General features: G+C 40.7%; 3 protein-coding genes and 1 long non-coding RNA gene across 12 annotated transcripts; 2 read left to right on the top strand and 2 right to left on the bottom strand.

The window, feature by feature from the left end:
- Positions 1 to 486: 486 nt before the first annotated feature.
- On the bottom strand, positions 487 to 28,724 carry STK38 (serine/threonine kinase 38). Of its 2 annotated transcripts, none has more exons than XM_061632443.1 (14): positions 28,431 to 28,724; positions 26,532 to 26,667; positions 20,350 to 20,401; positions 20,080 to 20,202; positions 19,164 to 19,247; positions 11,697 to 11,820; positions 10,671 to 10,825; positions 8,313 to 8,415; positions 7,528 to 7,589; positions 7,034 to 7,151; positions 6,428 to 6,551; positions 5,391 to 5,486; positions 5,131 to 5,225; positions 487 to 4,287 (listed from the first exon to the last, which is right to left on the bottom strand). In XM_061632443.1, exons 2-14 carry the CDS (start codon positions 26,660 to 26,662, stop codon positions 4,157 to 4,159), a joined length of 1,398 nt encoding a protein of 465 aa, XP_061488427.1. In that variant the 5' UTR covers positions 26,663 to 26,667; positions 28,431 to 28,724; the 3' UTR covers positions 487 to 4,156. The 2 variants fall into 2 exon arrangements, with proteins under 2 accessions (XP_061488427.1, XP_061488426.1); XM_061632442.1 differs by lacking the exon at positions 28,431 to 28,724 and adding an exon at positions 28,033 to 28,197.
- Positions 28,725 to 41,292: 12,568 nt separating this feature from the next.
- Positions 41,293 to 57,072, bottom strand: LOC133387515 (uncharacterized). 2 transcript variants are annotated; one of them, XR_009763501.1, is made up of 4 exons: positions 56,683 to 57,072; positions 52,635 to 52,724; positions 49,996 to 50,137; positions 41,293 to 41,341 (listed from the first exon to the last, which is right to left on the bottom strand). It is a non-coding gene; the product is annotated as an uncharacterized LOC133387515 (long non-coding RNA). The 2 variants fall into 2 exon arrangements; XR_009763500.1 differs by lacking the exon at positions 49,996 to 50,137 and adding an exon at positions 50,183 to 50,269.
- A 125-nt stretch (positions 57,073 to 57,197) lies between these two features.
- On the top strand, positions 57,198 to 68,291 carry SRSF3 (serine and arginine rich splicing factor 3). 2 transcript variants are annotated; one of them, XM_061632446.1, is made up of 6 exons: positions 57,198 to 57,328; positions 63,222 to 63,429; positions 64,106 to 64,240; positions 66,267 to 66,305; positions 67,056 to 67,142; positions 67,429 to 68,291. In XM_061632446.1, the coding sequence occupies exons 2-6, from the start codon at positions 63,224 to 63,226 to the stop codon at positions 67,454 to 67,456; spliced, it is 495 nt and encodes a 164-aa protein (XP_061488430.1). In that variant the 5' UTR covers positions 57,198 to 57,328; positions 63,222 to 63,223; the 3' UTR covers positions 67,457 to 68,291. The 2 variants fall into 2 exon arrangements, with proteins under 2 accessions (XP_061488430.1, XP_061488429.1); XM_061632445.1 differs by having other exon boundaries at positions 57,200 to 57,387.
- A 36,601-nt stretch (positions 68,292 to 104,892) lies between these two features.
- Positions 104,893 to 116,390, top strand: CDKN1A (cyclin dependent kinase inhibitor 1A). 6 transcript variants are annotated; one of them, XM_061632449.1, is made up of 4 exons: positions 104,893 to 104,965; positions 107,968 to 108,036; positions 112,791 to 113,198; positions 114,025 to 116,390. In XM_061632449.1, exons 3-4 carry the CDS (start codon positions 112,799 to 112,801, stop codon positions 114,072 to 114,074), a joined length of 450 nt encoding a protein of 149 aa, XP_061488433.1. In that variant the 5' UTR covers positions 104,893 to 104,965; positions 107,968 to 108,036; positions 112,791 to 112,798; the 3' UTR covers positions 114,075 to 116,390. The 6 variants fall into 6 exon arrangements, with proteins under 6 accessions (XP_061488433.1, XP_061488434.1, XP_061488435.1 ...); XM_061632450.1 differs by having other exon boundaries at positions 112,794 to 113,198; XM_061632448.1 differs by lacking the exon at positions 107,968 to 108,036 and adding an exon at positions 111,110 to 111,191 and having other exon boundaries at positions 104,929 to 104,965.
- Positions 116,391 to 128,158: the final 11,768 nt, after the last annotated feature.

Genomic DNA, 128,158 nt, shown 5'->3' on the forward strand with positions numbered 1-128,158 from the left:
GCTAATGGTAGGGGGGAAAAAGATCTATATCCACTTTCTGTGCAACAGGGTGCACTTGGTGCCTCCACAAACTCTTAACATGTGAACCAACCCTCAGGATATTTCATGTTAGAACAAAAATACATTTGCAGACTGCATGATTACAAAGGGGTATGAACGCGGGTGCTCTCAGGCTTAACAAAAAAAGTTAGAGATAGGCCTCATTTGCAATTCCCGGTCTCCCCCTTCCCACAGTCATCCAACAGTCTGTATCCCATTCCATTCTGCCTCCCTTGCCTAACTAGGGGTGTGTGTATGTATTTTTTTTGTTTTTGTTTTTGCAAAACTTAAATATAGCAACAGGAATAAATGAACTTATTCACTGTTCATTATTCATTCTAGTTGTATATAAATAAGATACTTAGCAAATACATCTTCAGACACACTTTGATTATTTCAGTCAACAATAGTGAACAATAACCTTTTCCATTCAAAGAATCCACAAAATATTAGCAAAACTACATTTATTGAGGAAGTATTTTAAACGCTCAGAATGGAAAGACTGTTCAATAAAAATTCGTCTTCACACAAAATCCCAGAATCATATACAAAGTATACCAAAGTTTAGATTGCAATCAGTAACAGCTGTATGCAGATACAAAATCAATTTTCATCTGCCAAACTAAGGCAGAACCCAGGCACATTGGTTAAGCAGTACCTAAGTGCAATACTCTACAAGAAATCACACACAACTGGCAGCATTTCTTATATTCATCTCAGCCAGGGAGTTTCTCCTGTACCCAGACATGCCAAAAACTCAGAATTCTGCAGCTTTGCGGTGTACTGCAAAACATCAGCATTACTAAATACTTCAGTAGAACTGAAAACAGAAAAATATACCAACTTGTATAACTAGTAAGCTGTATAATTTGCTTGGCTCCTAGATGTAACATTGATTTCAAAGAATGAAATGTGCCACCCTACAAAGGCAAGAGACCTTTACTGTGGGCTGGTGCAGGGTGACAAGAGCCAGCAATAAAGAGATTGGAAGCCACCCACATATTGTGCACTCCCTTCTACCTTACCTGTTGTTAAGCATTAACTAATTAACATTGACGCTGATATTAGTAGTAATTAAGGCTTATTGGGATTCCTGTTTAACCAGGATTTAAATACTGGTTTCAAATCTTGGTTAAATGAGAACCTGAATTCTCCTTTAGGTCAGTGCCAACCTAATACATATCTATGGTTAAAATGGAAAAAGTAAAATTGACTGCAATGATGGGAGTTCATGTGGACAACTCAAATTTCAGTTAAGAGGAAGTCAACATTAATTTGCAGCAGCCTATATATGGTCTGCTCGGTGTATAGCCCTGCTTTAGTGTTTAAAAAAGCCACAGGAATCCAAATTATGTTTTTATGCGAGGGCAAAATGGTTGTTTTTTAAAAAGAAAATGGTTCACACACCGATGTTACAAGCTCCCAGATCCTCAAGTCTTATTTCAAAAGCTTGTTCATGCACACTATCCTTATTTGTGGGTAGCCTTCACTCACCGTACTGGTGGTGTTAATTAAGCATGCTGGATGACCTCTGGCAAGTCAGCTATGATCTTGGCTGGTGCAGAGACTACAGGACCAAGGATTAGACCTCACTTATAACAATATGTTATATTCATTCTCATTACAACACACAAAGGAAGTCTTCAAAAATTCCTGATATTTATAAGACAAAAAAAATTACACCTGATATTGTAATTCAGTTTACTCATGTACATACGCTTGCACTCAAAATCTTGTCACACTGTGGCACAGAAATGCTTTGCTAAATGGTCATAATGCAAAAGGGCACATTAAAGAAGAGGCATTCAACAATCTTGTTTTCTTCCCTTTTGTGCAAGTTATTGGCTGGGCAGCTCTCTAGGCAATCAGGTTAACCTGAGGTCTTCTACAGCTTTTTAAAAAAAGGCTTTATAAGCACCATATGCTACATATTTTCAACATTCAGCAAGCACCAGAAATATAACTTTAAACCATCATTATCTAGCAAGTAAGCAAAACTCTAGCCCCACCATGTGTGAGACACGTCATTGGAACACAGCAATAATTACAAACTAGGCACAGAGGATATATTAAAGCAGGAACAAGAGTTACTCCCCTGTAGCCTCTCTCTAGATACATTTCTTGGACAAAGCCTAAATGCAAACTTTTTCATTAGTGACCTTCTCACTGAAGCTTCTGTGTAGTCCCACATCAACGAAACTAGTTAAGTGGTAGGATTTCTCAAGATTTAGGGGATACCAAGAAAGACAGGGGGGAAAGGGGGGAAATCCCAGATAAGATTGCTTGGGGAAAGGGTGTGTGGGGCAGTGCATCTTGGAGAACAAACCACTCTTGATAGTTCAATGGCTACTAAAACAGTTTTAATATTTTGGGAAATAAATCCCATGAACTCGAGTGGGTTAATGACAGATGAATCATCAGTGGCCAGGTGAACCACTGAATCATATATATATATATATATATATATATATATATATATATATATATATATATATATATATATATTCAGTGAGAATGGCTAAGATATCTGTTATTGAAATATCATTGCAGCCTTTGTCAGATCTTCTAAAAGCATAGTAATTGACAACAGCCTCCTAATTTACAATTGATCCTGGTCCCTAATTCTGTGCGAGAACCAAGAGCTTCAGCTGTTTTTAGCCTACTTGTGCATCAACAAATAAAACTGCCAGAGCACCTTATTAAATGAAAACTTAAATGTTTTTATTAAATTGCCCAGTAAAAGATCCTGATGTACTTGGACTGCTGCAAGCCACCATTTTTAGGCCTCATCCTCTGGCTTTCCTTCATTTTTGATTCCCAGATATACTAGGTCTCCTCCTGCACAATTACCTATCTCCCCACCCTGAAACTTACCACTGTTTGGAACAAATCATTCTATATAGTTATCTGAATAAGATAGTTATCTGAACAAGGCAGCAAGTAGTAATGGTGAATTACATTAGAGATACTAAATTATGTCAGATACTGGAAAGGTAGGGGGCTGATCACCTTAAGAATCTGAACATTGAAAGAGTGTCTGTGCCACCTAATGGCACCAAGCGAGTTCAAGGTGTAGAACTACACCAAACAGAAACTTTGAACAATCAAGTCCAATTACTATAATGCCCATTACCTTAGAAGCGCTCTATAGGAAGTATCCCAAAAGCACTTTAAGGCTCTCTGCATCCAAGCTTCAGAAGGATGAAGCTTCAAAGTATCTCATGCTACTAGCTAAAACCTTACATGTTACAATGCTTTGCTTGAAGCAACTTCCTACGTTTCATTAGTCAAAGACTTAGAGGTGGAAAGGAGGGAAAGAATCTGGAAAAACAGGACACCTTTGCAGTCTTAGCCATGGAATGCTAACACAGTTATTAACAGTGATTTCTTTCTCTCTACCAAGTAGAAAGCAGATACATAAATCTTATGAGGAATCACCTGAGGCTCTCTTGACATTGCTTATAAAAAACATAAAGTTCCAAAATTCTGTGGGTTTTTTTAAGCGCAATACTTTAGGATCACTATTTTAGTACCAACAGTAAAGTGCAGCAGGTTTTGAGGCCATTGTTGGGTTGGGAAAAAAAAGCTATCCAAAAGGCTATTGAACCAAGTATTTAGCACACTAGAGTAACCTTTAAGGCAATACAGGTTTTGCCCTCCAACAGGATAAGCTACTGAGAATTTGGTCTACCTCATACTTGTTATTGCTCTGTTTCATCTATATCTTAGCCCTTAGAATTGTGCTATACCTTTACAAAGTACTTGTAAGGTAGAAAATACAAAAAACGAATCACAATTATGCTATGCTTTACAATGTTAGTAAATAAAAGCTTGCACTCTCCTCCTTGAAGTAACAGTCTTAAGGATTTTAACTAAAGCCAGAACAACCCATGTCTGCAATAAAATCGGCAAAGGCAGGCTCACAAGTGCCACTTGTGGAAGTTTTCCAAAGATAAATCCATTTTAATGTAATTAATGTAAACAGTGCACAAGATGTTGTTTTCTTGCACTCTTCTCAAGAGTTCACAGCCCTCAAGTAAAGTTTTTGAAGGATAGGAAAAAAATCCTGTGATGACAGGCAAGAATGAAGGTTCAAGAATAGTTCTGTTGAGAGCCACTACTTTCCTGCTTTCATGTAGGATGGTATTGCCCCTCGAGCTGTCAGACCTTCAAAACGCTTGTAGGTATAATTGATAAAGACCCAGTCTTTATTCTTGTAATCTGTCTCTGGATGATTACTTGTAGTCACTGATTTAAAAAAAATATATAGATATATTAAGTTAGATATTAACAGAACAATTTTTTTACAACATTTTAGAAAAGGTAGAAGGGTGAACCCTGGACTCCAATCACATCCCTCAGTGAATCTCCAGAGTGCATTGTTACAGCTAGAAACATGTTACCGATCACCAAATGTAAACAGACACGTCAGAGGAGCCTTTACAAAACTATTCTGCAATTAGCAGCCAAGCCATTATTTCCCTTTTTTTTTGCATTATGGCATTATTTGCCATTAAAGGCCCTGAATGACATCAAATCAAGCGCATACTAAAGTTGCACAGGAGATTAGATAGAAAACCTAGAGAAGTAGCTTCCTCACAATGACATTATCATGCATTTAACTAAATTGCTTTGAGTTAAACCAAATCCTTGACAATATCATGTCACTTTCTTAAGCTTTACTAGCTTTGTAATACCAGAAAATGCACCACAATTGGCAAGAAACATAAAAAATGAGTTAACAAAATCAAAAGCAGAAAAGAACTCAGAATTAGGTCATAAGTCATTTCTGGCCACAATCCAACAGAGTTAACCATGCATAAAACCCAGAATTAACTGTGATCCTCCACTGAAATCAAGAGACTTACCTAATTATATTGGATTTGGGCCTATCTTTCTAACACTGAAGTAGACAGAGCCCTTTCCTGCAAAACTTTCACCAGGTCAAGCTTGACTGCAATAGAGCAGGGGGATCTGCATGCCCACAATACGCTATGGACTAATTTCTATTAAATGACTACTTCTAAAAGAGGATTGAATGCTAAAATGCTACATAAAAATGAAATAACAAGAAAAAGAGTAAATATCTACCTGCTGGTTTAAGGATATCAGACTCTGGAAATTCATCGAAGTTTGAAGTATCATCAATACTTTTGATTTCTATGGATATTGCAGCTGGTCTCTCCCTGATAAGAATCAGTCTCAATTAGATTTTGGAATGTAAGCAAGAATCCAAATCTGTCATGAGTGTTTCTGGAGCTCAAACTTTGCTTTGCTCACAGATGATCACTGCGTGCTAAGTTATTTAATTATAAAACTAAAGGACAGTGTTTTAGAGTAAAACATGGTACCTGATATGCTCCCAGTCAACCCCTTCAAAAAAGGGGTTTGTTTTGATTTCTTCAACACCTGAAGCACCAATTCGGTGATCCCATTCACAGCAAAATCTGCAGAGACAAAAGAAGTCAGCATGGAATGTTCATAAAATAGAAAAATATATACTACTGAGTGGGAAAAGGACATGATCTCCCAAAAGAGTGGGAGCAGTGCAAGAGCTGCATTACTCTGATTTTCCTTCAGGCATCCAAAAATAATGGATCATGTTCCCCTTCCCAAGCCCTCTGTGCATTACAGAGAAATTGGGAGGCATGTGTGGAATCTTTGTGTTGGGCTTCAAACAGCTATTCTCTTTTGCACTTCTTGGAAGTGCACTGCACAGAGTACAGCCACGCACTAAATCTGCTCCAATGCACAGAAGATTAGGAACTAGGAAAAGGTTCTCTTCAACATTGGGCTTCAAGGAAGTTTGGAAGCCGCATGTGTCTCTCTCACTCTGTACTGACCTTTGTTGGAGGGAGAGTGACCATCCTCACTTCAAGTCCCTGTGGCATGCAGAAGACTTAATGGAAGGCATCTCTCACTTTATGCAGCTGGCCAAGGCAAGTTGGAGGCAACACAGGAGAGGTTCATGCAGATTCCAACATTCCTGGAAGCCCATCGTGCAGTGGCAATGATCGTGTGGTTGACTGAGGGGCTCCTTATGGGTGCCTAGCATTTGCCCAAGTTATGCAATCTCCATGGCAGACAGTGGTTATGTTTAAGCAAAAGAAACACTGTTAAAAGGAACATGAGACAAGGGAAGAGCAGGGCTGCTTTGCTTATGCCACTTTAAAAGGCAACACAAGTACTTGCACTCCTGAATGATAGTGTACTACCAAGACAGTTAATAAAATATGGAACAAGCAACATTTCATATTGTTACAAGTTCACAAAATGGCAGCCCAAACCTATAGAATGTTGAGAGAACTTGTAATTTGAATAATGAAAGGAAATGTTGGTCAAATTATGCACCAAGACTTACTGATAACAACAGATACTGATCTGGTACCTTAGAATAAGATCCTTGGCTCTTTCAGAGATTGGAACTTCTGGAGGGAATATTAGCGTTTCTTTCCAATTCATCACTTTCTTGTATGTTTCTTGAGGAGTGTCTGAACAGAAAGGAGGGTAACCTGACAAAGAAGTTATGGAAGTTACAATTCGTGATTAATGAAGTCTATACATAGCTATCACTTCCCACCCTCTTAAACTTGTTTCAAGGTGAAACACCACAATTGCAAATAAAAATCAAGGGCTCTACTCAACACAGCACTAAGTTGCTGGTTCTGACAGGGCAAGGATTTCTCCCTGTACAATGGAACATGCTCCCCCTCTCCTCTCTCCAAAATCCGTTCTGTGTTTTCCTCCAACCCTCTGGAACACATTTGGGGATGGTGCAGAGCATGTGCGAGGGGGAGAGGGAAAGTCCTGTTGCATAAGTGCTAATCCTTCTGCTAGTGCAATTTAATTGAATACCGCCCCAAGGTAACAAGTATCCAAACAAAAAACAGCAGAGTGTTACATCTAATACAACATATTCTTTCGAAGCCAAGGGAGAGGCAATGATCCACAATATTTTTTCAATTATTTTTCTTAGACATATGTTGTTTCTTACCAATTAACATCTCATACATGATTACTCCAAGTGACCACCAATCACAAAGCTTATTGTAGCCTGTCTGCAAAAACACCTCTGGAGCAATATAATCTGGAGTTCCCACAGTAGAGAAGGCCTGAAATAAAACATACATACACACTTTCAGATATATCTTATCAACAAACACAGGGAATATCCAGGGGAAATTATGCAAGACAAACTGCTTCTGCAATCATCATTCATGAACAAGATTGCAATCAAATTTGTGTATGTCTCTACTTCAGGATGAAACAGGGTGATATTAACACAACAATTTGACTATAAACAAAGCTCCACTATGCCATGGAATTATACTTTCAATTATCTAAGTCCTAGGCAATATTTGAGGTCCCTCCCAACTCCATGATTCTACTGCTGTAGATGAGAATGGCTGTAGAATGTGTCTGCTACTGTGTCTGCTCTTTCACATCCTGGTTTATGAATATATGACGACTAGATACAGCAATACCTACCAACTGCCGTCTGTTTCTTTTCCAAGTTTCTGCTTTCCTTTTGGAGTTCATATTCTGAAAAGCTGTAGATGGGAGACAGGTTGTATATTAACACTTTGGTTTTAATGGGTTCCATTTTATTGAAGTTCTGAAGAAGTTCCAAGTTTTTGTACAACAGTTCACTATTTTAACATATTCTGCTGAACTCCAATGTCCTCCATCACCCTACCCCATTTAACCCAGAAAGAAATTTATACACACACACACGTATATGTGTGTGTGTATGAGTGAGAGACAGACAGAGCAATAAAAATAAGGTTATATGTGAAGGCTGGCGAGATGCAAGTTCAGCATTAGTTAGCATCTAGTTGTAGACAATTCATTGTTTGGTGGCTACACTTAAAATTTTCAGTAGGCATATATCTTGCTTTGCATTTTTGCAAAACGATAGATTTGGGCCTCCCTCAACTATCATTTAGCAGCAGTCATTCCATGAAGCTGCAGCAGAGGGAGAGATGAGCCTACAGAGTCATTCAATCAGTTCCACCCAGATACTGGCTCCTTTCAACTTTTTGTCTTCAAGCTGGTCAATTGTGCAGTTTTAAGGGGTAAAAATGCTTTAAGTAGAATATATAAATAAATGCAAGCCATAGAACAAGGCTTAATAATAAATGGGAGAGAGAAAGAGAAACAGGAGACTAATCTGCCACATACCAGAATTTTGGGCAATTATGGGAAGCACTTATTTTCTCAGCTTTTCCCAAGACAGCAAGTTCCCAGGAAGTTTTAGGTACAATACAACTTACTGAAGTCACTGGGGAGATTGTGGCTCAAATTTCTGTAGAACTCCGTTCTATGTGCTTTCTTAAGTCCAGTGCAGAGACCAAAGTCTGACAGTTTCACATGGCCCTATAGGTCAAGAAACAAACACAAAATAAGAGACATAAGGCAACTTCAAATACTGGCATACCCCGCTTAACGTCGCTTCACTTAACGTTACATGCTCCATACGTCCCCATACCCCGCTTAACGTTCGCAAGCTTCGCAATAACGTACTTTATTGGCATGATGCCGCTGCCATCTAGTGGTGATTGCGTGCAGTACAAGTGAAGACAATTGCTTCACTTAAAGTTTATTTTCGCTTAAAGTATACTCTCCGGTCCCATTGCGAAAGTTAAAGCGGGGTATGCCTGTATACTGTTCAGACACTGAATGCTTTATCATAGCTTTAAAGCCTGAACTTGTGTTCATCTTAAGAGCAAGTCTTTAGAATCTGACTACTTACTGAATAGCTTTCTGTTCTCACAGATGTCATACTTTGGTCTTGCAAGAAGCCAAATTATGTCACCTACTAATTATTGAGGGCATTCAGTCTCCCCCAAGATCAGCCTATAAACATGCAGCTCTTTAAGGAATACTGCATTAGGGAGTAATACAAGAAAATTAACGAAGTTTGTCCTTTAATATTTGGCTTTAAGTATATTAGTCCATGGCATCCAATTATAAACTAATATACTCCAAGCATAATGTTAGAGGGAAAACATGGTTACTTTTCTGGTATTGCTCCCTAATGCAGTATTGAGTAAAGAGCTGTATGTTTATAGGCTGATCTCGGGGGAGGCTGAATGTCCTCAATAATTAGTAGCTGACATCACTTGACTTCTTGCTAGACAAAAACATGACAAATCTGAGAAAGGTAATCAGTAAGTAGTCAGATTCCAAAGACTTGCTCTTAACATTAAGGCCAATTAATTGTTAATTTTTTTTCCTCTACATCTTCTGTACATGTCTGCAGGGAGCAAAGTGAAAGCCATACTACATTCAGACCCAGCTGGCAGTTGTTTCCATGACTGTGGCTGTACTTTTCCCACAGCCACAGGAAACACTATGGCTACCCTGAGCAGTTCACACACTCTAATGTTTCTTCATGTAGTCATCTACCAATAGAATAGCATCATGGAGAAAATAAGCAGGGCCTGAATCTTTGGACTAAGGCTGCAATCCAATACACACTTACCTGGGAGTAAGTCCAATTGAACCCAATGGAGCTTACTTCTGAGTAGTCATGTACTGGATTGCAGAGATTATGAAAAGAAAAAGGGGAAACTGAATAAGGAAGATCTACCTGGTAAGCTCAGCGGGCCTATCTAACCAGTGTTAAACCGGATGTTGGCAAGTAAGCAGATCTTCTTGTAAGAATCTCCTCTCAGCTTTTGACAGTCAGTTTGACCCATGCAGAGAGCAAATTTTTAAAGTAACACCTGAAATGTTACCCATGGAACTACCTGTGTGTAAAATACTATGCTAGGATGGCATATGATTTTTTAAAAATAAAGATCTACTAGATTCCTGCTAGGTACTGTTTGGAACCCTGCCCTGGAAAAAAAATCACATATATTCCCATTTTCAGCAACAGGAAACTTCCAGTGGGCAGGGAAAATTATTCCATCTGACCAACTCATCCAGATCCTTGGATGATCATAGTAGAGAAAGCTTCATGATGCATATGGTACATGAATGCAGCTATTCACTTAAGACATTCTGAGAACATGTACAGAACAAAAAACATTAGCTTGCAACCAAAATATAATTTAACTGTCATAAATCCTCTTCAACACTCAAAGCGTGAACTCTAGTTCACATTTTAAAAAAATCCTCCACACAAAGTGTTCCCAATTGGAAGCCCAGTTTTTTTCTCTCCAGTCTTGGAGTGGGTGGGGTGGGGAGAACACATGTGAGTGGGATCTCCTGGGTTTTAGATTTGACACAGCTACTACTGGCCTCCTCTGGCCCATAGATGACATCCCCTCACATTGCTATGGCAACAAGGTCTCTGAGCAGGGAATTTTGACGCACACATAAAGCAGGGCTGAGTCAACACAGATTCACTTCATCTCACTATTTAGTATTAGTCTTCCATTTCAAGCCCTTGGAGTTTGCAAACTAACACCATGGGAATAATACAATAATAATAACAATAAAAAACTAGATTTCTGCCTTGGGTGTTTGCAGGGTTATGAAACGTATCTTTAGTTGTTTTTATTGTATGACTGTAAATTGCCTTGAGACTTGTGTGAAAGGCAATTAATAAGCTAACAACAGCAATAACATCAACATATTTCTACTAGTACTAGAAAGTGCTAGCCAGTAAATAATACTCATACCTTACTGTCTAAGAGAAGATTATCTGGCTTGATATCACGATGAATAAAACCCAGCTGATGAATTGAGTCTATAGCTAGCACAGTCTCTGCTATATAAAACTGAGTCTCTTCTTCTGTTAGGGTATCTTTTTTCATCAATAATGTCATCATATCACCTGCATGCACAGAGAACAGGAAGTGAAGATAGTTGTATTCAGTTTCTTTGTAGTGTTAACTCTAGCTGTACTTTTTAGTTTAGCCTAAACTCTAAGATGTACTGTGTTGTGTTCAGAGTCTTTTTCCTCTGAACTATTTCATTTACTTCTTAAACAGCTACTTGGCTTCAGAAAGTATATTTGCTTTCCAATACAGGTAAAGAAATAGCATCAGACAGAATTATCTTATGTCCTGAAAAATCTGTGTAGTTTACTCTCTGCAATTGCCAGTAATGGCATCTGAATTAGCCTAAAATAGATGCCCATCCCATCATAATTACAGCAGCCTATAATAGCAGAATGACCTTCTGAATATGCTCTCAATTTCACCAGGCCTTTTAAAAGTTTTCTTCCAACCAGTTAATAACATGTTTCTAATTTCAGAATTAAAAAAATACAAATTTATCAAATTTATGCATAAGCCAGATTCAATTTACTTCTGCTGACAGCAAGTAAAAATAGAAGTCTGGTTATGGCTCTGAAAAGGTAATTACTGAGCAGTATAGCTGAAAGGACTTTTGGGCCCAAACAGTCATCTCCCTCAAACACTCACATGAACACCCTGACAAATATACTACACAGAGTAAAAGTCAACCTGGCGTAGGACACCCTGTACAATCAGTGGGTTTCAAATGGTCCAAAACTGCTTTTCATGTAGTTTGCTTCACTACAGTCTGTGGGTGCATCACTTTAGAATCTCAATGGTTCAGTACACGCGAAATCAGTGACTGGTGCCTTTAAGAATGAGTCAGATTACTTCACATGTAGTCAGCATTCATATACACAATAATATTAAGTATTATTAGATGACACAGAATTTTAAAATAATTACCTCCAGGCAAAAACTCCATGATTAAATACAGATTTAGCTTATCCTGAAAGCTATAGAACATTTTTACAACCCACAAACTGTCTGCCTCCACTAGAATGTCACGCTCTGCTCGAATATGGCCAACCTGGAGAGGGATATATAAACACAACTTTTTTTAAAAGAAGAAACAAGTTTGTATAAAGATGCATCTTCACATAATATTTGCACATGCTGTTCAGGACCCATCAGATCCCCAAACAGCAACTAATTTTTTAATATTTATTATATTTTGAATTGCACAACTGCTGCAAGGCCAGCAGCACAGGCACTGCCCAGTCAAGTGAGCCAAGATACAGTCAATGGGCTCTAAACCCACCTCAACTGTGAACAACAAATTTAGAGGGAAAACCCATTAAAATTAGCAGAAACTACCCCTTATCAGACAGAGTCACTCATTTAAGCAGGTCATTTTAATCCTCATGGCACCCATACTGAAGGTGCCAAAAATTTATCTGTAGGGAAGTGCCACAATGCTTAAAATGCACCATCCCATATGCAACAACTGCCTGCACACCAGCAAGGCTGCCCCTTAGGCTGTTGTGAAAAAGCAACAAATGGTGGACTAGTGGGCAGGCCTTTCTTTGTACCTTTAATAGTTGATCTTTTTTGTAATGTTACTACTGTTGAGGTTTACAGCCTCCGCACCCTTCTATTTTTATATCATGTATTCTGACTGAAATTTACTAATTTGGTTGACCAGGGCACCATCAACCATGGGGACAGGGAAATTTCCCAGAGCCATCAGGAATCCATCAAGATTCAACAAGCTATGAGGAAAAACCATTCTAACAGGCCCTGCATCCTTAAGGAGCCCTGCAGCATTGTTTTATGGTGGCTTCAGTCCTTCTTGGACGGCAGAATCCAGGAGGTAGTGCTGGAGGACTCCTCAACTGGAATGTTACTCCACAGGGTTCAGTTCTATTCACTATGCCAGCCTTTCCCAACCAGTGTGCCTCCAGATGTTGTTGGACCACAATTCCCATCTTTCCTGACCATTGGCAATGCTGGCTGAGGCTGATGGGAGTTGTGGTCCAACAACATCTGGAGGCACACTGGTTGGGAAAGGCTGCACTATGCTATTTAACATCTGCATGAAACTGTTCAGAGAAATCATCCAAATGTTCGGAGCCAGCTATTGGTATGCAGATGATATGCAGCTCTATATCTCCTTATCCTCTCAGTTTTGAGAGACTGTGGAAATTCCGAAGCATTGTCTTAAGTCAGCAATAGGCCTGATGTGAGGATAGGATAAAACCGTTCATGGACAGGGCTGCCTTTCATTTGAAGGATCAGGTTTGCCGTTTGAAGGTGCTCCTGAATAATCTGGTGATAGCTGTGGACAAGAGTACTTTTTGCTCTCTTTTGGCTAGTGAAGCAACTACACCCATTACTAGAGTAATCAGACCTAGCCTCAGCCACACATGTACCAATTACACCTAGATTAGCCCACTATAATAGGGTTTAGACAGGGCAGCTCTTGAAAACTGTTCAGAACCTTCAGTTAGTACAGAATGTTTCTGCTAAAATTCTGACCAGCGCTACATTTCAGAAACATGCTACGCTTTTGCTCTATTAGCTGTACTGGCTGTTGGTCTGTTTCTGAGCATAGTTCAAGACCATTAAAGTCTACAATAGCTTAGGACCAAGTTACCTAAAAACACTATTTCTTCCCATATGAATCTGCAAATCATCTGACAGCTGTCAAAGCCTTTTTGAGCATTCTGTTGCTTTCTTAAGTGTGCTGCCAACCACTATATAATACATTCAATACAATGGTACCCAGTATGTTAACTTAATCTACCCGGGGAGGGAGTTCATCTCTTATTCTGCCAACTTTCTTAAGCTTGAAAACTTTTCTACCAAGGTTTCTTTTTTTTTAGTTTATAAGCTTTTCTGTGTTTCTTGTTGTTTTTTGTATTTTATTGACGTCATTTGCATGCAACGCTATGCCAAACCATGGTTAGTGTGAATGAAGTAGCATGCAAGTACTCAGAGGAAAAATCATGGCCATTTATTATTATTAATTGAATAATGAACCACTGTTCATTATCTTCTTGTTATGTGCCTTCAAGTCGATTACGACTTATGGCAACCCTATGAATCAGCAACCTCCAGAAGCATCTGTCATGAACCACCCTGTCAGATACTGTAAGGTCTATGGCTTCCTTGATGGAATCAATCCATCTCTTGTTTGGCCTTCCTCTTTTTCTACTCCCTTCTGTTTTATCCAGCATTATTATCTTTTCTAATGAATCATGTCTTCTCATTATGTGTCCAAAGTACGATAACCTCAGTTTCATCATTTTAGCTTCCAGTGATAGTTATGGTTTAATTTGTTCTAACACCCAATTATTTGTCTTTTTCGCGGTCCATGGTATCCACAAAGCTCTCCTCCAACACCACATATCAAATGAGTTGATTTTTCTCTGATCCGTTTATTTCACTGTCCAACTTTCACATCCATACAAAGAGATCAGGAATACCATGGTCTGAATGATCTTGACTTTAGTGTTCAGTGATACATCTTGCATTTGAGGACCTTTTCTAGTTCTCTTATAGCTGCCCTCCCCAGTACTAGCCTTCTTCCGATTTCTTCAGTATTGTCTCCATTTTGGTCAATGACTGTGCCGAGATATTGATAATCCTTGACAAGTTCAATGTCCTCATTGTCCACTTTAAAGTTACATAAATCTTCTGTTGTAATTACTTTAGTCTTTTGACGTTCAGTTGTAGTCCTGCTTTTGTGCTTTCCTCTTTAATATTCATCAGCATTCGTTTCAAATCATTACTAGTTTCTGCTGGTAGTATGGTATAATTTGCATACCTTAAATTATAGATATTTCTCCCTCCAGTTTTCACACCTCCTTCGTTTTGGTCCAATCCTGCTTTCCGTATATGTTCTGCGTATAGATTAAACAAACAGGGTGATAAAATACACCCGTCTCACACGCTTTCCAATGGAGAACAAATTGATTTCTCCATATTCTGTCCTTACAGTAGCCTCTTGTGCAGAATATAGGTTGCGCATCAGGACAATCAGATGCCGTGGCACCCCCATTTCTTTTAAAGCATTCCATAGTTTTTTATGATCTACACAGTCAAAGGCTTTGCTGTAATCTATAAAGCACAGGGTGATTTTCTTCTGAAATTCCTTGGTCCGTTCCATTATTCAACGTATGTTTGCAATATGAACTCTGGTGCCTCTCCCTTTCTAAACCCAGCTTGGACATCTGGCATTTCTAGCTCCATATATGGCAAGAGCCTTTGTTGTAGAATCTTGAGCATTCCTTTACTTGCATGGGATATTAAGGCAATAGTTCAATAATTACTGCATTCCCTGGGATCCCCTTCCTTTGGAATTGGGATATATATTGAACGCTTCCAGTCTGTGGGCCATTGTTTAGTTTTCCCTATTTCTTGACAGATTTTAGACAAACCTTTGACAGATTTAGTCTCAGTAGCTTGTAAAAACTCTATTGGTATGCCATCTGTTCCTGGTGGTTTGTTTCTTCCAAGTATTTTAAGAGCGGCTTTCACACATGCTAAAATTTCTGTTTCTTCATCATACAGTTCCTCCTTGAATGAATCTGTCATCCTGGCATCTCTAGAGTTCAGTGTATTGCTTCCATCTTCCTTTTATTTCATCTTGGTCAGTCAGTGTGTTCCCCTGTTGATTATTCAACATCCCTACTCTTGGTTTAAATTTCCCTTTCATTTCTCTAATCTTTTGGAATATGGCTCTTGTTCTTCCCTTTTTGTTGTCCTCTTCTATTTTTATACAGTAGCTATTGTAATAGTTCTTCTTGTCCATACATACTAGTCGCTGTATTGTTGCATTTAGGGTTCTGACTGTGTTTCTATCTCCTTTTGCTTTCCCTCTCTCTAGAACCATTTTAAGAGTTTCTTCAGTAATCTACTGAGGTCTTTCTCTCTTTTTAATTAGAAGTACTGTCTTTTTGCATTCTTCTCTGATAATGTCTCTGACTTCACTCCATAGTTCTTATGGGTCTCTGTCAACTAAGTTTAAAGCCTCAAACTGGTTCCTTATTTGATCTTTATATTCTTCTGGGATGTTATTTAAATTGTATTTTGGCATTATGATTGTTTTGTTGTTCTTCTTTAGCTTTACTCTTGATTTTCGATACGACCAGTTCATGATCTGTACTGCAGTCTGCTCCTGGTCTTGTTTTTGCAGAAAGTATGGAACTTCTCCATCTTCTGTTACTAATTATATAATCAATTTGATTCCTATATTGACCATCTAGTGACATCCACGTGTACAGTCGTCTTTTCAGTTGCTCAAAAAATGTGTTTGCAAGAAACAAATTACTGTCTTCACAGAATTCAGTAAGTCTTTCTCCTGTTTCATTTCTGTCTCCTAAGCCCCAATTCCCCATAATTCCTAGTTCTTCTCTGTTCTCTACTTTTGCATTCCAGTCCCCCATGATTGTCAGCACATCTTGCTTTGGTATGTGATCAATTTCTTCCTGTACTTCTGTGTAAGATTTCTCCAATTCCTCTTCTTCTGTGTTTGCCATTGGAGCATAGACTTGGATGATGGTTATGTTAATAGGTTTCCTGTTTAATCTCATTGATATCACTCGCTCAGACCTTGCATTGTAGCTCCTAATTGCTTTTGCTACATCACTTCTCACTATTAAAGCAACCCCATTTCTTCTTAATTTCTCATTTCCTGCATAAAATATTTTGTAGTTGCCCAACTGAAAATGTCCCATTCCTGTGCATTTTAATTCACTCACACCAAGTATTGTAATGTTGATACGTTCCATTTCTTGCTTGACAATTTCTAACCTGGTTCATGCTTCTCACATTCCATGTTCCTATTGTGTGTGTCTTTCAACTCTGGACTCTCCTTTTGCATCTGTGCGCTTCAGCCTCTGGGCTTCCTTTCGGCTTTGACCCAACTGCATCATTAGTCACAGCGCAACTTGTACTTGTCCTTTGTTCTTCCCCAGTAGCTCGTTGAGTGCCTTCTGACCTGGGGGTCTCATCTTTCAGCTCTATCTCGTGTTGCACTTTGGATACTCTGTTCATAGGGTTTGCGTGCTAAGAGGTATTCAGAGGTGATTTTCCATTGCCTTCCTCCGTGGCGTAGAGTGGTAAGCTGCGGTAACGCAGCCGAAGCTCTGCTCACGGCCGGAGTTCGATTCCAACGGAAGGAGGAAGTCGAATCTCCGGTAAAAGGGGTCGAGGTCCACTCAGCCTTCCATCCATCCGTGGTCGGTAAAATGAGTACCCGGCATATGCTGGGGGGTAAAGAAAGGTCGGGGAAGGAACTGGCAATCCCACCCCATATATATGGTCTGCCTAGTAAACGTTGCAAGACGTCACCCTAAGAGTCGGAAACGACTCGCACTATAAGTGCAGGGACACCTTTACCTTTGAGTTTGGATGCATCTTAGTCTGGTGTCTCAGCTTTGACCCTTCCACCTTGGGTGCCCCTGCTAGGAATCTAGCCTCTTGGTCTAGACTCCTGACGGCATTGCTCTCAGCTTCTTCAACACTCTCAAACCCCCTCACCACGTTAAGGTGTACATCCTAGAGGGGGGTTCTTTATCTCAAGGCTGGATTACTCCAATGCACTCACTGTGGGGCTACCCTTGGGCCTGGTTGGAAAGCTCCAGCTGGCGCAGAACATGGTAGCCAGACTGCTGATGGGGACACATGGCCAACAGTATGTGAGACTACTGTTAAAACATCTGCACTAGCTGCCCATCTATTACCTACCCAGGTTCAAGGTCTTTGTATTCATTTACAAAGCCCTGAAGAATTTAGGTCTAGGGTACCTTAAGGACCGCTTGATCACTAAGGTAATCCACAGAGGCACCATTAGTCATTCTCTGAGTTGGCAAGGCTCATTTGACAACAACAAGAAATTGCGCCTTTAATGTCATTGGACCAGTCCTGCAGAATGCTCTGCCAAAGGAGATTCAGCAGGCACCTTCTATTCTGATTTATAAATGCCTGCTAAAAACTTTTCTATGTCACCAGGCTTATGCAGGCAATTGAGAAGTTATTTTTCTGCAATAGTTAATGATTTTTTAATTTAAAATGTTATATTGTTTTATCATTTATTTATATATGTTGTAAACTGCCTTGATTTTTTTTCATCTATAGCTATATATAAATATTTTTAGAAATAAAATGTATATCCTACCCTTTCCCCCCAAAGCAGCCCAGGGTGGCAAACGCATCAACAAAACAATTTAAAACAACAAAAAGAAAGCATTCTAAAAGCAGTTTAAAACATTTTGACACATAAAAACATTTTAAAACCAGTTAAAATTCGCTCCTTCCCCAGTCCTGTGGTTGTACTACCAAGAGCTAAGCTATGGTTTGGTTTAGTACTACTTCTGAACCCAGGCTCATTGTGTGTCTTACTCCAGACAAACAAGCAGCAACCAAGGTTTGTTCTTGGCTTATCTCTGAGACAAACTACAAGCCTGGGTTTGGATGTAACACTAATCCAAACCATGGGTTAGCTGCTGGCAGTGTGGCAGCAGCAGGACCAGGGATGAGTGGAGTGGGCATTTTCCCTCCAAGTACCCGCATTAATTCATGTTTTAGCCATGGATTGGCTTAGCATTATGTTTGAACTGAGCCACTGATTTTTACGTAGTTGTTGGGTTTTTATATTTGCCTTTGCATCCCCATTTTGAAGGGGAAAGCAGAATATACCCAAAATAAATATTGCTTGCGTGAAAATGTTGCATGCATATAGGCAAGCGAAGAGTCTTTTAAATTTGCAACTAAAGCATCTATACAAATAAGTTCTTTCTCACAACGTCAATGTTGCCTGCATCATAATTATATCAGCCATGAAACCAGACAAAAAACACACTTAGCCACTGCAATGCAGAATTAACTTCCATTTGCATGTCTAGATTAAGGTTGAGGCCAAGAGCTTAGATGGTTAAGGGGAGAATTCTGAATTTTGTTTTCCTTCTATAGCACCACAAACATTTGAGCACACATAGAACTTTGATCAAGACACATTTATTCAACTTTTGATGTTCAAAACCAGCTGGTAAAGCTGGTAATATCCAAAAGTTACCAGAATTATTACTCACTCCACTTGGTGAATGCAAAGTTTCTTTTTCCTAGAAGGTTCCTTTTACCTTCCAGGCATTCCAGATTTCCCCACAAAACAGTAATTCAAGATATCCCATCATCGATCTAATGCAGCCTTTCCCAACCAGTATGCCTCCAGATGTTGTTGGACCACAACTCCCATCAACCTCAGCCATTAATGCTGGCTGAGGCTGATGGGAGTTGTGGTCCAACAACATCTGGAGGCACACCGGTTGGGAAAGGCTGATCTAATGGTTCCACCAAAAAAGAACTCCACATTGCTTGCTCATTCATACTTTTGACATTTGCATATTTTCATCAGGGATCAGTCTTTACCTGCTCTTTTTCAAGCATATCTGCTTTGCGTAGTATTTTCATTGCATATACATGACCTGTATCTTTCTTCTGAACAAGACGTACCTAGAAGTTGTGCAAAACAATGCTTACATTAAAACTTCTTTCAGACATTTTGAGTTAGAGCAAACAGTTATAGAAAGGAGAATTAGAGAAAAAATGCTGTTTGTAGGATGGTTGAACAACATACAGCTTTCTGCCTTTATCAGTGTAATGTATCTAGTTTTCAGCTGTTACAGAGAGTAATGCTCTCTGACAATAGGCACTGAGTTAATTATTATTATTATTCTCTGGCTAACATACATGACAATGTTATCCCTCACAATCAGAGATACTGTGAATACCACTGAGACAGGCCTGGGATAAACTCTAAATATTTGGATACCATGTATGAATAAAGGGAAATTACTATATACTTACTACTTACTATTACTATAGTAATAATATAGTATTACAATGCCATGGGGCAACTTGGAGTGCATGTAGATACAATAAATTAAAACAGTTAAAAGTTTGGAATAACAGATTAGCTGATTTTCAGAAAAGCAAGCAGGATACTAATTATTGATGCTCAGAAGATTCTCTCAGTTTTGTAAATAACTACATGTAGCATACAGACGTTACTAGATAACTGTTATAAAGCTCAGAATGAGACTGCACTTCATTTGGCACACTGTGCACAATATTAACAAAGCAACTATACCCAATTGTCCATTTTCTTAAGAGGACTTTAAATTACTAACATCTTTTTTCAAGCTCTGTATGTGTGTGCATTTAACAGGGGGCTAACATAACCCTCTGCTCTAGCTGGTCAGCGGACTGATGGTGCTGGAGGGGCAGACGTTGGCTATCTATGCTTTTAATAGTAGTTTTAATTAGGCTACTCTTGAACTCTTACCTCTCCAAATGCTCCTCTGCCAATTACTTTTAAAGAATCAAAATCTTCCAACCCAAGTCTTGTTCGTTTTAGTCGCAGAAACTCTGTTTCCTTTCGGGCATGTGCTGACCTTCTCATTCTTTTCTAATTGTTTTTCAAAAAGGAAATAATTTAAGTGTTATTTTCTAATAAACGAAACAACTAGACCCTAATCATTCACAGCAAAGGTTTCTTAGAATAGGGCTGGTAAGAATCCAGCACCAAGCAAGCACGTTTCAGTACGTGCAATACCTCTTCATCTTTTAAGCCTTCTTCTTCCATCACTTTTTCTAGCTTCTTTTGTCTGGAAAAAAAAATTAAAAAGTCAGTGAATGAGAGGGTCTCCGTAAGATCATCTGTGCATGCATATGATTTCAGGACAAGGTAAAGCTGTCAAGAATTGGAACTCTGGATTCCATGGCTCTATTTCTCAATATACACACTGATCAAGATAAACACACTGCTTCTGCTTAAGCTTCTACAAAATGAACAAGAAATTTGCTCAAATCATAAACTTTCTTTTGCATTTGTTACATACAAATCAAGTCATTTGTCTTTTACCCAGAAAGGGCATAAAATGGACATGAACCACCACAGAGATCATTTATAATAAAAAGGATGTACAAACACAGTGATTGTAGTATGGATAATTTTTGGAAGGTATCAAGACCTGGTTTAGGTCAACCACCAAAAATCTTGCTGCCCTAGTCAAGTTGTGGCTGTGGTGGAAAAGAGCTCACAGGAGACAGCTAGCAAAAGCTATAGCTGAGGCCACATCATCACAGCCAATCTCAGATCCAATCCATGGTACACAACACAACGGCATCAGAGCTTCTCAGACTATAAAGTAAATGCTTCCATTTCTATGAAAAGAATTCCCAGTTTCTTCTCCAATTCTAACCAATCTGTCAATTTAAAAACCTGAAGCTATTCTGCATACTTCTTATCAATCCTTATTTCAGCAGTGGGAAACCTCTGGCCTGTGTGCCTAATTAGGCCCACCAGGCCTATAAATCTGACCTGCAAGGCCATTTGGGGCAAACCATGCTCACCTGTCAGTTGCCAGATGTCATATGACATCAGGCACGAAGATCTGTTATCACTCATCTAACCATTAAGATTCCAGAGAAGGGCTTCCTCATTCCCAATTGTAGCGCTATGATCAGAAATAAGTCTCTTCCTGCTCTTTGACAGTAAACTGTTAATTAGCAAGCAGTATTTCCCTTATCTCCCACTACAGTGCTAAAATCAGAGATAAGCCTCTGCCTGCTACTGTGGCCTGAATTTTCAACCACCTGACATCAGGTGGGCAGCCCTACACATCTGCCAACACAATTACATTTTGTGTTACTACTGTTTCTATAGAGAATCTAACCAAGAAAATTATATTTCTCTCAAATTTATTTTTACTAATTTCAAAGCCTTTTTATTGGTCGATGTCATACGATGGTGAAGACAGCCTTTTGTGTTTCAAACTGGAGGTTATGTTCTATTTCTATTTTGGGTGCATTAACAGTTGAATCTGAAATTGCAGTTTGAATCAGACTGATTACAATATGTAGCTACTTAAGCAATGAATCTAACTGCTGGAAAAAACAAACTTGGCCTCCCCAAGATGCATGTTTTCAGCCTGCTATGCTTACACCACTCCACTCAAGGAAAGGTGGGCATGGTCAATTAAAAACATAGAGCACACCTAGAATTTTGCTAGAATATATTTCACCTCCCACTGTTTTATCTTGTGCAAACTGAGACACTCCTCATGTCCATTGGAGACTATTCTGCAGAACAGTCAGTGCCATTATTCCACAATTGTTTTGGGAATTTTTGCAAAGTGTTGCTGTCCTTCACATATTCACAGAAACAGAAGCAAAACAAATTGATTTACTATAGGACACTTCACTAAAATTGCAAAGTAAATGAAACAAACTTAAAGTGACTATCTGAACTGTACCAACTGTCTTAATGTTGTTGCTTCCTCTTTGCTAAAACAAGATCAGCACAGCACATGTCTTGTTTCTGTTAGTTGGGCTGATTGCAGGTGTTGCAACCACTCACCGTATGCTCAGAGGCATGTCACCAACTTTTTCTAAGCTACACAGGAAGTGGATTGGACTGTGAAAGACCAACCCAAATTGTGTTTGCAGTTTGACAAATTTGTACGGCAGTACAATATCTCAGAGAGGTCAGGTCTCCTGTTCCCCTGGTGCATTCACTATAGCTGCCCAGTTTCCCTGCTTTTAAAAGTTTGATAGAAATATCTGTTGGCTATAGGTACGTTCTTGAACCACAAGGGATTTTTGCCTATTGGTGAATTTCTCTGCTTTTTAATCCGGGAGGTAAGAAATGGGATCCTGTGAAAGTTTGCTGAGAATGGATTGATCATTTGTATGCTTATTGAGTTCAATGGTATTAACTCCCCTACAATCATGCTTAGGATAGGTGAAATTGACCACAGGGAGAGGGAAGGGATTGGAAGGGGAAGAGGAGGGGAGGGACAGGCAAGGGAAGGGGCAAAGGAAGGGAATAGGAGGGAGGAGGAGGGAAGGGCAGCTTTGATCATTTGTATGCTTTTTGAGTTCAATGGGATTTACTCCTGTACCATCATGCTTAGGACAGGTGAAAATGACCTGGGGAAGGGGAGGAAGGATAGGGGTGGGGAGGGAGGGGAGAATAGATTATGTGGGTAGTCACTGGGCAGAGGGAAAGCCCCTTTCCTTTCCAAAAGGAAAACATTGTGAACAAACATAGTTTTTCAGGGTCTCCCCCACCTTTTTATTCTACAGCAGGCACATGTAACCTCCCACCCAAATTTAAACCAAAGCTGTCCCTGGCCACATCCACACCAGACCTTTATTTTACTGAGCTGCAATCCCCAGAAGAGGGACTGACTGTTAAACCATTCTGGCCACTGGAGCTCTGTCAGGGGAATAGGAGTCTCCCAACAACTCTCAGCACCCTTCACAAGCTACACTTCCCAGGATTCTTTGGTGGAAGCCAGGACTATCTAAAGTGAAATAAAGGTCTGGCGTGGGTGTGGCTCCCTGATTAGCCAAGCTAAACAGCTCTGAGTCTTGCTTTTAGAACACTGACGGTTCTTACTGAGCATGCTAGGCGCTGAAATAGACTTCAATGTTAAATTTCTTAAATTAATTAAAAATCAGCCATGCATTTTTTTAACTTTTAAACTGCAGAAGATGAAGGTCAGTGTATGGGGCAAGGTCAGTAATAGGGTTACAGGTACTCAGTATACACGGTTGATTTTTAATTAATTTCAACAAATTATGAGACCACTGTCAAAAAGTCCAACAGGGTTCTGGATTTTTTTCTCTTGTTTTACACTTTGAACTCTAGATTCTCTCTGAGTGTTTTGTGTACCAGCATGAAAACTCAGGGGGCTGTTTAGTAAGCATTTCTGAATTCAGGAGTATAAGTTTTGTAAGGTTTCATTTTGAATGAGCTTATTGGAAGCAGCAGAATGTTATGGAAGGGTATTTCAATTTAACAGTGCGGAATGTGAAAAATCCATACTAGCTATAGTATACAGCCCCTCTCATGGCTGTATAAAAAGAAGCTGGATAATTTAAGAAGACTATAGAAGGGAGTGAATCTGGTGCACTTCAGTAAGGCATGTAAAGAAAACTGTTCGAAGGCAATAAATTTCAATAGAATCCTTTAGGGTACCCTTTCCATATCAACTTGTCTTCAAGGAATCCTTACATCTTGTAAGAGAATTCTGGGGCATATTCTAGAGAGCAGCAGTCATGCACATTTCACTACTATACAATGTGATTGGGCAGCATATCCTAACAAATCTCATGTGACTGGATGTTGGAGTGAAAGACTAGCACAGCAGACAAGCTGTCTTTCAGAAAAGCTTTCCCTATTACTGATCCAACAAGCCTCATAAGCTTTCAGCCATAACCTTAAGACCATCTTCAGACACATTGCTTGAAGTTTCCCTTTCAAATGAAGTGAGATGGGAAACTAATAGGAAGAGGCCTTTTTTGACAGTGACCCCACATTTGGGGATCTCTGTTCTTGTTGGGATTCAACAGGTTCAATCTTTGCAGGCCTTTAAGTGGACATTAAAATCTTATCTGTTTACTGTTGCCTTTTCATAACTTTAAGCATTTTAATCAGGCTTCTATTACTGTGCTGCCACTCTGTTTTGTGATTTTATGTTTTTAATGGGCTGTCTAATGCTATTTAATTATTTATTGTGATGGCATAATTCTGTTTTAATTTTACCATCCAATATATTGCTCAACTATGTTTGGTTTTGCTAGACAACTTGTATGAAAAGTTTTCCTAAAAGGCAGGGTAAAAAAATGCATTAAATAAATTCCCAAAGGGATTTGTTGGGCACCATCCTTATATTTCTTTCCAGAGCCAGGTGAAGAACGTTTTGTTCACCCAAGCCTTTTAAATAAGTTTAGTCTTATGATCTGATCCTTTAAGTTTTTAAAATCTGTGTTAATTGTATTTTTTAATGTTTAACAAATTTTATGGTTTTATATTCTTGCCTTGAAACTTTTATATTGCTTGGGTCTTGACAATTTCAGAGAACATCTCCTGTACAAGCCTGTTCCTACTCAAGACCTTCTGAAAATATCCTGCTCCAAATTTAGTCTTTTGTGGAGGTTGGACTAGCATCCACGGGGGACAGGCCTTCTCAGTAGTAGCCCAGATGTTTTAGAGCTCTCTTCCAAGAGAGAGCCATACAGACTCCTCCCTGCTGTGTTTTTCAAAATGTTTTTAAAATTTCAAAAGCATTTGAAATGCTTTTAGCATTCATTTATTGTTTTAGATTTGTTTACAGATTATTTTGTTAGTTGCCTGTTTTAATTTGTGAACCACTGTAGCATTTTTGAATAAAAAGCAGTATACAAATATTTTTTTACAAAATGTACATCTTGTAAATTAGATAGGTGCAAGTTTGTCCATTTCACATACCTATTCCCAACATGCAATTTGGGATTTTCTTGAACAGAATTCTAGAGCCATTGACCATTATCTATAGCACACCACATTAAGTTTCTTATTGGAGTTATTCAACTGCAGTTATTCAACTCTATCAATGGATTACACAACGTTTAATGTTTTTGATACTACTATCTGGTGTATGCTTAACACTAAGGATCTCCTAACTATGGTTAGCTGACTTCCAGTGTGTGTTTCCAAACCCTAGTCACAGCTGAATCTAGTGAATTGGTTACAGACAATGCAGATGTCAGGCCACACCTTGCTTAATAATGGAAGGAAGGGCTGAGTTGGCATGAGTGCACACTGTTGCTCCAACTCTCTTAACCATAGTTAAAAGAATGAAAAGTGACATCTAATCTATATGACTTAGAACAGCCTTTCCCAACTAGTGGGCCACCAGATGTTGTTGGACCACAATTCCCATCTTTCCTGACCACTGGCAATGCTGGCTGAGGCTGATGGGAGTTGTGGTCCAACAACATCTGATGGCCCACTAGTTGGGAAAGGCTGACTTAGAACCTGGGTACCATAAAAATCCTTCCACATGAAGAGAGAGAGAGTAATAAGATCCTCCGTAGAGACCCTTCTCTAAGCTCCTCCTCCTTCAGAGGTGAAGCAAATACTAACCAGAGACAGGACCTATTCATTGTGGTGCCCAGCTTTGGAACAGTTTCCTCAAACAAGCTCACCTAGCACAAAGTCTGATGTCTGTTTGACACTGGATGAAGACCTTTTAATTTCCCAAGATTTTTAAATCTTTCTTGACCTATTTGTTTTAAATTCCATTTTAACATAGAACATGCTGCTTCTTTATTTTTATTGCATTAATTTGCTATATTCTACTGTTTTGTTAAAATGGCTTACAAAAAAATTAAATACAACCATTCTTCCAGATTGAAGAGTGGGATATTTATTAAATATTTCAAGCAAAATAAATATATCTAAACTGGAACAATGTTGTAATGTATTTTTAAAAATTTAAACCACTACTTGTGGCAGGAAGCAGCTCATAAAATTAAGAAATACAAAATACAAGATTTAGAAGGTAATAAAGTCCAGGAGGCAATAAAATGTGTTTCGAGAGGCTGGTTTTGATTATAGCACTCAACAGAGCCAAGTGCAAACTCTGTTTATATTGGACACACTGAATCAGAAGAAAATATTAAATCAAAGAGAGAAAAACAAATTTTATTCCAAGAAAACACTTTTACTAGTTTGCATGAAGCATCTGCAACAAATGGCCTTTTTAGAAATGCACAACTAGAGGACAGTGCGGCCACTGAGAAATATCATATTACAATATTTTAAGGCTTTTTATATATCGAAATGAGCTACAAAAGCTGTCTTGCAGGATAAAAAGATCACTGTATCTGGGGCACCCATTGTTCTTAAATCTTGAGGTTAAGAAAATGGCACTAGTTCCATTTTCATGCAGTTGGGATTTTTACCTCATTTCCCGTTCTTCATGCTGTGCAATGAGATTACTGTAGAAGTTTTCTAATGTCACTTTTGTCATTGTAACTCGCTCCTTAGTATGGTTGCTCATAGATGAGCAAGGTGCTGGGCCAGTCATGGCCATGGTTCCTGAGAGAGAAACATATTTGTGAACATAAACCTTGAAGCAAGAATTCTACACTATACGATTATTTAAATATAAAGGAGGGAGCCAGATTAACAACAAACAAAAGCTTTGCAAAATACAGTATGACCAAACTGGAAGCTATAAAGAACAAGCCACAGTGTTGCAAAATAATTGTACAAGTCAGACTTCCTGTTTTTTGTATATAAGTTATGATCTAGGAGGAAAGAAATGTGGTATTACATCTCCAAATGATATTTTCAGGTTGTGTATCAAGTCTCTCATATTTTCATTCCTGATCATTTACAATTCTACCAACATGGTTTAAACAAAGCAAGTTATTCCAATGTAAAACTATTTACAAATACAGCACAAGCCATATTTATTTCAGTGGAACTTGCTTCTATTGATTAAGAGGCAACATATAGGCATCTTCAAAAATTTGAAGGGCTGTCACACAGATTGAGCAAATTTGTTTTCCGCTGCTCCAGAAGTTACAAGAAAGGGAATTTTGATTAAACTTTAGGAGGAATTTCCTGACCGTATGACTTGCTCAACGGTGGAACAGACCGACTCAGAAGGTGGTAGATTCTCCTTCCTTTGTTAGATATTTTTAAGCACAGGCTGGATGGCTACCTAACAGAGGTACAGGAATAGCAGATTCCCTACATCAGCAAGGGGTGGATTATAGATTATATATAATTATAGATTATCTATAATCCAACTCTATTAGTCTAATTAATGCAATAGTAGTAGTTAACGCAACATTGTTCAGGTTTACTTGGATTTAAGTAGCAATAATATCAATGGGGTTTACTTCCAAGCAAGTGTGCACAAATTGCAGCCCAATAAGTATTTTTCTTTTAATGACAAAGTTCCTGTGCCTATTTTCTTCACAGTGCAACTAGCCAACCTATAACCAGCTAGCACTTACAATTGTCAAAAACTAAAGCAAATGGTAGCTGCTTTCAAAATCTTCCCAATTTCATCAGTATTTCTCATCAAATTAACCAGACAAAATCTAACTTAAAGAATCCTTTAACTAGCATTGTTTAAAAGCGTGTACTCTGCTTGCATGGCCTTTTGAATGCAACCATGTCACAGTGCACTCCCTTCAAGAAAAGTTTTACACCATATCTTTTTGCCATGCTGAGCAACTGCTGCTTCTTTTCACTAGTTGAGCTTTCCAATTTAAAAATAACACCCCCCCCAAAAAAACCCCACAATGTCACTATGTGAATTCAAAGCAGTCTTCTCCTGTGCAGACTAAATGACTATAATCACAGGAGAGGCTGAAGGAGGACGGCTACAATCGTATGCAGATTTGCTTGAAAACAATTCCACTAAAGTCAGTAAGTCTCACTTCTGACCAAAGAAAATAAAAAGCATGAGGTCCATTTTCCACATAAGATGTTATGAGGAGAAGGAACAGGGGATAAGCAGGTGTTTGCCGAGAAGGAAAGGAAGAGCCGGGGGAGGCCACGCGCCACACTGAAAATCGGAGGGGGGGGGCTAGTCACAGGCTCAGAGGAGGAACAGGCAACTTTACCCTCCCCCCGCGCGCGTGGAGGTGACAAGACTAACTACCTGGTAGGAGGGGGCGGGGGAAGCCTGAGAAGGGGGCGGGGAAGGATGGAGGCCAGAGTGCTGTAGGAACCAGAGAAGGGGGCTCAGCCTGAGGAGGCGGGACTTTTGCGGGGGGGGCGAATAGAACAAATTCTAGAGGGAAAGTCCGGGCGAGGAACAGACCAAGGAGAGAATCACTTACCAGTCCCCCCTTCTACCGGGGTAGGGAGTAGTACTGAGAAGCCTCACAGTCCAATTCCTTCCCAGCGGCAACACACGAGAGAAAAAGTAGCTCCCAGAGGCCTAACCCCGCCCCTCCTCCTTCTTCTCCTCCCAAAAAAATCCTGGAGCCCGCGGCGGGACAAGCGCCGACTAGAAACTCTGGCATAATCCGCATGCGCAAAAGCTCTCTCAGCCGTGGCGCCACCCTCTTTAGGGGCGAGGCGAAGCTGATACTCCGTTTCTCGCTGGTAGCCCGAGGAGGCGGGGCTGTATCACTTTGCCTAGCCTCTGGTTCCGCGCATGTACCAACTACTTTCTGCTCCAGCGAGCAAGCCCCAAAGTGCGTGTTGTAGTCGGTGCTTCAGCCTATGAGGAAGTCGGTAACTATTTCCCGTGCAGCAACACGAACCGCTCAGCCTTACCCTTACGCGGAAGTAACCCCCCCCTTTCATTGGTGTTTGTTCTCAAGTTGATGTGAGTACGATGGTAGGTTTACTGTGCATACTTAGAAGTCAGTGGGGCTTCCTCCTTGTTGAGGCTGCAATCCTTACCAAGCTTAGGATCGGGCTGTGTGGGTGTTTTGGACAGCAGCCGTTTAGCCTGATCCTGGGCGCGTTTACTCAGGAAGAAAATCTCAGCTCAATGAGACTTAGTCTGGACTTAGTTAAGCGTGCATACTAACTCCAACTTTAAGTGTTTTAAGGCTGAATCGAAGCTTCCAGCCTGGTCATGGGACTGAGACTGCCTTGGTCACCCGACTGATGGATGACCTACTCTAGGCATCAGACCGTTTTATGGTCCTACCTGGAGGACAGGTCCCAGAAAGTAGTACTGAGACTACTGCTCAACCCCCTGGTCTATGGGTTCCATTCTGTCTTCCATGCTTTTTAATATATGTAATCACTAATAGGCAAAAAAAACACCCTTGCGGTTTAAGAATGTACCTATAGCCAACGCATATTTCTATCAACGTTTAAAAAGCAGGGAAATCGGGCAGCGACAGTGAATGCACCAGGGTAGTAGGAGCCCAGCAGCTTTGAGTCTCGCTTTTAGAACACTGACAATTGGTTCTTACTGAGCATGCCTGACATTATCATTCAGTTCAATGCTAAATTTCTTACATTAATTAAAAATCAGCCAGGCATTTTTTTAACTTTTAAATTGCAGAACATGAAGGTCAGAATATGGGGCAAGGTCAGTAATAGGATTACAAGTATTCTGTGAAAATGGCTGATTTTTAATGAATTTCAACAGATTCTGAGAACTCTGACAGAAAAAAGTCCAAAAGGGGTCTGTTTTTTTCTCTTTTTACACTTTGAACTCTCGATTCTCTCTGACTGTTTTGTGTATCGCCATGAAAATTGAGAGGCTTGTTAAGCAAGCGTTTGAGTTCAGAACTATACGTTTTGTAAGGTTTTGTTTTGAAATGAGCTTATGGGAAGTATCAGAATGGCATGGGGGGTATTTTTGATTTATCATTGTCGAATGTGAAAAATCCACACTGACTATAGTATACAGCCACTATCGTGGCTGTATAATGAAACTGCTGGAAGAGGCCATTGGAGAGTGGGAGTACAATGTCATCAATATGCTGGTGACACAGAATTCTTCTCTGATTGCAGGGTGGGAGTGCTTATCCTAAACCTGTGCCTGGAGGCTGTGAAAGGCTGGATATGGGCTGAAAAACAAACTTAATCCAGACAAGACAGAAGTGTTGCTGGTCAAGGGGAAAGCTGCACCAGGGATAGGGTTGTAACCTATTCTGCACGGGGTTGCACTCAGCTTGAAGGAGCAGGTTGGCAGTTTGGGAATACTCCCTGCTGCTTGAATACCAGGTGGCTGCGTTAGCCAGGAGTGCTTTTGGCCAGCTCAAAGTGGTTTGCCAGCTGTGCTTGTTCCTGGAAGTGATTGCCTTAGCCACACTTGATACATGCATTGGTGACATTGAGGCTTGATTACTATAATGTACTCTTATGTCGGGCTGCCTCTGAAAATTGTTTGGAAATTGCAGTTCAAAATGCAGCAGCCAGAATGTTAACTGGATCACGGCATGGGGATCATATCAACCTATGTTTTATCAACTCCACTGGTTCCCAATTTGGTTCTGGGGCCAATTCAAAGTGCTGGTTTTAACCTTTAAAGCTTTAAATGATCTTAGACCAATGTACCTGAGGGAATGCTTACACGTAAATGTACCTACCCATGATTTAAGATCAGCTGCCTCTGGTCTCCTGTGTGTGCCTCAAGTGAAATATGTTAACAGTGACAGGCACATGGGAGAGAGCCTTTTGAGCTATGGCCCCCAAGCTCTGGAATACCCTCCCCCAAGAACACCGTTCTGCTCCCTCCCTGCTGGTGTTTTGGAAACATTTGAAAACCGTCTTGTTCTGGAGAGCCTTTGGGACGGACTGAAGGTATACCCTGAAACCGATTTGATTTTCCTCTTTTTTTAGTTTTACCTCTTTAGTCCCCTTTGAATATCACTCCCTTAGATTTCTTAACTGTATTTTGTCTATTTTAATATTTTTTGTGATCTGTTGTGTATGATTTTATTGTGAGCTGCTCAGAGTGCCCTATTTTAGGGTAGAAGGGTGGGATAGAAATATTTTAAATAAATAAATTTTATATGGAAAGCAGGCAGGCATGGAGGTTTATTTATTATCACAAGCGTTTATCACAATCCAAAAGTCACATAAAGATTGTACTGTTGGTGATTATTAATTTCAAAAGATCAGAGTTATTGGCCTTTAACGAGAGAGAGAAATCTGTCTACCTCCTAATAATTTCAACAGCAAAGGTGTGCATTTGGCCTTTCTCCACCTTTCCAGTTATTAGAAATGCACAGAAATAAAAACAGTGACACTCATGGTTTTTATCAGATCATACCCAAAATGTTTACAAATTATCACTTGTTTTGTGGCACCATAGGAAACAACATATGGCTGCTTTATCTGGCATATTCTTTTGTGGAGTAGAGCAGATGCAGTGGGCTCTAGTCCCCAGAAACCTATGCCAAAATAAATGTGTTTGTAATGTGCCACAGGATTCTGTTTTTCTCTGCAAGAGATTAACTTGTCCACCCCTGTAGAATTAAAAAATCATGCAGTTCTTTAGGACATGAGCTGGCATTTATGGAAGAACAAAGGACAATAGCTTACTTCAGCTCTGTCCTGATGATCTTCCTTCTGAGAGGGATACTCGAGGAAGGGACTCTCTGGACAATGGGAGGATTTGTCCAACTACTAGAAGACTTGATATATGATGTAGGCCCTAATCTGTAGATACTTACCCTATGAAGAACCTCTGGCCACTAGTCATTAATATGCGTGAATTGAAGAAGTACAGTTGAAGTATTTAAAGCCCTAAATGACTTAGGTCCCAATTATCTGAAAGACTGCCTCCTTTCCTACAGACCCTCTTTGGTGTTGAGATCAGCAGCGGGGGCACTTTTGGTAGTTCCGCCACCCTTGGAAGCTCGGGGAGTGGTGGCCCAGGGGAGGGCATTCTCCGTGGCATCCCCTAAGCTGTGGAATTCCCTCCCCACTGAGGTGCTTTTGGCAGCTTCACTGCATAACTTTCAGCGAATGCTGAAGACCCACCTCTTTACCCTGGTCTTCGACACATGAGATGTATATTTTTAGGACCCACCTTTTTTCTATGATGTTTTTAACTGTTTTAATTATGTGTTTTAAAATTGTTGTAACTTGCCCTGGGACCTCTGGATGAAGGGTGGGTAATTAATAGTAACAGTAGTAGTAAACAGCCTGGATACTTGTAGCTGATTCTTAGTGGTGACACCTGTGTATGGTGTATGTGCTTGTAACAGGTAAGAAGCAAACATACCTCAAGTCAGCCAACGCAAGAGGGCTGAACTGTTACCACTAATGAAGTACAACATTTTTATATATTCCATGCAAAAAACATACATATTAATATATTCCATGACACAGAGGATGGAGGGTTTATTTAAAGTAGATTACTGTATGAGATGGACAATGTTTATCTATCAACATTTAATTATTATCAAAAGATTATTTTAAAAGAGTTTGAGCATTACATTTAAAGAACTGAAAATCTTATATTTTTAGTGGCCTAAATAACAAAGCTCTAGCAATACTGCTTTTAAAATACATGTATTTTAGCTCTTGTAGATGTTACTTTACTCAGACATATTAGATACATTATTATTAAATATGAATGACAAAATATGTTTGTGCCATTTATTACTCCTTTGGAATGTATGAAGGTCGCTTTGTATATTTTCTCTTCTCAAAATAAAACATTTTAATGCCGCAACCTTGTACTTGTTTACTTGGGAGTAAGTCCTACTGTGTTTGATGGGGTTTACTTATTAGTAATTGCATTTAGAATAATATGTTTTATTTATTTATTTATTGACCTTGTATACCGCCCCATAGCCGAAGCTGTCTGGGCGGTTTACAATAACTAAAAACAAATACAATTTAAAATACATCTTTTAAAAAACAATTTAAAACACAATTTAAAAATTTAAAACAATATAGAACACATGCTAAAATGCCTGGGAGAAGAGGAAAGTCTTGACCTGGCGCCGAAAGACAACAGTGTTGGCGCCAGGGACACCTCATCAGCGAGATCATTCAATAATTTGGGGGCCACCACTGAGAAGGCCCTCTCCCTTGTTGCCATTCTCCGAGCTTCCCTCGGAGTAGGCACCTGGAGGAGGGCCTTTGATCTTGAACGTAGTGTATATATTTGTATATATTTATTTTCCTGAATTAGTTTAGATCTGAAATATGGGATTGGAAACTAAGTTATCACACTGTTTGAGGTTTAAGATGTACAAGCTGCACCTCTGTCCCTCCAGCACTTCATGCCATATTAGATCTTTGTTCCTGACAATACAGCAAGAAAAAAAAAGTCAAACTTCATGGGACTAGGAACTCAGAAGAGTTTTTGAGTCTATTGGGACTAGTCACATATAGTTCCAGTAGACTCAGGAACTCTTCTGATATAACCTTTTCCCAACTCTGAAAAGTGGTAGCTCAGCTTACTCGTACCACATTTTATATTATCTGACATATTTTATTTAAACATTTAACCAGTTACTTGTACTTGTTGCTTCTAATTTCACATCTTCAAAGTTAAGCCAGAAAGTTTTTACAATTTAAAATAGGTATAGCTGGGCTTTTCAACTAAATGAGCATGGTAGGCTGTGGCATGATTACCTTTCACTTGATTACCTTTGGAAACTGGTTAGGTCAGAACTATTGCAGCCTGTTCCAGTTTACTCAAAATTAAGTCCCATGGTATTCAATGAGGCTTATTCTCGTTTGCATAGGATTCCAATCTTGTTATAAAAAGCATTGTATCTGCACTAGGGAGACCACATAAATATGCCCAAAGAGCCATTGATGTGTATTTAGAGGTATACATTTTCATGTGAACAATCAATTATAGAGTATTGTAATTAACCTGCCAGCTAACTATTTTGTTAGTTAGCCAGGCACATGGTTTAACTGAAACTACATTGCTAAAGGAGAATAGGAAAAAATGGATACAACGGACCTCAGGTTAGTTATGTCGTATAGGAGGCAGGTGGAACAGAAAATAAGCATAGGAGACAAGGAGTCCATACTTCCCATGCACCCTGGCGGAACCTGCAAGCATACTCGGAGTCAGAATACATAAATCTATCAATAACATTATTCATCAAATGTAAAAAATAGTGCAGTAGTGAAAATAATTACTGTGTAGTCCCTGGCAATATTTCTAGCAGTTACAGAATGTTTGTGCTGTCTATTTATGCTGCCCTGGGCTCCTGCTGGGAGGAAGGGCGGGGTATAAATCAAATAATAAATAAATAGGGGGGAAATTCTGAGCCCTGTACATTCTCTTTCACTGGCCTCTGATCAGAGGAAGCAGGAAACATTCAGGCCTTTAATGAGGCTGTCTTTTAACAACACCAAGGAGTAGTAAATGGCACAAACACACATTTTCTTTGTTGGTCATCTTTGCTTTTGCTCTCCCTCAAGACTCCAGTGTATATCTCAAGTAACAGACAGACCAATAGGTTTGGTCAAGAGATCTATGTCTGAGTGCTGAGATTGCTTTTGCCATCTTCATCTCCAACTTGAAATAAGTTGGAAAGATCTTGCAGGTCCTGACTATCCTTTACATTCTTTAAATACTGCAACACATTTGTTTTTCTAAGTACAGCAAATGGTGACTCCTTCTCCAGCACACCCGGCAGCAGTTGTTTCATCATGTCTGGCGACTCGTCCCTGCCTGTGCTATCATAGAGGTCAGAAAAGTCTTGGTTCTTCGGTGAGGTCCACATAAAATGTGCCTGGGATATGTCTCTGCCACTGGCTGTATGTACTCCACCCATGGCATTGTGGAGCCACATCAGTCGCTTTAACCCTTGAAGGGCCTTCCCTCTATCATTCAGCAGCTGGTGTTCCGTCACTGCTCTTTTACTGAAATGTGAAAAAGCATTGTTAAGAAGAAGCAGAAATGCATTCAAAGTGAAGGGAGAAATCACTCCCAGCGTAGCTCATAAATTAAATTATCTAGACTTTTAGAGATGAGGAAACTAAGTACAGAACGGGCCAGCGTTCAACCTTGTTGAACTATCTGGTGCCATCCAGCTCCTTGCCCAAGCAATACACAATATTCCTGGGATCTGAACTGGAAGTACATAGACCACTGCTGAGCCTTCAAAGGTCTGAAGCCTGCATTTTTTTTTCTAGAATAGAGTTGGAAAGTTGGCAGTCCCAAAAGCCTCTGATGATATTGTCATCCCAATCACTGTCTCATAGCTCCTCCTCTATCTTTATCTGTAATTATTTTAAGGCTGCAGTCCTTCACACACTACCTTAATGTATGTTCCATTGAACTCAGCGGGGCTTACATGTATAGGATTGGACTGTAAGGCTGCAATTCTATGCATGCTTATTTTGGAGTATGTTTCACTGAATTCAGTGGAATCTGCCCAGTAAAACATGCATAGGATCTTAATATTTTCTCTTCCTGAACTTCCTGAAATAGATATTTCTTATTTTACTATCTCTTTTCAAAGTTACACACACACACCCCAGTTTTCCCAAATCATAATCCAGCAAACCTTAGATGTGCTTCAAATAGGACTTACATGCTGAACTTTTAGGAGGATTGTGTTTTAAACTGGGAAACCTAAAATTCAATAAACGTTAACAATGCTGATAGATACATGACTGACTTTTATCTAATGTATGAAAAGGTACATGGCTGTACAAGCTTATCAGTGTTTCACAATTTTCATGGCTAGTTGAGGTTATTTTATTGGTCGTTCTATCCATGTAGAAAAGGTCCTCAAATGCCAAGATGTATCACTGAACACTAAAGTCAGGATCATTCAGACCATAGTATTCCCGATCTCTATGTATGGATGTGAAAGTTGGACAGTGAAAAAAGCGGGTAAAAGAAAAATCAACTCATTTGAAATGTGGTATTGGAGGAGAGCTTTGCGGATACCATGGACTGCGAAAAAGACAAATAATTGGGTGTTAGAACAAATTAAACCAGAACTATCATTACAACATAAAATGATGAAACTGAGGTTATCATACTTTGGACACATAATGAGAAGACATGAGTCACTAGAAAAGACAATAGTGCTGGGAAAAACAGAAGGGAGTAGAAAAAAAGGAAGGCCAAACAAGAGATGGATTGATTCCATAAAGGAAGCCACAGACCTGAACTTACAAGATCTGAACAGACATAACAGATGCAACTAGAAGATCAGCTATCCTTGACTTGATTCTAACCAATAGAGATGAAGTGGCAGCTATGGGAACTCTGGGGGAAAGTGAGCATACTGTGCTTTGAGTTCTTGATTTTAAAGGAAGCGAAAGCTGAGAATAGCCATATGCATACCCTGGACTTCAGGAAAGCTGATTTTAATAGAACAATGGTAAGCAAGGTTCCATGGCAAGTGACCCTAATGAGAAAAGGAGTCCAAGATGGGTGGGAGTTTCTAAAACAGGAATTTCTAAAGGCACAATGGCAAACAATTCCAAGAAGAAGAAATTGTGAAGATGGCAGAAGGAGCCAATGTCGCTTCACAAAAAGCTTAGAGATGACCTGAAAACAAAAAAGGACACATACAGGAAGTGCAAGGAAGGCCAGACCACAAAAACAGACAGATAGCACAGAATTGTAGGGATGGCATCAGGAAGGCTAAAGCTGAGAATGAGCTGAGGTTAGCAAGAGATGCTAAAAAAAAAAAAAACACTCCATAGTTGAAGACAGAGAAAAGAAATGGTAGTACAGCTACTCAATAAGAATGGCAATATAATAACAGATAACAAAGGCAAAAGTGCTCAATTCTTACTTCAGCTCAGTCTTCTCCCAAAAGAGAGTTTATGAATCTCCTGGGAAACATGAAGGGGCAAGATTGTAGCTTGAGACTGATAGACATGCGGACAAGGAATCCTTAATCACTTTGAATGAGTTCAAATCTGCAGGGCCCGATGAACTGCATCCTAGAGTATTGAAAGAACTGGCTGAAGAACTCTTGGAACCACTGTCCATTATCTTTGCAAAATCGTGGAGGATGCGTGAAGTGTCAGATGACTGGAGGAGAGCTAATGTTATCCCTATCTTCAAAAAGGGCAATATGGAGGAACCTGGGAACTACAGACCAGTCAACCTGAAATCAATCCCTGGAAAAATTCTCGAGCAGATTATAAAGCAGTGAGTCTGTAAGCACTTTGAAAACAATGCAGTGATTACTAGAAGCCAACATGGATTTATCAAGAATAAATCCATCTAGACTAATCTTATTTGATTTTCTGATTGGGTAACTCTGGACAAGAGGCTACAATAAGGACGGAATATGGAGAAAGCGATTGGTTCCCCATCGGAAAGGGTGTGAGACGGGGGTGTATTTTATCACCCTATTTGTTTAATCTATATGCAGAACGTACGGAATTAGACCAAGATGAAGGAGGTGTGAAAATTGGAGGGAGAAATATCAATAATTTAAGATATGCAGATGATACCATACTACTAGCAGGAACCAATAAGGATTTTAAACGAATGCTGATGAAAGTTAAAGAGGAAAGCACAAAAGCAGGACTACAACTGAATGTTAAAAAGAGTAAAGCAATGACAACAGAAGATTTATATAACTTTAAAGTTGACAATGAGGACATTGAACTTGTCAAGGATTATCAATACCTCGGCACAATCATTAACCAAAATGGAGACAATAGTCAAGAAATCAGGCTAGGACTGGGGAGGGCAGCTGTGAGAGAACTATAAAAGGTCCTCAAATGCCAAGACGTATCACTGAACACTAAAGTCAGGATCATTCAGACCATGTTATTCCCAATATCTATGTATGGATGTGAAAGTTGGACAGTGAAAAAAGCGGATAAGAGAAAAATCAACTCATTTGAAATGTGGTGTTGGAAGAGAGCTTTGCGCATACCATGGACCATGAAAAAGACAAATAATTGGGTTTTAGAACAAATTAAACCAGAACTGTCACTGGAAGCTAAAATGATGAAACAGGTTATCATACTTTGGACACATCATTAGAAGACATGACTCACTAGAAAAGACAATAATGCTGGGAAAAACAGAAGGGGGTAGAAAAAGAGGAAGGCCAAACAAGAGATGGATTGATTCCATTAAGGAAGCCACAGACCTGAACTTACAAGATCTGAACAGGGGGTTCATGACAGATGCAATTGGAAGTCACCAGTTGATAGGGTCGCCATAGGTTGTAATTGACTTGAAGACACAACAACAACAACCACCTCCTTGGTAGACTGTGGAAATGTTGTGGACAAAATATATCTTGATTTCACCAACCTTTTGACAAAGTGCCCCATGATATTCTGATTAGCAAAGCTAACTAAATGTGGGCTTGATGGAACAACTATCAGGTGGCTCCACAGCTGGTTATAGAATCGTACTCAAAGAGTGCTTATCAGTGGTTTCTTCTCAAAGTGCGGGGAGGAAATGAGGGGGGTACCACAGGGCTCGGTCCTGTTTCCAGTGCACTTCAACATTTTTATTAATGACTTGGATGAGGAGGTGCAAGGAATGCTTATCAAATTAGTAGATGATACAAAATTGAGAGGGATGGCTAATACTCTGGAAGACAGAAACAAAATCCAAAGAGACCTTGATAGGCTGGAGCATTAAGTTGAAAACAGAATGAAATTTAACAGGGATAAGTGCAAAGTTGTACACTTAGGAAGAAGAAACCAAATGCACAGTTATAAGATGGGGAATACTTGGCTCAGCAATACTACATGTGAGAAGGATCTTGGAATTGTTGTTGATCACAAGTTGAATATGAGCCAACAGTGCAATATGGCTGCAAAAATGGCAAATGCAATTTTAGGCTGTATTAACAGAAATATAGTTTCCAAATTGCATGAAGGTTTAGTTCCTCTCTATTCAGTACTGGTTAGGCCTCTTCTTGAATACTGTGTCCAGTTCTGGACATCACACTTTAAGAAGGATGCAGACAAAGTGGAACAGGTTCAGAGAAGGGCAACAAGGATGGAAACAAAGCCCTATGAAGAGAGACTGAAAGAACTGTGCATGTTTAGCCTGGAAAAGAGAAGACTGAGGGGAGATATGATAGCACTCTTCAAGAGGAGGGCCAGGATCTCTTCTCAATCATCCCAAAGTACAGGACACAGAATAATGAGCTCAAGTTGCAGGAAGCCAGATTTTGACTGAACATCAGGAAAAATGTCCTAACTGTTGGAGTGGTGCCACAGTGGAACCAATTACCTGTGGAGCTGGTGGTCTCTCCAACACTGGAGGCGTTCAAGAGGCAGCTGGCGGGTATACTTTAAGTTGGATTTCTGCATTGTGCAGCTGGTTGGATTTGATGGCCTTATAGACCCCTTCCAACTCTACAGTTCTATGATTCTTGGGGGAGGGGTGCTTTAAATGTATGGTGTTTATACAGCCTTAGCTAGATGGACCAATGGTCTGATGATTCATTACAAGGCAGCTTTGTATGTTAGACATGATGGGAGAAATCACGTTTATTTATTATTCATGTGTCTGCTCCATTCATGCAACAGAACTGTGTTGTAGGGAGTTTATTTTTAACATGAGTAAGGATGCACAAGACAGAGCAGCTGAACTGTCATACCTCCTTCCACTATAAGCTGGGCTAGGAGAAAAGTGGCTGGAATGATAAAGGAAAAGGAGTGAGGGAGGAAGAGAGGTTCAGCTTACTTGATCCATGCACCCATTTTCACATTAAAATAAGACCTCCACATACTTTGGCTTAATTCAGTCATAATGGGAAACATGGATTGCATCCAATGATGTTATCTCATTCACTCAAGGACTTTCGCTTGTGCAACAGAACTTCCTCTCCTCCCCCACCAATCTATACCGAAGCAGATTTGTAGGGGGATGGGGTGTGGGGGGAGGAGAAGGAGGGGAGCTTTCATTGCACAAGCAGATGTCCTTGCACAAATGGGATGACTTTGTTGGATAAAGCCCCATGATTTCCCACTACATGAATAAGCCTATATAAGCCTTAGGCTTGTGAGCCTCAAGAAGGCCACAAGATTGGAAGCTTCCATTTTTAAATAAACCACAGTTCCCCTTTTATGTTCAGGCTGCAGAAACTGGCAAAAGGCTCTGACCTCCTTGTTACCAGGAAAGCATGTGAGCCTAAGGGTCATGCAGGCTCATTTACGTAGTGAGCAACTGTGGTTTCCCATTATGCCTGAACCAGACTAATATATGTGAACAGGACAGACATGTGAATAACAAATAGAGCTGCCTTCATTGTGTCTGGTTTGGCCCTGAATTTGTGCTTTGGGATGTTAAAGAGTTAGCTTCCTCAGCCTTATCATCACCACTGGTGAACTCACAGCAGGTTTCCAAACCTACTTTGAAAGCTGCAGCACATGAACACTTTTCAGTTTCCCTTAGCTATTTTGTGGCTTTCAGTACAGGATAATTTGTTTTTAAAAGCATCTGCCAAAGTTCGTGTTATACATTTTAGTAAAAAAAACAGATATATTAAAAATAACACATGAGATGAAGCTCCCCTTTGCAAGTGATTTCCTCCACTGAAATTAATGATGTTGTACAATATCACTAAAATGTTATCCTTTTGCATCCAAAAGGCAAAGCAGTAAAAAAAAACCCACATCACATTAAAATAATGCTTTTAAAATTTAACTAAAAATAATTCTTACTTTTCAGCTTCTTGACATGTTGCAAAGCAAGCAAGGAAAAAAATGGACAAAAATGTCACCATCTGCAGATATCTTTGGGACAGGAGCATCTTCTGTTTTGTACACTATTCAACAAGATGAAATAAGATGGACTTTGAAATGCAACTTGCAACTATAATATACGGTATTTCACTTCAATGACTAGTAAAATTAAACCATAATATCAGATGGGAACTATCAGCCTGAAATTTATAATATTAAAAGAAAGATTCATCTTTGCCCTTTCATATTTAGTTAGCAATGCAAATGATTAAGTTGTATATAAATGTCTTAAATAAATAAAAATAAATACAGTGACAACAAAAATAAATTTATCAATGCAGGCAAATTAAATAAGACAGGTACCATAAGAATTGCAACATATGAATATATAAAAAGCCATAGAATTCCATAGTACATTTTATCTCTATATTAAGACACATTTTTATTTGAATTAATAGAAAATCATCTTTTAAAAATCTATTCCAAATATTCCTTTCATAAACATATTACTGCAATCTTCACTTGGGGTAATATAGTACATGAAAATCAATAGCATAATGTACCTATAAAATTGTTTGCTTTTGGAATCTACAAACCAAATATACTGACCTGAGTAACAGCTGGTTTTCAAGGAATATGTGCGCACACAAAATATATGCTGAAAGACAAGGCATTAGTTCAATTTTTTTAGTACTGTAATCACATATTTGCAGATTTTGTCTAGTACATAATATCTTTGTACTGTTACATACAAAAGACTATATCTTAATTAAATATTAGTTGAAAGAAAATCTTTAACAGTGTAACCCTATCCATGCTGACTCAGAAGTAAGTCCCACTGAGTTCAATGGGGCTTAATCCCAGGTAAGTGGGTATAGGTTGCAGCCCAAAAGACTAAAAATGGCACTGTCATGTACAGTACTTACTATTTCTCCTTCTCTTGGAGTATAGTAAAGTTGATCTGTTGGAATCTCTTGTTGCTAGCTTATCTCTAATGAAACACCTACTGCAAATGACAGTGTGTGCCTTCCTAGCTTCTTTTATAGTTGCTCTATAGCTACACTAACAATAGATACGAGCTGTGCATCATTCTATGACTAAGACCTCTTTCACCTTGTATAAATGAAATATGTGCTTCTCCTGAAGACAATCAACTTTGGACAATAAACTTTACTGTTCTGCTATTTTTGAAATATTTCTTATCCAGTGATCCTGTCATTTTCATAGGATCATAAAAATCATGCTGAGGGGATTGGATCAATAGTGAGACAAAAGACTAAGACTTTTGATCACTGGGGGCACAATCCTGCCCAATGTAAGTACTTGTTGCTGGACAAGTTTTGATATTCATTTCTAGATCAGCATCAATGGGTGAAATGTTGAATCAGTTTGATTTTTCTAGGAGGCAGTTTCAGAGAGGAAAAGAAGGATGGAGAACTGAGCACATGAACAAGGCCAAGAGGAATCCTCCTCTTACTGACATGTTTTGGTCAGAGTTTAATTCAATTTGGGCCAAAATTTACAGTGGCATACCATCACAACATGTCTTCAGTGCCAGGGCTCAGGCTGGAGATATGAAATAGGATGTTAATATACCTGCATAAGTCTCTCCAACTAAAAATGAAAAAATTTCTCACTCATGCTATCTTTTCTATTTGCCACTAGCACTATTCTGCTTATAACTAAACAGATTCGCATGGCCTACTGATAAGGAGATAGAACCAACTTCTGTGATAATCCACTTTGGGTTTTCCAGTATGAGGTGTTGTTACCAGGGTCCAATTTAAAAGATGCCAGAAGTGATCAAACAATTTAAAGTTTGTGCCCCCCTACTAAATTTGGTTTGGTTTGGCTATTTGTCACGGATAAATTAAATCATAACGTTATGCACTGTAACTTTGCATTTGCTGTGCTATTATTCTTGGTTGAGATGATTGCATAAACATGGTCCATTTGTTTTTAAGATCAGAAGGGATGTTAGGGAAACCTGCAAACTTAAGCCAATTTTGTCACCTAAAACTAGTATTTCTTTTTTTAAAAAAAATTACACATAGTTTGACTGAACTCAGATAACTGGTCCAGGAAACAAACTATAGACAAAAGCATGGAGCAAGTGAAATTGTGATGACTGGAAACTAAAACATTTGCCCATTTATACTAATCTGTGTCTCACAGAATAGGCCTGACCTTGAGTCAAGGCTCATCAGCACTTAGTCTCAGAAATGATTTTCAAAACCACATCTCAGCCCCTGGCACATGATGGCTTGTATCAATTTTGTGTAAGTGAAATTCCATTAGCGCAAATGGGACTTCCTCTTCTCTTCCCAAATGCCCCCAACACTACTTTAGAAGGTCCCCCAACTCTTTGGAGAAGATTTTGAGAGGAGGGGTTGCAGAGGAGAAGAGGGAAACGGCAGCGTTGGATACAACCCACAGAAGCTGTTTCCTCTGAAGATGGGCAAAGGGACTTTCTGCCAACATTTTGTAATCGCATCCAGCATTGTAGAAAAAGCAGGTATGGGCCCCCTATTTGGTTGCTATTTGTCTGTGAAGCAGCTGTTTGCAGTAAACAACACTTTTGGAGACAGAAAACAGCCAGGAGGGGACTATTTTCAACAGAAAACTGGTATGGGACACCAATCCATATTGGAAACACATTCTGGATCAGGGTCCCTTTTCTCCAAAATGGAAGTTGTCAGACTTAGTACTCTTGTTTAAACATGCAGCAAATGTAAGTGTAGTTTGGCCTTCAAGGTTAAAGCACTGGCTATCTGGTTCAGGTTACAAAGGCCTTCCAAAGAGAGCTTTAAGAACTGTGAAGAAAATTGTTCCTACTCAATAAAAGTTAAGGATATACATTACACAACCCACCCCAGACTTGGGACTGATAATTTTTATGAGACTTGGCTGCACTATGGCTGCCTGATAGTCCTACGGGGGACCTCGCTGGCAAACAAATATTCAGGATGCAGATACATCATAATGAATGCTCATGCGTCCACCTAATGTCACCAACAGTAACTTGCAGACTGACACAGGACTTCACAACAGGATGGAGTCTTGCAATTACATAAGCAACACTTTCCTCAGATACAGCACTGGTGCATAAATGTGTGGAGATGAGCATGGCTAGAGGAAATAGGTGCAAGGGCTGTGAGGGCTCACCTAAATACTATCCCAATGGTGCTTCATAGAGCTCTCTCTGTAGGCACATGATTATGTGCTTGATATAAGGCAGAACCTGCTATGGCTGCTGTCACAATTGATTGCAGGTATACATGCCTCACTGGCCTTGCACAGAAAAAAACACAGCTGTCTTCATCTATTATTTATTTGACATTGTCACAATTTCCCTTCTTTTATAATTGCTTGTTTCATGGATTTTAGGCTCAGCGCATCATCTTCAGAACCCTCAAACCCTCTCACCTTCACTAAGGGGTGTTGGTGAGCCCCTTATTTCATTTCTAGGAAGTTTTGGACTCTTCTCATAACAGGGCTCCCTCCATAAGTAAAGAAGTAACTGCTTTCTTTTCCTTTGTTCCTGGTCCATGATCCCAGCCCAATATACCTGACCACAGACCTTCACTACCAGGTAAATGAGTCTGCTCCTTTTCCCAATGCCCTATCAGAGCAAGTTAATGTTCCTGAAGTTTTTAGTCCTGCATGATTCTCTCCTCTGCAGTAAAGGTAAGAGAGATTCTGTTGGTGTGTCTGAGCCCTGTTCTTCCTCCCTTGGGAATTCCCCTTCTCTGTATACTAGAGGAGGAGGAGAGAGCACATGCACAGCCCAGCCATCTGCCACCAGCCCATGTTTACTTCCACTTGGGCCAGAGCTGGCTGGGCCAGAGGACATCAGCAACAGCCATCACCGATGCCTCATAGTACTACATATCTTGAGGAATATGTTCAGCATATTCAGAGGCATTATGCTTCTGAGTACCAGTTTCAGGAAACCACAGGAGGGGAAAGTGCTCTTGCGCTCAGGTCCTGCTTGTGGACTTCCCATAGGCATCTGGTTGGCCACTGTGAGGACAGGATGCTGGGCTGGATAGGCCATTGGCCTGATCCAGCAGATTCTTCTTATGTTCTTATTTTTATTCTGCCTTTCAAATTTCGATTTCTAAGGCAGCTTACAAGAATTAAAAATAAGTTATAATAATAATGATAAAAAAACGCAGAGGAAAGAATATCATACAATACCAGCAGCTAAGCAAACAGAGCCAACATCATACAAGTGGACTGCTTCTGCAACAGGACTTCCACTTCCCCTCTTCCTCCCTGCAGCCCTCTGCACACCCCTTCCCAATCTGCTCGAGGGTCCCCTAACCCTCCCAAGAACATTTTGAGAATATGCAGGGGCTGAAGGGGAGGGAGGAGGACAGGAAGAAGTCCCATTGTGAGTGAAAGTCCATTCTGCTAGCACGTGAACACCATTGAATGTCAGCCTATATTACCAAATAGTCATATATATATTTGATATGTAACCATATTGGTACAGTTGTGCTTCATTACAGCTACACTTAACTGCAGGCTTATTTTCAAGAAGTTAATACCAGAACAAGTTGTAGCCAAATATCAATATACAGACCCAACTAATTCTTCCCTGTACCACCTGTGGCTTGGAATTGCTTATTTTGAGCTATAGTGTTTCTCAGCTATTCACTAAAGGCGTCTAGCTTTGTAACCTGACTTTCAATTGCTGGGTTTCAATCGTTGTTATGTGCCTCCAAGTCGACTACGACTTATGGTGACCCTATGAATCAGTGACCTCCAAGAGCATCTGTCATGAACCACCCTGTTCAGATCTTGTAAGTTCAGGTTTGTGGCTTCTTTTATGGAATCAATCCATCTCTTGTTCGGTCTTCTTCTTTTTCTACTTCCTTCTGTTTTTCCAAGCATTATTATCTTTTCTAATGAATCATGTCTTCTCATGATGTGTCCAAAGTATGATAACCTCAGTTTCATCATTTTAGCTTCTAGTGATAGTTCTGGTTTAATTTGTTCTAACACCCAATTATTTGTCTTTTTTGCAGTCCATGATATCTGTAAAGCTCTTCTCCAACACCACATTTCAAATGAGTTGATTTTTCTCTTATCAGCTTTTTTCACAGTCCAACTTTCACATCCATACATAGAGATCAGAAATACCATGGTCTGAATGATCCTGACTTTAGTGTTCAGTGATACATCTTTGCATTTGAGGACCTTTTCTAGTTCTCTTATAGCTGCCCTCCCCAGTCCTAGCCTTCTTCTGATTTCTTGACTATTGTCTCCATTTTAGTTAATGACTGTGCCAAGGTATTGATAATCCTTGACAAGTTCAATGTCCTCATTGTCAACCATAAAGTTGCATAAATCTTCTGTTGTCATTACTTTAGTCTTTTTGACGTTCAGCTGTAGTCCTGCTTTTGTGCTTTCCTCTTTAACTTTCATCAGCATTCGTTTCAAATCATTACTGGTTTCTGCTAGTAGTATGGTATCATCTGCATATCTTAAATTATTGATATTTCTCCCTCCAATTTTCACACCTCCTTCATCTTGGTCCAGTCCTGCTTTCCATATGATATGTTCTGCGTATAGATTAAATAAATAGGGTGATAAAATACACCCCTGTCTCACACCCTTTCCGATGGGGAACCAATCGGTTTCTCCATATTCTGTCCTTAGAGTAGCCTCTTGTCCAGAGTATAGGTTGCGCATCAGGACAATCAGATGCTGTGGCACCCCCATTTCTTTTAAAGCATTCCATAGTTTTTCATGATCTACACAGTCAAAGGCTTTGCTGTAATCTATAAAGCACAGGATGATTTTCTTCTGAAATTCCTTGGTCCGTTCCATTATCCAACGTATGTCTGCGATATGATCTCTGGTACCTCTTCCCTTTCTAAATCCCGCTTGGACATCTGGCATTTCTCGCTCCATATATGGCAAGAGCCTTTGTTGTAGAATCTTGAGCATAACTTTACTTGAATGGGATATTAAGGCAATAGTTTGATAATTACTGCATTACCTAGGATCCCCTTTCTTTGGAATTGAGATGTAGATGGAACGCTTCCAGTCTGTGGGCCATTGTTAATTTTTCCATATTTCTTGACAGATTTTAGTCAAAATTTGGACAGATTCAGTCTCAGTAGCTTGTAGCAACTCTATTGGTATGCCATCTATTCCCGGTGATTTGTTTCTTCCAGGTATTTTAAGAGCAACTTTCACCTCGAATTCTAAAATTTCTGGTTCTTCATCATATGGTTCCTCTGTGAATGAATCTGTCATCCTGGCATCTCTTTTATAGAGTTATTCAGTGTATTGCTTCCATCTTCCTTTTATTTCATCTCGGTCAGTCAGTGTGTTCCCCTGTTGATTATTCAACATCCCTACTCTTGGTTTAAATTTCCCTGTAATTTCTCTAATCTTTTGGAACTTGGCTCTTGTTCTACCCTTTTTGTACAGTAACTATTATAATAGTTCTCTATGTCCCTACGTACTAGTCGCTGTATTGTTGCATTTAGGGTTCTGACTGTGTTTCTATCTCCTTTTGCTTTTGCTTTCCTTCTCTCTTTAACCATTTGAAGAGTTTCTTCAGTCATCCATTGAGGTCTTTCTCTCTTTTTAACTAGAGGTATTGTAGTTTTGCATTCTTCTCTGATAACGTCTCTGACTTCATTCCATAGTTCTTCTGGTTCTCTGTCAACTAGTTTAAAGTTTAAAGCCTCAAACCTGTTCCTTATTTGATCTTTATATTCTTCTGGGATGTTATTTACATTGTATTTTGGCATTATGATTGCTTTGTTGGTCTTCTTTAGCTTTACTCTGATTTTTTATATGACCAGTTCATGATCTGTACCACAGTCTGCTCCTGGTCTTGTTTTTGCACAAAGTATGGAACTTCTCCATCTTCTGTTACCAATTATGTAATCAATTTGATTCCTATATTGACCATTTGGTGATATCCATGTGTACAGTTGTCTTTTTGGTTGTTCCAAAAATGTGTTTGCAAGAAACAAATTATTGGCTTCACAGAATTCAATAAGTCTTTCTCCTGCTTCATTTCTGTCTCCTAGGCCCCATTTCCCCACAATTCCTAATTCTTCTATGTTCCCTTCTTTTGCATTCCAATCCCCCATGATTATCAGCACATCTTGTTTTGGTGATTGATCAATTTCTTCCTGTACGTCTGCATAAAATCTCTCCAATTCCTCTTCTTCTGCGTTTGCCATCGGAGCATAGATTTGGATGATGGTTATGTTGATAGGTTTCCCATTTAATCTCATTGATATCACTCACTCAGACCTTGCGTTGTAGCTCCTAATTGCTCTTGATACATCACCTCTCACGATTAAAGCAACCCCATTTCTTCTTAATTTCTCATTTCCTGCATAAAATATTTTGTAGTTGCCTGATTGGAAATGTCCCATTCCCGTCCATTTTAGTTCGCTCACCCCAAGTATTGTAATGTTGATGCATTCCATTTCTTGCTTGCCAATTTCTAACTTTCCCTGGTTCATGCTTCTCACATTCCATGTTCCTATTGCGTGCATTGTACAACTCCGGGCTCTCCTTTAGCATCTGTGCGCATCAGCCTCTGGGCTTCCTTTCGGCTTTGACCCAGCTACGTCATTAGTCACAGCGCTACTCGTGCTTGTCCGTTGTTCTTCCCCAGTAGCTTGTTGAGTGCCTTCTGACCTGGGGGTCTCATCTTCCAGCACTATCTCATGTTGCATTTTGGATACTCTGTTCACAGGGTTTTTGTGGTAAGAGATATTCAGAGGTGGTTTACCATTGCCTTCCTCTGAGTTGCTGGCATAAGAACCATTTATTTAAAAGATCACAACTTGTAGCCAATTAAACTTGTAGCCAATTAAACATTTAAATAAAGGCTGCTAAATTGACACTCTTGTGATCTCTTTCTAGTTTCCAAGATACCCATAAAGTTATCGTAAGTGATGTTTCTGTCAAAGCAGAGCTTCCTAGTTACATGTTTCCAAACTAATAAGCACTAGCCAAAGTCAAGTCTAAAACATCTGGTCTGATTCATTCTTCACCTTTATCGCTGCATTCATTTAATGGACATTAATTGAGGAACAACTACCATGACCATAAGAACTGTGATTCCATTCATCTGAGCAAGTGAATGTCAGCCAGAGAAATTGAAAGATACGTATTGAATGACCACTTAAAGCATTCTATCATGAACAAAGTGTACAGCCATGGCTACTCATTTCCACTGTCCATGGGAAGTTGTATTATAAGAAACATCCAGACAGCGATACTTTTAAAGAACAGATATTGTGTCTAGCAGTATTTTCCATCACTGCTTCAAGCTGTGCTAGCTCCTCATTGAATCATACAGGCACCAAGTAACAATGAGGGACCAATGGTTTACACAGCTTGCTTCCTGCATTGAGTTCAAGAGTGTCCTAGGACTGATTCTGGATAAAAGTGTTTAAAGAAATAGCATATTGCAGGACAAAAATCCCACCTAATCCTAAACTTGCCCTCCTTTTTATTTTTGATGACTTCATAAAAGACCTACTGCTTAAAGACTTGATTATATTTATATTAACTGGAGCTAAACTCACCATAACTAAGCACTGGAGGACTCCAAAAGCGGACAATGTTGAGCTAGCATCAACAACTTTGGAACTTACTTGGTTTTGAAGGGAAAAGTGGCCCATCAAGTCTGGGCACACCATAATAATTAGACAAATTCTATGCGATGTTGGTCAAATACACAGCTATCCAAGGACATGGGTTTCACCTTCCAGCAACGCATGTGAACTTGTGGCAGGATTTTCTGGGTTGACAGAAGGTACATAGCAATGCTTTTCTGTTTTTGAAATGACATATATATTTCTCTAAATTGTTGATTCTTTTTTGTAAAATAAATGTTTTTAAGGGGCCCCTGGGCAAAAAAAAATGCCCTCCTTTCTCTACAAGATATTTTACATTTGTTGTACATTTCAGTGATCCAGCTAGAAGCGGAGGAAGTTTCCATGTAGGGATGCTTTAAAAGAATACATAGTAATGATGTTTTGAGGCTTAATTTTGTATTCATTGCCATTGTTGTTATCATCATCTGTATATCAGAGGTTCAGGGCTAGAGTTAGTTCTGCCCACAGAACAGAATTCTGCCTGCAAATAACAGACATTGCTAATAGTAATGGCAGCAGTTTGGGCTGGGTTTGTTTTGAATTTGTCTTCCATGTCCTCACCCAATCCCCACAGCTAACCTGGGAATCTAGCTATCAATAAATGGGTGCCTAGGAAGGCCAAGAAAGCATCCCATTCTGGAAAGCTAGAACAACAATTGCTCACCTTCACTACAATGGCAAGGGGGTGTCTTTGCTATCTGTGGTCGATGGTTGAGGAAGTGCTGGGTCACTGTTACTCAATTCAGGCCAGAATTATTTCAGTAACTTGTTCATTAGAACCATAACAGATGCCAACTGGGCTCCTTCTGGGGATAAGGACAGAATATAAACAATAAATAAATAAATCTCACTTCTCCAAGAAGAGTGTTCAGCATCGGTCCTCCCAAATATAGCCACTTCTATATAGGTAGGTGGGTGGCTTGATGTAATGACCATTACTGGACAGAAAAAAGCACAAACAGTTAAGTGTGGGACTTTCATTTCTTAATATTCAAATTCAAGCTAGAAGCCTTGGATTTTGGCTACAAATACTATCCCAATTTGACATTGAAATCCAAGCTGGTCCGTGTCAATGGTATACATAAATCATATAATCCAGTAGTTCAAAATAATGTCTGCAGTAGAAAAAAAGTTTATTAGCATTCCTGTGTCATCATCAGTAATGCCATTATCCTCTATATATCAGAGGTTCAGGGTTAGAGTTAGTTCTGTTTACAGAACAGAATGCTGCCTGCAAATAGCAGACATTGGTACTAGACATTGCTTCTCTGGCCATGATTATGAATGTTATAAGGCTAGCCACTTAATTTCTTAACACAACAGAAATCTACGTAATTATTCTGGGCTTGCTACAGCAGTAGCATAGTAGTGATAATTTCTGTTTGCCATAGCCAATTTTGTACAGTAGAAGTGGCCAGGTATTCATGGCAAGTCTGTGCATATGCTGCACAACTTGGCACTATGGCAGACACTGGATGAGATCTTGAAAAGATCTGCCTGGACAGCAGCCCTTACAGAATCAGTGGTGATATCCCCTGGGCTTGAATATTCACACCTAAATGTAGCTCATCTTTTTGTTTATTTAATGCCATCAATGTGCACAGCATTTTATAGAATATAAGATGACAGTTCCTCCTCTTAAAGGGCATACAGTCTAAAATTCAGCATAGGGGAAATGAGAGCGGCAATGGGTGGCAGGGGTAAACTGAGGAAGAATGTCCAATTATTTCACTTACAAATATGTAAGCTTCATTGTAGTAAGTAGATTGCACAAAAGGCCACATGGAAAATATGGGCTTTGAGGGATTTGAATTAAGAGAGGAAGCATTACACAAATGTTCTGGGAGGCAGTTCTAAGCATGCAGGGCAGCAAGGGAGAAAGAGCAGTTTGTTGAGGGAGCAGGAGACTGGATGGCAGAGGGTACTGGAATTACACCATGCTAAGAAGTTGGATATCATGTGGGATATGTATATTTCCACTCAAGATAAAAGGTGTGTGCAGAATAGTGTCAGTTCAAAATAAATGCTAGACAAGTAGATGAACTTCCACCTTGATTCACTGAACAACCAGAAACATTTCCTATTTTGACATCTAGGATTCTAGCTGCTATGTGTAAACCAGGCAAACCTATATAAACCACAGAAACACATATTGTAATGCGTTCACAAGTCCTGATGTCTAGACTGATTCATGAAGAAGTTAATATCAGACTTGCGGATTATTTTCTTCTTGTTTTGAGTCATGGTGCTAAAACTGTCCAGATATGGTTCTTGTTGGTAAATCCCACACATCACACATCAAGACTTTGTAGATATTGGGGTGGTTGTCATGATCCTAGAGTCCAGCCACAATCAAGGCACACAGTTGGACATCCAAAATTAAGCCCTTTACTAGTGTTTCACACATTCCTGATTGTGGTGCAACATCCTTTTTGATGGTAAGAGCAAAAGGTCAGCCTGGTAATCATATGAATGTGTTACAGCAGGGGTGGGGACTCTTTTCTGGCTGGAGGGCCAGATCTCCCCCACCCTGGCAAGCCAAACCCAACAGGCTGGCATGGCAGCCGTCATAGTGACATCAAGTAATGCTTCCCTTTGAAGCCCCAATTTTCGAGACTTCAAAGCAAATTGTGGGACTTTCACTCAAATCAATTACCTGATGGGTGGATGGGAGCACACTTTCAAATGCCCACCATTGTTAGTGATGTCAGCTGGTGGGCATGGTTTTAGGGAAATGGCTTCACAGGCCAAATTGGAGCCGGGGGGGACATGACTGGCCTGGAGGTCAGAGGTTCCCCACCCCTGTGTTACAGAGACAATTGTGCACTAGGTTTATTAACCTCTTCAAACAGCTACATGGAGGCTCCCACTACTTTCAAACGCTAAAAAGACTGAAGTCATCAATGAGGAGTCCTTTCTGCTCTGTGAATGTGGGCAGAACAGCCCTTTTCTGTTAGAAGGCTCAGCCTAAGAACAAATTGCTACCTATTCAAGAGGTTTTTGCTTAAACACGCTCAGCAGGCTGTTTACCAGACTGAAATTTGGGTCATGAACATTGCTGCAGCATCTTGCTCCTTCTCCAGAGGACTTGTGTGAATCAAAACAGTTAAATCACAAGCACATTTGGATAACAGTTCCAGAGAGCCTTAAAGTGTGAAGTGAGTATTCCTGTCAAGAGAAACATTTTCAACTCATGTGAAAAAAACAATCTGGAATGCATTCTAAATGTAAGGAATGAGTACAACCTTCATGTAAATATTAAAATATACAATACCATATATATATATATGGATAAATGTTTACTTTTCTGTAACTGCAGAGGTATCCTGAAGTACTTCAAATAGATCTTTTTTTCTGACTGGTTTTTGGCCATCTTGGACATCAGTGTTGCACCTAAATATTATTTTAAAAAATTAGAAATGTTGTTAGTGTAAGGCTGCAATTTTATATACAATTGTTGTTATGTGCCTTCAAGTCGATTACGATTTATGGTGACCCTATGATTCAGCAACCTCCAGTAGCATCTGTTGTAAATCACCCTGCTCAGATCTTGTAAGTTCAGGTCTGTGGTTTCTTTTATGAAATCAATCCATCTCTTGTTTGGTCTTCCACTTTTTCTATTCCCTTCTGTTTTTCCCAGCATTGTATTTTCTAGTGAATCATGTCTTCTAATTATGTGTGCAAAGTATGATAACCTAAGTTTCATCATTTCAGCTTCTAATGATAGTTCTGGTTTAATTTGTTCTAACACCCAATTATTTGTCTTTTTCATGGTCCATGGTATGCACAAAGCTCAACACATTTCAAATGAGGTGAGCTTTTTCTTATCTGCTTTTTTAACTGTCCAACTTTCACATCCATACATAGAGATTGGGAACACCATGGTGTGAATGATCCTGACTTTGGTGTTCAGTGATACATCATTGCATTTGAGGACCTTTTCTAGTTCTCTCATAGCTACCCTCCCCAGTCCTAGCCTTCTTCTGATTTCTTGACTATTGTCTCCATTTTGGTTAATGACTGTGCCAAGGTGTTGATAATCCTTGACAAGGTCAATGCCCTCATTGTCAACTTTAAAGTTACATAAATCTTCTGTTGTCATTACTTTAGTCTTCTAGATGTTCAGCTGTAGTCCTGCTTTTGTGCTTTCAACAGCATTTGTTTAAAATCATTACTGGTTTCTGCTAATAGTATGGTATCATCTGCATATCTTAGATTATTGATATTTCTCCCTCCAGTTTTCACACCTCCTTCACCTTGGTCCAATCCCACTTTCCGTATGATATGTTCTGCGTATAGATTAAATAAATAGGGTGACAAAATACACCCATCACACACCCTTTCCGATGGGGAACCGATCGGTTTCTCCATATTCTGTCCTTACAGTAACCTCTTGTGCAGAGTATAGGTTGCGCATCAGGACAATCAGATACTGTGGCGCCCCCATTTCTTTTAAAGCATTCCATAGTTTTTCATGATCTACGCAGTCAAAGGCTTTGCTGTAATCTATAAAGCACAAGGTGATTTTCTTCTGAAATTCCTTGGTCCGTTCCATTATCCAATGTATGCTTGCAAAATGATCTCTAGTGCCTGTTACCTTTCTAAATCCAGCTTGGACATCTGGCATTTCTCATTCCATATATGGTAAGAGCCTTTGTTGAAGAATCTTGAGCATTCCTTTACTTGAATGGGATATTAAGGCAATAGTTTGATAATTACTGCATTTCCTGGGATCCCCTTCCTTTGGAATTGGGATATATATTGAACGCTTCCAGTCTGTGAGCCATTGTTTAGTTTTCCATATTTCTTGATAAATTTTTGTCAAAATTTGGACAGATTCAGTCTCAGTAGCTTGTAGCAACTCTATTGGTATGCCTTCTTCTGTTCCTGGTGATTTGTTTCTTCTAAGTATTTTAAGAGCAGCTTTTACCTCGCATTCTAAAATTTCTGGTTCTTCATCATATGGTTCCTCCTTGAATGAATCTGTCATCCTGGCATCTCTTTTATAGAATTTTTTATTCTATTGCTTCCATCTTCCTTTTATTTCATCTCGGTCAGTCAGTGTGTTCCCCTGTTGATTATTCAACATCCCTACTCTTGGTTTAAATTTCCCTGTAATTTCTCTAATCTTTTGGAATAGGGCTCTTGTTCTTCCTTTTTTGTTATCATCTTCTATTTCTATACAATAACTATTGTAATAGTTCTGTTTGTCCCTACGTACTAGCTGCTGTATTATTGCATTTAGAGTTCTTACCGTGTTTATGAGTTCCTTCCCTCTTTAACCATTTTAAGAGTTTCTTCAGTTATCCATTGTCTTTCTCTTTTTTTAACTAGAGGTATTGTCTTTTTGCATTCTTCCCTGATAATTTCTCTGACTTCACTCTGTAGTTCTTCTGGTTCTCTATCAACTAAATTTAAAGCCTCAAATCTGTCCTTTATTTGATCTTTATATTCTGCAAGGATGTTATTTAAATTGTATTTTGGCATTATGATTGCTTTCTTGTTCTTCTTTAGCTTTATTTTTATTTTCGATATTCCCAGTTCATGATCTGTACCGTAGTCTGCTCCTGAAAGTATGGAACATCTCCATCTTCTGTTACCAATTATATAATCAATTTGATTCCTATATTGACCATTTGGTGATGTCCACATATACAGTTGTCTTTTCAGTTGCTCAAAAAATGTGTTTGCAAGAAACAAATTATTGGCTTCACAGAATTCAATAAGTCTCTCTTCCTCATTTCTATCTCCTAAGCCCCATTTTCCCACAATTTCTAGCTCTTCTCTGTTCCCTAGATTTGCATTCCCATCTCCCATGATTATCAGCACATCTTGTTTTGGTGTGTGATCAATTTCTTCCTGTACTCTGAGTAAAATATCTCCAATTCCTCTTCTTCTTTGTTTGCCATTGAAGTTCATGCTTCTCACATTCCATGTTCCTATTGTGTATGTCGTACAACTCCAAATTCTCCATTCGCATCTGTGCTCTTCAGCCTCTGGGCTTTCTTTCGGCTTTGAGTCACTAGTTGCATCATTAGTTACAGCGCTACTCATGCTTGTCCGTTGTTCTTCCCCAGTAGCTTGATGAGTGCCACCTGACCTGGGGGGTCTCATCGTCCAGCACTATCTCGTGTTGCATTTTGTATATTCTGCTCATAGGGTTTTCGGAGGTGGTTTACCATTGCCTTCCTCTGAGTTTTATTTATTTATTTTATTATTTGATTTATATCCCTCCTTCCTCCCAGCAGTTTGGATGCATCTTAGTTTGGTGTCTCAGCTTTGACCATTCCACTTTTGGTGACCCTGCAAGGACTTTAGCCTCTTGATCTAGACTCCTGCCGGCATTGCTCTCAGCTTCTTCAACACACTCAAACCCTCTCACCACGTTAAGGTGTGCATCCTTACACAAATTAAATTAAATAAATCCTTACATAAATTAAAATAAATAAATGAAATAAAATCCTATATACAATTACATGGGACTAATTACATTGAACTCAGTGGGACTTAATTCTGACTAGATATGTATAGGATGCACTATAAATGCAAGTCTAATGACTTAAAAATTAAAAATATTAAAAAAGGGATTGGATATTTTACTCACTGTTTAATTGTGATGTGAAATAAGGATGCCATGGTATTTTAAAGAGTGCAGTAATATTGCAACGCTCTCCACTCCACAATATATGGCACCATAGAATATATGGCACCCTCAGTGATAGCAGCATGTGACAATTTCACCATCAGCTGTTGATATTCACAGCATGTGACATTTCCAGATTTTTACACAGTATTCAGAAGAAGGGGCTGATGGGAGTTGTAGTTCAAAAAAAGTAACTTTTCCAAGCTCCGCAAGAAACACAAAACTAGGTGCCCCCATACATCTGATATCTTTACAGGCCTTGTGACCTTCTGGGATTTAAACCTAGAATTATCTCAGACCACTCTATAATAGAAGGCACTGCTGTGTGGATGGCAAAATAACAGAGGAGCAAATGTAAGGATGACGTTCTGAGGAAAAACAGTGGGAAACAGATGAGAAACTAGCTTTATCTCCAGAAAGGCAGATTTATTTGCTTGCCACTAGGTGGCAGTGATTGACAGGATCACAAATATGTGAGATATACTGTGCAATCTTCTCCATGCCTGTACTCTACGGAAGAACGTTCACATGAAAACAAAACTTCACTTTCACCACATGTTAGGAAATCTGCAGAAAGGTCATCTAGCCCCCCTTGAGACAAGGGTACAAGCAAGACTGGCCCCAGGCATGCCGTGGCCCTTGGGCACCAGCCTGTCCTGGGCCCTGGCACACGCACACATACATGCCCCACCTACCTACTGTACTTACCTACCAGGGGCGCGGAGGAGCGGGAGGTCGGGCATACGGGTGACAGGGTGGCGGGGGGGGGGGAGAGAGCAAGCGAGCAGGCGGGGGGAGGGCGAGGTGCACCAATCCTTTGCTCTTACTAAACTCGGCAGTTTGAAAAACGATTATGTCAAAGGGAAGATGTAGCAGTTGAGCGAAGCCTCGCCGGCACTACGTGTTAGAGGAAACAAGACCACCATAGTTCTGTCATAAAACCAATCCCTTCTAGGGTCTCTGTGAGTTACTGTCGGCCCCACGGAACCTCGTCTTCCCCCATTCTCTGGTTGCTATGGTGAGCGCAACCCTGCCTAATGGCCAATAGAAGCAGACACTTATGAATAAGAGAGTAAAGGAGGAGCGGCTCTTTGAGGCAGAGCTGGGTCCTCCTGAAAAAGGGTAGGACGCCGGGAAACGTCGATCACTGGAGAAGCGATTTGTAATTGGTGACAACCCTGGACACGTGCTAGATAGGCAGGATGTATATAATCTGAGGGTGTGAAGACAGCGTACGCCATTTTGTCCAGTGCGACAAAGTGAAAGGGGTGGTAGAATCGAGTCTTGGCGGGAAAGCGAGCGATATACCGGTAGAGCTAGGTGGCTGAGGGACGAAGCGAAGGAGACGGTGGAGGTGATAAAAAGTGTAGCAGTCACTAAGAAGAGTTCTTTACGCTCCTGGCCCGGAAGCCGGTGAGGGAGGGGCTTGGTCGGGATGGAAGGCCTTGTGGTTGCGGCAGCGGACAAAGAAACGCCGCCATTTTGTATGGTTAGAGTAACGTCAGGTTTCCTGCCAGGATGCTGGTCCAGGGGATGAAAGGAGAACAGAATTGATTGAGCATGAGGGGCAGGATTGTTAACTATGCTTAGACTCGAGGCGAATGAGGGAGGTTCTTGGGGGCCAAAGGCCGCCTGGATGAGTGGGGAACGGCTTAGTGGGCGCGCCAGTAGGTAGGCGTAGTAACAAGTCATAAGGCCCAACTTGCAAACCCTCGGGTTGCATTGTAGGAGGCCTGTTGGGGATTTGAAACATACTGCTCTAACCAGACGACTGGTTCTGCCTAGACTCCCTAAAATGGGGAAAGGATAAACTTTTATTTCAATCTAGGTCTTTTCACTTGGAGGTCGCTTATGTGTTACAAAGGCAGATCGTTAGTTTTTGTAGTTGTAAAATAGGCATGGTAGGTTTGAGTGCCTAAATGCTTTGTCAGTTGTAAGTCGAGTCATTTGCAGTGTATTTTCAAAAACTGAATTCTAGACTATTATAAGTACTTTATAATCTAAAACGTGTGTTCCCAAACGGTGGCCCATGAGCTTCATTCAGATGGTGTGGTGTGTCTGGATATGTGGTTGATGATGGGAGATGGTACATCAGTCACACTGAATATTAGTGATTTTAATTATTTTTATTCCTTTACTTATTGTATGTGGTGTACTGGGGGGGAGGCGGGACGCCCCGGGTGCAAACAATAAGGGGGTGCTGCCGGAAGAGGAGGAGGAGACAGCCGCTCGACAGGGACGCGCTTGCCGCCGCCTGTCCCGCTCCTGCCGCCGCCGCCGTGGTCAGCCTTGGCCGGGCGGCGCCAGCGCTCGGGCGCCTGCTGGAGGTCCGGGGGCTCTATACCGCAGGGGCGGTGACCTGGAAAGGAGCGTGCGCGGCGGGCTGCGGGTGAATAAGCGGCTCGCTGCGGGTTGCAAGAAGCGGCGCTCTCCCTCCGGTAGGCAAGCTGAGGGGGTGAAGTTCGCCTGCCAATGGAGCCCAGCAGGGCGAAGAGGCCCCTGGCGGCGGGCATCAAGCGAGCCCAGCGTCGGATGGTGGCGTGAAGGGTGCGACGGAGCTGGTGGGGGTGGGGGGATTCGTCTAAAGCCCCGCTCAGCCAGGAAGATCCCTGGGTGACCTCAGGCCCGTTGCTCAGCCAGCAAAGGGGTTAGGAAGCTGCCTTTTATGGTCCATCTAGCTCAGGCCTTTCTGCACTGACAGGCAGGAGAGGTTCCCAGCCCTGCCTGGAGATTCCACCGGGAACGGGGTGGCTTCTGCATGCAAAGCTGGGGCTGTACCGCTTAGGAGAGAATGTTATGTGCCACCTGGGGCTTCTCGGAGGAAAGGCGGGCGGGATTCATGTAGTAACAAATCCACAATTAAAAATTCCTGTTGGGGCTTCTGGCTTTTCAAGCACCTTACTGTGTCACTGCAGTCCAGAGCCCTGAGAAGGAGCTGCTTTGCTTCTAGGTGTGCAGACACAGGTATTACCATTCTTGCCCCAGAGATCCACTGAGCGCGTGTAAACTTGCAAAGCTGAGCTTTGTCACAGAGAGAGTAAAAAGAATCCAAAGAACATCAGAAGTGCCTGGCTGCTGGACCAGGCCAAAGTTGTGACTTGTAGCCATGGGCAGCCTTTATCCTCTGTGAACTTGTCCAACCCCCGTTTAAAGCCACCCAAGTTGGTGGCCGTCACTGCCTCACGTGGGAGCAAACGCCCTAGTCTACCTATGGGCTGTATAAAGAAGGACTTTCCTTCCTGGCTCCCCACACGGCCTCCCCTGACGCCAGGGACAAGAGGAAGCAGAGCTGGGTGACTTGAGCATGCTGATGGGACTGAGTGTCAGATCCCTTGGGGACCTCCCTGCAGCCGCTTCATAATGGGTGTTGAAAAGCAAAGGGCCCAGATGGAGCCCTGCATGACACCACTGCTGAAACGCCTTGGGGTCAAACAGAAGGGCCCCCCCATGCCACGATCTGAAACCAGCCCTGCAAGTCAGAGCAGAATGACTGTTCATCATTGAGCCTCCAGCTCCCGATGCACAGAGATGGGCCGGTGAGATACCATCACCAATGGTGTCAAACGCTGCTGTGGGGTCCAGAAGAATCAAGAGGATGCCCCATACCTGTTGTGTAAATTTGTATATATATTAGCAGAGATGGCCAACAGTCTGAAATGCGTGTGTGCCTGTGTGTGTATTTACCTGTTGTTGTTATGTGCCGTCAAGTCGATTAGAACTTATGGCAACCCTATGAATCAGTGACTTCCAAGAGCATCTGATGTGAACAGCCCTGTTCAGATCTTGTAAGTTCAGGTCAGAGGCTTCCTTTATGGAATCGGTCCATCTTTCGTTTGGCCTTCCTCTTTTTCTACTCCCTTCTGTTTTTCCCAGCATTATTGTCTTTTCTAGTGAATCCTGACTTCTCATGATGTGTCCAAAGTATGATAACCTGAGTTTCATCGTTTTAGCTTCTAGTGATAGTTCTGGTTTAATCTGTTCTAACACCCAATTATTTGTCTTTTTGGCAGTCCATGGTATGCGCAAAGCTCTCCTCCAACACCACATTTCAAATGAGTTGATTTTTCTCTTACCCGCTTTTTTCACAGTCCAACTTTCACATCCATACATAAAGATCGGGAATAACATGGTCTGAATGATCCTGACTTTAGTGTTCAGTGATACATCTTTGCATTTGAGGACCTTTTTAGTTCTCATAGCTGCCCTCCCCAGTCCTAGCCTTCTGATTTCTTGACTATTGTCTCCATTTTGGTTAATGATTGTGCCAAGGTATTGATAATCCTTGACAAGTTCAATGTCCTCATTGTCCACTTTAAAGTCACATAAATCTCCTGTTGTCATTACTTTAGTCTTTTTAACGTTCTGCTGTAATCCTGCTTTTGTGCTTTCCTCTTTAACTTTCATCAGCATTTGTTTCAAATCATTACTAGTTTCTGCTAGTAGTATGGTATTGTCTGCATATCTTAAATTATTGATATTTCTCCCTCTAGTTTTCATACCTCCTTCATCTTGGTCCAGTCCTGCTTTCCATATGATATGTTCCGCGTATAGATTAAATAAATATAGTGTGATAAAATACACCCCTGTCTCACACCCTTTCCGATGGGGAACTGATTGGTTTCTCCATATTCTGTCCTTGCAGTAGCCTCTTGTGCAGAGTATAGGTTGCACATCAGGACAATCAGATGCTGTGGCATCCCCATTTCTTTTAAAGCATTCCATAGTTTTTCATTATCTATGCAGTCAAAGGCTTTGCTGTAATCTATAAAGCGCAAGGTGATTTTATTCTGAAATTCCTTGCTCCATTCCATTATCCAACGTATGTTTGCAATATGAACTCTGGTGCTTCTTCCCTTTCTAAATCCCGCTTAGATGTCTGCCATTTCTCGCTCCATATATGGTAAGAGCCTTTGTTGTAAAATCTTGAGCATTACTTTACTTGCATGAGATATTAAGGCACTAGTTCAATAATTACTGCATTCCCTGGGATTCCCTTTCTTTGGAATTGGGATGTATATTGAACTCTTCCAGTCTGTGGGCCATTGTTTAGCTTTTCCCTATTTCTTGACAGATTTTTGTCAAAATTTGGACAGATTCAGTCTCAGTAGCTTGTAGCAACTCTATTGGTATGCCATTTGTTCCTGGTGATTTGTTTCTTCCAAGTATTTTAAGAGCAGCTTTCACCTCACATTCTAAAATTTCTGGTTCTTCATCATACAGTTCCTCTGTTCATTATTCAACATCCCTACTCTTGCTTTAAATTTCCCTTTCATTTTTCTAATCTTTTGGAACAGGGCTCTTGTTCTACCCTTTTTGTTGTCCTCTTCTATTTCTATACAATCACTATTGTAATAGTTCTCTTTGTCCCTACATACTAGGTGCTGTATTGTTGCATTTAGGGTTCTGACTGTGTTTCTATCTCCTTTTGCTTTCCTTTTCTCTTTAACCAGTTGAAGAGTTTCTTCAGTCATCCATTGAGGTCTTTCTCTCTTTTTAACTAGAGGAATTGTATTTTGTATTCTTCTCTGATAACGTCTCTGACTTCATTCCATAGTTCTTCTGGTTCTCTGTCAACTAAGTTTAAAGCCTCAAACCTGTTCCTTATTTGATCTTTATATGCTTCTTTATTTAAATTGTATTTTGGCATTATGATTGCTTGTTCTTCTTTAGTTTTACTCTGATTTTCGATACAACAAAGTACAACAGTCGTCTTTTCGGTTGTTCAAAAAATGTGTTTGCAAGAAACAAATTATTGGCTTCACAGAATTCAACAAGCCTTTCTTCTGCTTCATTTCTGTCTCCTAAGCCCCATTTTCCCACAGTTCCTAATTCCTCTCTGTTCCCTATTTTTGCATTCCAATCCCCCATGATTATCAGCACATCTTGTTTTGGTGTGTGATCAATTTCTTCCTGTACTTCTGCATAAAATCTCTCCAATTCCTCTTCTTCTGCGTTTGCTGTTGGAGCATAGACTTGGATTATGGTTATGTTAATAGGTTTCCCGTTTAATTTCATTGATATCACTCGCTCAGACCTTGCGTTGTAGCTCCTAATTTCTTTTGCTACATCACTTCTCACTATTAAAGCAACCCCCATTTCTTCTTGATTTCTCATTTCCTGCATAAAATATTTTAGTTGCCTGACTGAAAATGTCCCATTCCTGTCCATTTTAATTCACTCACTCCAAATACTGTAATGTTGATGCATTCCATTTCTTGCTTGCCAATTTCTAACTTTCCCTGGTTCATGCTTCTCACATTCCATGTTCTTATTGTGTGTGTCGTACAACTCCGGACTCTCCTTTCGCATCCTTTCTTCCCCACTAGCTTCTGACCTGAGGGGTCTCATCTTCCAGCACTATCTCATGTTGTATTTTGGATACTCTGTTCATAGGGTTTTCGTGGTAAGAGATATTCAGAGGTGTTTTACCATTGCCTCCCTCTGAGTCTGGGTGCATCTTAGTCTGGTGTTTCAGCTTTGACCATTCTGCCTTCTGTGCCCCTGCTAGGAGTCTAGCCTCTTGGTCTAGACTCCTGACGGCATTGTTCTCAGCTTCTTCAACACTCTCAAACCCCCTCACCACGTTAAGGTGTGCATCCTAGTGTGCATCCTAATAGCAGGCTTTTACCCTGCATTGAGATCATGGGACTTAAGACTTAGTAAAATAAGAAAACCTACTTTATTTATAGAAATACATAGTAGATGGGATGGTACTATATATTCCTGCATTGAAACAGTAGATTCGAAATAAACAATGATAGCACAGTGATTGTAAAGACAAAGAAACAAAACTTGAGTTACTTCAATTCTGTCATTCTATGTGACTACTTGGAGTTTTTATTTGTGTTTAAAATTTAAAACAGTGAAACAGTGCAAACTGAGAGGTGTAATATTTTTGTTTGGTAAGTGCAAATTTCTTTTCTGGCCATTATCATTATTCGTTTCATTACATGATTATTACTGAAAATAATTTTGTCGTATAGAGGAGGGGGGTGTTAAAAAATAATCCGCTCCGGGTGTCAAATACGCTAGGTACACCACTGATTGTATTACAGTTTGAATTCTATTGAATTGCAGATATAACAACAGGCAGAAAAATCATTTAGCAGCCCACCAAGATCCTCAGCAATTTTCAAGTGGTCTGTGAGGGGAAAAGTTTGGGAACTACTGATCTAAAAAATTCCCCTGCTGCATGGTAAATATTACAAACAGAAGGCAGACAAGTTTTTCTCTTGCATTCCTTTCAGAGATGCACCGTGACTCGTGTCCGCTGGACTGCAAGGTTTATGTAGGCAACCTTGGGAACAATGGCAACAAAACTGAATTGGAACGAGCATTTGGATACTATGGACCACTACGTAGTGTGTGGGTTGCTAGGAATCCCCCTGGTTTTGCTTTCGTTGAATTTGAAGACCCACGTGATGCTGCTGATGCAGTCAGAGAACTAGATGGGAGGTAAAGATTCACTTACATTTGGGTTGAGGCCTTCATATATGGGTACTAAGATCTAGAAATGTATACACAAATTAATTAGTTATATTAACAATAAAGAATATGTTGAAAATAGACTTGTTGAAAAAAAATTGGTAAGTCTCTGGCTTTCTTGATTACAAATAGACCAGCTTTATGATGTAGATATATAAGAACTAGAACTGATTTCTTTCAAGGTAAAGTAATTCATACTAACAATCTGGTAGATTTGTGCAAAGACGAGTGGATTCTTTGCTTGTGTAATAAAGAGTTTGAGTACAATTTAATCATGTTGTATATCATTCTTGAGCTTTTAAAATTTTACACTCCAGTCATACTACAGACAGTATAAATGCTGATTTAAAAACATTTGTATTTTGATGTCTATAGGAAACATTAAAATTGGAGCCAGATATGCATTCTATATTGGCAAAGCAGTTTTTAAGTAGACTGCTTCTTAAAAATGATATACTGGTCTCTAGTCTAATTTCCAGTTCAGCAAAACAAAACCCACTGGACTGGTTTGTAATGTTTTCTGTCAAAGTTTAATTATCTTGGGAAATACAAGATACAGATGCAGAGGTTCTTTCCAAATTTGTTGAAGTGTTTTGTGTACTTTTATTAAGTTGTTAGCCCTGACAGTGCTTGTCTTACCTCTCAGAACACTCTGTGGGTGTCGTGTCAGGGTGGAACTATCCAATGGTGAAAAACGTAGCCGGAACCGTGGTCCACCTCCCTCATGGGGTAGACGTCCTCGAGATGACTATCGCAGGAGAAGTCCTCCGCCTCGCCGCAGGTATTTAAGATCAAAGAACTTGCATAGAGATGTTGGCAGTATTACCAATATGGCATAATAGACTTTTTAAAAATTGATTGGTGTCAATATCCAGTCATCAAATTCTAAAACATTAAACACGTGTTAGAGAGATACATTGTGTTGAACACTGACTTTTATCCTTAGGTGTCTATACCAGTTGATAGTGCCCTCTAACATGGATTATCATCTTTCCTTCTGAAATCTGTTCATCTCCTGTTTGCTTCCTTTTTCTTCCCAGTACTCCAACTTGGTTTTTTGCTTTTCTTTACACCATTATGGTAAACATTCCATACAACAGCTTGGCTTTTTTCCACTGGAGGTTTTTCCATTTTAGCACAAGTAATGCCAGGCAGGCAACTGTTTTAAGAACTCTGAAGCGATGAACAGTTGCTTAGCTAAATTTAACAGTAGTAAAACTATTGAAATATAACCATCTTTTGGGTTCTGCAATAATAAATTTCAAAATAAAGCAGATTTTTACATGGTAATGGATTCTCTGACCCTGACAAGTTGTTTGGGTGTTAAGTATTCATTTCAATACTTAAAATCTTTATTTCTGCAAGGGCTTACCTTAACCTGTTGCAGGTGAATGAAGTCCATACAAGATAAGAGTGAAACCTATTCCCCTTTCACTGTAGAACACAATAGGAGTATTTGTTAGCTAATAGATGGTTGTACTGATGGCTTGTTTTTCATTTTTTATGCTTTTTTGGTCCATCTATTAATAAAAATGAACCCGTTACAGAGTCACCATCATGTCTCTTCTCACCACCCTCTGAGTCTGCATTAGCCAGTCAACTAGCCCTTTCAGCGTCATGTGACCAGCGCGCCCCATTCAGCTTGGCTGGTGTCGTTTCACATGACCCAGGCATGGCCAGTCGTCAGGTTGCACCGCCCTTTGGTTCCCGAGCATGCTGTTTTCTCTCAGCCTTCTCTCCAACCTTAACCAAATCGGCAGCAGCCACCTCGACCGCCCACACATTCCCGGCCAATCAGCTCAGCTGTTTATTTACCAAATGTCTTCACAACAACTACAGCAGCAGCCTTCGGCTAACAAAAAAGCAGGAAAAATCCACAACACCCCCTTCGCCAACCAACTAAATACAACGCAACATCTGGCAAAACCTTTTCAGCAAATTCTTCTTGGCAGTCAGTCCGGCAGCCTCACCTCACCATTTCTAGCTTGTTGAAACCAAAAACTAGTAAGTTTTTCCTGCTTATACAGTTTACTGCTGGTTAAAATAAGGAGTAAGCGGCTTATAAGTAATTATTTTTTCTCAATCAAAGGCTGGCTGTGCATAATTTCGTGGTAACATACATTATGTTGCTTGAATAAAACTTTTAAGGGTGTTAAGGAAACTTAATATAAGAAACTAAACTGCAGTATATTTGCATGTGAGATGGCAAACTACACTTAATTGCTAACTTAGGTTTTCCTTGCAAAAATCTGCCACTTCCTTTCACCTTTAAATGGTTTTACTAACAGTTTTCAGAACTTAAAACAATTACTTTTGGGATAAACTGGGCAAACTAAGGTTCTTTAGACTAAACACACAATGACATTTTAAATTTTTACATTCACAAATGTGCATTTCTAATGGTGTTTAATGGCTTGTCACTGTGTGCATTAGTCTTTCACTTGATACCTTACGTCCTGTTGAGGACTCTTTACCTTGCATGAGTTCCAAAATACTGGTCTGTACCAATTTTGGGACTACTTGTGGGACATTAGTATAGTATTCTAGGCAGTGGATTTAGTTGAGATGGAAGTGCTGCATTGGACAGGTTTGCTTCTGATGCATTAGTACAAGCAAACTCATGGTTGGAAGCGTGCTGATCACACTTAAGTTTTTTTAATGCCTGAATCTTTCCATTTGTCTGGACGATGGGTGCCATGTATTTGGCACATTCACTGGGCCCAACAGTGATTTGAAAAGTTGGGAATTGCCTCACCCCAGTAATGTTGGATTGATGAAAATACTCACTTTTCTGTTTTTGATTGTAGATCTCCTCGAAGGAGAAGCTTCTCCCGCAGCCGCAGCAGGTAAGCTCTTCATGTTGTTGAATTTGAGTTGTCTAGAGCTTGCCTATATCATAAGTGCCCCCCTTTTTTAAATAAAAAGAAGCTGGAAAAATGGGGGTGGTCCTTTTTCCCTTGGGAAAATGAGAAATCAAGGAAATATTTTGTATGGAGTATTTATAGCTCAAACTATTGCCGAAGGGTAGCTTAAATATTAAATTGTATAATTGAATTGCCATAAATCTCTTTAACTCTTTTCAAGAAGGTGTGCTTTGTCACCACAGTAACCAGTATGCTACATAACAATGCTTGTACATGCAGAATATGTTTAATATTAAAATATTACAGCCTAATGTGACTTCACCTTTAAACGCTGCTGGAGTTTTTCTGGCATCAAATGCTGTGATACAAGAAAATACCTTTTTTGAATCCATTTTTCAGTATCAGTGTTGAATTATGAATTCATCTAAAATGGTGCTTAATAAAACATGATTTTTCAAGCATGATTTCAACTATTGTACAGGTTAATACATTGGCACTTAATATCATTGGTTAAAAAGTAAAATCTGCACATGCATTTGCATGCCATGGCCATTAACTGGAATCTTGTTTTTAAAGTATTGGGAACTTAAGCTAACTGTATGGGAATAACAAAGAAAAGCATTGTCATGTTCAAAGATTGAGTTGGAATATACTGTTTTCAAAAATACATTTATACTGCAATAAAATATTTTTTATTTGAAAGTCACTTGAAACAATTATATTCTCTTACAGGTCCCTTTCTAGAGATAGAAGGCGAGAGAGATCACTGTCAAGGGAGAGAAATCATAAGCCTTCCCGTTCATTTTCCAGATCTCGTAGGTAAGAACGCTTGTATTACCCCAATGCAGGTGTGGGGAACCTTTGACCCTCCAGATGTTGCTGGATGACTGAATACAGAGTTTAATTTTGTAGCATATTCACTAGAGAAATTTCAGTTTCACTACTGGAATAATTAAAAACCTCATAACTCCATATGCATATTGGTCTAATTGAAATTTCAAATGCAGGTTAAATTTATTTAGACACAAATGTGACAAGGTTTAAATAATGATGTTGAAGTACTTTCATTGTTTGACTGAGAATCTTTAATGTATATTCTATCCAGCCGCTCCAGGTCAAATGACAGGAAATAGAATTTCAGGAAGAGCAATGTACAGGAAGTCATATTGGATCTGAAGAAAGGAGTATGTACAGAACATTGTTTTCTTTAAGACTTCATAAGCTTGGTGCATTTTTAAAATGTTTTAGCTGTCGAATTGTTTTTCTTGTCTTTTGTAACAGGTGACAAATGTTAACAGTTGTGAATCGGTATATGGTTCTGAGCAGGTTATATGAAGTGTAATAACTTGTTGCTTTACAGTGTACCCTTAAGCATAACTTTGATTTGCATTTATTTAGCTGTAAATTACGTTGCATAGACTTACCAAATAAAACCTCAAAAGCCATGCAGTGGCAAATGTTCTTAGTCTAAATGTTGTGTTCTGGAATCTTTGCAGGATCTAAACTTGAAAGGAAGTACACAATACATACGAACTATTAATCATGGACATTTGCTACAGTCACAGATGGGCAATCTATGCAGGGTGAGACTTGAAGGCTTATAATTTATCAGAATAATGCAGAGGATAAATGTGAGCATAAGGATTGTGAAAGCCTTGATGCTAGTTTAAAAAAACCAACACCTTGCCTTTCAAGTTCTGATTTATACCAGTTTAGTCAGAACTATTTTCTACCATGTAAAAGTGTAGATTAAGTTTTGTATCTTGGTGTAGAACAGTACTTAATGCTGAAATGTGAACTGCCTAATCTGTTCATTATAGAGCAGACAAATTAAGAACAGATGACTCGCTTATGTGATTTGGGTGCATAGGGGTACATTGTAAATGCACAATTTCCTTATTGTGCATAAGCTGTCATGTCACTGTAAAATCTTGGAGATCTTTCGATTAAAGTTTTGGTTACAAATCATTCTAAGTTTTTAATTTTTGTATTTTGACATATTTTTATGCAAATACAACATTCAGATGACCATGTGTACAGTTTAAATCAAATCTGTTGTGAACACTTTGAAGCCATAATTAAATTTCACTGTGTTATTGTTTGGATACTCAGCTGTTCAGAGAATTTTCATACATAACAGGTCACACAAAAAATTTTTTGAAATGCCTTCTATCTAGAGGTAACCTTGATCATAGTTCACATAATAAGATGGCTACTACAACACATTCAGACGAGTTACAGTAATGACTGGCTTAGCATGCTGCACTCAGATTAGCTTTCATTTGAATAATGGACCACTCGAACGTATACCAAAAGTGAACTTGTTATGGATGGATTCAGAATTTAGCTTTGTTATATTGACAGAGCTTTCAAATTTAAAACAAATGTTGCATGCAATATTAATTCATTGGTCTTGTATCCCAGAAAATAATTGGTCTTGTGCATTTAGATTAAATCCATACTACTTGAAAACATTTGGTTTAATTTTGTTACCTAGCCTTGAAGGAAAATTATATGGCCATCCAAAGATTGTTAATGTTTAAGGTTCTGTCTTAAACAGATTTTCGAAAGGGGGGAAATACAACTCTTCATTAAAGGTTTGTGTAGAGTTCCACTGTGCCTTGTCAAACTATTTAAAGCATTCTGTACAATGCACATCTTATAGCAGAACAGAGCTATTGCAGTAGGTGTCGTGTGGGGAATAGTCCTGGAGGGAGCAGTTGTGAACAGTGAGTCTTACGAAAACAATAGTCTCAAGACTCCCAAATATGTCACTTTTATGCACTGTTGCAGAATCTTACAAGTCATAGAGCATGTCACTTAGACATAAAAAACCTTGCTGGCACCCTTAAAGCATCATACTAGGCTCAAAACTACAGAGATGTGCCTAAACTATTCCATGAGCTGCACAGAAATCACTAGCTTAGTAGTCGCTATTGCTTGGTTCTTGTCACCTTTGTAGGTGGCATATGCTGGAACCTGGTGGTAGCCCATTTCTACTGCAGGAGGAAAGGAGTATTTTTCTTCATCTATTGTTGGGATTAGTATTGCTCACAATACTAATTTGTGTCACATTAATTTTGTGCAAAGCAATCCTGAGAAATACGCTCACACACCTAGGGTGTCAAATTTTGGGGCTGAAGCTCTATGTAATGCACAACAAATTTAATAAAAGTTCTTTCAGTGTGTAAACTCCCCACAACGTGGAAGTTCTGAAACTTGTGAAAACGGACGTGATATACTGCAGAGCATCATTGCAAAACACTTGTGCAGTAAATCCTGCTGATAAATTCAGTGGTTGAGCAGTTGTTGCCTCTAATGACTCCCTGACCTCTAGGAAGGGATATTCATGTGGTGGTCTTTGCACAGTCCAAAGGTGTCTGGCTTGCCTCTGCCTGGCAAGCTTGCACTTATGAACCTTTAAGTGGAGTGGCCACTGCCTGGCTGCATCCTTTCACATTCTTGTCTTGTAGCATTATGATAAGTGCAAGAACTTGTGATGTACATGAATTGCCCCTTCTGACACACCCCTCCTCCCGAGTGTATGCCCAAAACAGCAACTGGTATAAGCATATGAGGAAAAATCTTTTTCTTTTATAAATATTCTCAAACTGGTATTTGAATTTAAGAGAGTCTAAGGCATAAGAGTATGTGCTCTTCAAGATAGCTGTAAACATCTCAGTGCCAGATTATAGTATTCAGTCCACAGAGAGGGGTGCAGCTTTTTTCAAATGCTTGCAGTAGTGTACAAAGAGGTTATTACTCAACTACAGCTGGAGAAAAGTGCACATATGTCATCAAGCGATGTTTGTTTTTTTCTTGCCATAGGCACCTGCCAGCACTGATGGCAAAATAAATGGTTGTATACTTCTCATTCTATCATGATAAAATTGTGTATTGTAGTTTCGTTTAATGAACCGCTCAGAGATAGTCCCTGGCTGAACAATGATTTCTTTACTGCTTGCATTAGTCAGAGCCCACAGCAGTTATTTTTTCTAGTAGAATGCATACTAATTTTGGAAGCAACAAGCCTTTCTATAGTAGGGCCCCACTCATACGGCGGGTTATGTTCTGAACCCCCGCTGAAAAGCGGAACTCATTGAATAGAATGGCACGCGATGCCCCAAAACCACCGTAAAAGCAGAACAAGCGCTGTATGAGTGGGGCTTTAGTCTAATTGCATCTAACAGACAGCTGCATTAGCGAAGCGCTGTAAAGCAGGGCCCTACTGTATTATAATTATAGGGAGCCACTGTGATCCACAGGCAGCTGCCACTGAATAATTTGTTAATCCATACATTTTATATATTTCTGGCTTGTCTTACATATCTGGAAAGGAGGAGACAATATTAATTTTATTGCCAGGTGAGTTATTGAAAGAAGTGTGTTTAAATGATACATTGTGGCAAGCTTAACTGCTGGTGACTAGACACATAGGCTTAAGCTGTTTCTAGGTGTAACTTGGGGTTGGACACATCTAGTGAGACGTCCCTTGAAAAAGAAACCTCTGGTATATCAAACTGCTATGAAAATTGTGAGTTTTAATAGTGGGTCAACACACATCGCAAGTAGGACGTTAATTGCATAAATCTTTAGATAGTGATATAAAAATCTGTAGCTGTGATTGCAGAGTAACTTATTTACGCATATTTATACAGTTGATACACCTGTAGGAGCTACTTGAAATTTGGATAGCAATATTCAGCAGGATGAATGGATGATCATTTAATTCAGCTCCAAGTGAACTTCAGCCCTGCAGGCTGTGGGCTTAAAATCTGCTGTCTTTACCCAATAAGGAGAATAATTTCCAGTCATCTTATAGGAGGATATTCTACTCTTGTGGGGCTTAATAACGTGACAGAATGTAGGTGTAATCTGCATCATTAGGTTGCCTATTTCTCTCAAATCACACGTTTTAAGTTTGTAGATAGGTTTCCAGCAGTTAACTGTTTTGTTAGAGGATACGGAGATAGTCCAGTTTAAATGGCAACATCAGAAAATAAAGTCACTAATATATCAAATAAACATCCTTGGTGTGTGAATATGGAATTCTTATTGCTGTTTCCTTAAGCCCCTTCATGCTTAAATAATCAGACTGGCAATATAACCAAGAGCAGGAGGACAGACACAAGCTATGTCACTGGATGAGTTTTAAGTGGTTGAAAGCAGGATGCCATCTATATTGTATTGCACTTGTAATGGTGAAGCCTCCAATGTTGGGTGAACTGGCCACAAATATTCCAAGGGATTTCCTAACGGTGGTATTCAGTGCTCGTCCTACTCAGAATAGACCCATTGAAGTTAATAGGTGTGGTTAATTTAGGTTCATTAATTTCAGTGGGCCTACCCTGAGTAGGACTTGGTTAAATACAGTCCATCTTCTGTGAGAAGGAATAGTTGTCAGGAATAAGATTAAAACTTCACAAATCCTATGGAAGGAGGAATCAAGGGCATGGAAAGCTGACTGGGAGTGAGATACTAGAAGATTGAGAACTTTATGAGTACTGTATAAATGCCAGAGACTGATGGAAAGAGCAGAAAAAGTTATGAATTCAGGAACTTAGAAGAGCAGATGTAATACAGTCTTGAGGAAAAGGTTTGGGGGAGGCTACAAAGTCAGGGTTGACAAGGCCTAGCCTCACAAGTTTCTGGACCTTGCATGGGAGGGAGAATTCCGCCACCTGTGGCTTCTAAAATTAGAAGGAGTGAGATTAGGTGCTATGTATATATAGCATGCTAATTGGAAGTAATCAATTGATTCTTTGGTTGTGGACTTTAGTAGCAATCAACTCCATTGCTATAATATAACTAATTAGATCAGCTATTTAGTATGCATTTGCACCAAATAGACATCAGAATATTTAATCAGACAAACAGGAAGGATATCAGTCGTTCTGAGTGATCCCAGTTCACAGGCCCTTTTAATGTAGTTTGTTTTCAATAAAAATCTGTTAAATAAGGCAGGTCTTAAATTCCTCTGTACAGAGTTAATATTTCTTAGTTGCTTGGATTTAATTTGACAAGACAACAGTGTAAGCTTGTTTATAATTGTGTGGAATATCCTCTGCTGTTGATATGGGGAACCTACATTGTGATGGTGAGTGTCCCTTGCCCTTTATCAAGAAAGATACCCAGAAGCATCAGGGTTGTTAACTTGTGCTGCAGATTGGATAAGAAAAAAACAGGTATTTCTGTTGTTTCTTATCCATGCTTTGGGCACAAGTGAGGTGGGATTCAACCTCTTCCTCCTTCAGTATTCCATGCTTGGTTAGAGGTCTTAAGGAATTGTTGCAAAGAGAGATAGAGGTTTGGTTAGTAAATCAAAACTGATACTTATGGAACCCCAATTAGTTCATATTGGGGGGAATGGGGTAGAAATGTATTTTCTCCAAAGCATTTACAGGTTACATGCTGTTACAAACAGGATGGAAGAATCCATTCTGAATGTAGTCTTGTGCATACTGTTTTTTCACAAGTTGGAATTTAGTGTTGAATGGGGAAGGAATTTTCCCAAGATAAGCCCCTTGTGACAACTGAATCATCTTCTATGTCAGTGGTGAGTCAAAGATGGTGAGAAGTATTTTTTAAGGTCATGTTTGATGTCCTTGAAAAGTCTATCCCTTTTCTTACCCTGGCCCTACAGGAGGCACTTGATAAATTATATGGGTTTCTTAGTTACTGCATCTTTGCTCTTGGGATGGCCCATGTTCAAATGCACTGCCACCATCTATCGACTTGATAATAGGCAATTGTTAGCAGTAGTTGCTTGAGATGTAAAGTTCCAATGCTAGCAACTTCCAATTTTAACAAACTCCTCAAATAGTAACATGTTGTTTGTAATTTTGGCAAAAGGATACTTAATTTGGATGAGGAAACACAAGCTTTACCCAATGAACCTAATATCTGCATATGTAATACAATCCAAGAAATAAAGTATAGCTTGTTGCAGAGCCTTCTGGCTCTCATTTTTATCCATGGTGGCACCACACAAAAATTAATTGGGCTTACCACCCACACTGCGTTCAACAGGAGAAGGTAGCAGTGGAGGTCATATTTGTGACTGCATTGCTGCTGGAGCAAAAGAAATGTGCAGAGTCCAGTGCTCAGCATTCTGAACAAAGCTTGGTGTCCTTCAGAGATTCTTCACTAGAGCAGTCGGCTGTCATTTGAGATGGGCGAAGATCATTGGAGGAGCACAGCTGATGCTTGGACCAAATTGGAAGTGATGCACCTCTCACAGTTCCCACACAGCTCCCTGTTTGTTATATGTAAAAAGTGTATACCCTGCTTTTTACTGCATGTCTCAAAGCAGCTATGAGTACTCTGGAAAGCCTGAAACCAGCAGCAGCTGACTTTAAAAAGGCATCAGTAAATCTTGGTGAGCAGAATGCTGGTGAGCAACTTTGTTCATGTAAATGGGTATATGTGTCTTAGTTTGTTTGCAAGTCAGTTTTCATTATGATTAAAAAAAACTTTAAAATGCATCATCAAGTGTATGAGTGCACTATATTCAAACTACCTTCTCCTTGAAAACCTTAACAGTATCATGAAATCATGGGAGGGCGGGAGCCGGTCAGGCCTGTCTGTATTGTGCGAGGCTGCAAGTTTATTAAATTGAAAGGCAATCCTAATTTATATTGCACATAGCTTTGCTCCAGGGCATTGTGGGAAATAAAAATGGCAGTGGAGGTTGCCTTTTAAATTTCTTACAATTTTCCAGATCAATGTCACAACTTGGGTAGTTTGAGAAATTACCACTGTGACTGGCTTCCAGAAGTAGCTACCTAGTGGCTTTCTTGCAGCTGCCAAAGGAAGTTGTGTCTCTGGGCTGGGCATGCATTTATAGTTCGGTTGTTTACAGGTCTGTTGTACTGCAGCAGTTCCTAATTTAGAAATGAAATTTCCTGTCTGGTACCTGGGGAGATGGGCTTCATCATAGAAAGAAGCCAGCATAGTGTTTCACTAACTCTAGACCAAGGACAAATTAAAACAGTCCTAACTGCATTCTTACAGGTAAACTTGGCTGTTGACCCAGCCTCAGGCTTAAGATGATCCTGGAAGTTAGAGTAATAGAGCAGGAAAATAACCAGGTTTGTCCTAGCTGCCTGATACACATTTGTGGTAGTTCCCCTCAGTGTTTGGGATATCAGGAAACAGTGGTCAGGAGTAAACAAAAGCTATATGCAACCTGGTCTCTTTAGTAATAGCAGTAAATCTGTGTTGAATGTCATACCTCTGATACATAGCCTTGTTGGCCCATTTACTTTTATGTAAGGATTAATTAAAGTAGGGAGGGAATGCCCAGCTTCCCTTCAGGCACAGTTAGCTGCAGTACTTCAGCTTACTAGTATCACCACGTCTCAGTTTCCCTTAGTTCCTACATGACAGGAATTGCCAAGAGCAGTGGGTTACTTTTGCTCTGGGGAGGGGGTGCAATTACTTGTTATATCCTCAGCCACTACTAGGCAAATTCAGCCTATTTTCCCATTTCTTCCTTGTAGTTAACAAATGTAGCACAAAAGACTGATCTGGCACACACCAGATGAATCCTTAGGAAATAAAATGTATAGAGTCAAATTTCAAATTAAGTACACTTAATGAGCAGACTATGGATACTATTTTAAAAAGCAAAACACTGGACTCTTAATAGCCTACACTACACACAAACTCTTCAAGAGGAATTCCAAACTTGTGAGATGCAAGGATCACCCATGAAGTTCAATGGAGGATACCTGAATGACAGAAAGGATGACATAGTTTTGGTTTTTATCCATGTAGACTCGGAGGAGAGGGGTTGGCAGGGGGAAGAGAATCTTCCAATTGGGTATAGCCATTGTATGCATGTTGGGCTTCTCTTGAACACTTGGGGGCTTGGCATGCCACATGGGTGGGGAACTGGTGGCCCTTCAGATGTTAACTGTATCTCCCATCATCCTTGACCGTTGGTCATGGTTGCTAGGTTGATGGAGCCTGGAGTATGACAACATCTGGAGGGCCACAGGTTCTCTGCCCCTGGCAAGGAAGATGAGCTATTAATACTTTACAACAAGCCAAGAAGGCAGAATAATAGGTGTGAACTGGGAGAGATTTCCTATTTACACTTGATAGGACCTATCAAAGGGGAAAATTTCATCCTGTGTATTTAAAGAGGTGCTTAAAATACAACAGAACAGCTATTTTTTATTGGTTAAGCTAGGCCACTGGCCCATAAATAGGGTTTTTTTTTTAAAAGACATGCATTTTTTCCTCAACCCTTTTTCCACCAAGTTCTCCTGCTTGGATGTTGAGCAAAATAAAAAAAAAATGAGGAAGACTAGCTGTTGGAACAAAACGTTTTGCACTCAACACAATTTAATTAGTCCGCCTTTCTGAGAAAAATATTAAAGAGACACAGGGTAAATTACCGAAGATTTGTTTCGAATTGATGGAAAATCTAGAATTGGTGGATGCTTGGAGACATATAAATGACAATGCAAAGGAATTTACTTATTTTTCAGAAAGACATAAAACATTCTCGAGGATAGATATGATTTGGATGTCTAAAAACCTAGTGAAAGACATTTCCAAAATGGATATATTACCAAAAACCTTTTCGGATCACAATCCAGTGATATTGACTTTCAAAAAAAAAATCTTGGATTTAGATGGAGACTAAATGAATCTTTATTACAGAATGATAAAATAGTGCAAGAATGTAAGAAGAAATTAAAAGAGTTTTTTGAACACAATTTACATAAAGGAACAGATGAAAATATTGTTTGGGATACAAGTAAAGCATTTATGAGGGGATATTTTATTAAATGTAACTCTGAATTAAAAAAGAAGAAACAACAGAAAATGCAATTAATCTTGGAAGAAATAAAACAAAAAGAGGAAGAATTGAAAAAGAATCCAACTAAAGTTTCTATTGTAAATCAAATTAAAATATTACAGAAACAAGTGTCAATGTTGACAGAGAAATTGAAAGGAAATTAAATTTTGCTAAACAAAGGACTTTTGAATTTGCAAATAAACCAGGGAAATTGTTAGCATTTAAATTAAGAAAAGAACGACAAAAAAATCTTATTTTAAAGATACAAGAAGGAGATGAGATGTTGACAGATAATGTAAAAATCCAAAGGGTTTTTCATCAATATTATTCAGCTTTGTACAAGTGTCAGGAAATTCCCTCTGAAAAAATAGAAGAGTATATATCTAAACAGAATTTGCCTAAAATTACAGATTTTCAGAGACAAGCTATTAATGGTCCTATTACGTCAAGAGCAATATCTGAAGCTATAAGTAAAATTAAATTAGGAAAGGCGCCAGGACCGGATGGACTATCAGCAGTGTATTATAAATGTTTGGAGGAGGAACTCTTATTACCTTTACAGTATACAATGAATTCTATTTTGCAAGAGGGGAAGATACCGGACAGTTGGAAAAATGCCAATATAACATTAATACCTAAAGAGGAGCAGGACCTAACCAAAACAAAAAATTACCGGCCGATATCTTTATTGAATAATGACTATAAATTTTTTACAACGATTTTGGCAGAAAGAATGAAAATAATATTGCAACAATTTATTCAGGAAGATCAAGCAGGGTTTCTACCTAAAAGACAATTACGTGACAATGTCAGGAATGTTTTGAATGTGTTGGAATACTTAGAACAACGAAATGATCAACAAGCAGCTTTGATCTTTTTAGATGCTGAGAAAGCATTTGACAATTTGAATTGGAAATTTCTGTTTAAGGTCTTGGAACAAATGGATTTTGGAGATAATTTTATAAAATGGATCAGATCTATTTATACATCTCAGAAGGCACAGATAATTGTTAATGGGGGGTTAACGGACTCATGTGAAATACAAAAGGGTACAAGACAGGGATGTCCATTATCTCCTCTTTTATTTATCTTGGTCTTGGAAGTGCTGCTTAGAGATAGAAGGCAAGATAAAAGGATTTCGGGAATAAAGATAAAAAAAGAGGAATATAAATTGAGAGCATTTGCTGATGATTTGATAATTGTATTAGAAAACCCTTTGGAAGGAATTAATGTTTTGATGGACAAATTAAAAGAATTTGGACCGTTAGCAGGATTTAAGATCAACAATCAAAAAACAAAGATGTTGGTGAAAAATTTATCTTCAAGGGAACAAAAAGAGTTGATGGACAAGACAGATTTTAAAATAGAGGAAAGTTGAAATATTTAGGTATTATTATGACAAAAATTCAAAGTTGTTTCATAATAATTATGAAAAACTATGGACAGAGATTAAGAAAGACTTGCTAAAATGGGATAAATTACAATTGTCATTAATGGGCAGAATATCCGTGATAAAAATGAATGTATTGCCGAGAATGATGTTTTTGTTTCAAACAATACCTGTAATATCCTCTGATTTACCTTTTAAACAATGGCAAAAAGATATTTCTAAATTTGTTTGGCAGGGGAAAAAACCAAGAGTTAAATTTAAATTATTACAAGACGCCAAAGAAAGAGGAGGACTGGGATTACCAAATTTGAGACTTTATTATGCTGCCTGTTGTTTAGTCTGGATAAAGGAATGGTTATTATTGAGGAATAAAAGACTATTGGATTTGGAGGGCCATAACCTGAAATGGGGATGGCATGGATATTTATGGTATGATAAAGTAAAAGTTAATGTGGATTTTAATAATCATTTTATAAGACGTCCTCTGTTGAAATGGAATAGATATAAACCAAGGTTTTATTCGAAAATACCATTATGTGTCTCAAGTCAAGAAGCATTTTATAGAAGAGAAATGGCTGGAAAAGAGAAATGGTTAACTTATCAAGAACTTTTAGAAAATGTATATGGAGAATATATAATGAAAGAGAGAGAACAACTGATAAAGGAAGGATATAGTTCTCAATGGTTTGCCTATTTACAATTGTTAGAGAGATATAAAATGGATAAGAAAATGTATGGGTTTGAAATAAGTAAATCTGATTTTGAAATAGGTTTGTGTACAAATGATGAAAATATAATTGCGAAGATGTATAAACTCTTGCTGAAAATGGATATGGAAGAAGAACAAGTAAAAGAATGTATGGTAAAGTGGGCAAAAAAATTTGGTTATAATATACAAATGGATCAATGGGAAAATATGTGGTAAAAAGGCTTGAGATTTACATTATGCTATAATCTTAAAGAAAATTTATATAAAATGATGTATCGTTGGTACATGACTCCAGAAAAGTTGTCAAAAATGTATAGTAATGTTTCTAATGTTTGTTGGAAATGTAAACAACAAGAAGGATCATTTTATCATATGTGGTGGTTGTGTAAACAGGCAAAATTATTTTGGGCACAGATAGGTAGGATGATGCAAAAAATTCTAAAGATAAATATTCAGTCAAAACCAGAATTTTTTTTATTGGGTTTTATGGATAAGCAAATAGAAAAGAAATATGGAAGAATAATATTATATATGATTACGGCAGCAAGATTATTATATGCACAAAAGTGGAAAATGGAATCAACACCAACAACGGAAGAATGGCTATTGAAATTAATGGACTTAGTAGAGATGGATAAATTGACATGGGTTTACTTAGAGAAAAATCGACAGACACATTTCTTAAGGAATGGAAGCCTCTCTTAGACTTTTTGTTGAAAGATAAAAATGAAATGATGATAATGGGATTTGACGATTAATTAAGATAGACTATGGAGAAAAGTGATTTTGTATGTATTAAGGGACAGGTTTGATATATATTATATATTTATAGCTGATCTGTGACAAATCGGAAGTCAAATTTTTTATTTTTATTTTTATTGTGTTATGTTTTTTGATTTTGTTTTGTCTGTTTTATGAAAATTTGAATAAAAATTATTGTAAAAAAAAACAATTTAATTAGTCTACATAACCCCTTTCTGGATTCTGTCTTAAGACTATTACAAGCTGCACAGTGAGATTTTTCTATTCAAACTCTGTAGGGTCCTTTCTTTTTGAATGTTGGATTATAAAACCCTCATCTGTTCCCTTTCTCCAACTTGAGATGGAATGGTTTGGGACTTGCTACAGTGTAACAGATTAATGCTTCTATTTCTGTGTGAGTTGCTTGGCAAGATTATTTCTCTGCCCTGTTTTCCATCTCTGTCCCCAATCTCCGTCTTCTGTTCTCATTGGCTGGCAGCAGAACATGTAGCTCGGTTAGTAATCACATGTGCAGAGTAGGAGGCAGCCCTTCATGTATCCTGATCATAAGCTGTTTGGGGGTATAAAGATTATCAGTGCTGAGAGTTAGGCCTGGAATCAAATGTCAAGCGGTGAACCTCAAGGGGAGTACAACCTCATCCAAAACAGACAGTATTCCTGTTATTTTGCTAATAGGAACACTTCTGACTTGTCTGGCTCAATCTTCAGTTTGTTAAAACTCTCATCCAACATTACTGATTCCAAGCAGTGATTCAGAATCACCATGGCTTTCCTTGATTAAGATGGAAAGAATTAAGAGTTGGGTAACAGTTACATACTGATGACGGTGAACCCCACATCCCCATATAATTTCTGTGAGCAGTTTGATATAGTGTGTTTGATATAGCAGTTTGATTCAAAGTGTTGGTATTAACCTATAAAGCCTTATACGGCGCAGGGCCACGATACCTGTTGGAACGCCTCTCCCAATATGAACCGGCCCGTACGCTACGTTCCACAATGAAGGCCCTCCTCCGGGCCCCGACTCATAGGGAGGCCCGGAGGGTGGTGACAAGATCTAGGGCCTTCTCGGTGGTGGCCCCCGAATTGTGGAACAGTCTCCCCGTGGAGGTGCGCTTGGCGCCAACGCTGTTTTCTTTTCAGCGCCAAGTGAAAACCTTTCTTTTAACCGAAGCATTTTAATTTAGTTTAACTTAAATTTATACAAATTGTTGTAATTGATTTTTGATTGTTTTTATGTCCTGTGGTATTGTATTATGATTTTACTGTACTTTGTTCACCGCCCAGAGAGCTATTGCTAGTCGGGCGGTTTATAAGCTTAATTAATATAATAAATAAATAAATTAATATAGATGTTAAACAGTATGGGGGACAAGATGAGCAATAGTCCTCAGCACCATCTTTGGGAAGTGTGCCTTTCCATGAAGGATTGAAACCACTGCAAGCCAGTGGAATCCTTTCCAGTCAGATAGTCCAAGAGAAGGATATTGTGGTCAGTGATATTGAAAGCTGCTGATAGGTCCATTATTATTATTTTATTATTAAATTTATATTCCACCTTCCTCCCAGAAGGAGCCTAGGGCGGCAAACAAAAACACTAAAAGCACTCTAAAACGTCCCTGTGTCTAGTTCCTAGTGTAAATTTACTAGAGCCACCAAGGCCATTACAGTCCCAAAATCAGGCCAGAAAACATTGAAATTGATCTAATCAGTGTGATCCACATATCCTTGGTAGGGAGACACCGTTAAATTAGTAACTGGCCAGAAATTACCCAGCATGATGGGCTCAAAAGTTTTTTTTTTTTTAAACATTTTAAATTGATTTTTGATAACACACAACACACATTCAACTCTAACAAAGAAACAAAAACAAAATCATGGATGATACAATAAGACAGCAGCCTGTCAACAAAAATCACAAAGGGGTTTTTTTACACAATGATCTTGCCATTCAGACCATGGTATTCCTGATATCTGTGTATGGATGTGACAGTTGGACAGTAAAAAAAGAGAGAAAACTCATTTGAAATGTGTTGGAGAGCTTTGCGTATACCATGGACTGTGAAAAAGACAAATCATTGGGTGTTAGCACAAATTAAACCAGAACTATCACTAGAAGCTAAAATGAAGAAACTGAGGTTATCATACTTTGGACACAGACATGATTCGCTAAAAAAGATAATAATGCTGGAGAAAACAAGGGAGTAGAAAAAGAGGAAGACCAAACAAGAGATGGATTGATTCCATAAAGGAAGCCACAGACCCGAACATACAAGATCTGAACAGGGTGGTTCATGACAGATGCTCTTGGAGGTCGCTGATTCATAGGGTCGCCATAAGTTGTAATTGACTTCAAGGCATATAACAACAACTTACAACTGGCTTCTTCAGACCTACTGACCCACTGAAGGAAGCATAGCATACACTTTTCTTACGCACTTGCCAGGTGTCCCTGATGAATGAGGATTGAGTGCACAGGTGATTGGTCTTACAACTTTCAGGATCTTGTCCACAACATGAAGTCATACAAATGGGAAAGTATTCTGTAACCACAGAAACTACTGCTAATGTGGTGTCCAAGTTGGAACAGGTGTTAAGTGACTCATCCACAAAGAGTTTTGCAATCTGGTCACAGTGGCTTACCAAGAACCAAGATGCATGCCATGCTGGTGTGCTATTATTATATGCACTTAGTCTACACATGATGCTCTCTTGATGTGTAAACCTATACAGGTAAGTCGTCCCTCCACCCAGCAACATACTTAAATTAGGCCTTAAGGATTGCCAGCTTTTTCTCAGTGCATTTTAATACCTACATGGTTGGGCATGGCTGGACTACAACTCCCATAATTCCTAAGTTCCATTGGCTCTGCTGGTTGGGTTGATGGGAGTCCAACAACATCTGGAAGGCCATCTGTGTATTAATGAACAGAGCTCAGTCATGAGGGGTAAAAGGATAATTATTTGCCTATTAATTTATTTAAACATATGTGCAAATAAAAAATTGCTAATTTTAACTAATACTAAGGTTAAGTGATGAAGAAACACATGGAAACCCAAATCCATTTGCGATGGTTAAAAACATTTATCTTTATTATTTGATTTATATCCCGCCCTTCCTCCCTGCAGGAGTCCAGGGCGGCAAACAAAAGCACTAAAAACACATCAAAACATCATAAAACAGACCTTAAAATACATTAAACCAAAACAACTTTAAAAACTTTATTTTAAAAAAGGTTTAAAAACATCTTTTAGAAAGGGTTAAAAACATATATATATATTAAAAAAAAACATATTAACAAGCAATTTCAATACAGACACAGACTGGAATAGGTCTCAACTTAAAAGGCTTGTTGAAAGAGGAAAGTCTTCAAAAGGTGCCAAAAAGATAACAGAGATGGTGCCTGCCTAATATTTAAGGAGAGGGAGTTCCACAGGGTAGGTGCTGCCACACTAAAGGTCCATTTTCTATGTTGTGCAGAATGGACCTCCTGATAAGATGGTATCTGCAGGAGGCCCTCACCTGCAGAGCGCAGTGATCGGTTGGGTATATAAGGGATAAGATGGTCTTTCAGGTATCGTGGTCCCAAGCTGTATAGAGTTTTGTACACCACAACTAGAACCTTGAACTTGGCCCGGTAGCAAATGGGCAACCAGTGCAATTCTTTCAGCAGCAGAGTGACATGTTGGCGATACCCTGCCCCAGTGAGCAGTCTCACCGCCACATTTTGCACCAGCTGCAGCTTCTGGACCAACCTCAAGGGCAGCCCCACATAGAGCGCATTACAGTAATCTAGCCTGGAGGTTACCAGTGCATGGACAACTGGTCAGGCTATCCCGGTCCAGAAACATCAGCTGTCTTACCAGCCGAAGCTGGTAAAAGGCACTGCTAGCCACGGAGATCACCTGTGCCTCTAGCCACAAAGATGGATCCAGGAGCACCCCCAGACTACGGACTTCCTCTTTCAGAGGGAGTATGACCCCATCCAAAGCAGGCAACTGACTACTTATCTGAACTCAGGAACCACCAACCCACAGTGCCTCTGTCTTGCTAGGATTCAGACTCAGTTGATTGGCCCTCATCCAGCCCACCACCAAGTCCAGGCAGCAGTCAAGGGCTTGCATGGCCTCTTCCAATTCAGATGTTACGGAGAAACAGAGCTGGGTATCATCAGCATACTGCTGACACCTCGCCTCAAAGCTCCTGATGACTGCTCCCAAGGGCTTCATATAGATGTTAAACAGCATGGGGGACAACATGGTACCCTGCGGCACCCCACAGCATAACTGCCAAGGGGCCGAAAGACAGTCACCCAATGCTATTCTCTGAGAGCGACCCTGGAGATAGGATCGGAACCACTGTAAAACAGTGCCTCCAATACCCATCTCACCAAGTCGGCCCAGAAGGATACTATGGTCAATGGTATCAAAACCCCTGAGAGATCAAGTAAGAATAACAGGGTTGCACTCCCCCTGTCCTTCTCCCAGTAAAGGTCATCCCTCAGGGCGACCAAGGACGATACAGTCCCATAACCAGGCTTGAACACAGACTGGGATGGGTCAAGATAATATGTTTCATCCAAGAGAATTTGCAACTGCTTCGCCACAACCCTCTCAGTCACCTTCCCTAAAAAGGGGGTATTTGCAACCGGTCGGTAGTTGTCACAAACCAATGGGCCCAGGATGGGCTTTTTCAGGAGTGGTCGGATCACCGCCTCTTTCAATGTGACTGGAACCACTCCCTCCCGCAATAATGCATTTACCACACCCTGGATCCATTCTGCCAAACCCCCTTGGCAAGCTTTAATAAGCCAAGAAGGGCAAGGGTCAAGAGGACATGTTGCTGGCTGCATCATCGCAAGCACCTTGTCTACATTATCAGGCCGCATCAACTGAAACCGTTCCCAAGAAGTTGTAGCAGACGTTGCACTGGACACCTCATTGGGTCTGCAGTAGATGTGGATGGGGCATCAAGACTGCTACGGAGGTGAGCAACTTTACCCTTAAAGTGCCTTGCAAACAATTCTAAATGGGCCTCTGAAGGGTCTAAAACTCCATTTCCTGGAGTTGATGTCAACAGACCCCTGAAAATACGGAAAAGCTCTGCTGGACGACTACTTGGAGATGCGATGGAAGCAGAGAAGTGGGCCTTCTTTGCTGCCCTCACCGCCACACAGTAGGCATGGTTATGATGCTTTACTCGTACCCGATCAGCCTCACAGCACGTCTTTCGCCACTTGTGCTCTAGCCGTCGTCCAGCTAGTCCAGCTTTATCACATTGGCAAGCAGGATCCTTTGGATTTAGTGGATCTACTATAAACTATACATCATATTTTAAGTAGCAATTAAATTAAGTTTAAAACTATTGCTTTTATAGCCCATAGTTCTCAGAAACTTCATGAGGCAGGTTCTCTTTCACTTTAATTTTTCCGGAACCTGTTCCTTCTTTTTTTCATAAAAGAGATTAAAACAGTAATTCAATTTTTGCTTACTATAAAAGCGCTTGCTATGTGATTTATGGTAGTTTTTGGATTTTTCTGGCTTGGCATAGCAGTTGAAACAAGTCCCCTATACAGTACAAGCCTATACATGTCTACTCAAAAGTAAACCCCGGTGAATTCAATGGGACTTATTTGCAGGATTGCAGTCCCTTAAAATTTGTAGGTGCAATCCTGTGGTCACCTACTTGTAAGCCCCATTATTTTTAAGTAAGCATGCACAAGCAAGCAGTCTGCCGGTGATGTGAAGGTGGAAAGGAAAACCCAGCCACATGGCCACAAACATTGGCCCCCAGCATTCAGCTGCGAATTAAACAGGTGCAGCCAATATGCTTAGCTGTAATTAAACTTCAGCAAATGGGGTGACTCAGCAAAAACTGTTGAAAGAAAAGCCCAGGTAGTCTGTGCAATCTCTTGCATGCAGTGTACTGGGAACAATGACATTTCTTTTCTGCCAGCCAAAAACTCTGCCAGCCACAAACAAAACAAAGTTCCTGAAGCAATTACGTTAAAGACTGTGAATGAGCCCAGAAACAAGTTCGGGTGAAAATGGGGAGAAAGAGAGGTAGGTAGGAATGAAATGAGCAATTCAGTGAATACATAAAGCAGACTGCCAGGATCCAACAATGTCACCAGGAGCCAAGAGAACTTGTTTCAGAGAACATCCCATCCACCCTATATTTGGCAGGATTGTGTTACACACTGCTGCATTTTGGGTCTCACCAAGTAGCTTTCATATATGGAGCAGACAATGGCTGAATATGGCAAAGCAGGGAGGGAGTCAATTAACATGATCCAAATTAGTAGAGGGGCAGAGTTAATCAAGCATTCAGTGCTTTGTCATTCTTGTCTTTCTTTCATGGGAAAATCCTATTAGTATAAAATCACTTAATAGAGGCACTTCAAAGGGCTGATGGAGAAACATTTTCCCTCGGATGTGAGCACCATTCAGCTGAACACTGGATTCATTTTGGCTCTTGCTGAAGCATGAGTTCCATTAAGGGTGTTCACGTTTCCTTGCTTTTAGAAAAGATGCTTGTCAGTAGAGATAACAAATTCCATCAGAGAATTATGGCACAGTCTTCTGCATGTTTACTTGGAGGTAAGCCCCGCTGAGCACAATGGGGCTTGAACACAGATAGGTGTGCAAAGGATTGCAGCCTTAAGAACCCAGTTTCCACTGTTGACTATCTCTTTTTGCATGTATTTGGCAGAGTAGGTGTGAAACATTAGATCTGTTAGCCTTTCTCTACCTCTTTGGAAAAAGATACAAGATACTCTCTTGGGCATTTCAGGTCAGAATACTGAAACCTTCAAAATAAAGAGGGTTTTCAGGTAGTGAAACTCTTATATGGCAGGTTAAGACCCACAAAATAGTTGCTGGCTTCCTGTGGATGGATCATGCTGCTGGCAATTGATGGAGCAGCACACAGGACTTTGTCTGGTTGAATGACATCCAGATTGAAGCTGGAACCAGCTGGTATAAAGACAAAAAAAAATTGGTCATTTTCATTAGAAAACAAGTCAACACCAGTCTTTTAAGACACGGCAATTTCCTGAGACTAGGTTTGGTGAGAATGGCAAGTATACATTTACCTCCAATGTACATCTCATGATTTTAGCGAGGGTTCCCACATATATGTGCTTGGGATCACGGCCGGTAGCCTTGTAGGGTGGGGAATATGGGGCCTTCCAGGTGTTTCTGGGCTTGAACTCCTTTCACCTCTGACTCATCACCCATGCTGGCTGGGGTGAAGGAGTTGGCTAGAAGGGTGCAGGTTCCATGCCCCCACCCTAAATATACATTTTGTATTGTTTTTATTTTATTTAACAGGATTTATATACTGCTTAATCATCAAAACCTCTAAGCAGTTTAGATAACATATGCATTAAAATTACTGACAAAATCAAATATACAAAATAAGTTAGCTTCAAAAATTAAAATAAAATGAGCAGTTTTTAAAATATACATTATTAAAAAGTACATTATAAAATAGAACAACATATTAAAATGCATGTCCAATGTACATGTTTGAGTAGATTTGCTTAAACAAATTATTTTAGCAGGTGCAGAAAACACTGTAGTAGAGGTGTCTGTCTAATACCATCAGACAGAGAGTTCCAAAGTGCAGGTGCCTTAGCTGTTGTGTACATACAGTGGCTTGTACTGCTATAGCTAAAGAGACCATTTATTCCTAGCAAGTCACTCTGATCCTTGCCGGGTGGGGTGGGGGGCTGTCTGGAACCTTGCTAGGATGCTTTTCTGTTTGGATACATGGAAGTATCTATATTTTTAACAGAAGGATATTAGAATGGCAGCAAGCAGTTTCTAGATAGGTGAATATATTTTAAGAATCCAAGCTAATAATTTAAATAAGAAATGTGGAGTGTTCCTGTTCAGAGTTCCAGCCAGCTATATCCTCTTCCAGGTTACTTCATTCCATTCTCCTCCCACCCAGTTTTTTTTAAACCCATACACACAACAGACAGTAAGCTTTCCATGGCCACTGGGCACACTCAGTTCTCATTGCACTGTTTTTAATTAAATGTTCCCCCTCTTAGGGTTATTTTTCCTTCAGATTTGTCATACTACTTCAAACCTTGCAGCTTTCCCTAAACCTGCTGAGGCATGACCTCTTATGTATGGATAGTGCTGTTCGGCTTTATAAGGATCTACACTTGGAGAATGAGTTTTCTATTAGCATATAGGATTGTAAAGACATATTGAGCAGTTTATAATAACATCACAAGCCACCCACCATTTCTGAATGTGTGGCCAAAGAAGAGGGCAAAGATTTACACTAATTTTGCATATGCTCATTTATATATTTAGATGCAAAAGATTTATGTGACTTTACAGTTGACAATGAGGACATTGAACTTGTCAAGGGTTATCAATACCATGGCACAATCATTAACCAAAATGGAGACAATAGTCAAGAAATCAGAAGAAGGCTAGGACTGGGGAGGGCAGCTATGAGAGAACTAGAAAAAGTCCTCAAATGCCAAGATGTATCACTGAACACTAAAGTCAGGATCATTCAGACCATAGTATTTCCGATCTCTATGTATGGATGTGAAAGTTGGACAGTGAAAAAAGTGGATAAGAGAAAAATCAACTCATTTGAAATGTGGTGCTGGAGGAGAGCTTTGTGCATACCATGGACTGCAAACAAGACAAATAATTGGGTGTTAAAACAAATTAAGCCAGAACTATCACTAGAAGCTAAAATGATGAAACTTTGGACACATAATGAGAAGACATGATTCATTAGAAAAGATAATAATGCTGGGAAAAACAGTAGAAAAAGAGGAAGGCCAAAAAAGAGATGGATTGATTCTATAAAGGAAGCCACAGACCTGAACTTACAAGATCTGAACAGGGTGGCTCATGACAGAGGCTGTTGGAGGTTGCTGATTCATAGGGTTGCCATAAGTCGCAGTCAACTTGGAGGCACATAACAACAACAATTTAGTGCTAGTCCTGCTCAGAGTAGACCCACTGAAGTTAATTGAGATAACTAACTTAGGTTCATTAATTTCAGTGGGTCTACTCTGAGTTGAATACAACCCATTCACTGTAATTTAAATAGAAATACAATCCATCTCATCATAGTGGAGAAGATTGTGACCAGGTGACTGATGTGCCTGTTCAGTCTCCTGTCCAGGTGCGAACTACTGGTGAGCATCTTCAAGGCCCTTCCTGGTTTCTCTTCTTATAGTTATCTTTAAACTGAACTCTGTGATGTAAGAGGCCACCCTAAATGTAGAAAGTCCCACTCTTTTAATGTCCTATTTTTTAACTGAACTGGCAACTTAAAGTGCATTGCATTTAACCAGTATCGGACAATTATGTACTTCCAGGGCTAAAGATTCTTTGCATAGCATGAAGGAATTGTGAACTATAGGTTCAGAGTATTTGGTTTTTTTTAAAAAATCATAAATGTATTTTATGTGCCTGTTCAGTACAGCCTGACCCTATTCATCAGGTGGTTCTAAGAATAACCTGGTTTTCTTTGAGCTTTGCTGTTTTGAAAGATTCTCGTGGCTGTATACTATAGTCAGCATGGATTTTTCACATTCCGCAATGTTATATTGAAAATATCCCCCATGCTATTTTGATGCTTCCCATAAGCTCATTTCAAAACAAAACCTGACAAAACATATAGTCCTGAACTCAAAAACGCTTGCTTAACAACCCTCTAAATTTTCATGACGATACACAAAACAGTCAGAGAGAATTGAGAGTTCAAAGTATAAAAAGAGAGAGATAAAAATCAGACCCCTTTTGGACTGTCCGAGTTCTCATAATTTGTTGAAATTAATTAAAAATCAGCCATGTTCACAGAGTACCTGTAATCATATTGCTGACCTTGCCCCATACTCTGACCTTCATTTTCTGCAGTTTAAAAGTTAAAAAAAATGTTTGGCTGATTTTTAATTAATTTGAGAAATTTTACATTGAAGTCTATTATAATGTCAAGCATGCTCAGTAAGAATCAACTGTCAGTGTTGTAAAAGCCAGACTCACAGCTGCTGGGCTTGCCTAATCAGGGGGCCACACCGACACCAGACCTTTATTTCACTTTAGAGAGTCATGGCTACCCCCAAAGAATCCTGGGAGGTGTAGTCTGTGAAGGGTGCTGAGAGTTGTTAGGAAACTCCCATTCCCCTGACAGAGCTCCAGTTGCCAGAGTGATTTAACAGTCAGCCCCTCTTCTGGGAATTGTAGTTCTGAGGGGAATAGGGTATCTCCTAGCAACTCTCAGCACCCTTCATAAACTATACTTCCCAGGATTCTTTGGGGGAAGCCATGATTGTCTAAAGTGAAATAAAAGTCTGGTGTGGATGTGACAGAACTCCATTGGCCAGAGTGGTTTAACAGTCAGTTGCTCTGATTGAAATTCTGTGAGGGGAACAGGGCATCTCCTAGCAACTCTCAGCAGCCTTCACTAACTACACTTCTCAGGATTCTTTCAGAGAAACCATGACTGTCTAAAGTCAAATCAAGCTTTGGTTTAAATTTGGGTGGGAGGCTACATGGGCCTGCTGCAGAATAAAAAGGTGGGGGAAACCCTGAAAAAGAATGATACTGTTCACAATGTTTTCCTTTTGGAAAGGAAAGGGGCTTCCCCTCTACTCAGTGCCCACCCATCCAAACTTTTCCCCTCCTCCTCTCCTCTCTGCCTCTCCCCAGGTCAGTCTCACCTATCCTGAGCATGATTGCAGGGAGGCACTGTACTGTAGTGGTTAGAGTGTTGGACTATGACCTGGGAGACCAGGGTTCAAATCCCCACATAGCCATGAAGCTCACTGGGTGACCTTGGGCCAGTCAGAGGAAGGCAATGGTAGAACCAACTCTGAATACAGCTTACCATGAAAACCCTATTCATAGGTTTGCCATAAGTCGGAATTGACGTGAAGGCAGTCCATTTCCATTTCAAGCATGATTGCACAGGAGTAAATCCCACTGAACTCAAAAAGCATGCAAATGATAAAACCTGCCCTCCCCTCCTATCCCCTCCCTCTTGTCCCTTCCCTTCCCCTCCTCCAATCCCTTTCTTCCCCCTGCTCCTCCTTCCCCTCCCTCTCCCCTTCTTCCTCTCTCCCATGGTCAGATTTACCTATCCTAAGCATGATTGCACAGGAGTAAATCCCATTGAACTCAATAAGCATGCAAATGATCAAACTGCCCTCCCCTCCTCCTCCTCCCCATCACCTTCCTTTTGCCCCTTTCCTCCCCCTTCTTTCACCCCTCCCCTTCCAATCCCCTCCTTCCCCTCCCTCTCCTTCTGCTCCCCTCTCCCCCACTTCCCTCTACTCCCCCCTTCCCCTCCCCCCTGGTCAGTTTTACCTATCCTAGCCATGATTGCATGGGAGTAAATCCCACTGAACTCAATAAGCATGCAAATGATCAGACCTGACTTTTCCCTCCTTCCCCTCTCCTCTCCCTTCCTCCTCTCCTCCCTTCTTCATTCTTCCTCTTCCCCTGCCCACTCCAGGCCTCCCTCCCATGGTCAGTTTTACCTACCCTAAGCATGACTGCATGGGAGTAAATCCCAATGAATGCAATAAACATGCAAATGATCAAACCTGCCCTCCCCCTCCTGTATACTGCCCTCCCCCTCCTCCCCTCCCAGTCCCCCGTGGTCAGTTTCAGCTATCCCAAGCATGATTGCAGGGGAGTAAATCCCACTGAATTCAATAATCATGCAAATGATCAATCCATCCTCAGCAAACTTGCACAGGATCCCATTTCTTACCTCCCGGATTAAAAAGCAGAGAAATTCACTAATAGGCAAAAACCCTTTCTGTTTAAGAATGTACCTATATGCCTGTTAGTGAATCTTAATGCAGACAGTACTGAATAAACTCAAATGTAATCTTATTCCCCGGTGGTTAAGTCTGAAAAGGACACTTCCCGCCTGTATACAAGCCACACCCTCTGACGTGGTAACTCTATTCTCTATTCCCAGTTGTCTGGAGCAAGCTGTAATTACTTCATGTGATTAAATAAATGTTCATAGAAGCATTTTTTTTAAATTGTCACATGTTCCAGAACTGGGGTCTGATCTACATATGATGTTTGACTTGTGAGAAAAACCTGTCCATGCTGTTTTCCGTGGTGCTAATGCCTTGTTTAAACTGACTCCCATTGCCTATTGAGCCTGGACAATGAAGATAGGTTTGGAGGCTAAAACTGAGGGAGCTCTAATTGAGTTTTTTCTTTACCACGCGCTTATTACCTAGATGCACTTCAGCAGTTGTATAGTGGTAAATTTTGAATGGCTGCACTTATCATGACAGCCCATAGCCACGCCCCCAAGGAGAGTCCATAATCACTCCCCTAAGGGAAATGTAAAAGTGAAGGCAGCTGTTGATTACACACACACACAGAATAGAGCTAGCCCAAGATTGTTGTGCTGCCTGAGGTGATGGGAAAGAGAATGTCCCATTGCATTCCATTTACAGAAACTGACCAGATTGGTAGCTGAATTTGATTCAACATTGGTGACAGGAGAGCATGCTCCATCATACCTGAGAGCAAAACGCTGGCTTAGAAGGTACAAGGTATACTGTGTGGCACATAAAGATTTCTTGTCCAAAATCTCACTCCACTCTTTGTCCCCAACCATCTGCTGCCTGAGGTGGCCATTTCACACTGTCTACTGGTAGGGCTGGCCCCACCAAGAAGCACACCTCATTTATTAGGATCAGCTGATAGTCATAGAATAGTGAGCTGGCAAAGGCTGGGATAAAAGTTGGTGAGCATGTTTAGATTTGGCTGGGAGACCTAGGTTCATATGTCTGATTAGCCATATGGCACGATTGTAAAACTATGCATAGTTACCGGGACGTAAGTTCAAGTGAACTCAGTACTACCAATTTGTGACTGCGGAAGTTCAACCTATAAAACACAGTGAGCAATTTTAACAAAAGGTCTTAGCCCCCCTTGAAAGGGGCAAGGGAAATATGTTCAGGCATGTTCTACCAAATTCTCTCCAAATGAATCCTCCTCCCCACTGGTGTAGAACCACCCTCTTGAACTGTCTTCTTGCTGAGCTAAGAATTACTCATATTGCACAGTCAGAGTGCTAAATAAAGAAAAACAGGCATTGCAAGTGGGGTTCCAGGTTTACTGGTTTGCCAGCTGATCTCCACCTTCATCTCAGGAGGAGTGTGTACTCGAAAGATGAGCAATTAGTGTCCTGAAATGGCCTTCATATTCAGGCAGGTGTTTGGCAGTTGTTGCTACTTGTTTGTTTCCTTGGATAGTGCTTTACTGTCTTCTCTAAATAGTTTGTCTTAGAGTATTGTTGCTTCTCTTAGTCTTTGTGAACCACTTTGAGCTAGGCTGGCCAGATGGAAAGAAAAGGACAGGGTTCTTGCAGCTCTCACAGTTGTGTAGAAGAGGAAATTTCAGCAGCTAAGTTGCACCATGTCTACACCACTGTTAACAGTGCAGGGTCCTTGTTCTCTTGTTCATATGACTACCCTACTTTGAGCATGCATTTGGGTGCAAAGATAACCAATAAATCTAATACACAGTGGAGAAAAATCAACAGTTTAAACCAAGTATCAATTACATGGATTTTTCATTGGAGGGGGATAATGTTGAAAGTGAACACAGAATCCAACATAGATTGACTATGGCACTCTCTGGTCATTTTAAATCAATCAATCAGGGTGTAATTAAGTGAAAACAAGAGGCAGAGCCAAAATCTGCCAACCTTTATATGAATCAGTTCCTTCCTTCTAGAGCCAGGTATACATAAGATTGCCATACAAGGGGTATTCACACGTTACTCTGTACCCAGGTACACAGACTGTACACTCGTTGACTGTAACATGTGAACAGGGCCACAGTGTCACTGCATTCTGTGACATGTATATTTACAACACACTCCAATGGATCCATTACTAGGGCAGCTCGCTAATAGCATATTACATCATCTCCAAGGTCTGAGAGAACTTAGGATCTTAAGTGCCATCCCTCCCGATATACCCTTGACACTGCCCATTTCCAGACCTTTTGCCAGCAGTACAGCTACACCAGCATAATAACCCTGTTGGTATACCAGCATGAAGCTCCCAATTTTCAATATCTCCCAGGCTCCTGCCATTTTCCATCTGCTGTAACTGAAGCATAGGACTGAGTTGCCAGTGTGGCACTGAAATTTCATGAAAACCAGTGGTCTTTCTTGGCCATGAACAGGAAACCTATGCCCCTCCCATATTCTGTTGAACTCCAACTCCCATCATCCCTAGGAAGTAGGGCCTATAGTGATGGATGATGGGAGTTGTAGTCCAGAAACTTGGAAGGCAACAGATTCCCCCTCCTTGCTCTATGCATTAGGCATGCTAAGTCTTTTTGACAATTTGGTCAAGGGTGGAGAGCTATTGTGTAATGTCTGCCTCAAAAGGCACAAAAGATTTGCAAAGTATCTTGCAGAATGAATATTACAAAGCTTTTCCTGAAGTGAATTTCAGAGTGTGGCAGCTCCCTCTGTCTTTTTGAGAGTAGTGTGCTCCCTCTGAGTTGTTGGAATGTCTTTTCAATCTGTCCTTGCATAAGGGCTTGATTGCAGATGTAGGCATCAGATCTGTTTTTGCAAAAGGTTGCCTTTTAAACCCTATGCTAACCTCTCCAGTAAGTAAATTTGCACAGCCCAATCCAGCAAAGAATCTAAAGCTGGTAAGGACAAAACATTATGGACGGTCACCACCAGAATATTGTTACTGGCTATTGTGGAAGTCAGGATCAGAATATAATGATTAGGGTTCCCCCCTCCGGTCTCATTTACTAAAAATGGGAGCTTCATATAGCTAAGGTAGGGGGGTCAACCCACACGATTTTATTCTAAGTCAGAATAGCAAATGACACCTCTCCTCCCCCAAGTCAAGGGGTATAGCCATAGTACCCAAGACTGCTGAAATTATTTTGGCACCTGAAGCAGAAAATCACTTTCCCCCCTATTTCCACAGTATAAAAAAATACTGTGGAAGGTGCTCTGAAAGGGCAATTCACTTAAAGGGGTGGAAGCTGAAACTATTGTTCTGCAGATGAATGTGTGCAAATCTGCAGTTTGGAGTTTTAAATGACTGAGTAAAAAGAGAGAGAGATGAGAGTTTCTTAGTGGAGTTAGCCAGAATTTGAGGTGCAGCCTTGTGGAAGGTGCATACATTGATCTTTAGAGATCTGCTGAAGAAGTGCCAGTTTTGTTTACAGTGTGCTCCACTTGTAGATTTGTCAAGAAAACCAATATTATGAAGTCACTGCTGTTCTCTCCCCAAAGCAATTATTAAAGGCTATAAACATATTCTTTATTGTTATAATTGATTAATTGTATGTTGCTTTCCCATGATAGCCATGCTTAAAGCAGCTCACAACTTCAAAAGGTTTATGTTGCTAATTCACAAATCATAACAAAATTTAGTCATACCAACAATAGACTAATGCAAACATTCCATATTAATAAATTATACAGCCACAAAAGTGGCTGTATACTATAGTCAGCATGGATTTTTACATTCTGCAATGTTAAATTGAAAATTCCCCCCATACCATTCTGATGCTTCCCATAAGATCATTTCAAAGCAAAACATTACAAAATTTATACTCCTGAACTCAGAAACACTTGCTTAACAACCCTCTACGTTTTCATGGCGATACACAAAACAGTCAGAGAGAATTGAGAGTTCAAAGTGTAAAAAGATAGAGAGAAAAAATCAGACCACTGTTGGACTTCTTTCTGTCAGCGGTCTCATAATTTGTTGAAATTAATTAAACATTAGCTATGATGCAACAGTACCTGTAATCCTATTACTGACCTTGCCCCATACTCTGACCTTCATCTTCTGCAGTTTGAAAGTTAAAAAAATGCCTGCCTGATTTTTTAATTAATTTAAGAAATTTTACATTGGACTCTATGATAGTCCAGGCATGCTCAGTAAGAACCGTCAGTGTTGTAAAAGCCAGACTCATAGCTGCTGGGTTTGCCTAATCAGGGGCCACACCCACGCCAGACCTTTATTTCACTTTAGACAGTCATGCCTTTCCCCAAAGAATCCTGGGAAGTGTAGTTTGTGAAGGTTCCTGAGAGTTGTTAGGAAACTCCGATTCCCCTGACAGAGCTCCAGTTGCCAGAGTGGTTTAACAGTTAGCCCCTCTTCTGGGGATTGTAGCTCTCTGAGGGGAATAGGGTGTCTCCTAATAACTCTCAGCACCCTTCACAAACTACACTTCCCAGGATTCTGTGGGGGAATCCATGACTGTCTAAAGTGAAATCAAAGTCTGGTGTAGATGTGGCCAGGGACTGCTTTGGTTTAAATTTAGTAAGAGACTACATGTGTCTGCTGTAGAATAAAAAGATGGGGGAAGCCCTGAAAAACAATGACACTGCTCACAATGTTTTCCTTTTGGAAAGGAAAGGAGCTTTCCCTCTGCCCAGTGCCCTGCCCACCCAATCTCCCCCTCCCTCTCCTTCTCCCCTCCCTGTTCCTCTCTACCCCTACCTTTCCTCCCTTTTGCTCCCCTTTCTCCCTCCTCCCCTGCCCCTGCCCCTCCCCCAGGACAGTTTCACCTATCTTAAGCATGATTGCACAGGAGGAAATCCCACTGATCTCAAAAAGCATGCAAATGATCAAACCTGCCCTCCCCTCCTTCTCCCTCCTATCCCCTCCCTCTTGCCCCTTCCCTCCCCCTTCCTTTGCCCCTCCAGCCCCTCCCCTTTCCTTTGCCCCCCAGACCCCCTCCCCCTCAATCCCCTCCCTCATCCCTTGCCTCCCCTGTCCCCTCCCTTCCTCCTTCCCTCTCATCTCCCCACCCCCCTTCTCCTCCTCCCCATCGGTTTTACCCATTCTAAGCATGATTGCATGGGAGTAAATCCCACTGAACTCAATAAGCATGCAAATGATCAAACCTACACTTCCCTCATCCCCCCTCCTATACCTTCTCTCCTGCTCCTCCCATTGCCCTTCCTCCCTCCCTCTTCCCCCTCCCCCTCCTCTTCCAATCTCCTCCCCTCTCCTCCCCCTTCTCCTCTTCCCTCCCCTCCCCCCTTCTCCTCTTCCCCCATGGTCAGTTTAACCTATCCTAAGCATGATTGCACAGGAATAAATCCCATTGAACTCAATAAGCATGCAAATGATCAGACCTGCCTTTCCCCTCCTCCTCTCCTTCTCCCTTCCCTTCCCCTCTTCTCTTTCCCCTCTCCTCTCCTCTCCCCTCCCCTCCTCCTCCCTTATTCCTCCACTCACTCTTCCTTCTTCCTCCTCCTCCCAGGCCCACTCCAGCCCTCCCTCACCACCTTTTCTCCTCCCCCATGGTCAGTTTCACCTATGCTAAGCATGATTGCAGAGGAGTATATCTCATTGAACTCAATAAGCAAGCAAATTATCAATCCATTCTCAGCAAACTTGCACAGGATCCCATTTCTTACTTCCCAGATTAAAAAGCAGAGAAATTCACAAATAGGCAAAAACCATTGTGGTTTAAGAACATACCTATCGCCCACAGATATTTCTTTCAAACTTTAAAAAGCAAGGAAATTGGGCAGCTGTAGTGAATGTACCAGGGGAGCAGGAGACCTGACCTCTCTGAGGGACCAGGTCTTGGACTCACAGTGAGATCTTTATGGATGAAACATGGGAAACGGGGCCTAGAAACATACACATTCATAGTCAGTTGTGCAAATAGCACGAAAGGCTCCAAAACAGCATCAGCCACATAGTTTATTCAGCTGCATGTGGCCTGGCATAACCCACACTGGCCACATCAGGTCAAAGCAGACCAAAAAGAAGGCTGTGGGGCTGCCCTAAATAGGCAGAGAACTCCAGGATGAGGAAAGGATAACCTCTCAGTACCTGATAACAAGAAACTCATCCTGCAATTAAACAAATTCACACACAGGCGTCTTCCAAGCAAATCCATCTGGAAACCTATGTCCTCACTGTGGGAGGCTGTGTGGATCCAGAATTGGCCTCCACAGTGACTTACAGACCCACTGTTAAAGACCTTATCTTGGAAGGCAATCTTACTCTGCCATGAGTGATCGCCAATGATGACACATAACAATGCTTCTATTATATTCAGATTAAATTCTCAGCAGGAAAGAGATATGGGAATACACAAGCGTCTCCCCCCCCCTTTTACAGCCGGACAAGTAATTGACTAGGAAATGGCCGAAGGCTCTAAGCTAGAGGAAATAGACCTTGATTCCTTATCTGTGAGCAGCAGGTGTTTTTATCTCTAAATTAACAATCAGGGACCAGTAGGAAATAAGACACAGCCACAGTGGGGAGGAGAGCCTGGCTCGGAGGCCAGAGTCTGTGAGTTTAAATCCCTGCTTAAATCCTGGGTGTAAGGGGCCAGCTAAAGATCACCCTCACAGTGAGTGGCTCGGGTTACATGCCCTGCCACCTGTGCAGCCATGGGCATGCTGCATAGTCCCAAGGAGCCCAGTTGCCCCCCAGCTGGCAGTTGCGGACAAGGAAGGGGCTGGCTTATGTAGCTGTGGCAAGCTGAGCAGGCCCTAGCCAGCTGGGGAGGACTAGCCTCAGAGGGAGGCAATGGTAAACCCCCTCTGAATACCGCTTACCATGAAATCCCTATTCATAGGGTAGCCATAAGTCGGGACCGAACTGGCCATTTCCATTTTTTTTCTACAGAATATTCACTGGAAACATGATAGTCTTCCATTTCCATTTTTCACAGCAGACATAGCCAAAACACCACCACCCATACACAAAGGGGAAGTATCAGCAGGCTTCGGGCAGGGGATGTTTGCAGAAGTATGAAAAAAACTTTGAAAACAAACCTCTGTGACTAATTAGGGGTCAGGCACAGCACAGTGGTGGAATATCTACTTAGCATGCAGCAACTCCCAAGGTCAGTCCCCAGCATCAACACATAGGACTGGGAGAAACCCATCTGAAATTCTGGAGAGTCATTGCCATTGTTGTTATGTGCCTCCAAGTCGACTACGACTTATGGCGACCCTATGAATCAGCGACTTCCAAGAGCATCTGTCATGAACCACCCTGTTCAGATCTTGTAAGCAGGTCTGTGGCTTCCTTGATGGAATCAATCCATCTCTTGTTTGGCCTTCCTCTTTTTCTACTCCCTTCTGTTTTTCCAAGCATTATTGTCTTTTCTAGTGAATCATGTCTTCTCATTATGTGTCCAAAGTATGATAACCTCAGTTTCATCATTTTAGCTTCTTGTGATAGTTCTGGTTTAATTTATTCTAACACCCAATTATTAGTCTTTTTTGCTTTCTATGGTACTTGCAAGGCCCTCCTCCAACACCACATTTCAAATGAGTTGATTTTTCTCTTATCAGCTTTTTTCACTGTCCAGTTTTCACATCCGTACATAGAGATTGGAAATACCATGGTCTGAATGATCCTGACTTTAGTGTTCAGTGATACATCTTTGCATTTGAGGACCTTTTCTAGTTCTCTCACAGCTGCCCTCCCCAGTCCTAGCCTTCTTCTGATTTCTTGACTATTGTCTCCATTTTGGTTAATGACTGTGCCAAGGTATTGATAATCCTTGACAAGTTCAATGTCCTCATTGTCAACCGTAAAATTGCATAAATCTTCTGTTGTCATTACTTTAGTCTTTTTGACGTTCAGCTGTAGTCCTGCTTTTGTGCTTTCCTCTTTATTTATTTATTTATTAAATTTATATACCGCCCCATAGCCGAAGCTCTCTGGGCGGTTTACAACAAACAAAACCAGTAACATACAATTAACTTTCATCAGCATTTGTTTCAAATCATTACTGGTTTCTGCTAGTAGTATGGTATCATCTGCATATCTTAAATTATTGATATTTCTCCCTCCAATTTTCACACCTCCTTCATCTTGGTCCAATCCCGCTTTCCGTATGATATGTTCTGCGTACAGATTAAATAAATAGGGTGATAAAATACACCCCTGTCTCACACCCTTTACGATGGGGAACCAATCAGTTTCTCCATATTCTGTCCTTACAGTAGCCTCTTGTGCAGAGTATAGGTTACGCATCAGGACAATCAGATGCTGTGGCACCCCCATTTCTTTTAAAGCATTCCATAGTTTTTCAAGATCTACAGAGTCAAAGGCTTTGCTGTAATCTATAAAGCACAGGGTGATTTTATTCTGAAATTCCTTGCTCCATTCCATTATCCAACGTATGTTTGCAATATGATCTCTGGTACCTCTTCCTTTTCTAAATCCCACTTGGACATCTGGCATTTCTCACTCTGTATATGGTAAGAGTCTTTGTTGTAGAATCTTGAGCATTCCTTTACTTGAATGGGATATTAAGGCAATAGTTTGATAATTACTGCATTCCCTGGTATCCCCTTTCTTTGGAATTGGGATATATATTGAACGCTTCCAGTCTATAGGCCATTGTTTAGTTTTCCATATTTGTTGACAAATTTTTGTCAGAATTTGGACAGATTCAGTCTCAGTAACTTGTAGCAACTCTATTGGTATGCCATCTGTTCCTGGTAATTTGTTTCTTCCAAGTATTTTAAGAGCAGCTTTCACCTCACATCTAAAATTTCTGGTTCTTCATGATACAGTTCTTCCATGAATGAATCTGTCATGTTTACATCTCTTTTATAGAGTTGTTCAGTGTATTGCTTCCGTCTTCCTTTTATTTCATCTCGGTCAGTCAGTGTGCTCCCCTGTTGATAATTCAGCATCCCTACTCTTGGTTTAAATTTTCGTTTAATTTCTCTGATCTTTTGGAATAGGGCTCTTGAGCTACCTTTTTTGTTGTCCTACTTCTATACAATAAGTATTGTAACAGTTCTCTTTGTCCCTACATACTAGTCGCTGTATTATTGCATTTAGGGTTCTGACTGTGTTTCTATCTGCTTTTGTCTTTGCTTTCCTTCTTTCTTTAACCATTTTAAGAGTTTTGTCAGGCATTTTTCCCTGATAATGTCTCTGACTTCAATCTATAGTTCTTCTGGTTCTCTATCAACTAAGTTTAAAGCCTTAGATGTGTTCCTTTTTGTTTTTGTTATGTGCCTTCAAGTCTACTACCATTTAATGGCAACCCTATGAATCAGCGACCTCCAATAATCTGTTCCTGATTTGATCTTTATATTCTTCTGGGATGTTATTTAAATTGTATTTTGGCATTATGATTGCTTTGTTGCTCTTCTTTAGCTTGATTTTCTATATGACCAGTTCATGATCTGTACTGCAGTCTGCTCCTGTTCTTGTTTTTGCAGAAAGTATGGAACTTCTCCATCTTCTGCTACCAATTATATAATCTATTTGATTCTTATATGGACCATTTGGTGATGTCCACGTGTGCAGTTGTCTTTTCAGTTGCTCAAAAAATGTGTTTGCAAGAAACAAATTATTGGCTTCACAGGATTCAGTAAGTCTCTCTCCTGCTTTATTGCTGTCTCCTAAACCCCATTTCCCCACCATTTCTAGTTCTTCTCTGTTCTCTACTTTTGCATTCCAGTCCCCCATATTATCACATCTTGTTTGGTGTGTGATCAATTTCTTCCTGTACTTCTGCATAAAACCTCTTCAATTCTTCTTCTGTGTTTGCTGTTGGAGCATAGACTTGGATGATGGTTATATTTATAGGTTTCCCATTTAATCTCATTGATATCACTTGCTCAGATCTTACGTTATAGCTCCTAATTGCTTTTGCTACATCACTTCTCACTATTAAAGCAACCCCGTTTCTTCTTAATTTCTCATTTCCCGCATAAAATATTTTGTAGTTGCCTGATTGAAAATGTCCCATTCCTGCCCATTTTAATTCACTCACGCCAAGTATTGTAATGTTGATGCGTTCTATTTCTTGCTTGACAATTTCTAACTTTCCTTGGTTCATGCTTCTCACATTCCATGTTCCTATTGTTTACATTGTACAACTCCAGACTCTCCTTTTGCATCAGCCTCCATGCTTCCTTTCGGCTTTGACCCAGTTGCATCATTAGTCACAGCGCTACTCATACTTGTCTGTTGTTCTTCCCCAGTGGCTCGCTTCGTGCCATCTGACCTGGGAGGTCTCATCTTCCAGCACTATCTCGTGTTGCATTTTGGATACTCTGTTCACAGGGTTTTCATAGTAAGAGGTATTCAGATGTGGTTTACTATGGCTGAGTTTGGATGCATCTTAGTCTGGTGTCTCAGCGTTGACCATTCTGCCTTGGGTGGACCTGCTAGGAATGTCATATCTTATTATGTAATTGGTAGTATCTGCACAACAGGCAGAAGTTCAACATGTACCACAGCTTAATGGAAATTTAATGATGGAGGAAGCTGCATCTGTTGAAATTCCACTTGTCACACAGCTGTTAAACACACAGGGCTCTGCCAGAAAGAAAGGTGAGAAAGAAGGCTTACTTGTACAGTGAGCACACACATGCTCAGGTTTGCAGAATAGAACCCTTAATGTGTACTCCTGATTTCAGCTGATGAGCACAAATGCACCACAATCAATACAACTCATGAAGAGCATGCTATGTGCTTGTTTTTATTATAGTGCAACTACACCATATTCTCCTTTTTCAAATAAGTAATGTCATGAGCTCAGAAGAAGGCAACTTCATCATGATGCAGCCTCTCTAGTATAACTTGCCCAAACATGTTCCTCATTAGAACACATCAGTATGAAATCTGCTTATGTAGGCATTTTTACTGTGAATATTTAGGGGTACATTCACTTTTCATCTCCAGAAGTCAATTTTCAAAATCTGGCTACCAGCTGATTTAACTGATTTTCCTGGTATTCTGAGGCAGAAGATAATGGGTTCTCTAACTGTGCCCCAATGTTATATCAGGTATAAAACAGCATGAAAACTGTCTAAATAAGAGTTCCACTGTTATACCCCTCTCAATTTACAGTGGAGAATTTAGAAGTGTTGCACAGTCAGAGATTCTTTCCCCTCCTATAGTTGCCTTAAAAAAAGTAGTTTATAATATAGCAGTTGCTAGGGGAAAAATAGTTAGGGTGACCATGTGTCCTACTTATGTTTGAAGAGCTATCAGAGTGCAGTCATCTGTCTGAAGGGCTGTCTGACCAAGTCTGGTTTAAAGACAAATAACAATAATAAGGGAGACCAAGGGTTTCAAGTTGCCCATCCAAAGTTAGTTAGCACCTGGACAGCAGACTGAGCAGCCACACAGGTCACCTGATCACTATGGTGAGTTATACTAATTACTGACTTATAGTAATTATTTCTAACTTTTGTTCTATTCATATAAATTAGCATATACACTTTATGCAAATCTGTCTTCCCCTGTTCTCTTTTTTTTTTGGCAATGCATAAGTGGCCAAAATTCAATGCCACCAACATATAATTGCAGTGATAAAAGCTTTGCCTGATAAATTTCTGCCTCTCACACAGCTGTTAAAGGCATAGGAACCCAGCCCAAAAAAGTGGTAACCTCTGAACTAGACAGCTAAGACTTTTGAAGCAGGTTGCCTAGCAATATCCTGACATATTAAATATTGATATATCAAGCAGGGGGGCAGATGTAGAGTTCCCTGTGTAGAAGGTCTTGATTTAACTCTAGACAGGTTAGTAGATGTTTGTTTTATCCTCATAGCTGATGCTTATTTCTGTTTATATTTAGAGGCTTGTCTGACATTTCTGAAACTATCCTGATGACTTAGCTTCTGTTGTAAGCAGGAAGAAAGATGGTGGAAGAGGAGGGCAGGGGTTGTAAACAAGATATAAGTCAGCGTGGATATGTGCCTCAAATCTTACCTAGTGTGTTTTCTTCGTTGGGGACAACCTATAAAAAAAGTTGTTTTATAATATGAACATACAACCTTGATTGTTGGTCTGTAGCTGCTGAATGTATGATGTGACTGGCAATGACTCCAGATGAACACAAACCCAGGTGAATTTGAAAAGTTGATGGTGATAGCCTATCACGTGCAGCATAACAAGGATTCCTAGCATTATCACATAGGCATTTAGAAACACCTGGAAGGAGGGTAGTATCTCCACAGACTGCAGTGAAGATCAGATAGCATAGGTGTTGCCAACCTTTTTCGGCCCATGTGCATACCAAAGAAGCTGGTTTGGGTACCACATATATATGTGCATGAGCAGCACAACCACACACATGCATACTTGCTTTCACCCCACCAACAATTAGGCTTGAAAAAAAGGGTTCTATTAAGCCACAATAGAAGAGTTCTTCAAGCCTAATTTCAGTAGGGGTGAGTGCAGAACTTGTGGGCACATGGATGCCTGAGGCATTGTGCTGGTAACCCAGGAGCTAGAAGAAGAGGTTTGGGATCACTTTTTCCTAAAGGTCCTCTGTGCCAGACTTCATTATTACTTCTCAGAGGCCTTACGAAACATGACAGTCTCGCTGACACATAGAGATGCCCACAGCAGCTAACAGTGCTAGAAAAACAACATACAACCACAAGACCACAGCCATTAAAATATCAAAAACAATATAAAAAAGATACAAAAAGCCGTGATAAATGAACACTAATAAACAGAATAGCCAAACTAAGGATAGGGTGGGATTGCTCTGGCACCCAAGGAAAGCACAGTATCATAACTAGTCAGACTCGAGCATAAAGTTCCTTTATGCCTTACTCATACTATTTGTGTCTAGGCATGAATTACTTTAATGCGGCTTTGAATGTACAGGAATCCAGATTTTAATTCAGTTTGAGGGTACAGTGGTTAGAGTATAGGATTAGGGCCAGGGAAATCCAGGTTCAAATCCTGTCTCTGTGAAGCTCAGTGGGTGACCTTGGGCCAGTCACTAATCTCTCAGTCCAGTCTTCTTCACAGGGTTGTTATGGGGATAAAAAGGAGGAAGGGGTGAAGACCTACATACACTGCCTTAGGTTCCATGGGGGAAAGGCAGGATAAAAATATAGTAAGTAAATAAAGCACCTGCAATAACAAGGCAATGTACAAAAAGAAAAGTTGGTGGAACTCCAACTGCCTTTCAGTCTTCATGCGATGTTGGTAACACCTACAAACTGATTTGTTCCACTTCCAGCTGAAGTTGATTGCTAGGCCTCTACCCAACATGATAAGGCTCCATGTGTCCCTCCTCTCTTGTGCACCAGAAAGGGGGAACTTTGTAGTGACAGACACTGCTTTGGGTGTGTGTGTCTTCATTTATAAATGGGCTATTAGCAACAGAATTAAAACACAAACAAGCCCTTATTGGATTTTCCCAAGAAACAGTAAATGTGGATTAAAGGGGCAGGGAGGGGGAGAGAATATAGACTGGCATTTTGATGCTGATGATGTTGTGCAGACTCTACGGAAAACTTCTGCACATGCTATATTTCATGTCAAACAGCTCTTAAAAAACAGGAATCCAACCAGAGAAAAATGAAGGTTGTCAAACCTTAAGGAGTGCTGATGTCCTAAGTCAGCTGTGGGGAACCTTTGACCCTCCAGATGGTGCTGAATTTCAACTCCCATCAGCCCCATCAAACATGACCAGTGGCCAGGGATGATGCAGTTCAGCAACATTTAGAGGTCCAAAGGTTCCCCACACCTGTCCTAAGTGATTATCTTTGATTTTCAAGGCATGTCTGAAAATACCTTTTTTTTGCTCTTTCACACAGGAACAGACCTTAGAGACTTGGGCTATTTGAGTCAGGTGTGAATATTGTCAATGCTGGACAGAGAACCTAAAAAGATCTTTTTATATATATATTAAAAATCTACTTTCACAAGGACTGTAGATTTGTTGCATATCAAAGCGCGTTCCTCCAGTCAGAGCCGCGGTTGGTGTGTGTGTGGTGAAACAAGGCAGTCAGCCGAGACGAGGAAGCTGTGTATTTGGAAATTCCTCAGAGGGAGGAAAGGGGAGAAGCGAAGCCCCTCCCCTTCACGAGAGGAGGGCGGGTTTTTGTAGGCTTTATGTAGTCCTGTAGAGGGTTGCTACACTCAGCTACCGACCAGAGGGCGCCTTGGCTAGTTCAACCCAAGGAAGGGACAGAAAGAGGTGAGCGCTGTTTTCCCCGTATTTGCCTAGTGTTGGTGTCGGAGGATGTTGGACGTCCCACCCTGCTTGTATATGAATGTAGTCACCGTAGCGTGTACGGCAAGGATTCAGGCAATATTTGAAGCCTAAATACTATTTCCATGGCTGTGATGGAGAAGCGCTGCTTAGGCATCCCCCAGCCACGCGTAGGAGGTGGCAGCTTCCCGCTTCTTTGATGTCGTTCGATCTCCTCCTATACAAGGATTAGTTTTCTTTCGTTAGAATTCACACTACCTCTTGGGGAGATTACGTACGTTACATATAGGGAGCACCAGGTCTGCTTTACTCGGACCTCTGATTTCACCCTGTGTAATTTGGTAGATGATCTAGTATTTCGGCACAAGGGTGGGGGAGAAATATTAGTAGACCAACCCTGACCCAGTCAGTATGGTGACTTCTCTTGTGCCGCCTACCCTCTCGGTGCCAGCATCTGTAATGAGACTGTGCGTTCCCTCTTCGTCCCTGGCACCTGTTCTTTCTACCCCTAGCCACTCCCTTAGACAGCGCGGAGATCTTTGCTGTGGTTTTCGTCTCCTTCACCTTGGAATTTGCCTACCTGCGATGAGAGGATAAACCAAAAGTAGCACTGTAATGGGCTCAATGAGTTGAGTTGTCCTCACAATGTTCCTAGAACGACGAGAGGAATTTTGGCTGCGCGCTTCTCCGCCAGTGCGTTATGTCTGTACTGTCCCTCGTAATCGGAGGAGCCTGGTTACCCTGCAGTGTGAATGGCTGGTCTGATCACTATCCAAACGCGACTACGTTATTTGTCCAGATCTGTGTGTAGCTTATATATGTCATCCAAATCTAAGCGTTTATGAGCGGGAAGGGGGGTAGTGATGCGCGCACGTTTGCACGTAACCTGCAGCGTTCTTGCACACCGAAATCAAACCGTTTCAGTGATAGTTTTACACCTACTACGAATCAGTTCATGACAGATGACCAGAATGACGTGCTACGAAAGAAGCGTCGAGTGGCTAGTTCTGTTAAGAAAAGTGTGTTTTGTTTTGCTGGATGACGAGTGACTGATTTATGCACCTTTCCTGGAAGGTGTTTGGGTGTCTGTCTGAGTCAGGTGGCGGCAGTGGTGTTGTTGGGGCAGGACTTTTGGGCAGAAGCCTAGGGCCTCATTCAGTGGAACGAGCAGGAGGGCTCCCAAGCACTACAACCATATTTGAAAGGGAGTGTGAGGTAAATACGTATTACCATATAAACAGCGGGGGCGGGGGACACACATCCTAAGATCATTAAATCCAGGGTCTTTAACCCCACTACGGGGTAATGGCGATGCCTTGTGAAGCTCAGTCGACCCCTCTGTGAAAAGCTGTGGGTCCTTCCTGTGCCTTGCGAGAGGGGGTGCTATCGAGTCGGTAGCTGAACTTTGCATGGAACGGGAGCCTGCTGGGGCATGCCCTGGCGTGTAGGAGCCGGAGGCAGCGGCAGCGGCAGCGGCGGAGTCAGGCGGTGGCTGTGACTCAGCGTGACAGTCACTCGCTTGAGCTGATGTAAGAGGCCAGGACAAGCCCTCAATGTTCCCGAAACATTTCTGAGTAGCCGTTTGGTGGGGCTTTTTCCTGTAAAAGAGGCTGCGATTTTCGACTAGGGCTTCCTCGCTTGCCACTAACCTTCCTGAGCTGAAGACAGGAAAAGGCACGAAAGCGAACGAGGGGGAGCCCAGCCTGGGTGGAACTTGAAAGACGCACGAGTTCTTTTGACTCTCCGCCCAGTCTGCCGCGATGTTCTGTTCTCTCTCGGTCGGGAACTCCTTGTTCCCAAACCGAGTTTTATTTTTGTGCCTGTTCTGTTTAGAGGATCATCAGCCCGATTACGCTGCTTTTAAAGAGGCGCGCGCAAACTCGACGCCGTCGCGCTGGAGACGGCAGCGGCAGGGAACATCCCCTTGGTGTGGGGAGATTGCTAAATGCTGTTGTATTTTCGTCAGTGGGATCTTCGAGCTCTCGAAGACCCACACCTCGCAGGCTTACGCTTTTGATAACTGTTGCGTTCCCAGCCCCACTCCTCCTTCCAAAAAAGGGAGCCCACGAGATAGCATTGCGGTCTGATCTTTTTGATCCCAAATCCCAACCGTAAAACATTAGTCAATTACTACGGTTCTTCTCTCTCTGAAGAGCAAAGCACCTGAAACACCCCAATCCCAAGGAGAATTGTTTGAGGGGGTGGAAAGGGCGATGAGGCGGGGCCGAAATAAGCTTTCGCCGTGTTTGTTTCCTTGTCTGTAGCAGAAATAGCTCTGTGTGGCAAGCAAGATTTCGCAACCGCCCCCCCACACGGCACGTGACGCAGCTGCTGTGGTGCCAGATGACGTAATCCCCGGGTGAGCGCCGCGAGCGTCTCTCTGCTCCTATTTACGATAAGCAAGTCCCCTCTGTTTGCTTTGCTCTAGTCTGGGACCGAAGGAGCCTCCTCCCTGGAGTGGTTCTATTAGTTGGAGAACTATCGGGTAGAGCAGCTGATTTCCACCGGAGGGAGGAGGAGTGATGAAATGGGCCACCAAGCGGTCATAATGTTTTGCAGCTGCAAGAGACAATCCTCTGAACTGCTGAGAGAGAATTTTAAGCTACTGTTTCAACAGTGGTGACCTAAATTGTGATTGGCTGGCACTTAACTGGCAACAACTAAAACATGTTTGCAGGGTAAATAGAAAATACTACAATACTGTGCAGTATTTAAGGTGGCTGCCTTCTACCCCAACCCTCTGGACGAGCCATAACTTATACATTGTCTGCAGAAGGTTCCATTCTTGGCACCCCCAGGTAGGATTGGGAAAGACTCCTGTCTGGAAATCATCCAGAACTGCTGCCAGCCAGTAGAGACAAATACTGACTTAGGTGGACTAAATCTGGGCCTTCAACAGGTGTGTGGCAGGCAGTAATTTTGTTATGTGCACTTTCTCCCTTGGTTGGAGATGCATTGATCTTGAACAAAGTGCCTTGTCCTTTCAGGCAGCTGTCCAAGGTAGAACCTCTTCAGTGGAAACACAGCAACCCTAACTCTGAGTTCAAACACACAGGGTAAGCACATTATCTGGAAATTCATGTCTAGGGACTGATTGCTGCAAGAAAAGCTTTAAAACTTGCTGCATGAGTTGACTGCAATGCTAGCCTAGGACTGTGTTCATGCATGGACCAGCATGTGTAAGATCTGAGGTGGGCATGCAACTGCAAACTGCTTTTTGAGGCTTTTGTGGGAGTGTATTAGAAGCATGTGGTAACAAATTGCCATGATCTGAGCAAACTACTGAGCTGGGATCTGGCGTGTTTGAGACTTCTGCAGTTACTGTGGTCATGTGATTAGACTTGATTCTTCTCTCTCCTCCTGGGGCTGCAGCAAGAGGGGGGCAAGTGCCCCACCAAACAAGTAGCTTGCCCCCCACCTGGTATATTTTGTCCAGGGCTGGTGCCAGGCATCACTGGGCCCTTGGGCACCAGCCTGCCCCAGGCCCATGGAGCCCACCTGCACCTACCTCTCCCTCTGTAGTAAATGCTGCCCATGCTGTGCATGCATGCCTGCAGTCAACCAAGATGGCAGCAGGGGCATCAGCCCCTTAGGGAGGCCTTGGCCACCATCTTGGTTGATGGCAGGCATGCGCGCAGTGCAGCCAGCATTCACCTCAGTGGGAGAGGTAGGCAGGTGTGCAGGCAGGCATCGCAGGCCTGCAAAGTTGTAGGGATGGTGCTGCCTGGTAGCTCCCTGTCTGCGATCCATGGCAGGGTCAGGAGCCAACGCTGCCGTGGATCACAGAATGGGAGTGCTACCCACCCACCCGAAGGAGGGGCCCTTGGCCAGGGCCACCCTGGCCGCCCACTGATTTTGCCCGCCTTTGCCACTTCTATGTCCCCATCAATATTTTCTTGGGCTGCTACTCTTCCCCCCCCTCACCACACACACACTTGCTTGGAGGGGGGGCACTGGACAATCATTGCCTGATGAAAGAGTGCCCTCCCCCTGGTGTCCTCCAGATGGTTTGCACTACAACTCCCATCAGCCCCAGCCAGCACACTCCAAACTATCTGGAGGGTGTAAGGTCGGCAAACACTAGTCTACACTTTTAAAACGGTGCAGTGTCCTTGGTGCTTCTCTGTTCATGGCAGGCCATTCACAGGAAACTGCCCTCATCAGGAAGAAAATGCAGTTCAGAACTAGAATGGGGCCAAAATCTGTAGGGTGAGCAGCTGTGGGAACTGAAGGTGCCTGGCAGGCACTGCTCCAGTGGCTTGAAGTGGCAACTTAACTAGATATCAAGTTGGGGCCTGTCCTCGGCAGCAATGCTACCTGCCAGGACTTGTTCGGGTATGCTTAAAACTCTCAATGATGTCATTCCGCATAGCTGTTTATAAAGAGAGCATGAAGGCTGCTGCTATTTTTAACCTCTTTGCCTCTTCCCAAGCCTGAACACTGGGGGAAAAGGCAGCATGGCCAACATAGTGACCTATGCAGATGGTGGTGGTCTGGAAATGTACTGTCTAGACAAAATGGAGGGGTAGGCATACAGTCCAATTAAGCATCTTGGTGATCCAAACCTTCTGAACACAACCATGCGTATACACAATAAACATTAAATATTACCTTACACAACATGCTTAAATTGCTCTACAGTGTAACAGTATGCATTGACAAGATGAAACACTGGATTATTTGGCTGCATTCTCTCCTGTGCTAATGACTTTCAGCACTGGACAAAATGTACAATAATGGTGTAAGAGAGTCTTCGCTTGATAGAGACTATATCTCCTATGCTGGCCTTGAGATCACCATTGTCTGTAATGTGGATGGATGAAAAGGGTCAGGGCAAAGGTCCAAACACTAATTTTAAGTAATTTGATGGCATCAGATGTGCTGAAGCAGTGCAGCCAAACTCAACTGTGCAGATTTACACAGTTCAACAACTCTTGTCTATTACAGAAAATGACTGTTACCAATTGTAATATACATTGTACCTAGATTATCAACATAGTAACTGCACAACAGGTGGCAGTTGATGTTAGGACATGAGCAGTGCAATCTTCTATGCATATATACTTGGGAGCACATCTCATTGCATTCAGTGCAGCTCACTTGCTGGTACAGGGGTCCCCAATCTCTTTGGGCCCCCAGCATATTTGGAACTCTAAGAACTGCTCTGGGCACCACAAAATGCCCATTTCACAGAAGAAAAACTGGTCACACATAGAGGAAGAAGGAAGACTAGGCCAGAAAGGAAGAGTACAGACAGGTAGCACATAATTGCAGGGATGGTGTCAGGAAGGCCAAAGATGAGAATGAGCTGAGGTTAGTGAGAGATGCCAAAAGCAACAAAAAAGCTTTCTTCAGGTACATCCATAGTTGAACACAGAGAAAAGAAATGGTGGTACACCTACTCAGTGAGGATGGCATAATGATAACAGATGACAAAGAAAAGGCAGAAGTGCTCAATTCCTACTTTGGCTCAGTCTTCTCCCAAAAAAGGGTCTGTGACCCTCCTGGAAAAAGTGAAGTTGAAGGGGCAGGATTGGAGCTTGAGGTTGATAGACAAATGGTAAAGGAATACCTAATCACTTTGAATAAGTTCAAACCTGCAGGGCCCAATGAACTGCATCCTAGAGTACAGTAGTGCCCTGCTTTTTGGCATTCCGCTAATATGGCGGTGCCAGTGGGGCAATCAGCTGTAGTGTGGGGAGCTCCAGTTATCAGCTGTAGCGAGGGAAGCTCACGTACTATAGCTGATCACTGTCAGCTGTCAGCTGGAGCACAGTGGCTGGAGCTCCCCACACTACAGCTGATCGTACACTACAGCTGATTAGCTGGAGCGTGGGAAGCTGATTGCTGTCAGGTGGAGCGTGGCAGCTGGAGCTCTCCACGCTATAGCTGATAACTGTCAGCTGGAGCGCGGTGGCTGGAATACAGTAGGGCCCCACTTTCTGGCAGTTTTTGCTTTTCGGCGGTGGCCTGGAACGTAACCTGCCGTATGAGTGGGGCCCTACTATATTGAAGGAACTGGCTGAAGAACTCTTGGAACCAGTGTCTATTATCTTTGCAAAATTGTGAAGGATGGGTGATGTGCTGGATGACTGGAGGAGGACTAATATTGTCTCTATCTTCAAAAAGGAGGAAACTGGGAACTACAGACCAGTCAGCCTGACATCAACCCCTGGGAAAATTCTGGAGCAGATTATAAAGCAGTCAATCTGTAAGCACCTTGAAAACAATGCAATGATTACTAGATGCCAACATAGATTTATCAAGAACAAATCCTGCCAGACTAATCTTATTTCATTTTTTGGTTGGGTAACGTTCCTGGTAGACTGGGGGAATGCTGTGGATGTAATATATCTTGATTTCAGCAAAGGCTTTGACAAAGTGCCCCATGATATTCTGATTAGCAAGCTACTTGAATGTGGGCTGGATGGAACAACTATTGGGTGGATCCACAGCTGGCTACAGAATCGTACACAGAGTGCTTATCAATGGTTCCTTCTCAAAGTGAGGGGAGGTAATAAGCCAGGTACCCCAGGGCTTGGTTCTAAGCCCAGTGCTCCTCAACATTTTTATTAATGACTTAGATGAGGAGGTGCATGGAATGCTTATCAGATTTGCAGATGTACAAAATTGGGAGGGATAGCTAATACATTGGAAGACAGAAACAAAATTCAAAGGGATCTTGATTGGCTGGAGCATTGGGCTGAAGACAACAGAATGAAATTTAACAGGGATAAGTGCAAAGTTCTACACCTAGGGGGAAAAAACCAAATGCAGTTATAAGTTGGGGGATACCTGGCTCAGCAATACTACATGCGTGAAGGATCTTGGGATTGTTGTTGATCACAAGCTGAATATGAGCCAACAGTGTGATGTGGCTGCAAAAAAGGCAAATGCTATTTTAGGCTGCATTAACAGAAGTATATTTTCCAAATCGTGAGGTATTGGTTCCCCTCTATTCAGCACTAGGTAGGCCTCATCTTGAGTACTGCATCAAGTTCTGGACACCACACTTGAAGAAGGATGCAGACAAACTGGGAACGGGTTCAGAGGAGGGCAATGAGGATGATCAAAGGACTGGAAACAAAGAGCGAGAATAGGAGAGACTGGAAGAACTGGGCTTCTTTAGTCTTGAGAAGAGAAGACAAATGAAAGATATGATAGCACTCTTCCAAGTACTTGAAAGGTTGTCACACAGAGGAAGGCCAGGATCTCTTCTCAATCATTCCAGAGTGCAGGACACAGAATAATGGGCTCAAGTTGCAAGAAGTCAGATTTCAATTGAATGTCAGGAAAAACCTCCTAACAGAGTGGTATGAGGGTGGAACCAATTACCTAGGGAGGTGGTGGACTCTCCAACACTGGAGGCATTCAAGAGGCAGCTGGACAGCCACCTGTTGGGTATGTTTTAATTTGGATTCCTGCATTGAGCAGGGGGTTGGACTTGATGACCTTATAGGCCCCTTCCAACTCTACAATTCTATGATTCTAATCAAGAGGTGTGGTTGGTTGTGTCCTGGAACAGGGTCTATCTCTAGTAGAATCAAGCTATGGCATTTCCTCCCCTGGAAGCTTGTCTACCTTCCATGCTGTAGCCCTTTCATTGTGCTATTAACACTGTGCTATTTTGCCAGGCTTTTGAGCGGGTAAAATTAGTGTTGTCGTAGCCATCTCCTCCTTTTTTTAGTTATTGGTTTATTTTACTAGCTGAAACAATTGAACTGACTTACAAGTTTTATTGTTAGCAATCTGTAACTGCTTTAGGTGGCCCATAACTTCTCTTAAAATGTGTTATTTATCTTCTTCCCAGCAGGAAATATGCCTCTGTCTCAGGGTAATATCCTCCGGCCTTCCTGCAGCAGGAAGCTTTGTAGAAACCTCTTTGGACCAGTCAATCACGAGGAGCTCCAAAAGGACTTCCAGTCCTTGATGAGGGCACAGCTGGAGGAGGCTCAGCAAAAATGGAACTTTGACTTTGAAGCAGAAACCCCACTTGAAGGGAACTACAAATGGGAAAAGGTCTCCCATCTAAATATGCTGCCTTCTCAAGATCTCCTGAGCCACACAAAGCAGAACAGCTGTGCTGATGAAAAGAGCTTGAGCTCCCCAGTGCTTCTCAAGATGCACACAAAGACAGAGAGACCAACGCAGGAGGGCTTTGAGGCTTGCAAGACTAGCTCCCCAAGGTGTTCCAAACGAAAGCAGACAAGTATAAAAGGTAAGGGTGTGCCAGCTTCATTTGCCCTCTGTGTTTACATTTGCAGGGACCAGGATGTCACTGATGGGTGTAACTGGTGCTCAACATGGATTTCACTTCTGTGAAGTTCCATTTGTTTCAAATGGATCATTTGAATTTTGAAATTGAGCTCAAAATTGCCATTTGATGTTGGGAATTTTGATTGCTTTGTCATCTGTTTAAGAGGATGTTTTCTGATTGTTTTTTAAAAATATTGTTGTATTTTTAAACCAACCTTCAACCTGAAGGTTCCCAGGGCAGTATAGAATATTTAAAATGCAATACAACATGTAGCCATAAAAATTAAAATCATATAGTCCTATTTTTAAAAAAATATCAAACTTCAGCAGCAACTAATCCAGCAATATGCAACTGACAGTTATAGCAATGGTCTCTATTTTTGTAAAAAAAAAATTCACCAGAGGGAATTCCACAGCTGGGATGCCATGACGAAGAGTGCCCCCCCTGTGAACCCCCATTGTACATGAGATTACCAGCAGGGCCTCCCCTTCAGATCTTAAAGCATGGGCTGGCAAGACACTCCTTCACTTTCTTGAGTCCTGAGCTGTATAGGACTTTATACACTAAAGGCAGTACCTTACTTCCCCACTGAGGAACATGTAACTTTTGAGTAAACATGCAAATAATTGCAGTGTTATAGTTTCACTAAAGGCAGGGCTGGGGACTCCAGCGCCTTGACTGGTGGTTGCCTTGTGAGCAGACTACTATTAGGCATTATGAATATCTCCTAAGTATATATGACTTACTCCTGGTGGCAAGTTCAGTTTCTTCTTATGTTCTCTTCCAGACTTCTACAGCTCAAAGCGGAGAACTATCCCCTACAAGTCAAACCCGTGATAACTATGCTGCAAGCAAAATGCATCCACGCTGTCTCTGGGCTAAAGGAGCTGACCTGTCTTCACCGCTATTAGCTGGAATGGCCGACCTGGATACAACACCCAGTGAAGCCGTCAGAAGGACTGTTTGAAGGAGCAGCCAATCAGACCCATGACTTTTGCTCTGAGCCTCTTAGATATTACATAAAAACTGTGTAGTGGAGTAGTGTAACACTTCAGAAGGATGTAGAATTATTTCCCCTATTTATGATGGCACTGGAGCTTTATGTGCAATGGAATATATTGTAAAGCCTTAAAATAGACTTAAGTTGCTGCGGGAGAGAAATACCTGAAAGTGTTACCTGTGAGCGGGAGTCAATGTGATAGATACAGGGAAGATCAGTGCAAGTACTATTTGTGGCTGAAACCTTTCATACACCTGCCTCAGGTAAAAGCTTGTTTCTGGTATGAGTCACTTTGCAGGTGCAAGGCCTGAAGTACCAATGTGACTAAAGGGATTATATTTTCTGAGGTCTGTGATCTTATTGTGTTTTCTTGTTCTGCTGGGTTGAAATGAGCATGGTGAGGGGAAGAAAAAGGACTGAATCTAGTGTAGAAAGCAAATCCATTTATTTTGTAAAGGTGAAGATATTGCTGTGGCATCGCAAATCAATACCTGCATTGTTGCAGGAAGGATGGGGATTCCATTATTGGACAGTACTGGATAGTGTGTGATCCCTGTAGCGTTGACATAGTCCCTTCCTTGGGCAGGCTAAACTTCATTCAACTCACCACCCAAAACTGTTCAAGAATACTGTTGACCAAATCACATAAATAACAGTAGCCTTTTGGGAAAATGTAGCCCATGAGAACAATAAGGCTGAGTTCAGAAATACTATCCTCTACTAGTTTTAACCATGCAGCATATTACAGGCCTGTTGCATAGTTTTGCCAGCATAACCACTCATCCTTTCTCATATAGACTTTCCATTGCCTCTGCAGCATGACGCAGTTGTGACATCTCTGTCTAGTATGGAGCACTTGTGGAAGGATAAAATAAAGGATTTAACTCATATTTGCTTTCTGTAACCTACCTACCTACATTTTTGCCAGCTTTCTTTTACAGATAGTGCCTTTTTAAATTGGAAAGTAAATCACTTAAAATTCATCTACTTAGTGTGAGACAATACAACTTGCAGCTTTTCCACTCTGAATTTGGGGCTGACACTTGAGTTACTATTGGTATCTTATTGTGAAAAGCCCTAACTGCTAATATTAGGTACAGTGTTGAACAATGGAATCTGAAATGCAGGTTTTAGAAATTCAAAACCCACTTCTATAATGGCTATGTGCAAGCCAAATCTGTAACTTTGGCTTTATTGTTCTATCGCTTTGCAATGGGTTTTTTACCTTCATCCTCTTGGAATAGCATAGGAGGGGCAGTATTTTACTGCTGAAATGTTGAACCCTGATTTATTTGTGGTGGTGTGATTTTTAGGGAGCTGCTTCATTACTGAGGTTGGAGCTAAATTTTTAGTTAACAAAGGTTGCATTCCATTTAACTGCATCAGCCTTGCAGGTCGGAAAAATCCCTACAGCCATGGGAAAGGGTTAATGATGGAACATTATTGACATGTACACTTTTACCTTTGACAAGCAACACAGGTGCATGTTCGTGCTTTGTGTGGCTTCTTCAGCTTTTGGCCTCCAAGTAAAAATGGGGCAGGGGAAGATATCAAGTACCTGGCCTAATGGGTTGACTGTTCTGCAGGTCTGGGATGGAGAGAAGGAAGAAAGGTAGCAGCATAAATTGGAGCACTATCAGCCATATTATATTAGAATAGTTAGAAACAGCTGAGAACTTGCTCAGAAACCACAGAAGAGCTCTAAACACAGTTGCTTTAACCATGAAGGATAAATTTGCATTGCTTCCTCAAAGGTAGTTTTGCAGTTACAATTAGGCTGCAATACTAACCCCACTTACCTAGGAATAAGCTCTGTTGAATTAAATAGGACTGACTTTTGGGTAGACATGGCTAGGACAGCAGCCTTAGATTTGTAAGTCCATGGTTTTCGCAATGCATGTTGGTCCACACCACACATACAAGTGCATGGTAGAATTCCCATCCTGTCAGAAGCACAGTTTCAAGCACTTCAGCCTATGGATTGCTGACTTTTTATAGGGGTGCTATGGACAGGCCTGGCCGCTTTGGACCACTACACATCTACGTTCAGGGTAATGCTAGGACTCTCAGCACTAATACATTTGTTTGTGAATATGTGATGCTGCTGAACTGACTAAGCCTAGAGCTTAAAATAAAAACCACCTCATAATGGAGCAACACTTTGTCTGATTTAATTTCATTCAGTCTTCATATGGGATTGAGCAAAACTTGAATGTTATGGGCAGTGAGGGCCCTTGCTTGTGGGATGGATTTTAAAAATGGAGACAGATAGGATGGTTCTATTCCTACAAGTTGTATAAAGCACAGTGGGACAAAGCCATGTGCAGAGAGCTGTCATATCCACAACATCAAGAAATTGTGCAGAGAATAGCATGGGTAATAAGCCAAGTTTGATTGCTAAATACATACCATGGCTGTTAATCAGTAGTGGGGAGCTTGCATCTATCAAAGAGTTATTGGATAACTTAGCATTACCATGCCAGTTGTCAAAGCCATTGTTACTCCTTCCAAGGCTGAGACTGCTATATCTCTTATGTAATGTCCGAATGCAGAAGTGTTGTGGTAGCAGTACATGCTCTCTAAACACTGGTTGGCTTGTAGTAGTGTGTGATAGAGTATCCGCAAACATTATAACCTAAAATAATTAAAACTCCACGGAATGTTTGTGTAAAAAAACTTTTTTTTCCCAAGCTCAAGGAAGTGAAAGTTTGGGTGGGGAAAACCATTGTAGGACTAGGAACTGGATGGGTAAAAGATAAGGAAGTTAAATTAAAACAGTTCCTAGGACTTACAGGAAAGTAAGGCACCAATGGAGCGACAGAGGCAGGTGCAACAGTAGGGGTGTCAGATGAACAAAGTCTGAATTAGCAGTAGGTTGAAAAATGAGAGCTTTAAGGGGGGAAAGCCAAGGCAGGGTAGAGGGTAAGGGAAAGAGTGAGAATAGACAAAAGTTCACACCGCTGTATAGAAGCAGAAATTGTGTCAAATATAGCCTTTCCCATTGCTGCAGTTGTGAGGGTACCTAGTCTGGCCAGATTTGGGAAATAAAAGTGCTAATTGATAGGTGTGTGCATCAGCTCTGGGTGTACCCCAAATGATTTGGTCTTGATCTTACATTCCAGAGTCAGATTGTGCTGTTAAAGTGTCTTGAGGTGGATCAGAGGCACACACCCCAGCTTCCAAGTTGTTCTGTGGCCTAAGTTTTTCTAAAAAGTTAAAACATGCAGCCTTTTTCTTTTCTGAGAAGCAAAGGCAAGCTGACTGGGGAAATGCCCAGGGCTTGAGAGGGTAGGAGGGATATTTTGCTTTGATGGACAGGTCTAGCTTTTAATCAGAGTGAATTATTTTCCCAGGGTACTCCAGTCACAGTGATTTGGGGGAGAGATGTTGAAGTAAATAAGTAGTTCTTCACTGGGTTGTCATTCTCCCTGAGTTTTGGCTATGAGAGCACGGCATAAACACTGGAGTTTGACTACTGAGGCTGCTTTCCCAGTGCTTTATCCTAACAATTAAAAATCGTAGCTTTCTTTTTTTCATGGAGGTTACTTCCGGGGAGGGGGGGCAGTGAGAAAAACAGTGACTTTTCCTGTTTTTCTAACAAAGGTAAAATCAGCTAGCATTATAGTCCCTGGTTCTATTTTACTGATGTCTGGCAGGTTTGTTGCCCGAGGGCACACCCCAGTTTTCAACCTGATTGCCCACAAAAAATCCTCAGAGAGGAAACATGACTTCTATTTTTCTACCTCAGACTGGTAAAGTCTGGCCTTGTGGGAGAACCACTGCACCTATATTTATGAAATTTGGCAGGTATTATTCCCTCAGAATTGGTGGCCATGACTGCCATTTGACCCCAGTTTTGGCAGATAAAGAAAAATAAAGTTGGAGAGTTTTATTTCTTTAAGGGATTACTTGTACAAAACATCCTGGATGGGTTTGCCTGAAATTTGGCACGTCTAATCCACTCTGGAGGGACAACTTTGCCTGCAAATTTTCATCCATTCATGTTCATGTATTCCTCATTCATTTTTATATTTGAAAAGCTTCAGATTTAACAGGTCTAACAGATTTAGACCTGAATAAAATATCAGAAGAATATAGAGCAGATCCAAAACAGATTCAGCTGTTTCCAAATGCTACAGATATAAAGCAATTCTTAGTACTGCAGACCTCTATTAACTGGTTTCTATTCACATGTTCTTCAAGCGATAAAGTCTCTGCCTGAGTTGAGGTTTCTGCATATTTCAAGGCATACCCTAGAAGCACTTGGGACACACAAGCAATTTTATTAGAGAACAAAAGAGCAAAATGTGTTCTTGGGAGCTCCCTATCCAAGCACTTATATAGGGCAAAATACAATCTGCAATGATCGTGTAGGTACTCTACCATGGTTTAGAAGAGTGTTTCTCCTGGAGAATGGGTTCAGAAAAAAGTCACATGGTGTCCATGGAAATGTTGATCCAGTGAAATATGCAACTGAAATATATCCCTCTCCTTTGTAGGATGTTACTTGGAACACAGACAGCTACTTATTGAAAAAATTGTCAGTTAACAATGTCTAATTAAGTACAGACAACCACAGCAGAACTTGAGAGGAAGGGAAAATTGGTAATTAGCCAGCTAGATTTCTCTCTCACACACACACATATACCTGCCTCATGCAATGGCAATATCTGGAGGAAAAGCCCCTTTGATGTGAGTTTGTATCAAAGGCTATCTTGTATAGTCATCTATATCCAACTTATGACATAAGTTATTTTATGCCGTATTTTGTATAAAAGTTATACCTTTGGTGTTAGTCCCAGATGTATTACCTGCACAGGATAACATGCTTACAAAGCAGTGTTACAGGGCCTCACATTTGGGAGGGGTCCCTGCCGGAAGTAGGTTTGGTTGATTTTATTGTTGGCAATTTTAATAGTTATTGTTATTTCCCTTTGATACATGTCTGGCACACTGGAACTTCTGAGAAATTAAGACAAAAATTCTGCTGCCTTAAATACTGGAGTGGAGCATTTTTCTTGCTATTTTCCCCCTTGATATGGAAGGTATGATAAAAATTTATACACTAAATATCAAAGGCCTAGGTAATCCAGTCAAAAGAAGTAGAGTCTCAAGTTGTATTTTAAAGGATAAACCTCACATTATTTTTATTCAAGAAACTCACTGTAGTAAAGAAATCACAAGACTTTTGCCCCATAATTATTACAGAGAACAATACTCATCACATGGCTCCTCCAAAAGTAGAGCGGTAGCTCTATTAATAGCAAAATCCTTACCTTTTAAACATATTCATACATATAAAGACACAGAAGGGTGATTGTTATTTGCTAAAGGTAGCTTGGGCACTCAGAAATTAACCTTAGCTCCTCTTTATGCTCCCAACAAAAAACAACTACACTTTCTTCTTCATCAAAACTTCAGAGTTTTGCAGAAGGTGAGCTAATAATAGGAGGAGATCTTAACTGGGCTGCGGATTCCACATGGGATAACTCGGTAAGCAGCACGTCAATACCATTACTCAACCCAATAAGAAATTAATTTTTACAAAATCCTATCCAAATTTAATTTAGTGGATGCTTGGAGATTACTACACAAATCAGAGAGGGATTATACATATTATTCGTGTAGTACAGACGTTATTAAAGAATAGATTACCTCCTGATATCTACTACTTTACACACGTCACTACAAGAATCTCAAATTGGGCTGTTTACGGTATTTGATCACTCTCCTGTATGCGCAACAATAGGGGACAAACAAAGGGTTACTCCATTTTGGCAATTTGATAATTCCTTACTCATGAACCAACTAGTTATAGAATCAATTCAAGAGGCCATTAAGGATTACTTTACACATAACCTAAATAGTGGAATCAAAGACAGCACCATATGGGACGCAACGAAGGCAGTAATAAGAGGATGCTGTATTGCAGAGAAGAGTAAATTGCAAAAGCAAGCATCTATCATAAGCAATCTATATGATGAGTTACAGAAGTTGGAACAGCAACACAAACATGTAGGCTCATCTAAAACTGGGCTTAAATTGGATATAGAAAGAACATGATTTACCTTAAACAAAAATTTTATGAAAAGGGCAATCGAAATTCTAAATTTTTAGCTAACTTATTGAGATATAAATTATCCTCTCAAAGAATTTGGAACATTAAACAGGAGGATGGACAACTCATTTATAAAACCAAAGAAATTCACTCTGCCTTTAAATCTTACTATTAAAAATTATATCAAGCCCCAAAGCCCAATAATGCAAACATATCATCTTTTCTATCAAAGCTTAAACTCATGAAGTTGTGTGTTGATCATCAAATTGTCTTAAATAATAAATTTACTGAACATGAAATTGAAACCGTTATCAAAAAGCTTAAAAATAACAAAGCCCCTGGGCCAGATGGTTTCTCCACTGACTTCTACAAGAAACTTAGGGCATTGTTGGTGCCCAATTTAACACGGTTATTTAATGCAATTTGGGAAGGTAGTAACATCCCTACTTCCTGGAAATTCTCACGCATAATTCTAATCCCCAGACCAGGTAAAGATCCCTCTGACATGAATAACTTTCAACCAATTAATTTATTGAATCAGGACCAAAAATTTTTTACATCAGTTCTAACCAACAGATAGGGCACAAAAGTAAACTGGTTAACACTTGCTCAAGTGCGCAGCTTCATTATGTTAAATTATATTACACAACGGACTTCCGGGAAGGGTGACTTCGCTTGTGCCTGCTTTTGGGATGGGCTCCCGCCTCAAAAGAAGCTTATTCAGATATAAATCAGTCAGAACATTTTTTTTTTTGACTGATGAAATTTCTCCCGGGCAGGGAGAAACGTAGAGATCAACCTCAAAGCCTGTTTTTGTTGGGAGGACTGGATTTCATTAATTTATGAGATAAGGTCCAGCCAACAATGCCGGACGGACTTCCTAACAAGCTCTATCTGCTTAAGCGATACGTTTATCTTTTCTTGAAAGAGAGAACGGACTAACAGGCAAGCACCCTTCTTTCTATTATTTTTTTTTACTTGGTTTAAATTGTTGCAGCAAAAGGAGATTTGTCAGATTGATCGGCTTTGGACAACTTCTGGGTGACATATAGCTCTTCTCTGTTATTCACGAAATTAACAGCTTATCTCTGTTTCTGTCGCAAAAAGCTGTCCTGGAAGTGCATTCTAAAGATAATAAACAGAAGAGGGATTTCTATTCCTGATTTCTATTCCGAGGAATATTATATTGTCTGGGACTATTCTCTTTTTGGTCTATTTTATTTTGACGAATCTGCTTCTTCACGATGCCACTAACTGTTTTGATGCTGGGAACTAAATTTATTTTGCATTCTTGAACATAGAGAGATAAGGCAGGTTGCTCTGTTTATACTGTGATGTCATCAAGCCTGGAATATTAACCCAATTGTTGCTGAAATAAGAAGTGGTTCTTCTTTATTTTTGTTTTGCTTTGTTTTCGTGGTTTTAAAAATGGCAATCAAGAAAGTGGCTGAGAATCTGGAAGTAATTATGTTTCAGAAAATAATGGATGAGATTGAGATAACGAAACAAACCCTGCGACAGGGTAGTAAGGAGCTGAAAATGGAACTGAGCAAAATGACGCAGGAGTTTAAAGAAATAGGGGACCCTGTGAGAGAGGAGAATGAGATCAGAGATGAGAAAAGAAAAAATAAAGGGAAGATACAAGCCCTGGAGATTGGAACAAATGTGGAATTGGAAAAAGATCTGGAGTTTATGGATTTTAGAAATAAAATCTACTGTTTGGAATTTAACGTTATCTCTGAAGAAATTAATGAAGATATTAGAGATAAAGTTATCAATGGCTTGGATAATCTTCTGGACTGGAATGATGTGATGGAGCTTGATATAGAGAAAATCTATGGAATTAACTGCAGTCATGTGACAATGGAAAAACTCTTAAGAGATGAGCCAGTGCATTTTCTAAAAAAGAAGAACACAGATATGAATTTACAACAATATTTCAGCAACTTATTCAGAATGGATGGCAAGAAAATATTTGGGATAGAGGAAATTCCCATCAGACTCTTATTATATGACTATGGCTACAACAGCAAGATTATTATGGAATACTGATAATGGAAGATTGGACACTGAAATTACTGGACTTAACAGGACTATTGAAGATGGAAGATGGAACTAATAGGGATAATGGAATAATGGCTATTGAAATTATTGGACCTAACAGATTCTGATGAGATGGATTAATCGAAATGTTTATTTGGACTATGATTATGACAATAAGATTATTATAATTATTAACGAGATGGATTAATTGACATGTTTATTTGGAGAAAAATTGATAGATATATTTCTTAAAGAATTGAAACCTCTCTTTGACTTTTTGTGGAAAGAACAAAGTAATGTTTATGAGATTTGATGATTAATTAAGATAACTACTGGAGGAAAGTGATTTTATAATATGATTTAAGAGACAGGATTGTTATATATTGTAGACCTATAACTGATTTGATATGTGACAAATGGGAAGTCAACATTTTATTTTTTTTTGTTTAATCATTTTTGTTTTGTTTTGTTTTTTGTCTTTGAATGTTTTATGATTTTGTTTTCTATGTTTTATGAAAATTTGAATAAAAATTATTGTAAAAAAAAAAATTATATTACACAAAAAGCAACAAGACTTCTTATGCAATTTGAACAATTACTTCATGATATGTGCAAGGGTGACAAAGGCTTAGTCTCTAAAATATACTCAATATTACTTAATACATCTTTAAAATCTACTCTCTTTTTGAAAATCAGTGAGAATCAAATTTGGGGTCTGAAATACAACCTAGAGACTGCAACGCGTTGTGGGAGGAAAGCCCATTTAAATCCATTTCTAGTTATGTAAGGGAACACTCATTAAAACTGGTACACTGTTGGTATCACACACCGGTCCAAATTTCTCGTATGTTTTCAACTGCCTCTCCGCTTTGTTGGAGGGGTTGTAAGAAAACCGGAACCTACTTTCATCTATGGTGGGAATGTGATCAGGTACAAAATGTTTGGATGTTGATTTATAATGAAATGTTAACAATTTTCCAGGAGCATTTTTCATTCTCTCCAAAATTATTGCTACTAAACAATAGTAGGAGTTCCATCCCCCTCTTCAAACATCATGTCCAGATTACTACGGGCCTTGAGTGTTTGTACCTTGAGTTGGGCCAGAGGGACAGATTAGGGATTCTGTTAGTGTACCGCCCACCCCGCTGCCTAACAGACTCCCTGACTTAGCTGACGGAGGTGGTCCCGGAGGTTTTGTTGAGGTCACCTAGACTATTGGTCTTGGGTGATGTCAACATTCATGCCGAGGCCATCTTATCCGGGGCGGCTCAGGACTTCATGGTTTCCATGACAACCATGGGGCTGTCCCAACATACCACCGGCCCAACTCATGTGGCAGGTCACACTCTGGACCTGATTTTTGTTACGGGACATGATGATAGTGATCTGTGTATAGGGAATCTTACATCAACACCTTTGTCATGGACAGATCACTGTTTGTTGAGGTTTAGACTCACAATGACCTTCCCCCTCTGCAAGGGTGGGGGACCTATTAAGATGGTCCGCCCCCGGAGGCTGCTGGATCCAGATGGTTTTCAAAAAGCCCTGGGGAGTTTTCCGGCTGATAAGGCTGGCGCTCATGTCGACACCCTGGCCGATCTGTGGAATGCGGAGATGACCCGGGCAGCTGACGCGATCACACCTGTGCGCCCTCTCCGTTGTAGAGCTCAGTCAGCTCCATGGTATACCTTAGAGCTGAGGGCGATGAAACAATGTAGGAGACGGCTCGAGTGCAGGTGGAGGCGGACTCCTGATGAATGCAACCTTGCACTGGTGAGTGCTTATAACAAGACGTACTTTGAGTTGGTGCGTACAGCAAAGAAACAACATATCAAGCCTCGATCTCTCGTCCAGTGGAGCTGTTTCAAACTGTTAGAGGGCTTCTACACTCTGGCCCTAAGGACGTGATGGAATCTTCTAAAGCTCGATGTGATGAATTCGCGAAGCACTTCCAGAATAAAATCTCTTGCATTCGCCAGGACTTAGACTCCAAACTTATAGCAGTGGAATCAACTGAGGTCTCCGGAGCACAGTCTGGTCATATTTTGTTGGATGAGTTTCAATTGGTACAGCTTGAGGACGTTGACAAGGTCCTTGGACAGGTGCGTGCAACCACTTCTGTGTTAGATCCTTACCCCTCTTGGCTAATAAAAGCTAGTAGGGATGGCACTGCCGGCTGGGCCAGGGAAGTGATTAATGCCTCATTAGGTGAGGGAGTGGTCCCACAATGCCTTAAGGCGGCGGTAGTGAGACCGTTCCTGAAAAAATCCTCCCTGGACCCAGATAACTTGAATAACTATAGGCCGGTAGCAAATGTGCCATTCCTGGGCAAGGTTCTGGAGAGGATGGTTGCATCCCAGCTCCAGGCACTCTTGGATGAGACCGATTATCTGGATCCATTTCAATTGGGTTTCAGGCCCAGTTTTGGTACGGAGACTGCCTTGGTCGCCCTGTATGATGACCTGTGTCGAGAGAAAGACAGAGGGAGTGTAACTCTGTTGATTCTCCTTCATCTCTCAGCGGCTTTCGATACCATCGACCATGGTATCCTTCTGGAGAGGCTGACGGATTTGGGAGTTGGAGGCACTGCTTGGCAGTGGTTCCACTCCTATCTGACAGATCGTCTCCAGAAAGTTGTGCTTGGGGAGCACTACTTGATACCCTGGGCGCTCCAATATGGAGTTCCGCAGGGATCAGTTCTGTCCCCCAGGCTCTTTAACATCTATATGAAGCCGCTGGGGACGGTCATCGGGAGTTTTGGAGTGCATTCTCATCAGTATGCTGATGATACGCAGCTCTAATTCTCCTTTTCATCTTTCTCAGGTGAGGCTGTCAAGGTCCTAAACCGGTGCTTGGCCGCGATAATGGACTGGATGAGAGTGAACAAATTGAAGCTCAATCCAGACAAGACTGAGATGCTGTTAGTAAATGGATCCCCTGACCAGTTGGATCTTCGACCTGTTCTGGATGAGGTTACACTCCCCCTGAAGGAGCAGGTGCGTAGCTTGGGAGTCCTTTTGGACCCGTCCCTGTCACTTGAGGCACAGGTGGCCTCGGTGGCACAGAGTGCTTTTTACCAACTTAGGCTGGTGGCCCAGCTACGCCCATATCTGGACAGGGAACATCTTGCTTCAGTTGTCCATGCTCTGGTAACCTCAAGGTTGGACTACTATGCACTTTACGTGGGGCTGCCCTTGAAGACGGTTCGGAAACTGCAGCTTGTGCAGAATGCGGTGGCCAGATTAATAACCGGGACCAAGCGGTCGCAACATGTAACACCAATTCTGGCCAGCTTGCACTGGCTGCCTATTTGTTTCCGGGCCCAATTCAAGGTGCTGGTTTTGACCTATAAGGCCTTACATGGCACGGGCCCACAATACCTGGTGGAACCTCTCTCCCGATATGAACCTACCCGGGCACTACGCTCAACATCGAAGGCCCTCCTCCGGGTGCCTACTCAGAAAGACGCCCGGAAGGCGACTACAAGAAAGAGGGCCTTCTCGGTAGTGGCCCCCGAACTATGGAACACCCTTCCTGATGAGGTTCGCCTGGCGCCTACTTTACTATCTTTTCGGCGCCAGGTGAAAACCTTCCTCTTTGCCCAGGCATTTTAAACATTTTAAACTTTTTAAATTTAATATTTTTATCTTAGTAATTTTGTATTTGTATTTAATATTACTTAAGTTAGTTAAATGTTTTGTCTGTTCATCTGTTGTGTTTTAAGGATTGTTTTTCAAATTGAAATGTAATTATAGATCTTGTTGATTGTACACCGCCCAGAGAGCTTGCTACGGGCGGTATAGAAATTGAATCAATAAATTGAATCAATATATAAACATTTTTGATGATGTATATGCTAAATTGTTATCTAAAGGACTCATCACCTATATCGCCTTGGCGGCAAAGCTGACAATTGCATCTCAATGGAAATCAACAGCAAATCTGTCAATTGAACATAGGTATAACTCCCTGTGGAATATTGCCATAATGGAAAAACTCAGTCATGACCTGAAGCTAAGACTAGGACAAGAAACACCAGACCCCTTCTATATTGTTTGGCATGCATTTATTGAATACACCTCTGTGAACTCATTTGCTCATTGTCCATCAGTGGAGGCCTGGCAGATTTGGAGACGTGCATAGATCGGGGAATTATTGCAGGATCAGGCATGTTGAATCACTTTATCGCCAGATGGACATAACATTGAACCTGGTCTCAGACATGTATCTTGGAACTTTCAGTTTCCTTGGTTATTTTTTTTATATTTTGTTCATGTTTATTTGAATTGGTATCAGAATGTAATGTATAAGACATCTTGTTGTGACATGAAAAACTGATACCTGCAGAGAAAACAAATTTATTTATTTATTTATTACATTTGTATACCACCCCATAGCCAAAGCTATAATAAAGCGAATAAAGTGTTTACAAAAGAAAAATAAAAAGAAAGCTAGACACTTCATAGATATTATTTCCATAGTCATAGATCTTATTTTCATAGTCATATTTCCTATCTCTCAACAGACCAATAAACAAATTTTAATGGAGACTGACTTTAGAACTTGTTTCTCATTTGTGAAATGTTTGGATGGAGGCAATTCTATTGGTTTCACCTTCAACTGCAAAGCATTTGCTGCTACTTTCCCCCCCTCTGAAATATGCCGTTTCCCAAGTTGAGACAAAAATGAACTGTGTTTTGTGAGCTGGTCTAATATGTCTCTATCTACACCACCCCACAAGTTTTACTCTTGCATTAAATATCACAAAGTAACTAAGACTTTCAAAATGATTTGCAGAACAGTTAAAATGTGTGTCAGTACTATGCTATTCTAGCTAAGCCCACAACAGGAATATGAGTTGAGTAAGAAGGAAAGTTACAAGAGGGGATATCTTAGTTGAGTTGGTGAAATCAGCCACCTCCTCCCTCCTCTGTAGTTGTGCCAACTTCCGTCTGCAAAATAAGGGAACCATCTCATATAAGTGGAGGTGTCCTACACTTCGCAGTATCTGAAAAGTCCCCCATAGGTGTTGCTGAATGGTAAGTGCTTTTAACCGTCTGGCTAGTGTTTAATTTCACTTGATGGCTTCTATCCAGAACATATTTTCGGTTAGGACAACAGGAGCAGACTAGAAACACAGTGAGGCTTTTAAAATTTGGAAGTTAACTTTTATTTTAATGTTAGAAATACAAAATGTTAGTAGTAGCTTCTACAAACAGGCCTCTTTAACAGCTCTGTGGTAAGCAGCAATTCCACAAATACATGTTTGTATTTCCATGCCAGCAAAAGTTTCAGGTTCTGAATTCCTGCTTCCTATGCACCTGTTAACAGCACAGATCCCCTAATTAGAGTCAGTGTGGTGAAATAGTGCTTAGAATACGGATTGGAAACTTGTGGCCCTCCATATGATGTTGGACTACACATTTCAACATCTGTGACCGTTGGCCATGCTGGCTAGAGCTGATGCAAGTTAGAGTCCAACAACATTTGGACTTTCCTATCCCTGTGTTAGAGTAGGATTCCTGAGATCCAGGTTCATCTTGGCAATGAAGCTCTTACTTGGGTAACCTTGGATTTCTCACTATCTCTCAACTTAACCTACCTCACAGGATTGTTGTAAGAATAAAATGCTATATAGGAAGAACCTTGGAGAAAGGATAGAATATAAATGTAATAAATAAATAAAAGGAGAAATGGTAATCAATACAGTGGGTATTACTGAAAGTCCAGGGTCCTTTTTAAAATCTATTACACTGTTGTTGCTGGGATCCTGCAAGCATCAACAAGTCCTTGCACTTTATTATCAAATTCGCCAACACT

This window comes from Rhineura floridana, chromosome 6 (assembly GCF_030035675.1).
Source record: "Rhineura floridana isolate rRhiFlo1 chromosome 6, rRhiFlo1.hap2, whole genome shotgun sequence".
Lineage (NCBI taxonomy): Eukaryota > Metazoa > Chordata > Lepidosauria > Squamata > Rhineuridae > Rhineura > Rhineura floridana.

Bases quoted from the DNA above. Each gene is read 5' to 3' on its own strand.
- SRSF3 (XM_061632446.1), top strand. From the start codon at position 63,224: ATGCACCGTGACTCGTGTCCGCTGGACTGCAAGGTTTATGTAGGCAAC. The intron at 64,241-66,266 runs GTATTTAAGATC...TTTTGATTGTAG, and splicing joins AGTCCTCCGCCTCGCCGCAG to ATCTCCTCGAAGGAGAAGCT. The intron at 67,143-67,428 runs GTAAGAACGCTT...TATTCTATCCAG, and splicing joins TCATTTTCCAGATCTCGTAG to CCGCTCCAGGTCAAATGACA.
- CDKN1A (XM_061632449.1), top strand. From the start codon at position 112,799: ATGCCTCTGTCTCAGGGTAATATCCTCCGGCCTTCCTGCAGCAGGAAG. The intron at 113,199-114,024 runs GTAAGGGTGTGC...GTTCTCTTCCAG, and splicing joins AAAGCAGACAAGTATAAAAG to ACTTCTACAGCTCAAAGCGG.
- STK38 (XM_061632442.1), bottom strand. From the start codon at position 28,069: ATGTGGAAAATGGACCTCATGCTTTTTATTTTCTTTG. The intron at 8,416-10,670 runs GTATGAGTATTA...CTTGACCTATAG, and splicing joins ATCTTCTCTTAGACAGTAAG to GGCCATGTGAAACTGTCAGA. The intron at 4,288-5,130 runs GTAGATATTTAC...TTTTTAAATCAG, and splicing joins TGATATCCTTAAACCAGCAG to TGACTACAAGTAATCATCCA.